General features: G+C 37.5%; 8 protein-coding genes, 4 long non-coding RNA genes and 1 pseudogene across 19 annotated transcripts; 5 read left to right on the forward strand and 8 right to left on the reverse strand.

Annotated features, from left to right (window-relative positions):
• The first annotated feature begins 1,594 nt into the window (after positions 1–1,594).
• On the forward strand, positions 1,595–3,963 carry LOC147512794 (uncharacterized protein At1g65710-like). Its single transcript, XM_086595799.1, has 2 exons — positions 1,595–2,758; positions 2,852–3,963. The coding sequence occupies exons 1-2, from the start codon at positions 1,682–1,684 to the stop codon at positions 3,746–3,748; spliced, it is 1,974 nt and encodes a 657-aa protein (XP_086451925.1). The 5' UTR covers positions 1,595–1,681; the 3' UTR covers positions 3,749–3,963.
• A 21,223-nt stretch (positions 3,964–25,186) lies between these two features.
• LOC147512795 (uncharacterized) lies at positions 25,187–37,008 on the reverse strand. 2 transcript variants are annotated; one of them, XR_015217269.1, is made up of 3 exons: positions 35,994–37,008; positions 35,471–35,543; positions 25,187–25,956 (listed from the first exon to the last, which is right to left on the reverse strand). It is a non-coding gene; the product is annotated as an uncharacterized LOC147512795 (long non-coding RNA). The 2 variants fall into 2 exon arrangements; XR_015217270.1 differs by lacking the exon at positions 35,994–37,008 and adding an exon at positions 35,639–35,861.
• On the reverse strand, positions 26,748–29,044 carry LOC147512796 (uncharacterized). The gene is made up of 2 exons (XR_015217265.1): positions 28,295–29,044; positions 26,748–27,020 (listed from the first exon to the last, which is right to left on the reverse strand). It is a non-coding gene; the product is annotated as an uncharacterized LOC147512796 (long non-coding RNA).
• Positions 31,095–35,152, reverse strand: LOC147512797 (uncharacterized). Of its 2 annotated transcripts, none has more exons than XR_015217267.1 (5): positions 34,981–35,152; positions 34,788–34,855; positions 33,662–33,735; positions 32,985–33,094; positions 31,095–31,206 (listed from the first exon to the last, which is right to left on the reverse strand). It is a non-coding gene; the product is annotated as an uncharacterized LOC147512797 (long non-coding RNA). The 2 variants fall into 2 exon arrangements; XR_015217266.1 differs by having other exon boundaries at positions 32,990–33,094; positions 34,981–35,147.
• A 560-nt stretch (positions 37,009–37,568) lies between the features above and the next one.
• LOC147512798 (phospholipase A1-Ibeta2, chloroplastic-like) lies at positions 37,569–61,578 on the reverse strand (annotated as a pseudogene).
• An 834-nt stretch (positions 61,579–62,412) lies between these two features.
• LOC147512799 (phospholipase A1-Ibeta2, chloroplastic-like) lies at positions 62,413–64,170 on the reverse strand. Its single transcript, XM_086595800.1, is given in 3 exon segments — positions 62,413–62,990; positions 62,992–63,833; positions 63,836–64,170. Coding segments are annotated over 3 exon segments (1,560 nt in total). The 5' UTR covers positions 64,106–64,170; the 3' UTR covers positions 62,413–62,542.
• Positions 64,171–74,680: 10,510 nt separating this feature from the next.
• LOC147512800 (rRNA processing protein-like protein) lies at positions 74,681–81,271 on the reverse strand. The gene is made up of 13 exons (XM_086595801.1): positions 81,051–81,271; positions 80,842–80,969; positions 80,701–80,773; positions 80,483–80,557; positions 80,286–80,396; positions 80,098–80,140; positions 79,387–79,480; positions 77,088–77,190; positions 76,921–77,016; positions 76,775–76,807; positions 76,055–76,154; positions 75,179–75,263; positions 74,681–75,069 (listed from the first exon to the last, which is right to left on the reverse strand). Exons 1-13 carry the CDS (start codon positions 81,123–81,125, stop codon positions 74,943–74,945), a joined length of 1,143 nt encoding a protein of 380 aa, XP_086451927.1. The 5' UTR covers positions 81,126–81,271; the 3' UTR covers positions 74,681–74,942.
• Positions 81,272–84,988: 3,717 nt separating this feature from the next.
• Positions 84,989–94,509, forward strand: LOC147512801 (protein ARABIDILLO 1-like). The gene is made up of 12 exons (XM_086595802.1): positions 84,989–86,696; positions 86,802–86,960; positions 87,049–87,129; positions 87,219–87,350; positions 88,279–88,406; positions 88,758–88,845; positions 89,301–89,395; positions 90,719–90,782; positions 91,427–91,602; positions 92,557–92,772; positions 93,764–93,848; positions 93,953–94,509. Exons 1-12 carry the CDS (start codon positions 85,374–85,376, stop codon positions 94,127–94,129), a joined length of 2,724 nt encoding a protein of 907 aa, XP_086451928.1. The 5' UTR covers positions 84,989–85,373; the 3' UTR covers positions 94,130–94,509.
• A 457-nt stretch (positions 94,510–94,966) lies between these two features.
• On the forward strand, positions 94,967–100,161 carry LOC147512802 (Transducin/WD40 repeat-like superfamily protein). Its single transcript, XM_086595803.1, has 6 exons — positions 94,967–95,337; positions 95,401–95,889; positions 96,949–97,170; positions 97,259–97,331; positions 98,747–98,857; positions 99,614–100,161. Exons 1-6 carry the CDS (start codon positions 95,218–95,220, stop codon positions 99,979–99,981), a joined length of 1,383 nt encoding a protein of 460 aa, XP_086451929.1. The 5' UTR covers positions 94,967–95,217; the 3' UTR covers positions 99,982–100,161.
• Positions 100,162–118,242: 18,081 nt separating this feature from the next.
• NRT1.1 (nitrate transporter 1.1) lies at positions 118,243–122,388 on the forward strand. The gene is made up of 5 exons (XM_086595804.1): positions 118,243–118,524; positions 118,620–118,797; positions 118,913–118,952; positions 119,364–119,932; positions 121,370–122,388. The coding sequence occupies exons 1-5, from the start codon at positions 118,407–118,409 to the stop codon at positions 122,244–122,246; spliced, it is 1,782 nt and encodes a 593-aa protein (XP_086451930.1). The 5' UTR covers positions 118,243–118,406; the 3' UTR covers positions 122,247–122,388.
• Positions 122,389–123,003: 615 nt separating this feature from the next.
• Positions 123,004–129,055, reverse strand: CAT9 (cationic amino acid transporter 9). Of its 3 annotated transcripts, none has more exons than XM_086595807.1 (9): positions 128,493–128,863; positions 127,989–128,401; positions 126,793–126,969; positions 126,431–126,655; positions 126,166–126,342; positions 125,202–125,438; positions 124,788–124,877; positions 124,494–124,583; positions 123,004–123,286 (listed from the first exon to the last, which is right to left on the reverse strand). In XM_086595807.1, the coding sequence occupies exons 1-9, from the start codon at positions 128,722–128,724 to the stop codon at positions 123,281–123,283; spliced, it is 1,647 nt and encodes a 548-aa protein (XP_086451933.1). In that variant the 5' UTR covers positions 128,725–128,863; the 3' UTR covers positions 123,004–123,280. The 3 variants fall into 3 exon arrangements, with proteins under 3 accessions (XP_086451933.1, XP_086451932.1, XP_086451931.1); XM_086595806.1 differs by lacking the exon at positions 123,004–123,286 and adding an exon at positions 123,317–123,340; XM_086595805.1 differs by lacking the exon at positions 123,004–123,286 and having other exon boundaries at positions 124,206–124,583; positions 128,493–129,055.
• Positions 129,056–129,606: 551 nt separating this feature from the next.
• Positions 129,607–132,482, reverse strand: LOC147512805 (putative F-box protein At4g21240). 4 transcript variants are annotated; one of them, XM_086595808.1, is made up of 3 exons: positions 131,370–132,482; positions 130,055–131,273; positions 129,607–129,658 (listed from the first exon to the last, which is right to left on the reverse strand). In XM_086595808.1, the coding sequence occupies exon 2, from the start codon at positions 131,180–131,182 to the stop codon at positions 130,061–130,063; it is 1,122 nt and encodes a 373-aa protein (XP_086451934.1). In that variant the 5' UTR covers positions 131,183–131,273; positions 131,370–132,482; the 3' UTR covers positions 129,607–129,658; positions 130,055–130,060. The 4 variants fall into 4 exon arrangements, with proteins under 4 accessions (XP_086451934.1, XP_086451936.1, XP_086451935.1 ...); XM_086595810.1 differs by lacking the exon at positions 129,607–129,658 and having other exon boundaries at positions 129,669–131,273; positions 131,370–131,409; positions 132,188–132,482; XM_086595809.1 differs by lacking the exon at positions 129,607–129,658 and having other exon boundaries at positions 129,669–131,273; positions 131,370–131,409; positions 131,556–132,482.
• Positions 132,483–133,161: 679 nt separating this feature from the next.
• Positions 133,162–134,042, forward strand: LOC147512806 (uncharacterized). The gene is made up of 2 exons (XR_015215110.1): positions 133,162–133,484; positions 133,601–134,042. It is a non-coding gene; the product is annotated as an uncharacterized LOC147512806 (long non-coding RNA).
• Positions 134,043–144,179: the final 10,137 nt, after the last annotated feature.

The raw sequence follows: 144,179 nt of genomic DNA on the forward strand, positions 1-144,179 counted from the left end.
GTTACAAACCCTAGATTTTAATAATTTAGGTCATCTTCAAAGCATATTTAGGAAGCTTTTTAACTATTCAGAATAACATTATGATATCACATATTTTTGAGAAGGGTTCTACATCACTGGGAAACAAATTCTGTTGGAACTTGACATTGAAGGCACAGTCGTACAGGGGATTATTTAGTGCTTCAAATAGTATTTTAAGCTCAGAAGGTCTTCTAAGACTTTGGCAAGGGCTTCTTCCTAATGTCCAGAGACTCTTTAGCCTTTTATGGTTGATGTGGGGCACTTAGCATGCTATGGTCATGCAAAATGTTTTCGTGATGGGAACAATGTTTGCGAGGATATACCCGGACAACTTAGCATCTGTACTCTGTTAGTATTGGTCTTTTGGCAATTCCATATTTCTCAAACCAATAATAAACAGTATATACCAATGTCACACACTCACACCTAACTTCAAGGGGGGAGGGGGAGTATTTAGAAATAATAAGCGTTATAATGCCCCGGCCTTTGAGCAAAGAAAATGCTCACGAACAGAACTACAGAAGCATAAAACAGGTAAACAGTATATAATGCACAGGCTGCGACCAGCATATGGGATCTACACCTCAATGTTACCTTGTGTCCGTTGATGGGTTCTGTGGTGGTTGCTACCATATGTGCCTTGTGCATGCTCATCATAAAGGTATATATTGTGTGTGTGTGTTTCGTGTAACAGGGAATCTGCACATAAGGCTCATTATGATATGCCTCAAGCGAATCTCTGTGTGTTTGAGGAATAGAGAGTCGTGTGGCCCGGCAATCAAATGATGGACCACCATTCAATACCAAATTTAGAATTTTGTTAATCTTTTTTTTTTTTAATCAAATTTTGTTAATCCCAGAGTTAGTATATCCAAGCTGTCCGATTGAATATCATATGCCCATATGGAGTTATGCTACATTACCAAATCACATGATTGCAAAGTTCAACTTTGTTAGTCAGGTGTTCCTTGGAGAAAAGGGTTTAGGCAATGCCCCATCCATTCAGACCTATATAAGTTAATCAAAATTTAATTAGATTTAGGAGTAGACATTATATGTCTCGGTATGTTCTGAATGAACACTCAATGGGTCCTTACAGCTAGCAAGCGATATTGAAATGTTCAATGAACAGTCACATGACATATTCAGCCAATAGTTAAAAGTCAAATTACTGAATGGGTCGAAATTCCAGTAGACTAAAAAAACTGGAATATACACGACATTTTTCAGTACGTCCGACCGAATTTTCAAGTAAAACATTTCGCCAGTGAAATCAAAATCTTGAACTGCGTACTAGGTTAGATTCGTAAATCTATGTCAGAAATGAATCATGAGGGATGACTAGCCGTTAGAAGAGATTCAAAAAGGAATAAAGAAAGTTTTTTAGGTAGGAAAAACTGACAAGGGACAGATAAGTAAAAGTAACGACCATATAAACGGCTATATTAAACATGTGTTCTCTCTCCATCTTCCTAAATTGTCCCACCCAAAATGAAAATTTGAATTTTCAATTTCTCTCTCCTCACTCTCTTCAAAACTTTAATAATAAAATAATAAAGAATAAAGCTTTGGTCACAGAGCTAAGTAGTAGTTGTTGCTCATTCATTCTCATTCTCTAGCCTTATCCCATTTTTCTTGTTAGTTTTCAGTACATTCTCAAATGGGTAGCTGTTTTAGCAAGAAGAAAACTACTATTAAACCTACAGCTCCCCTCTCAAATCTCAATCCAATCCCCAAAGTTAAAAGCCTAGAGGAGAACATCAGAAACAATGCTATCCCAGCCGCAGAAGAAACTGCGGTGAGAAAGGAGATATTTGTGATAAAACAACGAAAGAGTCATGATAGAGAGGAAAACAGATCCAATGTTATTAACAAACCCACTGCCTCACCGACAGCCTCGTCGTCGTCTGCCAATAATGAGGGGGCTGCTAAAGCTGCAGCACCTATTGTGAGGACATCTAGTTGTACTAAAGAGGAAGTAGATGCAATTTTGATACAATGTGGTAGGCTAAGTCGAAGCTCTTCGGGTAAAGCTGCTGCGGCGGGGTCTTCGAATGGCCGTAAGTATTCGGGTTCGAAAAGGAGTTATGATTTTGATCAAGAAAGTAAGAAGTGTACTGATGAAGAAGTTGAGAATGAGCAAGAAGTGGAGGATGGCCAGCGCGCGAGATCTTCACATAGAAGAACGCTTAGTAGGGAGAAAGATGTGGAATATAAGAGATCAGGAAGTAGACATCGACATCGCTCGTCTTCTACTTCAAGAGAAGAAGAGAAGAAGAGGAATAGTAATGGGGGTAGTACTAGTAGAAGGTTGAGTCGTTCCCCTGGGAGAAGATCTGAAACACCAACCACAATGGCGACGACATCTGATAAATCTAAGCCAGGAAAGATGGTTTCTGTGCCTGCTTCAAATGGGGCAATTAAAAGAGTTTCTGTTAAGAGAGCAACGGCATCACCTCGTTCGCAATCTCCTGCAAATGCTAGGGCTTCTAATGAACAACTAGTACCACAGCCTTCTCTCAGCCGTAATTCGTCGAGAAAAGCAGACCAGTCTCCTTATAGAAGAAACCCCCTGTCTGAAATCGACGATAATTGTCTCAGATCTGAACAAGGGGCAGCATTGAAACGCCCAGATCATCAAATCAAGAAGACAAATTTAACCAACAACAAGGCTCAGTGTAATAAGGAAGTCGAGGAAGGAATAGCAGCGAAGAAGCCCTTTCATTTTCAGTCCCAGGTGAGTGCTAATTATTGCCCAACTTTTTAATTAGTGTATGCCAATTTGCAGTACATTTTTTTGATTAGTTGCACATGACTTTTAATTTTGTAGAAGCCTGATGAGGTAAACATTGGTGGTGCCACTAAAGAAAAATATGATAGCAAGAACCCCAAGAATCTAACCGAGGGCGAGGTTCCTATACTATCAACAGAAATTGAAGTGACTGAAAACATTATTAGACCTGCACAAACCATTACAAGGAGCAGGTCATCGAGGAGGTCTAGAGACCTAGACTTCCTCAATAATGGTAATGAAGAAAAAACTTTTGTCAACAATGTTCCTACCTCTTATGCATCGTTATTGCTTGAAGATATCCAAAATTTCCACCAGAAGAATACCAACAACAACACTAGTACATTTACACTCCCACCTTGTGTTACTAAAGCTTGTTCTATACTTGATGCTGTTGCTGATCTCAACTCTTCTACCACTTCCAATATCACTTCTGGTGCTTTTTCCAACGACAGAAGTGATCACCCAAGCCATAACTTTTCCTCTACCAAAGCACAATTGGAAAAGAAGAGGTTGGAGGTTGTTAACAAGGATCCTTTGTTTGAAACTGAGACTGAAGTGTTTATGAATAATGATCTATTGGAACCCAGCATCCACAAGTACATTACTGTGAGGAGGGGAATGACAGGAGGAGAAGAGATGGAGCAGCAAGAATCGTCTGGCAGCAACAGTGTTGTTTGCCAACAATGGTTCTCTTCGTCCTCATGGGAGCCTAATTCCGCTGATTCCACTGATCAGTGGACTTCAAGCTCGAACACTGGGAATGAGGTGGTAGTGGAGAAGGAAGAACCAAGAAAGAAAATGCCCTCTGAGCGGGCAAGGAGATTGAGAAACAGTGGAAGAGGAAAGAAGATAGAGTTGGATCAACATCATCAGATAGGGAAGGTTGGAATTCGAAATCACACAACTCCTGTTGCTGCAGCCGCTTCAGTGTGAAGAGGAGGGGGAGGGGTGGGGGTTTTATAGCATCTGACAGTTCAGGGAAGAGTTGCAAACTTGCAACTTCGGATTAATTGAAAAGAATTCGCATCCAAATTCACACTTTCTTCTTTTCAATTTTACGTGTGAACTCATTTTCCATTGTTAGCGTTATGTACTCAATGAATCACTAACCATTTTGATTTAATACAGCTCTTTTGTTGTTTGGTCTTTCTTCAAAGTTTTCTATAGTTACTAAAATGACGAGTATTGCCAAAAATCCTATTGGTTGGACAAGATCGCCGGCCTTGGACCAGATTTGTTTAGTTTTTAAATACTTTCAGTCAGCTATTTGAGGGCAGATCAATGTTTGTCTTCGGACATTTGTTTGTCCTTGGTTTGATCCTTTACTTATTATGGAGCTCCTCCACCTATGTACTGGTTCCGCTACATTTTTTTTTTTTGCTAACCACCCCTTTTCTATTACTACCAGATAATAGGATTATAGTTATAGCATTCATGTCACACGAGTTACTTGCCCATTTTGCTAAATCATGGGCATCCCCATTACAAGTTCTGTTAAACCACCTAAAAACTGCATTTTCCAAAAGACTGACACTTCTACAAATAGCTTCAACTATCGTCTGAAGGGACCAGTTTAGAGTAGAAACTTGGGTTGCCAGTGATCTGATGACAGCAATATTGTCTCCTTGAAAGACATACTTCCTTCCCTCCAGGGTTGATGCTAGCTTGACTGCCACTTCAACCGCCAAGAGTTCACTTTCCTCAGTTGTCCGAGCTTTAAACCTCCTAACTGCAGCGGCTACTAGGTCTCCCTGGCACTCTGTGCCATAGCAGGCTTCGCTCCAGCTTTGTTTGTCCTTATTGAAAGTCTCATCACATCTGATATTCATATCATACACAACATTTGTTAAAGTTAAACTAGGGATGTCCATTCTCCGCCAAAACCCAAAACCCCCAAAACCGAAAAACCCGCGACTTAACCCTCGCCCGAGCCCGACAAAACCCGAACCCAACCCGCATCGAAATACATAGGGTCGGGTTTGGTCACACTATCTAAACCCGGACCGACCTAACCCGACCCGATAATTTGGCCCTAAACCGTTAAAAAGGGTTAAAAGCCCGAAACCATATCCGCATCGAGCCCGAACCCAAAACCCGGTTATATAGGGTAAAAATGCCCGACCAAAACCCGAACCAGACCATAATTCCCAACAACTATATTTTCATTTATTATCTATTTATCTTCAACAAACTTTTAGTCTTTTGCTCATTACTATTTACTTTTGGTCTTCAAGACAAATTACCTTTCGACCTTTACTACTACTCTTCTCTCTCTTCCCTCCAACAACTCTCCAAGAACAAGACAACCCAATCACACGTTCATGATGAAGAGATTGGTGGGTTTGATGGTGCCGCTTAAGTTTGCATTCACTCGTAAAATTTTAAAGACCTCCTCAAATATCTCTTTCTAAAATGTGGTCGCCGAAGTGAGCAAATCAACAGTGGTCGGATTCACACCACCACAAGAAACCGAAACTCCCAAAAAGCCATCAATCTTATTGTCAAATCAACAGTCGATTCACACCACCACAAGAAGTCGAAACTCCCAAAACCATCAATCTTATTGAAGTTATTGTCTTGGAATTGCTTGCTTTTGCTTGGTCTACTTTTTCTTCTTTTGCTTTTCAAAAATGCAATCCTGTGTTTTGAATCTTGACGATTGTTGGGTTTTTTTACGATGTTAAAGTTAAACATATCAAATCCAATAAAAGAAGATGGCTTTTGATTAATTAGATGAAAAATAGGTTTTTCTTGAGATCTTGAGATCTAATAACCGAAAATGACGTTCTCGATGAAGAGATTTAATATTCTTTTATTTCATATATTTCGGGTTTTACCATACGAAACCCGAACCCGACCCGAATGGAACCAAATATAGGGTTAGGGTAGGGTTTGGTCACATGTATCCAACAAATACCGACCCGACCCCGACCCGAAAGAATAGTAGGGCCCGTAACCCGATACTCGCTCAAAACCCGAAAAATCGGGTTCGGGCCGGGTCGGGTACCCGTTTGGACATCCCTATGTTAAACTATGGTTCTCCATGTTATCTACTGTGCTCAAGTGATGGTTGTGTGTATATATATGTGTATGAGAACTAGAAGATGTTCTAGCTATAACTGGATTGCTAGTTCTCCTTCGTTGGGTTAGGGTGTCTTCCCTTTCAAATGCCTTCAGTCTTCTGTGCCACTGGATATTGTTAGAGGCTAGTATCTCCTCTTTACCCAAAGCACCCTTGCCAAACTTCTACATATTCCTGCTATCCCACATGCCTTGCAGCAGAGTGCATGCGTATACACCCAAGTCAGCAATGTGTTTTTCCTTACTGTTACTCCACTCCATGATTTTATCTATCCATCTCCTAGCCCTCCAATCCTTATATACTTCAGTTCTAATCCCCAAAGGGGAAGCAAACCAGATGCTTCTAGCCCAATGAGGCAGTGACATTGAAAGAACACATGTTCCAGAGTTTCAAACTCCTCTGAACAAAACTGGCATAAGATATCATCATTCTTGATTCTGTTTTTAATTTTGTCCCCAGTGGGCAGAATATTGAGGTAAATTTTCCATAAGAGCATCTGCTCTCTGGCAACCACCTTTCCCTTCTAGATTCTCTTTATAGACTTGACTTGTAGTGTTGAGTCATGCTCCTCCCAATCGCTTTCGATTCAAGATGGGTTGAAAGCAGACTTAACACTGAAGCCACCCTTTTTGTCGGGCCACCAAATGAGTTTGTTATTCCCAGCCATGGGTCTAATGTGAACCTCATTAATAAGAGATTTAATCAAACTATCAAAATTCTCATTAAGGACTTGTTGGTTCCACCCAGTACCATCTGCACTCAATAGATGGCTAACTTTCCAGTACTTCTGCATACCTCTGGGTGGACAGATGTCCTTGAGAATAATAGGTTTACCATGTAGCATAAGCCAAGGATCTTGGAAGACAGAGGTGGTCACACCATTCCCAATGCTCCAACAGGTTCCATTCTGAATCAAGTCATGGTTTTTATGTACCCCTTTCCAGAAGAAAGAAGCATTGGAAGGTGGCCCTTCCTCATGTCCAAACCATTTGTTCCCATATGCAGCTTTGAAAGTTCTAGCCCATAAGGACTCCTTATCATTTAGAGCCCTCCAACTATGTTTTGCTAGGAGGGCCTTGTTGATATCAGCAAACTTACGAAACCCTAAGCCCCCAAGGCTTTTGGGTTTGCAAAATTTATCCCACTCAATAGTGTGGATACTCTTAGATTTCTCTGTACCATGCCACCAGAAATCTCTACAAACTCTATCCATATTATCACACACAGAAACTGGTAGAGAGTAGGTAGACATGGCATAGAGGGGTGAAGCTTGGGCCACTGCCTTGATCAAGACCTGATCCTACCAGCTTGTGAAAGCAGTCTAGCCCTCCAACCTTTAATCTTATTGGAATGTTGTCCCGGTGTAATTGAAATCCTCACTCTTCATGTCAAGAAGCACAATTGGAACTCCCAAGTATTTATCCTTAGTATCAAAAATCTCTCATCTTCCAAAACTTTTTAAGGATTTTCCTATGTCTGGCATGAACATTCTTGCTATAGTAAATACTTGATTTATCAAAGTTAACTTTTTGCCCTGAAGCCAAACAGTAATCCTCAAGAATACCTTTCAGAGTAGCAACCTCATTAAGGGAGGCCCTCGTAAACAGAAGCAAATCATCTGCATAAAGAAGATGTGCTATAAGGGGAGCACTTCTCCTAATTTTGATCCCATGAATAGCATTAGAAACCTCCGCCTGGTTAATCATCCTTGACAAGGCTTCAGACGTAAGGATGAAGAGATAAGGAGACAGTGGGTCACCCTGTCTCAGGCCCCTCTGTAGGAAGATGTTTCCTAGAGGAGAACATTAAGAAGGACCTTGAAAGACACAGAAGACAAACATTGGTTGATCAGCCCTCTCCACTTATTGCAAAACCCCAATTTTTCAAAGATATCATTTAAAAAAGACCACTCAACTCTATTATAGGCTTTAGCCATGTCAAGCTTTAGAGCCACCCACCCTTCCTTCCTTTTATACTAGTTCCGCTACATATTTGTTTGTTGGTTTTATTTTGTATTTTTTTCCCCACTTCCTTCACTGGTTCCACTACATATTTGTTTGTTGGTTTTATTTTATTTTTTTTTCCCTCACTTCCTTTCTTTCTATTCCAAATTTTGTATTTCACCATTCCTGTCTATGAAATTTTTAGGAAAAAGTGAATAAAAATTATTATAGGATAGCAATCACTGCAAATCAGAGCTGATCGCCTAATGGGAATTGCCTCATGACAAAGATTTAGGGTGTGTTTGTTATGATGGAAACACTATAGAAAGGAAAGGAAAATAAGAGTGGTCCACCTTTTCCATAGTTTATAAGGTGTTTGTTTACCCATGGAAAGGAAATGGGCTTTTCCATATGGAAACAAAATTATTGAAATGGAAAAGGTTTTGTGTCCTTAGCTAACCCCTGAAAATTTTGTGGAAAGGAAATAAATAAATAGGGACTTACTACTAATACACCCATGACCCAACAATACAATTATTCCTTTCCATAGCTTTTGCAAACAAACATGATTATTCATTTCCCCAGTTTTTACTTTCATTTCCCCAGTTTACCAAACACATACCATTTAAAATTATTTCCTTTGCATTCCATTCCATAGTGGACCACCCATTTTATTTCCTTTCCTTTCCATGAGTTAAAATTTAACAAACACACCCTTACATTTTTTTTAAGGAATGCTAATTGCTGGATAAGTGCAGTGATTGAACTTAAAATCTTCTGTTACCCTGTTCTTATGTATAAAAGGTCTAATAAAAGCATGGTTATTGTACATTCTCATACACATACACAACCGGTACTCACCCATTCAGCACGCTGCCGAGTTTGGCCACTTCCAACTTCCAAAAGAAAAACAGTTTGCCAAACTAACTGCACCGAGGAAAACAGGAATCTTTCCCCCTCTCCTTTTCAAAGTTTTTCACTGCAGTATAAACCTACTGAAATAACACATTTGACCAATCAATCATTATGATTTATCTCTACGATTTCTTAGTTATTTCGTAATAGTTGACAATCAAAGAATAATTTCCTCGAACAGTATGTGCAAATATGACTTGCAAGTTGCAACACCTGAAAAGTACATATCTGCAACCAGGACTTACTTTTCAACATGGAGGGAGTACATTCTGGGTTTAACAGCAGATAACCATCTTAAAAGGAGCTCTGAGTATCAAACTGAACCTTATTTCTTTTAACCAGCTAGGCAGCTACCATCTGAGCACTAGCACTGCATCGCTCATTTCCCTGAAAACTGAGCTGCCTTTATTGGACCACATCATTCCAGTCCATAACTTGCCTCGTATAACCCCAGTCAACTGGAAGCTGCTGTGCTTATGAACTTCAACTGAGAGCATAGAAAGTACAAGAGATGCTGATCTTCATGTTGCTGCCAAGTGCTGACAAAACACACAGAGGCTTTGCTAAATACTACATTCAGCATCAGCTGAAATTAATATTTAAGCCTGCTTAACTTCAACCTGTCGCCTTAAATTTTGACATGCATGTCTCTTCTGGTAGTTGTCATTCGTCGGATACGTCTTGTTATTAAGGCGGAGGTAAATATTACATCTGATTCTTGATTTCTTGCCCAGACTGAAGGTTAAGAAACGGACAATATCTTTATATTATTCTGCTTCACAGCCTCATTGAAAGATCATTAGGTCCATTTACATTCCAGATTCCTAATATACTCATTGTAGGGGAGTGATATTCTCTATACAGCACGTGCCTAACATGGTGGAAATGACGCACCGACCTATGGATCCAGGTCGCATCCATGAGCTAATAGAACGCTGCATACAGGTCGCAGCACCACGCGAACTACGCTAGGAAGTGACTCAGATACCCCTTCCAGAAGCAATCATGACTAAAGATGTACTTGCACAAATCTTGGCCGTCAGCTACTGGTCACTGCCGCAAACTACTTGTACAGACTGCCACTCCACATCATTACAGCAGACCTATGAGGACAGTTCTCACATGCCATCCTGATCTCCACCCCTCGTTTGGGACACCCTTTACACGTGGTGGGCAAGGATACACTCTCCATGTCTATAAATACCTCTCTTATGAACTACGCCAGACCTGATTCTGCTCTCCCCCACAAAAACAAAGAGCAAGATACGTAGGCAGTTAGCTCCCAAGACGAACTCGGTCCACCCAACAACCCATTCCAGTCCCCAATCGACTGTGTGTAAGGGAAAGCTAAATCACACCTTTACACACATGATCTAGCTACCTCCTTGATTCTTCATATAGCTCTTGACTTGACTTGCAATTCTCTCGCTGAAATTGAACTCCATAAGTGGTTTGCTGATACCCTCCATTGTGCCTGAATCATCACAAGCATTTTGATTTGTTCATATAGCTTTCGACTTTTTCTTCATATAGCTTTCGACTTGACTTGCAATTCTCTCACTGAAATTGAACTCCTTAAGTGGTATAATAGTTTTTCCGGTTTGCTGATACCCTCCAATGTGCCTGAATCATCACAAGGATTGATTCTCATTTGCCTTCTCAATTCAGGTCTGTTTATAATTTATAAAAAGCTAAAAGCTGTAAGAACTAAGAGTCTAAGATAAGCTTTAAAGAAATTTGGTCCCTGTGTGCAAGTGTTGCAACTGTTTTGCTAGTGGATTTTGATTACACAGATTCCACGATTACTCCTTAATGTCCATCGAGTGGTCAGTGTATAGCTTGTATGAAATATATGATCAGGAAAATAAGTTGTACTGATACAGTATGTTCCATAATCCATATACTCAATTCTAATATTATACAAGATATGGTTGGTTTGCATATCATTTCAAATTAGACAAAATGAATATGGTTGGTTTGCATGTCATTTCAAATTAGACAAAATGAAATTTGTATGAGGAAAAAAAAAATACACATTACATTGAATTTATAGCATAAGGAGAGTATGGGAGGTTGCTACTTGCTAGCATACCAATTGCACGAACTTTTTATTATTTATATTGAGTATATTGAGTAATTTCATTAGGCATGCAAAAACTTTTGATCTTCATAACACTCAAAAATCTTAAGTTTGAAATATTGGAGGAAATTGAAATTTATGAACAAAATCGTAATTACAAATTGTGTGACGTGGGAAAATATGCTCTCTGGCTTGTCAAAGTTTATGAGGAACTTATCAGTGCCGGCTCATCCATCCATTAGAGGACTTAAGCCGCTAAGGCTAAAATTTAGAAGTCTTCGAAATTTCCTTATGTCTCCCTTACATGTGTTTGATATTACCATATGTTTTGAAGAAAAAAAATACAAAAAATGACACTAGAAGTAAATTGGTTTTTCTGTCCCGTTAGTACATTGGTTTTAAGAATGTAGGGGGATGTAGTTATCTTAATTTGTGTGGGAGTGTCCTCACATAGTTAGATCTCTAAATTGGAAAGCATTAGAGAAAATAAGAAATCTCATATTATATATTAGAATCTCTATATTCTATGGCGCCTTTCCCATTTTTTCTTAAAGACATATTAACCGATTTTCTCAATTCTCTTTCTCACATATTGTCCTTTCATTTTTCACCAGTTTCCACTATTTTACTAATTAAGTTCTTAACTATTTGCCCCATTGATTATTGCAAATTGGTATATATTATTTATGTATTTAGAAGGAAATCAATATACTCTTCACATGTGAAATTGAGGATTTTCATTTTTAATATTAATCTTATAATCTATTATTTGTTTTTATTTCGTCAATTTTGTAATGAGTTTAGAAGAAAAAAAAAGGCCTCACTTGGCTTGCCGCCTAAGGCCACATCTAGGCTTGAGCCGACCCTATTACTTATAAACTACAATCGGTCAATCGTTTTCTTCTAACTAGCCAATTAGTCCGCCTGTGGCCAGACCTGCTACATTGATAGTTCACGATTAACTATTTCTATTTTTATCAAACTATTAACAACTACAATACAACATTGCCTACCGTTATCTGCCATTAGTTGCATTACCTACCATTGGCAGAGTATTGACTGACCTTCCTCCTCGTAAGCCAATATAAATGAATCCTTAGCTTTTCAATAGATTAGCTGATAAATTGAATATCGGAGAGTGAGAGCGATTAAGGTTTTAATGGAGACAACAAAGGGTTTACAAATGCTAGTATAAACCATGACCACTGACCAACAGTCAAAAACGATCATTTCACATGATTTTCGACATCAGTGTGTATAATTAGTTTCAAGTAATGAAAAATAGCATTTGAAATCATTCGGGTCATAGATAAATGCATTTTAAGATTTTAATTCAATGCAACGAAATACAGATATATGAACCGTGAGAGTCAAATATAGAGTGGGGTGAGTGCTGTTCACTCCTTTGCACGTGAAAGCATGTGGAAATCTTAGTAAATAGTTGATGTATAGTTGTACAATAGTTTATGTATATTACAGGTTCGTCTGTGTTCATTATAGATTAAACAGTAAAGCTAAAAAAAATTTCGTGTACAAAGCTATTGAGACAGAGTGCAGAGACAGAAGGCACAAAAGAACGCCTAAGAAAATACCAATATCATTTACATATACAGAGTAAGTAAAGTTAGAGCCACTGAAGTTCTTTCTGTCTGGCAAGTTCTTTGCTGTAGATAGTGACAAAATGTCATAGTTGTCGAGCAAGAGCAAGAAGAGATTTGTACGAATGATTATATTAAAGATAATTGAAGAAGTTCCTTGTACCAGACATTATAAAATCTAAAGTTTGTCTGGGGTTTAACTTGTAACCTTATGGTTCGACAAAGACCATGTTGCGCAACTTCATATGTGTATTGTAGAAGCTGAGACATTACTTGATTTAGAAGTGTTTTGTAAGTAGTGGTAACACAGACTGGGCGATGGCTTGTGGCATATGCCCATTAATGTAATAGTTATGTGATATTGGTTGAGACTTGAGAGTCTAGCTTAATTCCCAGAATTAAATGCAAATTCCATTTTTTTTTTGCTTAGGTTTTGAGCAGCCAACATGACACCTTTGTCTCTTTATTCAGTCTTTTTTCACACTTCATGTACTAAATCATGTTGCTTTGAATTTTGAGGCACTTATACCGGACATAACTTGTTGCAGACATCTAGGCCGAATACAATCAGATCCTTGTGAAAAAGCCCGGTGGTGATGCCTTCCGGCCTTATCAGAGCATCCGGAACCATATTCGAGGATCAAGGGATTGGATTCGACGCTCATAGAATAAGTGTGGTTGATTGTGTATGCAATTGGTATCAATAGAAACTTCCGGGATACAAGCGCAATTATGTTGCATTTGAGACTCATCTCTTGAACAAATTTTACATCATTTTTGTCGGCCTCTTGCCAAGATATTAACTCAAGTGATAACATATAAGAGTTGGTAAAAAAAGCGCATTATGGTAGAAAAAAAAATACACAAAGTTTAAATTTTGTTTTCATACCCATACCCTTTTGGCAACCGATTCGCGGCAGCTAGACCAGCATTCCCCATCACAAAGATAACGCGGTCGACAGTATCACCTAAAATTGTCGCCTCTATGTGCTTGAATAAGACACTACGTCTCAAGGGCCGGCCTCAACGGGTTGACATTGAGGAAGGGGTCCCTTTTGTATATAAATCCAACAGTGATTTTCGATCATAACTTGTTCCATTTCCTTTGAGCCTTCTTTGCAAGAGCCTGACATCAAGAAAAAGGCTTTCAAAATAAGATCAACAGATGATCATACAACTACTATAAGTTATTTTTATTTATGGGCCATTTATTTTCTTTTTTGTTCTTGCTATAAAATCTAAAGTTTGTCTGGGGTTTAACTTGTAACCTTATTATAACACCCCGACTTTTAATTGCTTTTACTATAATAATATTAATAGTAATAATAATAATAATAAGGTAAATAGAAAACAGAAATAGGATATCCATTAGTTAGGATAAAAGCCCATAAGTAAGTAGATAGGTTTAAAACCCTTGTTTTTCGGAGAGGTTTGAAAAACTAGAAAATAGGGGTTTCTCACGTAGAGTTTTTTTGAGAAAAACAAAACGAGAGTTTTAGAAAAAAAAAAAAGTGAGAGTTTTACTGAGAGAAAAAAAGGGGTTTTGAACGAGGAAGATTATCGTTTCGCGTGATAGTAGACGACGGGGTTTCGATTTCAGGGAGCTGTTCGGGCTGTTCGGTTTATAACTGTGAGTAGAAGAAATTATTTTATTTTTTCATTAACTACTAATCATATACCTAATTAGTGTTTTCATTAGTTGATATCTCGTTAAGCGCTAATAATATCCCAAATGTGCCTTTGTTAGATCAAATTTTGGAAGTACTACAGGTTGTATAAAAAATTCTAACAAAATCTAAATTTCATGATTTTTATGCTGTGATGAGGATGAGAATATGTTTTAGTAAATACCAATTTCATTGTTTAACTTGATTTGAATAGAATTCTATTACTAGGGTTTGTTTTACTGCTATTGTTGGTCTGTAGGAATTGGGTGGTTGATTGGAAGTGTTTTGTGGTAAGGGGATGAACTAGATAGGTTGTGTGGGTTGCCGGGCAATGACGGGCAGTGGTGGAGGTATGTTATGAACGGTGAGAAGCTTTGAACATCCATTAATGGCTGTTCAAACAAGAACCCAAACCGTCCTAATTTTTGGTGTTGTTTGGAATGTTTGTTGTGTATGACTTTTGTTGTTGTTGTTGTTGGGTTTATGTTGATTGTTGGTGGTGGATTGGGTGTTGGAAATTGGACAATTGAAGCTTGAAAAAAACCTTTAATGGCGTCGGTCGAATTTTTGCAGTATAACAGAATCAAGTATTGTTGATATAGGTAGGTGGCCTGGGGGTTTTAATAAGGATCAAAACCGCTGGGTTTTTTTCTGTCATGGATGGCCGGTGGTGGCTGTGTGGTGGTCGGTGGTGGCTGTAGAAGTTGAATGAGGGAAGGAGATGAACAGTGTTTCACGATTTGGGCTTGGGCCAAATCGTGATGGGCTTATGTTTTTTTGTTGTTGGATTTTTAGTTTTTGGGCTTAAGTTAGACTATGGGCCTTAGGATTTGGGCTTTTGGGTTTTGGAGTTTAGGGGGGTTGACCGAGTTGGATTTGTTGACTTTGACCGTGGTTGACTTTGACCGATTGACCGAAAAATTTGACTTTTTCCTAAAATTACAATTCGGTCTAATAGGATAAGTCTAGGACTATTAACGTGTTTGAGTTTAGGCTAAGACTTTTATAAATATACTTGTGTAATGCGTGTATTTTCTTGCTTTGTGATTTTAGGTCTTTTACGCTACACAACGCGTTATGACACTTATACATTCATGAAATTAATAACGCGTAAACCAAAATTTATTGAATCAAGATATTCCTACGTTCTCGAAATAATCTATTCAATAAAATACAATAACGCGTAAACAAAACTTACCGCACCCTTTTAGAACTCTCGCCTCAAGTTTTGAACCGAAGTTTTATGACTGATGATGTCATATGTTAGGTGGGCATTTATTGAATGTGTCATAAATGGCCCGTTAGTGTTATATAAGGGTATTCATTGAATGTGTCATGAATGACCCGGGTATTCATTGAATGTGCCATGAATGACCAGATTGTAGTGAACTGCCCTAAAGAGGAACTAAGGTATTCGCCTTGCGGGTAAGTTGTATTCCTTGAGTGTACGGGAATGTAGGATTGGGTATTCCTTGAATGTGGCAGGAATGACCCAGGGCATTCATTGAATGTGCCATGAATGGCCCGTTAGTGATATGATAGGTATTCCTTGAATGTGGCGGGAATGACCTAAGGTATTCATTGAATGTGCCATGAATGACCTGAGTTTTTGTGCCCAATGAGGCTGTGAAATACGTGTATGAAAGCCCAGAGATGGCTATGATATTGTGGTATTCGGTGGAAGAGAGGCACACATAAATGTGTGATTTGGCAAATGTGTGGAGTGCAAATCGTGGAGTAGGTACTAAAGGGTGGGTGTATAAGAAAAGTAATTGATTAATTGATAAGAGAAATGGATTTGTTTATACGAGTGTGCTTGGGTTTACCTTTGAATACATATAGAATATCTACATATGTTATATATACAAGTTCTAACTTTCTTTTGCAGGAGGGTAGGACTTAATAATATTTTCAGGAGGGGCCGGTCCTACCCCTTATACAAATGGGCGGATATCGGTAAGTGTAATTCAATTATTTAGATATTAAAAGGAGTTATTAGAATGAGTTAATACAATGGAAGTTAATAAAATGAAAGTTTTGCTTGGGAAGAAACTATGCGGTTGAGATAATGGGAACTAACCGCCTTCCAAGTGAGAATGATTAGGTTATGATAGATTTAAAGTGTTAGTTGAATAAGTAAAGTTTGAAATGTTTATATGTATTTAGTCTACTCATACCAAAAAATCAATTCTTTGATCCATGTTTGTTTTGTTTTGGCAACGTGGGTGTGTTCTTGGGAACATAGGTGGAAGGCAGTGGAACCGCGGCGTGTGATTGGGATTCGTGCCTGGAGCAGTTCATTATTTTTCTTTTAGGTCTGATTCTTTATTGGAAGAATGTAATAACGTAGTTTATTTTTCATGGCATGAGAACATGGCAGTGAGGAATTTATTTGGAGAGTTTGTTTGATGTTTATTTGGAAGGATGTTATCTTAATAAAGAAGTTGCGGATAATTATTGAGATTATTTTATTTTAAGTTGATTCTTTTATGACATGGCTGTTAGGGTTTTGTATGTGTAGTATCCCCTGTCATAGTCTGGGTTTCTAAACAAGTTAACCTAGTGATGTTTGAGATTTTTTTTATATTTCAAATATTCACTTTGTTATTGTTTAGAAATTCGGGCTGTGACATTTTGGTATCGGAGCCTAGGTTAGCTTAGTGTTGGAAAGTCTAAGTGATCCTCGGATGTGGAATATGGGTTATAGTATTGAGAGTTTTGGATATATGTGAATATTAATGGGAGTTTTGTTTGAACTGTAGATCATGGTTGAGACACGTAATGGTAATACCATCGGACTGCAGTGAACACTCCAAATCTGAGATGTCGAGTACGCAGTTGAATCGGTTATTTGTGGGCTATGCAAATAACCATCTAGTTCGTGGAGATCCTTTGCTAAAGCCGCAATAAGGAGTTTGGTACTCTTGGGTGGGCGCCGACATCGGTGTTGGGAATGCGATTGCGGAGTCTTGGATTCAAAGTTGTGAAAATGTCTTTGGCGCATGCAACTTTACCGAGGTTGAAGCAGGAGTTGGCGGCTCACCAACTTGATGACGCCGCTAGGTTTTGGTGGCGAAGCTCACCCCTAGTCCGGACACTAGAACTTTGACTTGGGAAGACTTCAAGATTAGATTTGAGAGTAAGTTCATTCGAGGGCAAGAAAAGAGCGATTGGCTCAACAGTTCTCGAGTTGACTCAAGGCGGGAAGTCCGTGGATTGGGTATGTGACCAAGTTTAATGAGTTATCGAGGTTTGCTCCCTATCTTGTGGATACCGACAAGAAGAAAAAACCAAAAGTTCATACGTGGGTTAGAGAGTCACTTGTCCGGCAAGTTGATTCCTTTTATGGGGACACTTTTGATCATGTGTTGGACTTGGCCTTGAGATATGAGGAGCGAGAATGCAGCCCCAAGAGAGTCGAGGGGAAGAGGAAGTTTGGTGAGATACCGGTTGTTGGTCCTAGGCCTTTTGAGAAAGGCGGTACCGAATCGGTTTAGGCCTTATGATGTACCTCGAGAGGGTTCCATTTCAGAGACCACCATCCCAGGGGTTTCAGGGAGGATTTCATCAGCAGGGTGTATTCCGACCCCAGGGAGGATTTCATCAGCAGGGTGGTTATAGGCCACCGGGCAGACTGGAGGCTTTAGACCTCAGGGGAATCGATGGCGAGGCAAGGTCCCGGCTTCGTGGTCGAGCTCCCCGCTCTGAAAGTATCGACCCGGCATCATTACTTTTACCCGACCAAAGACCAATGCTCGAGCCATAGTTCCCGTTGAAAGGGCTTTTGGGAGTGTAAGCAGGTGGGGCATTTATCTCGCGTTATTGCCCTACCAAGCGGGGGAAACCAATGAACGAGCACCAGCCACCGATCACTCGTGCTAGAGCCTATGCAGCTATGCGGGACACAGGAATGTTGAAGGTACCTTTAGTTCATCTCAGTTTACATTCAGAGTTTTGTTTGATTCGGGTGCTTCACATTCCTTTATATCTCGTCAGTATGTTGAGAAAGAAAGTGTTAAAACTACCCTTTTATCTAAGCCCTTGTGTGTTGAGACACCGTTAGGAGGTTCTGTTACTTTATATGACGAGTGCAAAGGTTTTAAGTTGTGTTTCTTAGACCGTGTCTTTATGGTAGACTTGATCGTGTTGGGGTTTGAGGGTTTCCATTTCATACTTGGTATGGACTGGTTGACACGTTATCATGTTACCTTGGATTGTGCAAGGAGGGAGGTTATAGTGAATACACCTGGCATGCCAAGGTTGATTCACACCTGTGTTAGTAAGGAGGACTCAGTGATGTCTAGCTTCCTGTGCTCTATAGAGATACCCACGAGGGATATCAGCGATGTGGAAGTAGTGAGAGACTTCGAGGATGTTTTTCAGGAGATTCCAGGGTTGCCACCCAAGAGGGAGGTGGAGTTTCGTATAGACTTGTTACCGGGGACTGCACCAGTTTCAAAGTCAGCTTACAGGTTGGCACCTAAGCTATTGGACGAAATGAAAGTGCAAGTCGAGGAATTACTCAGGAAGGGGTAAGAGTTTAATGTTTACTGATTTTGTTTTTGGCTTAACCATATCTTTTGAGTATATGGGTTTGAATCTTTTAAGGTGTGTATGACCAGGTTCATACGACCGAGCAACTCACCATGGGGTGCGCCTGCTATCTTTGTTTCCAAGAAGGATGGTACTTTGAGGATGTGTATTGACTTCAGGGATTTGAACCAGGTGACTATAAAAAATAAGTATCCGCTTCCTAGGATTGATGATTTGTTGGACCAGTTGAAAGGGGCTAAGATATTTTCAAAGTTTGATTTAAGGATTTGGTTATTACGGATGGGAGTTGAAGAGAAGAGTATTCCTTTGATCCGCATTTAGGACTCGGTATGGGTTGTATGAGTTTTTCTCGTGATGCCTTTTGGGTTGAATGCACTGCATTCTTTATGGACCTGATGAATCGTATATTCAGGCCCTATTTGGATAAATTTGTGATTGTTTTCATTGATGACATTTTAGTTTATTCACAAAACACAGAAGAACATAAGATACATTTGAAGACAGTGATGCAGACGTTTCGGGAACATAAGTTGTATGCTAAGTTTAGTAAGTGCCATTTTTGGGAAGAAGAAATTCGTTTCTTGGGACATGTGGTATGTAGTGAAGGGATTGCTGTAGACTCTGAAAAGGTTGCTGCAGTGAAAGAATGGAAACAACCAACCACTGTCACAGAGATTAGAAGTTTCTTGGGTTAGCTGGATATTATCGGAGATTTATTGAGAAGTTCTCACTTATTGCAGCTCCGCTCACCAAGTTAACTAGGAAAGATGTGAAGTTTATGTGGACTAATGATTGTGAGAAAGCTTTCCTAGAATTGAAACAGAGGTTGACTACAGCTCCAATTCTAGTAATCCCGACTAGAGGCGGAAAGCTAGTGGTTTTTACAGATGCTAGTAGAACTGGTTTGGGTTGTGTGTTAATGCAAGACCAGAAGGTGGTGTCGTATGCTTCACGACAGTTGAAGATACACGAGAGACGCTATCCTACTCATGACCTGGAGTTAGCGGCAGTGGTTTTTGCTTTGAAGGTGTGGAGACATTATTTATATGGTGAGAAGTTCGAGCTTTACACAGATCACAAGAGTTTGAAGTATCTCAGATTCATTTGAAGGAGTTGAATATGAGGCAACAGAGATGGATGGAGTTCATAAGTAGTTATGACTTGAGATTGATATCACCGAGTGCAAAGGGCAATGTAGTTGCGGATGCACTTAGTCGATTGCTGGTATTTTGACCACTCTTATGGTGCAAGAGTGGAAGAGTTTAGAGACTATAGCCGCTTATGATGTCCGGACTACACCGATATCTGAGATAGGGGTATATATGTAGTTTGGAGGTTAGGCCGGTGATTTTCAAGTAGAGTGATTGCCATGCAACACGAGACCGATTTCTTTTGAGTCGGTTGGATGATCCGGGTCATTGATATTTTAGATGATTGTCCGTCGATTGGGCGAGATTCGATGGAGGATTGAGATTCCATGAGAGATTATGTGTACCGGATGATCAGAGTTAAAGAAGGAAATATTATATGAAGCTCATCGTTCTCGGTTTACAATTCATCCTGGAGGAACGAAGATGTACCAAGACTTGAAGAGGACCTTTTGGTGGGAAGGAATGAAAAGAGATGTCGGAGAATATATTTCTCAGTGTTTAACTTGTCAGCAGGTTAAGGCAGAGCATCAGAGGCCTTCTGGATTATTGCAGCCATTAGAGATACCGATGTGGAAATGGGAGCATATTTCTATGGATTTCATTGATGGCTTGCCTAAGTCTCGGAGAGGTAATGAATCTATTTGGGTTATTGTTGATCGTCTAACGAAGTCTGCTCATTTCATTCCTATTGACGTGCGTAGAAATACAGATAAGTTAGTTTCCTTGTACATTCGGGAAGTGGTCAGGTTACATGGGATTCCAGTGAGTATTGTTTCAGATCGAGATCCTTTGTTCACTCGAAGTTTTGGAAGAGTTTTCGCCGATGCTATGGGCACTAGTTTGGCGATGAGTAATCGCTTATCATCCTCGGAGACGGATGGGACGACGGAGAGGGTGAATCGATATTAGAAGATATGTTACGGTCTTGTGTAATGGATTTTGGTGGAGGATGGGAGGAGCATTTACCTTTGGTAGAGTTTGCATATAATAACAGGTTTCGGTCGAGCATTGGTATGGCACCCTTTGAGAGGCTTTGTATGGCTGCCCATGTCGATCACCCTTGTTGGCGGATGTGGGAGACCGAAAGTATTGCTTGGGCTGAGATAGTGAGAGAGACATCTGAACAGATTAAAGTCATTAGAGAAAGGATTAAGACGGCCTGAGTAGGCAGAGAAAAGTTATACAGATTTGAAGAGGAAAGCGGGTAGAGTTTTTACGTAGGCAATTTTGTGTTTTTGAAGGTTTCCCTATGAGAGGAGTTATGAGGTTTGGCATGAAAGGAAAGTTGAGTCCACGATATATTGGACCATATGAGATAGTAGCCTCCGTTGGTAGTTTTCCATGCCGTCTTGTCTTGCCTTGCCCTAACTTGGCGATAATTCATGATGTATTCCACGTGTTCATGCTACGGAAATGTGTGAAAGATCCTAATCGAGGTGGTTCAACCCAGTGAGCTAGAGTTGAGCGATGATGTTACTTTTACAGTGCGGCCTATCACGATAGTGGATAGGGATGTAAAACACCTTAGGAGGAGGATTGTAAACTTGGTAAAAGTGCAGTGGAGTGAAAGGGAAAATGACGTGACATGGGAACTTGAAGATAAGATAAGGCAGATGCACCCTGAGCTCTTCTCTGACACTCTACCTTGAATCTCGGGACGAGATCCGTTTAAGGTGTGTATATTATAACACCCCGACTTTTAATTGCTTTTACTATAATAATATTAATAGTAATAATAATAATAATAAGGTAAATAGAAAACAGAAATAGGATATCCAGTAGTTAGGATAAAAGCCCGTAAGTAAGTAGATAGGTTTAAAACCCTTGTTTTTCGGAGAGGTTTGAAAAATTAGAAAATAGGGGTTTCTCACGTAGAGTTTTTTTGAGAAAAACAAAACGAGAGTTTTAGAAAAAAAAAAAGTGAGAGTTTTACTGAGAGAAAAAAAGGGGTTTTGAACGAGGAAGATTATCGTTTTGCGTGATAGTAGACGACGGGGTTTCGATTTCAGGGAGCTGTTCGGGCTGTTCGGTTTATAACTGTGAGTAGAAGAAATTATTTTATTTTTTCATTAACTACTAATCATATACGAATTAGTGTTTTCATTAGTTGATATCTCGTTAACTGCTAATAATATCCCAAATGTGCCGGCTGTTAGATCAAATTTTGGAAGTACTACAGTTGTATAAAAAAATTCTAACAAAATCTAAATTTCATGATTTTTATGCTGTGATGAGGATGAGAATATGTTTTAGTAAATACCAATTTCATTGTTTAACTTGATTTGAATAGAATTCTATTACTAGGGTTTGTTTTACTGCTATTGTTGGTCCAGTAGGAATTGGGTGGTTGATTGGAAGTGTTTTGTGGTAAGGGGATGAACTAGATAGGTTGTGTGGGTTTGCGGGCAATGACGAGGCGATGGTGGAGGTATGTTATGAGCGGTGAGAAGCTTTGAACAGCCATTAATGGCTGTTCAAACAAGAACCCAAACCGTCCTAATTTTTGGTGTTGTTTGGAATGTTTGTTGTGTATGACTTTTGTTGCTGTTGTTGTTGGGTTTATGTTGATTGTTGGTGGTGGATTGGGTGTTGGAAATTGGACAATTGAAGCTTGAAAAAAACCTTTAATGGCGTCGGTCGAATTTTTGCAGTATAACAGAATCAAGTATTGTTGATATAGGTAGGTGGCCTGGGGGTTTTAATGAGGATCAAAACCGCTGGGGTTTTTTCTGTCATGGATGGCGGTGGTGGGTGGTGGTGGTCGGTGGTGGGTCAGAGAAGTTGAATGAGGGAAGGAGATGAAACGGTGTTTCACGATTTGGGCTTGGGCCAAATCGTGATGGGCTATATGTTTTAACCTGTTGGATTTTTAGTTTTGGGCTTAAGTTAGACTATGGGCCTTAGGATTTGGGCTTTTGGGTTTTGGAGTTTAGGCGGGGTTGACGAGTTATTTGTTGACTTTGACCGAGGGGTTGACTTTGACCAGTTGACCCGAAAATTTGACTTTTTCCTAAAATTACAATTCGGTCTAATTGGATAAGTCTAGGACTATTAACGTGTTTGATTTTAGGCTAAGACTTTTATAAATATACTTTGTAATGCGTGTATTTCTTGCTTTGTGATTTTTTGATCTTTTACGCTACACATAACGTTATGACACTTATACATTCATGAAATTAATAACGCGTAAACCAAAATTTATTGAATCAAGATATTCCTACGTTCTCTGAAATAATCTATTCAATAAAATACAATAATGCGTAAACAAAACTTACCGCACCCTTTTAGAACTCTCCACGCCTCAAGTTTTGGAACTGAGTTTTATGACTGATGATGTCATATGTTAGGTGGGCATTTATTGAATGTGCCATAAATGGCCCGTTAGTGTTATATAAGGGTATTCATTGAATGTGCCATGAATGACCCGGGTATTCATTGAATGTGCCATGAATGACCCGGATTATAGTGAACGCCCTAAAGAGGAACTAAGGTATTAAGGCCATGGTAAGTTGTATTCCTTGAGTGTACGGGGAATGTAGGATTGGGTATTCCTTGAATGTGCAGGAATGACCGGGGCATTCATTGAATGTGCCATGAATGGCCCATTAGTGATATGATAGGTATTCCTTGAATGTGGTGGGGAATGACCTAAGGTATTCATTGAATGTGCCATGAATGACACGAGTTTTGTGCCCAATGAGGCTGTGAAATACGTGTATGAAAGCCCGGAGATGGCTATGATATTGTGGTATTGATTGGAAAGAGGCACACAGAAATGTGTGATTTGGCAAATGTGTGGAGTGCAAATCGTGGAGTAGGTACTAAAGGATGGGTGTATAAGAAAAGTAATTGATTAATTGATAAGAGAAATGGATTTGTTTATACGAGTGTGCTTGGGTTTACCTTTGAATACATATAGAATATCTACATATGTTATATATACAAGTTCTAACTTTCTTTTGTAGGAGGGTAGGACTTAATAATATTTTGTCTTGAGGGGCGGTCCTACCCTTATCTGTGGGCGGATATCGGTAAGTGTAATTCAATTATTTAGATATTAAAAGGAGTTATTAGAATGAGTTAATACAATGGAAGTTAATAAAATGAAAGTTTTGCTTGGGAAGAAACTATGCCGGTTGAGATGACGGAACTAACTGTCTTCCAAGCTGAGAATGATTAGGTTATGATAGATTTAAAGTGTTAGTTGAATAAGTAAAGTTTGAAATGTTTATATGTATTTAGTCTACTCATACCAGCAAATTCAATTTGCTGACCCATGTTTGCTTTGTTTTGGCAACGTGGGTGTGTTCTTGGGAACATAGGTGGAAGGCAGTGGAACCGCGGCGTGTGATTGGGATTCGTGCCTGGAGCAGTTCGTTATTTTTCTTTTAGGTCTGATTCTTTATTGGAAGAATGTAATAACGTAGTTTATTTTTCATGGCATGAGAACATGGTAATGAGGAATTTATTTGGAGAGTTTGTTTGATGTTTATTTGGAAGGATGTTATCTTAATAAAGAAGTTGCGGATAATTATTGAGATTATTTTATTTTAAGTTGATTCTTTTATGACATGGCTGTTAGGGTTTTGTATGTGTAGTATCCCCTGTCATAGTCTGGGTTTCTAAACAAGTTAACCTAGTGATGTTTGAGATTTTTTTTATATTTCAAATATTCACTTTGTTATTGTTTAGAAATTCGGGCTGTGACACTTATAGTCCGACAAAGACCATGCTGCGCAATTATGACCAAGTAAACATTTAGGTTTCTCTACCCAAACTTGAAGCATAAGCAATATTTTGAATGGCATAAAAAATTCATAGAAAATGGGAAGGAATCACTACGTACATATAAGATATACCACTATTTTCCACGAAGCACTTAACATCTTCATTTGTGAAAGCCAAGTCCAAAAGCAATTGTCCCATCCGCACTTCATCCCGTTTGGGTTGATCAAATAGAACCAATCCAATAGAACTCTTAAGAAAGTTATAAATTTCCATGTTTACAGAAAATTCAAAGTTGAATTAATCCTTGGAAACCTACACATAGAGTGTTGTCCAATCTGCTCTTTATAACCCCATCACAACCCAATTGCATCATCAAAGCAAAGATCAGCGATGTGTAGCAACACCACCACCAAAGAACCGAACAACAGGGAAGCCTACCAAGTTGTTTAGTCTGCATAACCAAATCATAAGGTGCTGTAATTTTCTTAGCAAAAGTAAAACACTTCATCATCATCCATGTTTCAAGAACACCTAATAGCACCCATAACAGACCTCACATGCCTAACAGCCTCAACAATATTCCCGGTCCAACTTCACCCTTTGTATGCGAATCATAGCAGCCCCTTCGCTAATCCTCCTAAAGCCAAGCCAAGATTACGACACCCACAAACAAATGGGACCCTAAAATTATGTTTATTAATATGATTATCCTCATCAGCAAGAGTAAGAACCTCACTCTCATCAATATAATCAATACCAATAGATTTAAGACTTGGTGCGAAAATTGATTCCAATATTATGTCTGCCCTATGTGTCAAGTCTTTGATCATGCCATCATTGTTGCCAAAAAGACGTTCTAGCTCAAAGGAGGGCTTCGAAGGGAGTGACGGCACAAAAGTGTCCAGCCAATCAACACAAACTTGATTAAATTCATATATTATAATATTCAATTCAATTCATATGTAACAAAAATGAAAAGATGATAGAAGATAACTACAATTATCTTATCATACCTGTTAAAGAAGATGGTCAACCCTAGCTTATCATTTAAAAAAAGTTGTTGCACGAAAGAAAATGATTTAGGTTTGATAAGCTTATCATTAAAAAAAAACCAAATTGGTTTGATAAGCTACCTAAAGTTGTCTGATAAAGGTAGGTACTACGGTTTGATTCTGCATGGAGAGAAGGAATAATTCTCACCAATTGACCATAAGATTGGAAGACCCAAAGGATTGAATTAATACTGTAAGTAGCATCATACCTGGTAGTTCCCGTCATATTTATGCTTCCCTGAGAGTAGTTGTTTCAGCCCAAAATGAATCATCTATCACTCTTGTACCTCATACGACTTATATAGGTGCTACATGTCTTTTTGTGTTGAGCTAATTGAGGTTGTAATCCTACATGGGCATTGAGTGTTTCCCTGTAATTAACACATGAGAAATCTCCGTATCTAGTGAGCGAATTCTATTGCATATCTTCTATGAAACAGATTTGGTATTCTAATGTAACTCTTTAAAAAAAAAAACAATTTAAGCCTCGCTATGTATCATCCCCATAAGAGCATATTTGTTTTTGAAGTTCTAACTTCTTATAATAACAACTTTAATATATATAAAGAATCATAAAGGGTAAACATTTTTCAATCAGTACCATGCATACACTACACCATATCAGTCTATTTGTAACGGATATGCATCCGTTACAAAAAATATTAGTAACGGTTATCTTGCGTTGACACAAAAGCGTGACAAATATTAGTAATGGAAATTAGTAACACTTAATATCCGTTACAAAATTTACTAACGGATATAAAATGTCACTGAAATTAATTTCAGTAACAGATACGTAACCGTTACAATGTATTAGTAACGGATACCAAAATTTTTAATTCTCCGTCAGTAACGGATATAAGTGACACTATGATTTTATAGTAAGAGATTTCGTCTGTTAGTGTTAGAATGTTTCTAACGGTTTCCTATCCGTTACTAATGATTCATTGTTTTAAAAAAAAATTATTGTATTGTATTTTCTTTGGCACACCACCTACAAGATTGTTCTGGGCTACCGGCAATTTTGTTTCTACCCTACATTCCACATATATTACACAACCTGTCCATCCAATTAGACATACACTTCGGTACAATAGCAAGAAAGAAAAGAAATAACACTTAAACCAAACATACTCTATAATTCATTAATAAGTCCCAAGTCTCAACTCTAATTACATTTTATTCAACAATGAGAATGAGATGATATCCAAGAGTATAATAACAGCTAGTAAATTCATTAAGTCTTTTGTAAACACCACACCAAACAGTCCATTAGCCAATATATGACTTTATTAAGACTTCATTCCCCATGACACCATCTTTAATCCTTGCCCATTCTTCTAACAACTCTATCTCTATCAAATTTGACACGAACATACCATTACCGCGTAAAGCTTTCTTGATTATTTCTCCCATCAATGCTTGCATTACTGACCTGCAACAAATAAATCAAATACATAATCACTAATTTATCTATTATACATCAATATAACCAACATCTGCTTATAAGTGACAAAATTAGTTCAAATTTTAAATATGGAGAATGGTTAGAGAAGCAAACCAAACACTAAAACTACTCTAGAAGTTGATATAAGAAAACCATGTGGTTATAAACACATGTAGCATGGAGTAGTGATAACAATAAATGAACCTACACAACTTGAGATGTTTTCTCAACTCTACTTGGCACTTAAGACAAGGGAAGGTAACACAGGAAATACCGTATGCAACAATCACAACTAGTTAAAACATGTAGTGCATGCCAACAAGGAAGTGTGCATGTGTGTGTGTACGCAGTTTCTAGAGTAATTGGATACAAGTGTTTCTTTAATGGAATAATGGTGTCTATCAAGCTGTAAAGAAGGCTAATACCGTACCTGTTTTGGATCATAGGCAGCATATTTGTTATACATGATGGTGACTTGGGACCTATAGATTTTAAACGACCGCAAAAGGTACTTTGATATCGTCTTTCCAAGTGAAAAGTTGTCATGAATTTTTTTACTTCCAAACCATTTACTACTATTATATTTTCCTCCAAACCATTTACTGCTATTATATTTTGTACCTGGCTAGCTACCTTATTATTTCTGAAACACAAGCAGATGATGGGGATTTTCAGCCATCTTAAGTTACAAAATTAGACACCCTACAATCAAAGGATTGTGTATCAGATGTAGACAGTGCAAAAAATATTCACAACTAGTTAATTACAGTATTTGAACACACTACCTAGCTATAGTTGACTTTTCCCTGTCATTAATTAAAATGCTCACTTATCATTCACAAACATAGCCTAAACATTTTAAACGAGAATAAGATGAACACTGGACAACTCACATATCAAACTTGTACACAAATACCCATATACACCAAGCAAACGAAGAATGGCATGGGTCTGTAGCACAACGATAATACTCCTCAATTATCAATTGGTCTAACTATATAAGCCAATCCATTACGACGAAAGAACATATAAGAAGAAAGAAAATGAAAGATACACAAGCCAAAAACTCAAATAGACCAAAACAAAATAGTAGCCAAGGTCTCGCAGTGATGATAATAAACATGGAAAAGGCGACTAGCTAAAGATCAGTGTAAGAGTGTAATCACTGCAAATTCTTATTTATGCCTTGTGAAAAATGTATCAAAAGAATTATTCTACTCTTCCAATTAAGCTAACCAATGCAGAAGGATCGGAAGTCATACCTGTCTAGCAGTTCAGCTCCTGAAACTTGGACACTTAGGGAAACTTTGGCATCACACAAAATAAAAACCTAAAACCACCAAAGTAGTACAAGTTCCGAGAAGGCAAAATGGAAGAAAACTCGTTGGCTAACTTCTTGGGAGACAGCACTCCATGTGACTCTCCAACCAAGACATTTGACATTGTCCACATTCTTACTACATCATATATCTTCCTACGTACAATTGAGCTCATCATGTTCAACTGCAATTCAAATTGATTTTGTATCCATTGAAGTGATTTTTCACTATACAAATCATCCTTCATAATTTATAGCAGTTTGCAAGCGGGCTATAAGCCATCTACCTCTATATACGTCTCTGTGCCCAGTAGTAACTTCCTCGCTCCTTTGTTTGCACTAGGCTGTAAAAACTGGAAAAAAATTACGCAGGCCTGAACTTCAAAGCAAAATAAGTAACAAACAAAAAGACCAGTACATGCGTCCACATTACGACACAATAACAACCTTTTGTCCACCTTAAAAAAGCAAACACAAACTAAGATGACCGACCCATCTGAAAAGAAGAAGCAATTGTAGAGGAAAAAAAAAAGGGTGAGGTGGGGGGATGCTCTACACATTCAGCTATGCAAACAAAGAAACTATAAGCTTGTTTAAGATTACCTGTCAAGGTCCTGCAGCTAAAAGCATAAGATCCATCAGAGTACACTCCCGTAAGGTAAAAGACCATACTGAAACATACCTTCAATCTTGGGAACCATGCGCCAAGAGAGAGTTTCTTGAACTTTAGTGATGTAATTCACGGAGGCCGATGTTCTTCCCACAGTGGTTCAACCGATTCTCTTATAACCATCGTTGCTGCCTGAGGAGAAGCACATTCTAAGATACTAAAATTAACAAATTAAGGAATTAATAGAAGGTGAAAGGAAGATGTACAATACAATCAAAAGTTTAAAAAGCATAAAATGATATGACACAATATCATTATCAACATTACACATATCAGGGTATCACTTAACAGCAACCTTGGGAGGAGTTGGGTTGAAGTTATTTTATATAAGTCCATTCACTACCAAACAGCTACAACACATAGGTATAACTTATGAAGGAACCATCTCTGAAGAAATGCAATAGAACATTAGAATTGATTCTAATTGTTGTGACACCTACAAACAAGGTCCTCATGAAAAAAGCGGACCGACCATGGCGAAGATTTTTTTTTGCCTTGTGTGTTTTGGGTTGGGTGAATAATATTCATAGACATTAGGCTGCTCTAGTTCCCTTTTTGAAGTCCATGTTGAATAGATGTATTGTTATTAGCTGATTTTTATCTAGAACGACAGCATGGTGCATAGATGTATTTTTTTTTTAATTTGGTAAATTGTCCAAAGGAGTAATTTCTTATGAGAAATTAAGAAACCACTGCATGTCTCTTCTTTCTCCCGAACACTAACTTCCTTCACTTGCTATACTGAAGTTCTCTAATATTACATTTTCTCTGAGTTCCGACTCCTCAAGTTATTTCTTTTGCAATATCAGTATGTTATGTTGTCCTCATTGTAGTTGACTATTTCTGTTTTGATTGCTTGATTTTAGTTTCTCCTATATAACTTGCATTTGAAACTCTAGGATTACTGCCCCACGAAACTCTAGGATTACTTCCCCATTTGAAACTCTAGGATTATGCTAAAACACAGCTGGAAATCAGTCCAGTACACTGAAAATTCTGTTGGAATAGTCCACCTTTCAAAACCCATAACTTCCAGCTCAGTAATCTAAATATCATGAAATTGGAATCGTTAGAAAGCAGATACAGAGTACTAACTTTACTGCCTAGATCACTAAAACCCAAATCTAACTCTAACTACTACAAAATCGAGCGTGAAGTCAGTCCAGTGTAGTTTTCCTGGCAGGCACGCTAGAATACCATCTTTAGACATGCGTAACTCCTGACTCGGATATCCAAATACCATGAAACTGGAACCCTTGGTAAATAGATTTAGATAACTAACTCTTCATCCTAGATCACTATATCCCAAAACCCACTCTAACTAAAACAAATTCTAGTGCAAATTAGTCCAGGACCAAAGGCAACTACCACCGGGATGAGACGGGGAAAACAAGTGCTCTTTAAATATTATCAAGTCTATAGCAAGTGAATCACTTTCGTATGAAACATTGAAGTGAAAACTTACCTGTCAATTATTTATGCAGCGTAACTCAATTATAGGTCCCGCTTTTTCTTCAAGAATGTAGTACACGCCAAGCAAACAAACTCCCCGCCACTTTCTACTAGTGGAGGTGCCGCTAACATGGACACATTTGGAAAACTCCTCCCAACTTAAAGCCAAGTTACACCGCACATATAGTAATAGGAACACTAAAGGCGTCTTACGCGGAGAACTCAGTGAACCATTAAAGTGGTTGACTTGAACAATAATTCAGTCACACCAAACAAGTATTTGCCAACAAAGCTAGACTCACTAAGTGTATACATACCAGCACCAATAAATTTGCTAACGTCCCAAGAAATTATTTATCATCAATTCCTTGTCCTATATGCTAGTGGCAGGCAAACTTGGCAAATTATGGTGTTATTAATACAAACATGGCTCAAACTAATCTAACTCTAGCCAAAAAGATGAACTGAGAAGTTCATGTAATTGGCATAATGACTTACAAAAGAATCACAACTTAATTAAATCATTTGCTGCCAGCAAGCTAAATGGACATAATTCTAAGGCATCACTTCATACGTTTCTAACTTTAATAAATTGGTTAAATAACTAGTGTTAGTTTAAAAGTAAACCTGCACATGGCCAGTAGCAGCCCATGATGCACATCCGTGAAGATTTTTCCCCATTACTCGTATGGCATTCACACAATCACATCCCCTTAATGTACGACCATGCATTACTGTTGCAAAAAAAAAAAGTAGATAAGAACAATGTAAGATCACATCTACCAAATGGCTTGCCAAACATTAAGAATCTGATACAAAAAGAGTGCCTTCAAAGCAGGAGTCAGAACATCATTCATTTCATCTCTTCATCCTAACAATGCAATTCTTACATTGACTAGAATCTATACTTACTTTAAAAATGGAGGTGCATCAATTAGCTAACTAAGGAAAACCAATTTTGCACTTATGGGTCCTTGGCTTATAAGTCAAACCTATAAGCGTGTTTGTTAATAAACCGGAACTTCACTTTTTCAGTAAGAACTGAAAAATTATGAGCCAGAGAGGCTTGGAAACATATAGGTATAATGGAGCTTATGCATTCAAGTGCAAAGGTCCTATGTATATATGCTCAACCTTTTTAGACGCAGCTTCCTTGGCAGAAGGGATATGCTAAACCAAAGATATCGGTGAAGCCCGTGGCACTCAAAAAAAACAGAGCTACAAGCTAACCTTAGCAGAGGCCGGACATTCAACATATATGTTGCATTACTAAGAGTGACACCAAGTTTTGCAAGAGTCGCCTCCACACTCTTCTTATGCTCTCCAATTACTTGGCTATAAATCTTGTAAAGAGGTTCAAGGATAAACTACACGAATGATCTATCCCCTCCATTCACAGGAGGTTCTCCCTTAAAAACCCTGGTATCAGGATGATAATATATGTATCCCCAGAGACGAGAAGCAAATTTTGCGGCATCAAATGGGATCCCATGGAGCTTAACATACAACTTGGCAAATGAATGCAGTATGTGTGAAAGACCAGCCTGCATTTGCACTTGCAAAACAGACATTTCCAATTTCTTTGTGTGAATGGCCTCGATGCTTCAAAAGAAATGGCAGGCGAGAGATGTGGTCGATCTCTAAGTGCAATGAATGTGGCCTCATTAATTAGAAAAAACAGACAAAGTACTATCTATCCTATGTTGGTTGTCCTAGCCAAATCCAACTCCAACTAAGATAAAATGTTCTCAAAATCGGTGCATCCCCCGAAAGCAGCATCACAGACAAGTAGCTAGCATTCTCGGAACACCCTCAAGGCTATTTCAACACGAGTAGTAGGTGCACTGTCTTCTTCAATCACATTTACAACCCCCTATTTGAACCACATATATATGTGCTTAAGTAATCAAGTGCAACTATAAACAGTTCAACCCAAAGCATAATTGCTTATAAAGTGTGTTAAATGCAAATTCGAATCCAAAAATACATAACAACCAAGCATAGGTGTACTACTTCAACAGTAAGTTATATCAAATTGTACCAATAACAACTACCTCACAATCAAATAAATTGTAAAATGCAATCTGGTTCTTGGAAAGTCCATGTTCTTATTAGTTTTAAATGCTAGAGAGAAAGGAAGAATCAACCAACGTAACCATACATCCAACTAAGTACCATATTTCATACATTGCTCATGTATTTGAAAGAGGAGATCAACCTAGGTATTAACAATGTATATTTTTCTCCTTAACCCAATAATTTGCTTAAAAAAAACTATGTATATTTTATACTACAAGTATGCAGCCAGTTAATGGCTTATAAAAAGGGTAAGCAACCACTTTGTAGCTTAATTTATTCCCTATATTGTTGGTATATATCATGGGCACGACCAAGATATTAAGATGGCAGAACAAAAACTCAAAAAGAAACAATGTAGCTTGGGGTAATAATGGTTCATTTTGTACATACTATTGCTTGGTTAAAAAAATTGCAAATAGTACGTCATATTTACCGAACTTGTCAATTTAGGGAGTAGCTAGCTAGTTTATCCTTTCTCGGCAAACACCTTCACAAGTTTTGCACAAATCCCGTACCAAACGCAATACCTAGTATATTCTTTCCCTGGAAATAAAACACGTACAAGAGATGTTAAGAACCATTGCACAAAGCATGCATAAAACATAGTAGGAATAACATCTTAAATTGAAGTAAGTTTCAATAGAACTTGTGATTAAATTACCCGAAAATGCTGGAAGTAATAAGTCAAAGGTTAGCTGACTTAATTTTGCAAACGAAAGCGAGCATATAGAAAGAACTGATCTAGAAGCCAGAAAATACAATCAAGCCACTAAACGAATTAGGAAACAAAATTAAATTTGTCTTTCAGTGGCTTGCATATATATATGGTCCAATCAGAAATATGGCCTGCATATTATCCTTTTTTTAGTGGTGATCACATACGTTTTTGCTCACAATCTAGCTAATATATGTTAACAATGTATGTCAGTGGTAACTGGTAAGTGCTAAATGCATGTTTGTCTATGCTATGCTGTTTTTAAAGCCAGTATTCAAACTAACTGGTTAAAGTGAATGACTCAAAACAACAAGTATTGAACAACAAAAAATATATGTATAAGAAAGCTTCATTAGTTGGTGTTTTAGTTAAATTGATTGGGGAGAGTAACTCACCTAAGGACAACTCGTGAAAGCAAACCCAATAGACCAATTCATCACTCCATAAACCAGATGAAATTCCTTAACACCTAAATTAAGAAAAGCAAACCCAATTAACAAAAAACATGAACCGATCAATGTTTGAAGTGGACTTCATCATGTGTATCAATTGACCCCATTCCTCCACAATAAACTAGTATTCGGAGCTTTCTCCTTTGTGAAAGCTTTATTTAAATAACTCCATAAAATGGACAAGAAAGAGCACAGCAACAAACTACATTATAAATTAGCTAAATCTTCTCACAATTCTTAGTGGCGATATATTTGCTTAGATACTGAAAATATAGTTAAATATATTTTCAATTACAAGCTTTAATCTTTTCAAAGAGCATATAAATTAAAAACCTAAACATGAACCATATGACCTAAAAATGCATCTTACCATAAACAAAAACCCTAATAACACCAGATTCCTCTTTTATTACAACAACAGCCTGCGAGGGAATAACAGTATATCCCATCAACAAAAATCGCAGATTCCTAAACGCATGACAACACGAAATGGAACCCTCGACTTCACTGCTTGAATGGAGGCGAGCTTCAGATAATAGAGATGTAATGGATCCACCATGAAATTGAGATCTAGGCTGTTGACGGACAAGTAAAGAAAAAATTGGGAAAGAAAGAAAGAAATAAATGATAGAGAAACATAAAAGAATGTAATTGGGAACACAAGGTGAATTTTTGGGGAAGAAAAAAGACGGGCATTGATCAAAACTATAGTTGCCCGGGTATGCACATCAACTATGGAAGTAGCCGTCAAAAATATTATTGATGGTTAGTACCCATCAATTTATGGTCGGGCTTGGTGTCAAAACAAGCTTGTTTTGACGTAGTGAAAGCAAAGCTTTTTGACATTCATTCAAACATTAGTTATCATATCAAGGCAATTCAACCCGAACTTCCATGTTCAGAAATTCTTTCTAGAATTTTATCAAATAAATCTTAGACACCTTAGACCAATGTCATAGTAGACTCTTCTTCAACAACTCAAGTCTAAATGCTGGAAACCTCAAAGAACACAAATAATCATAAACCAGAAAACAAAAATATATAGCTTATTACCCAAACTTTGAGTTACCTTGAGCAAATCGAACACTTGTGACAAAACCAACGACTGCTCCTTTGATATTTGAGATGATTTGATACCTTAAAATATAGATTAATTTTTACTTTAGTAAATCTGAAATCAACATTGATCAAAAATCAAAACCTTAGACAGTTTATTGGAAAGGGAGGAAGAGATGATGAACAAGAGAGGCCGGACGACTTACCCAGTGGGGAAATCGATGGAAACCCTTGAAATCACTCCTGTTTTTTTTTTCATTGACTTCTATATTTCTACTTTATTTTGGAGTTATTTTGGGTAGGGTTTGGAATTTAGATGAGCGCGAGACCAAAAAATCTCCCGCTTAAGTTTTCGTTATTTTTGTCAATATGATTTGTTTTTTTTTTTTTTAACCAAGCGATTTCTCCGTTTTTTTTCCAACTCTGTAACACATGGCCAAACATCACAAAACATTAAAAGAAACGTTACATAATATTACCAACGGATACTTGCATTGCTAACGGATTATAAATGTTTTAAATTACCTAACGGATGGATATGTGTTACTAATGAAAAATCTCATTGGTTGCAAATTAGCCCAAATGGTGTAGTGATATACCCATTCGGGTAACAATAACTAAACGCCCTAGAATCTAATCTCATTTACCATTATCTACAACAAATCAGTTATTAGTCTATGAAGATTCTGTTATTACCTCTTTTTAGAAATGTGTTTAATTCAGATTGAAACGGAAGAAACTGAAACAAAGAAATTTGTTATAGCCCACCCTGAAAAAACAGAACAAACACATAATCAATACTAAAATCAGCCTCCAATGCAGATAATGGCAACCTATAGCAAGAAATAAAGTTCAGGAGAATACAATTTTGAAGACAGATTACACTCAAACTTGGATAGTTAGGGAAAAGTCGACGGGATAATTATATACATGATGACAAATATATGGGCAGGAATTGGAGGAACTTCAAATTCTACGGTTCCATCATTTTTCATAGTAGCTATCCTGTTAAACATTTTAAGCTGCAAACTATAATATTGCGGGTTGGATGCTTTAACTGGGTGCGTGCTTGTCTGAATGTTAAAAGAAATTTTCAAGAAAACTCTGTAAGGACCAAGACTTTGTGTACATAGTTAGTTGTATACAAAATAACCACAAAATGACCAATGAGCAGTACGTCAGGAGTTAGGACTCAGAAGTGGTTGTGTCACATACTCACATTTAGCGCCAAAGAATTGATCAAGCTGCAGCTAGAGTTGAAGAAGTTCCTTCACATTCATGGGATAAGTAGTTTGTATATATCAGAGGGCAAGTCAATCAGAAAAACGTCCATTGATATCCAACATGCATACAATTATTCTAAATGAACCACATACGGACAGAGAAACGAATAACAACAAAATCAAACAACTAAGTCACCAACAAACGAAACCAAGTTGTTGTTGACTTGTACTAATCACAATACTGTTTTTACTGCTTACGATTCGGAGTCCAGCGGGGACAAACTGGACTAAAATGTGTGGATATGACTATGGAGTCAAGCAACTCCATGATGGGTGTGAAGTTAACACATTTTGGCACCTTGTATTGGTTAATTGACGCACCTCTGGAGATTGCGTAGTCCATTAGCTCCTCAAATGTGCCACCTTTTACTATCCTAATCTCTAAGGGTCTGATTGAGTTGTTGGCAACTCGGCCTTGCCTGTACACGGAATTGAGTGATTCTTCTATGGCGAGGCAACACTGATTGAGCACTTCATCAGTGGGTGGACTATCTGGATCCTTAATCATCAACTCCCAGTAGATGACATAATGTCCTGGGATAGTGGTCTTACTTGAACCACAATTACCTTTTCCAAGAACCATCTCTATTGGTCTCTGTTCCTTGATAATTGTCTTAGTCACTTTCTCATGAAGGATTATAGCTTCAGAATCAACCCGCGGAGGACCTTTATTATCATCTTGAGATGGTTCCCCATGAACAAATGCATCATCTTCAATAATTGAAACAGCCCCATTGTTGAGATTGGTTAGAAAGTTGAAGTATTTGACACGGGGTGTAAACAAAATAAGAATAAGGCTCAGAATCAGAATCAGGTGTATTATTCATTAATGGTATTGGGTCGAGAGGCGTCTAATGATCTTGAGATTGTGATTTGTTTGGAGATTTGGTTTGGAAAAAGAAAAGAATAAGAGAAAGAGTTTGAAGAGATGATTTTTTTTTTTTTTTGAAGAGTCGAGAGTGTTTTGTAGAATTGAAAAGAGAGTATGAAAACAGGTTTTTATGTATTTTGGGTTACGAACAATTGAAATGTCAAAAAAAGCATGTAATTCTTTTTTTACGTGAAAAATCGATGTGTCGGTCACCAGAGAAAAAAAAGGGGGCTGACGTGGGTTACTGGGAGCATTCTCAACTACTCAGTATTAATGGTCTTAGATTCTTGTTTTCCTTTTATTCATTCATTATTTGCTAAAACCAAAAACCGAACTACTAGTTTTAAATTCAAATAGAAAAGAAAGGGAAGAATTTGACTTATCAACATTTAACGGGATATTTAATTGGGGCATAGTTATTATTAGCAATCTCCCACACTTATTATATAGAACACATGAACGTTTTGAAAAACACTCCCAAAGACATATGCCTTCAGTTTTTAATAAAAAATTGCATAACATATTTTTACTATTTTTGCTTAGTAGGATTGTTTTGCTATAATATAACACACTAATCTGTTCTTAAATTAGTAAAGAAATGCATATTTTTGCTTTAGACAATTATATACAAATAGAAATCTCACAATGGACTTGGGAGACAGTTTGGTATTGGAACATTTCCTCTGTCCAGACCCAACTTTAGTCCGTGGGCTTTGCTTGTATACAATTTCTTCACGTTGGAACCTTGTTCATTGACTTCATTCAGCAACTTTGCAAGACTTCTATTTGCATTTTCTCTGGACAATTAGATGCACGGAATCCATCCACCAAATGAAGATACGCCTCCAAGTCATGACAACATGATAGGGTGACATTTTGCGATCAATCTTAAGTTCACTTCCCACGTGAATAGGCCCATGGTACATTATCATCTAACATTTGTGAATACATAGGCTGTGTTTGATAGCACCATTGCCATATTCCTTGATTTGCCACGCCAAAACAACACACAAATTTGCCACCAACAGAAAAAAGAAAACCAAAATAGCCCGATAACATATTTCCAAAACCCAACCCACCTTTGCCTTCAACATCAAACCATTGAGCTGCAATTCGTTCCTCGATTTCTTCTCATCTCTTCTTGTATATAATTTTCTTATAATAATTAAAAGTAAGAGTGGGGTTATGTGTTTCATCAAATTTCATTGTGTCACAACTCACTTGGAAGTTTAACATCACCCCATTTCAAAATTTGATATGTTTAGGGTTAGGGATTATCCAATTTGTTGACTTTTTAAGCTGAAACCATTGTAGGTTTCTGCCTTTGGTTTTAATTTGTCAGTGAGTGCTGCAGAAGTGAAAATATCAGCAGCAGTACTTGTACAATTCAGAGATAACTCAAATTTCTCTCTTTGGCCTTTCAAAGATTTTCTCGCTGCTTCCAACGAGGTAAAACAATTGATATAAATTTCTTTGTTTGCTGTATTATCACTCAATTTCTCTGTGCCATGTGGTCTATCATCATTTGAGAATTTCAATCTTGAAGCAATGGGTGAAGCAATTTATTAAAATTCAAGCTGCTTATGAGTTACTTATAGATGGGGAAAAACGAATGCAATACGATAATGAGCACGTAAATGTTGTATATAGTTGCTCTCATAAATTGTTAAGTTTTTTGTAAGTACTGTTAGTTTCTAGTGTTGGACCTTTGTTTCCTGATTGATATATATATTATATGGATCGATTAGTTACTTAGCTAGTGAAGGACTCGTCAGACTTTTAATAAGTTATGAATAGAAAACTTGTTGCCTTGTTGGGCAGCATATTCAGGGGAAAAAAGTGAAGGGTTATGGTTTGTATGTTAAGGTGAGTTCTAGGTGGAGTGAAGGGTTATCCTCATCTCTAGGCTTGTGCATCCTACCTAGTATATGAACACAGTATACAAACCTGATCTTATCAGTTTAAGGAATAAAGTAGTTCCCCCTACCCCTCACTACCAGATAATTTTCTGCTACAGATATTAATGAGTATGTACTATATCTAACACACGGGCTTAATTTGTTTTTCGTCATAGTCTACCGATAATTGTAGAAGTCGTGGAGGCAGCGGAAATTTGGTTGAGAGGATCTTTCAAGACACCTCCTCTTAGTTGCACTTCTTGTAGTTATGTATATGTTGTATTTCTATCTTCATGTGTGCAGTATCTTAATGTGTGCAGCGTTTACCAAATGACTTTGCCAAGACATATCTAAAAGAAGGGGTTCAACATCTCACAATTGAAACTTGGATGTATGGACGTGGCTACCGTGTCCTCCTCCAAAGAATCTACGGAAGTAGGCTAATCAAATTTGGAAGGAATTTGTTTTAGATAATCACTTGGAAGAAGACAATAAATGCATCTTTGAGCTTGTTGACAAGACACATAAGATTCTAAAAGTTTTTATTGATTAAGTATCTCGAATCCCAAACAGAGTAAAAGAATTTCAGTGACTCAAAAGTCAAAGCTTCAAGTCTAGCTCTCTTGTTACAAACAGAGGGAAGCAAAATGATAATCTTTGGAAAGAAAAGAAGCCTATTTGACTCTAAGAAAAAGAATGGCGACAGATTGAAAATGGAGAAGTTGATGATAAAGTTGGTTTGCCCGGTTCGGTTGTCATTGCACACATATTGCCCGAAGTTCACATCCGAATGGGTTGACGAGGAATACTTTGGAATAGGGACAACGAATCGACAAGGAACAAGAAGTTGATCCACGTTTTTTATGACAGAAACGGCTAACGAGTGTGGTGAGGACCGAAGAAGGGCAAGCATTGTACTAAAGGATTGAAACTGCATTGTTCACTTCACTCCACTACAAAAAAGAGAGGCGAGAAAATTTCTGATTTTGCCTTCGGATATAACAAACAGAGAAAAAAGAATTTATCTCCATCTAAGAGACCAAGCAGTCCTGTGAGAAACACAACGAAGCACGATAATCACACTGGGAAAAGTAGGAAGGTGTATGATGGTAATGAAAAAAATGGAAATGAACGAGCGAAGAAAAGTCACTTGATGTTTGATAAGAATGCTAAAGAGGGTTCAACAGTTTGCTTGGAGCAACGAGCTGAGCTTGGTAATTATATTTCCCGATCTTGTGCTTTTATGATCCATCAATCACATTTCTTTTTAAAAGGAATTGTGTTATCGTGATTGACACCAGTAGTTGTTTGCATCCCACGAGTCCGCGGACTAGAAGATCGGATCTCATTCTCGAAAAAAGAAAGAGACGTTTTAGAGGCCACAAATTTTACATCTAAAACCCCGCCTTGGTTTGGGTTATAACGCGCCTTCATATGTCCGTGGGTGGCTTAAGTTGGTGAGATCCGTAAAATCAAATACTGATTGAGTCCTCGCTGTTGGCAGCGGTGCCACTTGACCAAATTGACACAAGCCAGGTTCGTGAAAGGATTTGGCGGAATTCAACCGAAAGCCGAGCTCGGCCTCAACAGATTTAGAGAAAGTGAAGCTCAAATTGGTGTGGATGTTCATAGTGCACTCAACTTTGCACTATCGGGCTAGTGGTAGTCATGTTACACCTTCCCCGGCGCTTTTATTTTATTTTACGTGTTTCAGTTTTTCCTCGCATATAGTGAACTATAATGGTTCTTCCGACTCTTGAGCGAAAATTGAGTCTTTTCTTCTTTCATTGATGTGAGAGCTATGTATCTTCTTACATTTTTAGATTTGTCGACCGATTTTGAAAATAAATACCTAAAAATGTCGGACTCAAGAGCATTTCTTTCATGTTCAAACTTTGTCTTAATTAAAAGTATTATGTTCTAGGAATGAGCTTGTTTGATGAACGCACATTTGAGTATGTCCCCATGAATACGGTTCGGATTTGTGGTCTCATTTGAGGTTAAGCGTCTTCAAATTGCAGAGACAAGAGACAGTTATCATGGCAACATTTTATCATCCGCTGGGATTTATATGTCATTCATTAAACAACTTTCCAAAGAAACAAAACAAGCTAGCAAAGTTATGATTTGTATGTTAGGGTGAGTTCTAGGTGAATGTGAATAGATAGTATGGCAAGAATTGAGTATATATCTCCCTATATCTCTTCTATATCTCTTCTTATCTGCTATTATTGCTATTCTAAAGACTATTTAATAAGTGTATGGATTCTATGTATCAGAATAGACCTAGACTTGAATGTGTTACCCATATAGCAGTCTTTTTTTTTAAAGGTTGATGCTCTTGAGATGTATCAGAATATATTTGCTGCACTGCTTGCATTATATCCCCCTGCTCCAATTAAAGTGTGAACCTCCTCTATGAATAGGATTATAGCACCATTGCTTTCTCTGACTTCATCCACAACCCCCATTAACCTTTCCTCAAAGTCTCCACGATAATTTGTACCCACAAGGAGACGTCCCATATCTACAGAAAAAACCTGAAATACAGTAGATATTAGAGTAATAACTTTTGAACCTGATGCTTCAGTCTCCAATTGTATTTCAAGCTTAAGGTTCTCAAGGCAAAGATGTTTTGCTTAAAGATGCAGAAATTCCTCTAGACTCTTAATTAATAATTTCTCGAATAGGAAAACTTCTCTTCCTGTGCATCCTTGTAACCATAACACCCTCAACTCGAAAGTTCAACTCATTTACAACACATGAGATTTGAATTTGGTGAAGTCAGGAGAGTGACTATAATTTTTAAATCATAAATATTTTAAAAGCATAAAAAAATGAAAAAAATGAATTATTTGCCGCAGCAAATTTGGACAATCAAACAGCAGCAAATTGTTGCAAATCAGGACAAATGATATTTACCACAGTATCATCAAACAGTGGCAAATTTAAATTTGCCACAAATTATTTGCAATTGTCACATAGCAAATTTGCCAGTGACAAATGGTGACAAAATTTGCATTTGTCACAGCTCCTATCAAACATAGCCTAGTTTCTCATTAAGTCTTTCATTCACAAACATCCCTGGCACACGTGTGACCACATCCTGTGAATTAACGACGCGTAGCACTTTGACCCAATTACTCGTTATTCGATTGGCGAAGCCACGGTTGCCTACACGTAGACCGCCAAACGAATAAACAGCAATGGGTGGCACGTTTGCGTCACACGTGCTCAACTCATCTGCTGCCAATAAGGCCAATGCTGCACCAAGGCTGTGACCAGTAATGCTGATGCTTAGATCCTCACCTTTGTACAAATGGATCAGTCTACGAACTTCCTGGACAATGGACTCGGATAAACTATCCATTTCGGGTATGGATCCGGGTGTTTTATAAAGACACAAAAACCCACATTCCACCATGGGATGACCAGTTTCCTCATCTCCAGGAATTTTAACAAGTAAATCTCGAACATTTGTGCATTTGAAGCTGCTGAAAATGCACAAGAGGTCACTTTATAACTGTGTGAAATAAAAAAAGTTTAAAAGAAAATTATTTGATTAGTTAGCAGTTTAAAAGTAAATTGATTTGGTTAGTTAGCATGTCTTTAAGTCTTTGCATACGAGATAATGAAAATTGTATGAGGAAAAAAAAATACAAATTACATTATTTTTTGTGTCACAAGAGAAGTATGGGAGGATTGCTAACATACCAATTTGCACGAACTTTGTTAATATTTATATGAGGTATATATTGAGTAATTTTATGAGGGCTGAGCATGAAAAAACTTTTGATGTTCATAATAAACAACATATCATCTTACGACTTAAGCCATGAAGGATTGGAGGAAACCGAAAATCACTATTAGGAAAATGTGAATAGATAGCATTTATTCAATAGCTTTTATAAAAAAACGCTATAAAGGTTTTTGGGAAAGTAAAGAATAGCGTTTGGACGAAGAGCGCAATAGAATTGATTGCGTTTTTAGAGAAGTGCTATTGCCGCGGGTCAATTATTGGACTTTACACCAAATTTTCGGGCCCGCCTCAAATGAAAATTCCAAATTTCAGCCCCGCCCTTCTTGTTTTTATATTTCCCATCTCTTACCAAACGAAGCAAAACAACCCCACCGTCTGGTTTTCTCTTTAATAATCAAAATACTAAGGTTTTTTTCTTCTTTTTGTTTTTGGAAATGTAGACATCTGGACAACAATGTAAGTTGTTGAATTGGGTGGCTCCACATGAATTAGTTGTTAAAGGACGTTGGGAGACTGATGATCCTATCAAACCGGTACATGGTGTACCTCTTGCAGACAATACCTCGAAAGTTTGGATAGAAATTGTTAACGTACTCAGAACCACGTCTTTGGAGAGAAAATTCTTAATTGCAAACAATGAGAGATGATAAAGGGACTGCAATTGCATGACTTACAAAGCACGTAATATTTACTTATCACCACGCGAAGTAGGTCGACACTAGCATGTTTATTTTTCTTATTGAAAAAAACTTTTGTGAAAGCTTGAATTGTGTTTTTTGTTTTTTTTGTTGTTGTACAGTGGAATACTATATTATGGTTATTAATGAATGAAGTTATTGTTAATTATCGTGTGTTTAGGCGTTGTTAATTTGTAGATTTTAAAGTATATTTGCACAGGTGGGGGTGGTTATTACAACAATTCAGTGCGCCAAAAAAAAACAAAAAAAAAAGAAAAACATGATATTGAAATAGATAGCACTGATTGAAAAAAAATGCTATTGAAATAGATAGCACTTATGTAAAAAACGTTATTGAAATAGTAATAGCATTAAAACAAAACGCAATTAAATTGATAGCATTTACCCAAAAGCGCTATAAATATTTTGGCAGCGCTAAAAAAATGCAATTATATTAATAGCATTTATCATAAAACGCTATCAAATCGATAGCGTTTTTGGAGACAACGCTATCAATAAAAGCATAGCATCGTGTTTGATAGCGTTTGATAAGTGCTATCAAGTAAAATTCATAGCGTTTTTGGGATGCTATCTATGTCCTTTTTTGTAGTAGTGAATTGTAAATAGAGTCGTTATAATAGATTGTGTGACTAGATTTTGGACCCGGGCATACGCTCGGGATCTATTAAATATTTTGTGTGCTGAAAAGGCTTTACAAAATGTCTCACACAAATTTTCGAATCAGAATATATTTTTATTAAAAATAAATAGAAATACGTTAATGACCAGTGATTATGGTGCATAAGTACTTGGACACTAAGGGATCAAATTGAGATAGCCTCTTCACTTTGTGGTTTAGGATATTAATCCGTAATTTTCAAATAGAATTATCTTAAACTCTATCTAGCTTGTATAATAGTTTTCTTAGATTTATGGTGATTTAGCGGCACATTTTCGAATAAGAATATATTTTTATTGAAAATAAACCGAAATACGTTAATGAACAACGATTATAGTGCATAAGTACTTGAAAACTAAGGGATCAAATTGAGATAGCCTCTTCACATTGTGGTTTAGAATATTAATCCGTAATTTTCAAATAAAATTATTTTAAGCTCGATCTAGCTTGTATAATAGTTTTATTAGATTTATGGTGATTTCGCGGTAAATCATCACCATTCGGCTTACGTAATGTGTACAAATCACTAAAACAGATTGATTGTTTCCATATCCTCAAAGAATACACTACTCCCACTTGAAAAGATTTTTCACATGAACGTGTCCTACGAATGGGTGTCATTATATTAAATTATTCTAAAAAATATTAGCAACTATGCATATCTATGAGATATGAAAATTATACTAATTACTCGTTTAAATTTCTTGACTACTCTCTATAAAAAGGAAGTACCAAACCTTGATAAAACTCATCGACTTCTTTTTATTGTTAGGTTTAATAATAGAAGTTTGATTGAAGCTTTGTGAGAATGCCCAATATGACGAAGATAATATTGAAGCTACTTGAATAGCAAGACATTCCCAATTACAATAAAAGAATTATAATAAAACACTATTTAAAATGCAAAACTATATTTGTTGAGACATTTATTCCCCCTACATATAATACAGATATGTTTTAGGATTATTAGTTCAATGCATTTGCATCCAGTTTTTTATTTTCCATTAATTATTCTTTGAGGTTAGTTTAATTGAGTACGTTGCATCCAGTTTCCAATTTCTCATTAATTATTCTTTGAGGTTAGTTCAATGCAATTGCATCAAGTTTCCAATTTTCCATTAATTATTATTTGAGGTTAGTTTAGTGCAATTGCATCTACTTATTTATGATTTCCCGTTAGTTATCCATTAAGGTTAATTCAAGACAGTTTGCATCAAGTTTTGATGTTTCGTTAATTAGTCTTTGAGATTAGTTTATTGCATTTGCATCCAGGTTCCAATCTCCCGTTAATTACTCTTTGAGGTTAGTTCAATACATCTGCATCCAGTTTCTGATTTGCCGTTAATTGCTTTCCTAGGTTAGTTCGATAGTTTATAATTTGTTTGCATACATGTAAGAGTCTGTTTTTATAAACTCACTTTCGTTTTGGGTTCCTAATTACTCGTAATTGCTAATGTGAGAAGGCTAAAAAAGTGGACATTTATGCTTTGAGGTCAGTGCGATGCAGTTACATCCGACTTCCGATTTTTAGTTAACTATTTTTTTAGATTATTTCAATGCATTTGCATCCAATTTCTGATTTCCCGTTAGTTAATTTCTGATTTTAGTTTAATGCAGTTGCATCCAGTTTTTGGTTTTCCGTTAATTATTTTTTGAGGTTAGTTCAATGCAGTTGCATCCAGTTTCCGATTTTATATTAATTGTTCTTTGAGGTTAGTTCAATGCATTTGTATCAAGTTTTGATTTTCTCGTTAATTATTTTTGAGGTTAGTTCAATGCAGTTACATCAAATTTATAATTTACCGTTAATTATTCATTTAGGTTAGTTCAGTGCAGTTTCATCCATTTTTCAATGTTTCATTAATTAGTCTTTGAGATTAGTTCATTGCATTTAGATCTAGTTTCCAATTTCCTGTTAATAACTCTTTAAGGTTAGTCCAATACATCTGCATCTAGTTTCTAATTATTTATGCTTTGAGGTTAGTTCGATACAATTATATTCGGTTTCTGATTTTCCGCTAACTATTCTTTAAAGTTATTTCAATGCATTTGCATTTAGTTTCCGATTTCCCACCAATTATTCTATGAGGTTAGTTTAATGCAGTTGCATTCGGTTTTTATTTTATGTTAATTATTTTTTGAGTTAAGTTCAATGCATTTGCATCCAGTTTTCGGTTTCCCATTACTTATTATTTGAGGTTTGTTTGATGTATTTGCATACCGTTTCCGATTTTCTGTTAAATATTTTTCAAAGATTTACATCCAATTTATAATTTCCCGTTAGTTATTCTCTGTCATTAGTTTAATACAATTTGCATAAAGTTTCCGATTTCCCATTAATTACTCATTGAGCTCAGTTATGTATTTGAATCCAGTTTTCGATTTTCTTATAATTATCCAATGTGGTGTGTAATACAAACTTCTACTGATCCATCTGTAGTGTCCTTACAAACATGACATAAAAAATAAATTATGCTTAATTTACTATGTGGGATCATCGAAGATTATCCAGTTTCCGATTTCCCGTTAATTATTCTTTAAATTATGCATGACTCATTATGTGAAATCTTCAAAGATTATCTACGAACGGGCGCTGTTATATTAATTATTCTAAAAAATATTTGCAAATATATAAAACTATTATATATTGATATTATATTGATCACTCAACCAAAAATTTTATAACGTGAAAATCTCACTCTCCATTAAAAAAAACATAACTCGCCTTTGATAAAACCCTTCAACTTCATTTTATTGTTTAATAATAGAAGTTTGATTGAAGTTTTATGAGATTGCCTAATAAGAAGAAGTTCATATATATTGAAGCTACTCGAATAGAAAGGAGTTTTCAATCATACGGAAAGACATAATATAAACATCATTTTAAATGCAAAACTATACTTATCGAGACATTCCCATAATATATAACTCAACTATTTTTTGAGGTTAGTTCAATGCATTTGCATACAGTTTTTGATTTCTCGTTAATTATTCTTTTCGGTTAGTTCAATACATTTGCATCCAATTTCCTGTTAATTGTTCTTTGAGGTCAGTTCAATGCATTTGCATCCAATTTCTGATTTTTCGTTAATTATTCTGTGAGATTAGTTTAATGCATTTGCATCCAGTTTCTAATTTTTCGTTTATTATTTGATAAAGTTGTATTTGTATATAGTTTCTGATTTCCTGTTAATTATTGTTTGAGGTTAGTTCAATGAATTTGCAACCAATTTCTGATTTCCCGTTAATTATTTATTGAGGTTTTGCATCCAGTGTATTTTTTGAAATTAGTTCAATGCAATTGCATCCGGTTTCCGATTTCCCGTTAATTATTTTTTAAGATTAGTTCCACACATTTGCATTATGTTTCCAATTTATAATTAATTTTTCTTTGAGGTTAGTTTAATGCAGTTGCATCTAGTTTCCGATTTCTCGTTAATTTAATCTTTGAGGGTTAGCTCAATGCATTTGCATCCAGTTTACGATTTTCCGACAATTATTTTTTGATGTTAGTTTGATGTATTTGCATCCAAGTTTTGATTTTCCATTAATTATTATTTGAGGTTAGTTTAATGCAGTTGTATCCATATTTAGATTTTCTATTAATTACTTTTTAAGATTTGTTTAATAATTGCATTTGCATTAAGTTTCGATTTTTGTTAAATATTATTTGAGGTTAGTTCGATATATTTGCATCCAGTTTTGGTTCCCCATTAATTGTTTTTGACGTTAGTTTTATTCATATATACATATTTTAAAATATTTGTCATTATTGTTTTGCCGTTATTATTATTATTATTTTCATTTTCTATTATATATTTTGTGATGTTATTTTTTGTATAATTGTTTTTAACTATGTTAGAAATACACTCAAACTCTCCAAATATAAGAATTAGAAATACACTCAAACTCTCCAAAGAGGTTCCATGTACGTGGAATTGTAGGCTATTAGAATATACTATCTTTCATATTGCCACATAGGATGGAGAAAAGGCTAACTCTCATATTAGAAAGCCACATAGGAGAGAGAAAATCCTCTTTTAAAGGTTCTTTATTTTATTTCTATATTTCCCTCTCTTTTCTTTTTACTCCCTTCATTGGCGCCAAACGTGAGGGAATGCTATACGTTTGGTACTTTCTCCTCCGACCAGGATTAAAGATCCCATTGAAGCGGCTAATCCCATGCATATTGTATGTACATCTGGTGGCACAAATTGCATAGTATCATAAATGGATACTCCAGGGGTTATCCACCCGCCGGGAGAGTTTATAAACAAATAAAGATTCTTGGTCTCATCCTCTATACTGAGGTATACCGTGAGACCAATAATTTGGTTTGAAATCTCGCTATTAACCACTTGGCCTAAAAAAATTAATCTTTCTCGATAAAGTCGGTTGATTAGGACAAAATTTTATCCCTTAGGAACCGTACACGCACCTTTTTCTAAGCTTTACTGTCTCTGTTTCTGTGAAACAATCGGGAGACAGCCTAAACTATTCTTGCAAGGGGGTTGTGGATCGGCTGCATTTAACATCGAGATCTTTGGATACCTCACGCAGACAGACTTGTTGAAGTAGTTCAACACATTGTTGTACGAAGAGAGTTGTGTGGCACCAAGGTATTTCTGTGAGTCCTCGAAATGGGATGATAATAGAAAGAATTTTTATCCAAACATTAATTGGTCGTGTAATAGGGAATTAGTTTTTACAAATCACCTATTTTTTAGCAATTTTTTTTATTTGATCAAATATATAATAATTGGAACACTAAAAGTGTTTGATTCGTAATAGGAAATTATTTTCTACAAATCATTTATTTTTTAGCAATTTTTTTTTATTTGATCAGATATATAAGAATTGGAAATACACTCAAACTCTCCAAATATAAGAATTAGAAATACACTCAGACTCTCCAAAGAGGTTCCATGTACGTGGAATTGTAGGCTATTAGAAGATACTATCTTTCATATTGCCACATAGGATAGAGAAAAGGCTAACTCTCATATTAGAGTGCCACATTGGAGAAGGTCTATGCTTTAGTATATAGATAGTAGATGTGGGATAAATGTTATAAACTCGCTAATTAATACTTTTGTTTACGGGGGCTAAGCGCATCAGCTGAAGTTGTGAATGATGGACATATGCCATTCTTATCAACAACTGAAAGCCGAAGTTGATCATCATCTTAAAATGCCAATTCTCATGTGATTTTCAATTCAAAGCACATAGAATTGTTGTTAATGGGTTTGCATTGGAACTTCAGCATCTAACAAGATCGAAATTTGAAAAGACATAGCAAAACAAATCAGAAATAAATCATATAACTCGAATGAGATTTTGATTGAGAATGAAAGTATAGTAGCATGAATTGATTTAAGGAGTATTCGAGCTAAATTATTAGCAATCTATTATGATTCTAATATAGAATTATAGAGGGATCGGAGACAGATTAGACAGATTATTAGAGACAGTTTAGCTAGTATGATTATCTTTTATATTTATTTTGGTATCACATGCAATTATGCACGAAAAACAAGTTGTCATATTAATGGAAGAAATTATCATTACTTACAAATCTCATCTCACAATCCCTCTATAAGTGTTCCTCTATCCAAAATATAAATTTTATATCTTGGAGACAGTTTGGTAATGGAAGTGTTCCTCTGTCGAAGACTGTTCCTCTTGTCTATAAATTTTTTAGAAAAAGAAAATAAAAAGATTGTAGAATAATCAATTACTGCAAATCAGAGCTGGTCGACAAAAGGCCTCACTATTTTCTCATGATTGAACTTAAAATTTTCTGGTACTCCTAGACTCCTAGTCCTTTGTATGAGAGGCCTACTAGAAACTTGGAGGATGCAGTCAAGGATGGTTGCAAGCTTGCAGCAAAGTTCTACTGAAACTTTGCAGCGTGTTGAATAGGTGACTAACTCACTTGAATGGGTGAGTAGCGGTTGTGTATAACTGTTTATAACTGTTTGAGTGTGGCTGTGTGACGACAATCACCAACTTCCTAAAGAAAAAACAGCTTGCAAAAGCGCAAAACAACCTGGCAATGACAAAAACAACTAAACCAAATTCATGCATTTGACCCGTCATTGTTCATTTATTAATTACCTTGTAACAGTTTTGCTCCATATTAATTACCTTGTAACAGTTGATGTTGGAATCACTATGATCATTTCTAAATACTAGTTTCGGTATCTAGTTGGTTTCTTCTTATCTGTTAGTGAAACCGACTTAGAGTTTGAGGATGAGTCTTTATCCCTTTAGAGTTTGAGGATGAGTCTTTATCTCTTAGAGTTTGAAACTGACTTAGAGTGGAAGTGTGAGTCCTTATTCTATCTGGAACCGACCACCTTACCTCTATAAATACAGGGGTTGTGCGTCCATAACAGATATAGTTGATTAAAAACACGAATCAGAGAAACAGAACCTCATCCCTATTCTTCTTCTCTTCTTCCTGTCAGCCGTCAGAGAGAGTTATATTGCTGTTCTAGAGGGTTGTTTGTTCTAGTGCAAAATCAGGCTGCTGTTAACCATTGAATCCTGTGAGGAAGACGCCACTGTTGCCTTTCTGCACTATTGGAAGGGGCGAAATCTTTCCTTAAGGACAGCCTAATCCGCGCCTTGGTTATTACCTGTTATTCTGTCATTGTCTATTTATTGTTTTCTTTATCCGCATACAACAATCTTAAAAAAAGATCAAGATGTTTACACCAGTTGACACCACGCCGATCAAAGAAACCAATTCTGGAGTCATGGAAGTTACTTCGACTATGAGAGATGATGCACCTCTACTGAATGCTCGCAACTTACCCAATGTGTCAAAGATTGAATCCTTCAACGGTTTACACTTCAAGCGATGGAGAGAAAGGGTGTTCACAGCTCTAGATGTACTCAACTATGTATAGTATCTCACTAATACAACACCCATGGAGGGTTCTAATGATTTCGAAAGAAATCACGCTGCTTGGCTCAATGGGAATAAAGTATGTCTTCATGCTATTTTGAGTACCTTGTCCAATAAAATATTTGATATTTATTGTTCAAATAAGAATGCACATGACATATGGGAGAGTTTGAATAAAAAATACGTAATAGAGGATGCTGGTACTCAGAAATATGCTATTGGGGCTTTTTTAAAGTTCTAGATGAGAGAGGATAGAGATGTAACGCCTCAAATCCATGATTTTCATGTGCTGATTAATGATTTGAAAATTGAGGGTATTGATTTACCCGAAACCTTTGTTGTTGGATATTTGATTGAGAAACTCCCCGAGTCTTGGAAACACTATAAAAACAGTATGAAGCATAAGCGTAAACATATGACTCTTGAGGATGTGATCATTCACATTCACATAGAGGAAAAGAACAAGACTCGGGATGACATGTTGTCTAAGGAATTCCATTCCAAAGCCAATATCATTGAAGGTAATCCCAGGAAATCTAACAAAACCTCTAAAATTTTGAAGTAATCTTAAAACATGTTTTTGAAGTAATCTTGAGCTAAGCTTTCGATCATGCTAACCTCTCCATCACCAATATTCCCCACCCTCCACCTTTTTCAAAGGAACCTCGAGTTTGCACTCGATCCTTTAGTTTCTCCTGTGCTTCATGATTTTTTAAATCCACCTAGTAAACAAATACTTCCCAAGGATAAACCACTTGACACCTTCATTTTCAGACTTGAGACAGTCCCTAACTACACCATGAATGAGTTTTGTGTTAAACACACATCCTCATTTTTTCCATGCTTTCCCTCTAAAACTTATCCCAATCCACCATATCTTCCACAACCATTCACTTTTCCACACTTATTCACTAGGACACCCTCTCGTTCAAAGATGAAACATAAGGTGCATGCTTGGTTATGTTATAGGTCTATCCGACTTCGCTTTCATTCCACTAGGCTGCGTCGTAGGAAATCTTGGTGCTTGATTGTGTTTGGATATGGTTTATGTGATATTTATTTATGGAACGATCCACAACTATTTCGGTTGTTGATATATGATAAACTGCATATTCATACATATGTTTAGATAAAGTCTCGAGTATCTGACTATAAACGACTCAATTTTTGTGTTTGGTGCATTTCCTTTCATTTCCATATATTGGTGAATGCACCATTCAAGTAACCGCGCCCTCCCTATGGAGTGTGTGGCTGTAAGTACCGAATCCTAAGTCCACGTTTCACATAATTCACGTTTTCCACTCTTGCATGTTTTCTTGGTTTTTGAGTCATGTTTCTCTATGGTGTGAATTATGTCTTTACTGCTTATTGTTTTCCTTTATATTAAACCTAATTCATAAAAAGTAAAAAAGTTTAAAGCTATAAAAAATAGTAATCTAGCAAGTCTCGGGAATCTGACTTTAAAAGACCCACGTTTTAAAACAAATTTTTACAAACCTGTTTTCAAAAATTTGTTTGGGGGTGGGGTGTTGGTTTTTCCATTCTTGATCACTCAAATTCCTATTCCTACCCCCCACCTCCCCTTGAAGAGTAGCTAGATTTCTTCTTTGTTTGTTGTTTTGATGTTGTTTTTTATTATATTTAGTAGATAGGATGTTACGTTGTTAAATTCCGTAGTTAATTTTGACTTTTGTAGTGAAATGTTGTTTGAATGACAATATTAATATAATGTGGTTATTTTCATTGTGCGTGGTTGTTTAATGTTGATCCCACTTTTCCAAATTGTTTGGGGGTGGTATTATGTAGTCCAGCATGATTTTTATATGACCTCCTTTTTTTTAGAAGTTATTTCGGAGTCAGGGTGAGAATATTGCCGAATAGGCATATCTATGAATAAATATCATGGTAGGATGAAATCTCGATAAAATAGGTAGGTTCTATCCTAAATTCAACCTCAAAGATATTAGGGTTGTTTTAGAATCAAGAATATGAGTTGTTTCCGTTTTCGGGTTTGGAAATTTTAGTATTTCCGGAAATTGCCGGAAAAGCTTTTTGGCAACTTCCCGATTCGTTTTAGCAACTTAAAACCTATATAAACTTCATTCATTCTACACTCACAACCCACACTACACCTAACTTCCATCACTCACCTTTCACTCCCACATTTCCCATTGTTCGTCTCAATTTTCAACCATTAGCACCTCGGGCCTTAAGTAGAGAGAAAGAAGCACCGGCCCTACACATTTTTCTCTCGAAATTTAGCACTGGCGCATTTTTGCCCAAGTTGAGCACGCCTGGCGCCAAAACACTGTATGTCAAAAAAAAAACCGAGGCGACTCGCTACGACTTCCGTGAACAAAGAAAATTTCCGGTTTTCGCGGGTTGTTCCGGGTCATTTGCAGCTGTTCCAGGGCGTAGTTTGAGATGACATCTCCTACAATAATACCGGAACAGTCTTTTCGAAGATTTGTTCCAAAGCACTACTTATGGTGCTTGGTCGCATGGCGATCACACACGAAGTGGGAACCGCTTATGGTTCTTGCTAGCATTTGTTCTTGGACTTGCCATGCCCATCTGAAATACAAGACCCATGGTGCTATTGGGTAGATAATATGCATGTCCGGAGATAAGGTAAGTTTTAATTCCATTTAGTGTCTACTTATGTCCCAAGCAATTTAATTACGTTAACCCCATAATGGGTGGAACTCTTATAGAGTTCATGCCGTTTTTTATATTAGTATGTTTTAACCTTGTTTTTGCGGATGTTCTAGAATTTCACGCCGTTTCCATGGTATTTTTCTATCCTATTTATTTAATTGCTTTGAGGACAAAGCATGCTTCTTGTTTGGGGTGGGCATAGAAACACGTGTAATTAAGGCATCCGTTAGGATATAGATATGTATAATATGCACTTGTTTTCTAGTTAAAATTTCAAAAATTCAAAAAAATATAAATAAATAAGTTATGCTATACACTTAGAAATATTGGTATTGTTTTCTTTCTATGCTCTTAACAATCTAGAAGTCTCAACGTAGCTTTTGCATTAGGATAATTTTAGAAACTTAGGTTAATATGTAAGTAATAATCTTTGCATCTATCTATAAATATATTACATGAGTATCTATGATTGTTAGCGATAAGTTTGAAATCTAGGCTAGAGTACTTATTCTACAAATCCGGTGAGAATATAGCCTAAAGTCTTATAAGAGTGAAACATTTGAGAAATGACACAAGGGAGAAGTAAAATCCGGATAGAGAAATCACACGTCCACTTGCTTGATCACTAAACCATATCCTAAGCGAGAATTTAGGCCCTCTTTGGATCGATATAGCCGAAATTCAAACCTATGAATTATTTTCCGCTAGTCGCCCCTCTGAGCCTTTATTTAGCCTTTCATAAACCACAAATCATTTACCCTATTACAAAAACAAAACAAAATAAAAAAAAAAAAAAAAAAAAATCAACCTACCCAATTTAGAATAAGTCCGAGAATAGAATGAGGAAGAAAGAAGAAGAAAAACACGTGTAAACAAAAATTAGTTAGTTGCTTCCAGAAAAAAAAAAAAAGAAGTTTCCATCCAAAGAAAAGAAAAATAAAAATAGAAATAAAATAAAACTCCAAAAAATAGAATAAAAGGAGTCAAAAGCCAAAGAAAAAGAAAAAAAATATGGCTAAGGATGGAAACAAAGTGTAGAAGCAAAAGTAAATAACAAAGTTTTCTCTAGTTACATAATATGAAGACTCCATTATCTCAGACTTGTCCTTTTTGAATATCTATTTCTTTCCTTCTTAAATCATCTCCTAATCCCTGAAACACCTAATAAAAGACCTCTAGCTCAATTAGGAATAGGTTAGTGTGATAGTAAGTGGCAGATGTGTTTGATCGACTCGGCTTCCTTGTGTGTCATTGAGATTGTAAGGTAAAGTGTGCCCAGCAAGACTAGAGTAATAAACTTGAGTGAAAAAATCAGAGTGTTGATCTTGACTATTATTGTGAGAACCTACTTGGGATCGCTTATTCCGAAGTTTGAAACGGACTGCTATTGCATTTCATAATATTACTCATTGTATATATGTTTATTGTAGATGATTGATTATTATGCATATATTAGCTTAGGTTTTTTACTTGGTTATTCTTGTTCATAGCTAGTGAGATGTATAGATAATTTGGAACATGAATAAGGAAACAATAGTTTTCTTTCTTAGTCGTTATAGTATAGATAAAGTTTGTGAGTACCTTCACTGGAAAACTCTCACGAGGCTATAACTCGTCCACTAAAAAATTCCTAGTGGTTTAAGGCCTTGTTGCATATGGTCAATGCAATCGCACTCAGCGAAATGATAGTAGATAGAACTCCATTTTTGGTCACTTATGCTAATTTCTCATATTTGCTTGAGAACAAGCAAAATGCTATTTGGGGGTGGTTGATAAGAGCCCAAAACTGTAGTTTTAACCCCTTAATAATCATACTTTTAGACCAATTATGTGAATAATAAGTAAGAGTTAATACTGATTACGTGTTTTTATGCATTTCAGCCTTCAAAGTCCATTATGTGCATAAATGTGCCACTTTAGCGAGATAAAGGAGCAATGGTTGGTTGCTAAGGAGTTCTGTGATTAAAGGCCAAGATTCAAGGAGACAAAGCCTTTCTAAATCCCGGTCAAAGCTTGAAAAGTCAAAGTCAAACGCGTAGTAAACAACACACAAAGTCGTGAGAACTTAGAAGGTCGTATCTTTGGACTCAGACCTCGGAATTGGGCCTACCTTATGTCAAAACGACCGGCTCAGAAAGAGCTTTCCAATGGTCCAAGCCTTGACCTAATTAGAGGAGCAGAAGTGGACGAAACATCTGTCGAAGCCAACTGCAACTGAAAAGCCCATTTTGGACTAAAGAAATTGGGTTTTGGGCCTGATTCTCTGGCCCAAAACATGGCTCCAAGCCCATGCACGATTTTTGGATCTGAAAGTATAAAAACAAAAGCTTAGCTCTTTGTTAATGGTAGATAGTTAGACCTAGATTAGAATTAGATTAGTTAGCCTCCATTAATGAGTTTTAGAACTTAGTTTTAGAATTTCATTTCTTGTTTTAGATTAATTTCTTGAATCATTGAATATCATTCATTAGATAAATAAAATAGTTATTATTCTTGTCATTTCGATTTTTGTTATTTCAATCTATTAGATCTAGTTGTAATTATTGTTGGTTACCATTTCTTAGTTGTTAATTAGAATTTAATTATTGTTTAATTTAGATTAGTAAATTTGAATCTTGATATTATGTTTAGTTTAGATTCATATGGAAATGATTGTGGAATGATTCTCGCTAAACCTCCATTAGAGGGGTTGAGAAGCCTTGATGAAAGCTTGATTCGATTATCGTAGAGTCGTCGTAATTTCTATTCCACTCTAGAAACGATTAATTCGCCATGAGAATGGGTTTAATCGTTCACATGCTAGTTATGAATTGGTAGAAATGTCATGTGTAATTAGGGATTAGGAAGAACCAATTGTTCTCGCTGAAGCGATTCAATTCGAATTACGACGCTTCGTCGTTAGTGAGTTAAGTTGAGTTAAGGTGGAATCAATCCCCCCTAATTCCTTGTTATAGAATCAATGTAGTATTTCCGTAGTTGAATCAATTATAGTTTGTATCTTGTGGGTAGTTGCATCGTAGTATAATTCCCCCTCGTAAACCTCTCATTAGACTTAAGACCGATTAGTTAACTATGAATTCATTCCATGCTAGAGAACTAGGAGTGGAACGAATTTGTTACTCCACTCTATTTCGATAGAATTGAGAGTAGAAAACTTGATATATATAGACTCGTAATAAGTTTTAGTTTACTTACGTTTTGAGTTTCATCATTCATTTTATAGGTAAACTAGCATTTTATCATTTATCAAGCAGAAGTACAACAAAAATAAGAATTTCAAGGTCAAAGACACTTCTTTTAAAAGGAGTGGTACTGGCAATGGAAATTGTTATGTTTGTAGTAAACTTGGACATAGGGCTTTTCAGTGCATGCACAAGAAAAACACTGATGATCCTCACAATGCTAATATAGTTGAGGGAGATGATATTATTGCTGCTGTGGTGTCACAAGTGTTCATGGCCACTGGGAAGAAGAACTGGGTACTAGATTATGGTGCCACCCACCACGTCTGTGGTGATGTTGAAGCCTTCTCAGACTACATACTAGTGAAAGATGAAAAGGTCTATATGGGTGACTCTAGGTTTGTTCCTGTTGAGGGAACAGGCAAGATTCTTCTAAAGTTAACTTCAGGGAAAACCCTTTCACTTAGTAATGTTCTTCATGTTCCTGAGATTCGTCAGAATCTGATTTCTGCGTCCTTACTAGGAAAAGCTGGCGTCAAGGTGACTTTTGAGAGTGACAAGTTCGTTTTGACAAAGAATGAGGGTTTTGTTGGAAAAGGTTATTGTAATAATAGTGGTCTTTTCATGTTGAATGTACTTAACAATGTTATTATTAATAAGAATGAATATGTTTTTGCTTACTTGCTTGACTCTTTTAATAAATGGCATGATAGACTAGGACATGTGAATGTTCAGTATATGAAAAGAATGAAAGCATATGGTTTATTGTCTGATATTTCTAATGATAAATGTGAGATATGTGCTGAGACTAAAGCCACAAAGAAACCTTGCAGAATTGTTTCTAGAGATAAAACTGGATTGCTAACTCTTATTCATACGAATTTTGGTGAATTCAGAAGTACCATGTCTAGAGGGGGGGGGGGGGGAGTTTTATTATATTACATTCATAGATGACTTTTCTAGGTACATCATGGTATATTTACTTAGAAACAAGCATGAAGCAGGTGAGATGTTTCTCAAGTACAAAGCTGAAGTTGAAAACTAGCTTAACTGTAAGATTAAAAGACTTCGGTCTGATAGGGGTGGAGAATATGAATCTAACCCCTTCCAGGACTTTTGTGACAAGAATGGCATTATTCATGAGACTACTCCACCATACTCTCCTGAGTCTAATGGAGTAGCTGAACGGAAAAACAAAACACTAAAAGAGATGATGAATGCTATGCTTGTAAGTTCTGGAGCTTCCCTGAACTTGTGGGGGGAAGCAATCCTATCTGCTTGCCATATACATAATAGGATACCCAACAAAAAAATAGGGAATAAGACACCATATGAATTATGGAAAGGTCATGTACCTAACCTGAAATACTTCAAAATGTGGGGGTGTCTTGCAAAGGTTCTAGTGAACGAACCTAAAAAGAGAAAATTGGGACCTAGAACTGTTGATTGTATGTTCATTGGTTATGCTCATAATAGTCTTTGCATATAGATTTTAGTAGTAAAATCTGATAATAACCTTGTCGATGCTAACACTATTATAGAGAGTAAAAATGTTGATTTCTTTGAGAATTTGTTTCCTTTGAAAATTGGCATTGAGAGGTTGGTTGCTCCTAGTGAACAACAATCAACAGATCCTGAAATTTCTGAACAAAAAATTCGAAAGAGTAAAAGAGACAGAAAATCCACCAACTTTGGTGATGACTTTTACACGTTTCTTCTTGATGATGATCCTGTGACGTATAATGAGGTAATCAGTTCTTGAGATGCACCTTTCTGGAAGGATGTTATAAACTCATAACTAAATTCGATTATAGCTAATCACACATGGGAGATAGTTGATCTACCTCCTGGGGCGAAACCTATACGTTACAAGTGGATCTTCAAAAAGAAACTGAAGTTAGATGGTTCCATTGAGAAATACAAGGCTAGATTAGTAGTCAAGGGATTCTCCTAGAAAAAAAGCATTGACTATTTTGATACTTATTCTCCTGTAACTAGGATTTCTTCTATAAGAGTTCTAATGGTTCTAGCTGCTATTCATAATTTATTTATTCATCAAATGGATGTAAAAACTGCATTTTTGAATGGTGATCTTGATGAAGAAATATATATGATGCAGCCGGAGGGTACTATAGTACCAGGGAATGAGCAAAAGGTATGCAAGTTAGTTAAGTCTTTATATGGGTTGAAACAAGCGCCAAAACAATGGCATGAAAAGTTTGACAGTGTCATGATGTCCAATGGATATCAAATAAATTATGCTGATAAATGTATTTAGTTTAAAACTTTTGAAGTGAATACATATGTGATTATATGTCTATATGTGGATGATATGTTAATCATGAGTCCTAGCCTTGATGTTGTGAGAAACACCAAGATGTTCTTATCCTCCCAATTTGAAATGAAGGATTTGGGAGAAGATGATGTGATTCTTGAAATCAAAATCATCAGAAACAGTGATGGATATACGCTCTCACAAGAGCATTATGTTGAGAAATTTTTGAAGAAGTTTAACTTTTATGATAGTAAGCCTGTGTCGACACCTTATGAGGCAACTAGTGAACTTCATAAAAATGCTCAACATAGTGTCCTTCAGTCTAAATATGCCCAAATTATTGGTAGTCTCATGTACTTGATGAATTGCACTAGACCTGACATTGCTTATGCAGTTAGCAGGTTAAGCAGATGCACTCATTGTCCTAGCCAGAAACATTGGAGTGCGTTAGAGAGACTAACCAAGTACTTGAGAGGAACAATGAATTATGGCATACAGTTTAGACAAACTCCACCTGTGATAGAGGGTTATTGTGATGCAAACTGGATATCTGATTCTCATGATATCAAGTCCACTAGTGGTTATATTTTCACCCTTGGTGGAGGTGCAGTCGCTTGGAAATCTTCTAAGCAGACCTTGATATCTCGTTCAACCATGGAGTCCGAGCTTATTGTTTTAGATAAAGCAAGTGCTGAGGCTGAGTGGTTTAGAAACCTCTTGGCAGATCTTTCTATTGGTATAAAACCGCCTCCAGCTGTACCTATGCATTGTGACTGTCAGGCCGCAATAGCAAAGGCAAAGAGCAAATTGTATAATGGGAAAAGCAGACATATTCGATGCGAGACTACGATCTATAAAGCTTTGGAATGAGTTGTCGCTCTAGATTATGTGACGCCAGAGTTAAATTTAGCCGATCCTCTGACAAAACTGCTTAGCAGGAGGTAAGTGGTTGATACGTCGAGAGGGATGGGACTTTTGCCTTAGATAGAGGGCGACACTGACGGCAACCCCACCTATGTGATTGGAGATCCCATGAAGCAGGTTCAAAGGGAAAAACAAGTCACCTCGTCGTTCTAGTATGGTATTGTCTTTCTTGAGACGTCCAACCCTATGACGAGATAGCATTTTTGTATACTTTGTATAACTTGAATTGTAATGAGAAAGTATGAGTTATTTTACTCTTATTGGAATCCATAGTCCATTTTATAATGAGATAGTATATTTTAACTGCAATGTACACTTGATGGATATCCACCTACGTGAATATAGAACTGGGTCGGTTTTTATGAGTATTCGGGCAAGTACTCTAGAGCATTCATGGAACACAGGCAGCGCAGGGGCCAAAAAGTGCAACACCGCAGAACTGGCATATAATGAAAGAGCAGGTGGGTGCATGTAATCTATTTTACTACAAGGGAATGTTGGTTCAAAGATTTTTTTAATCCACCACTTTCACGTATTATAAGACATGTTATCCTATGACTGGTTCAAACCCGTAAAACACCAATATCTTATGCATTATTTTTTCGATTTTCTCTGGCACTTTGTTAAACCATATCTTTTGTAATATCCTATTCCAAAATAGTGGGGGACTATTAGTATTTTGAAATAGTGGAGGATTGTTAGAATCTCTAGGAGTATTTCTAAATACTAGTTTCGGTGTCTAGTTGGTTTCTTCTTATCTGTTGGTGAAACCGACTTAGAGTTTGAGGATGAGTCTTTATCTCTTAGAGTTTGAAACTGACTTAGAGTGGAAGTGTGAGTCCTTATCCTATCTGGAACCGACCACCTTACCTCTATAAATACAGGGGTTGTGCGTCCATAACAAATACAGTTGATTAGAAACACGAATCAGAGAAACATAACCTCATCCCTATTTTTCTTCTCTTCTTTCTGTCAGCCGCCAGAGAGAGTTATATTGCTGTTCTAGAGGGTAGTCTGTTCTAGTGCAAAGTCATTTCTTTGTTAACCATTGAATCTGTGAGAAAGACGCCACTGTTGCCTTTCTGCACCATTGGAAGGGGCGAAATCTTTCCTTAAAGACAGCCTAATCCGCGCCTTGGTTATTAGCTGTTATTCTGTCCTTGTCTCTTTATTGTTTTCTTTATCCGCATACAACAGTTGACAGTCCAAGAAAAAAAAAATCCAGAAAAAAAAATTCTAGAACAGCATGTGCATATATAACTTGCAAAAGGACCTGCAAAATATGTATCTGCAACCACAACTCACTTTCGAACATGGAGGAAGAGATACGCCTTCTGGAGGCCAGTGAATATTACATCTGATTCTTGCCTAAACTGAAGGTTAAGAATCATTGAAGGTTAATAAAATATGGTTACGTTATTCTGGTTTACAGCCTCACTCAAAGATCATGCAGTAGGTTCCTTTACATTCAAGAATCGTACTCCATTCATGATCTAGCTACCTTCCTGAGTTTGTGCGCTTTCATCATATAGCTTCCGACTTGACTTGCAATTCTCTCACTGAAATTGAACTCCTTAAGTGGTATAATAGTTTTTCTGGTTTGCTGATACCCTCCAATGTCCAATGTGCCTGAATCATCACAAGGATTGATTCTCATTTGCCTTCTCAATTCAGGTCTGTTCATAATTTATAAAAAGCTAAAAGTTGTATGAACTAAGAATCTAAGATAAGCTTTAAAGAAATTTGGTCCATCTGTGAATCATTCTGAAGTTCTGTACTACATTAACAAGGTACTCTGTTTACAACTGTTTTGCTAGTGGATTTTGATTCCACGATTACTCCTTAATGTCCATCGAGTGGTCATTGTATAGCTTGTATGAAATAAATGATCAGGAAAATAAGTTGTAATGATACAGTCTGTTCCATAATCCATATACTCAATTTTAATATTATACAAGATATGGTTGGTTTGCATGTCATTTCAAATGAGACAAAATGAAATTTGTACGAGGAAAAAAAAATACACATTACATTGAATTTATAGCATAAGGAGAGTGTGGGAGGTTGCTACTTGCTAGCATACCACTTCCGCGAACTTTTTATTATTTATATTGGGTATATTAAGTAATTTCATTAGTCATGCAAAAACTTTTGATATTCATAAATCATAACACTCAAAATCTTAAGTTTGAAGTATTGGAGGAAATTGAAATTTGTGAACAAAATCGTGACTACAAATTGTGTGACGTGAGAAAATATGCTCTCTACCTTGTCAAAGATTCTGAGTAACTTATAAACTACAATCCGTCAAACGTGTTCTTCTAATTATTGTTTTCCTTTTTTTTCATTCATTTGCTAATTCAGCAGTTATTCTATTTAGCAAAATAAAGAAAAATAGTTTTGAATTCAAATGAAAAAAGAAATGGAAGAATTTGACTTGTGAAAATTTAATGTAATATTTAATTGGGGCATAGTTATTATTATCAAACTTTTGAAAAACAGTCCCAAACACATACGGTTAGAAGGAAGGCTCAGCTCGTTTACTATTTTGTTTAGTATGACTGGATATAATATAACACACTAATATGTTCTTAAATTAGTGACAGAAATGCATATTTTTGGGCGACAAATATATACAAAAACAAATCTCACGATGGACTTGGGAGACAGTTTGGTATTGGAACATTGCCTCTGTCCAGGCCCAACTTTAGTCCGTGTGCCTTGCTTGTATACAACTTCTTCATGTTGGAACCTTGTTCATTAAGCAACTTTGCGAGACTTCTCTTTGCATTTTCTCTAAATGGACAATTAGATGCACGGAATCCATCCACCAAATGAAGATACGCCTCCAAGTCATGACAACATGCCACGTCAGCATTTGGTTTTAGATAGGGTGACATTTTGCTATCAATCTTAAGTTCACTTCCCACATGTGAATAGGCCCATGGTACATTATCATCTAACATTTGTAGAAAACCAGCAGCCTTCGATGCTCTTAGTTTCTCATCAAGTGTTTCATTCACAAACATCCCTGGCACGCGTGTGATCACATCCTGTGAATTAACGACACGTAGCACTTTGACCCCATTATTGTTATTCGATTTGCTCCGGTTCTTTCTGGCGTGGACCGCCAAACGAATAAACAGCAATGGGTGGCACGTTTGCGTCACACGTGCTCAACTCATCTGCTGCCAATAAGGCCAATGCTGCAACAAGGCTGTGACCAGTAATGCTGATGCTTAGATCCTCACCTTTGTACAAATGGATCAGTCTACGAACTTCCTGGACAATGGACTCGGATAAACTATCCATTTCGGGTATGGATCCGGGTGTTTTATAAAGACTCAGAAACCCACATTCCACCTTGGGATGACCAGTTTCCTCATCTCCAGGAATTTTAACAAGTAAATCTCTAACATTCTCCACCCATTCGAGACATGTGGACGTCCCACGCAACGAGATGACAATATCTCGACGGCCCATACGCGCAATCTCCCGTGGGTCATCACACACCGCAACATATCCGATCCAACTGGATCGCTGAGTCAACCAGCTTAGATCGGGTGCCACATCATCAACCCAAGTCGGTATTGAAATAGATGACGTAGCATAAAGACTCTTGGTCACCTTATACGACCGATCATTTAAAACCACAGTACGTGCAGACAATGGTGGTTCATCACTTTTTGATGTGGAGGGGTTGGACTGGAATGCTTGGTAAGCATTTTGTATAAACTCGCCATATTTAACAACTTCTCGCCGTAGATTTTCATCGAGTGGATCAAGAAGATTATCCCAATCATTACATCCATGATATTCTCTCCATTTACTAGCAAGATTATTTCTAGGGGAATATTGTTGCGATATGGATAAAAGCCGTTTTAAACGGTTGAGATTCCTCGGTGACATTTCTTCAGCTGCTTTCACCTGTGGCAATATTATTTTGTTAGATCAAGAGCATTTAACAACCCCTTATTTTCTCTTTCCTTGTTTTCATTATTGTTGTTGTTGAAAATTTGTTGGGGTTGAAGTAACTTTTCTAAGTTAGAAAGATGTGTTTGGATTGTTTCAAGAGGTCTTTTGGAGATAGTTTTTAGAGTTGATGCTGTTCTTGCTATAGGTTTTAGTGGAGAGTTGCGGTAGGTGGAGTTAATGGGTCTAGATGAAAACTTAAGGCGGGTTTGTGAAGGAGTTGCTAAGCCGATCTGCATGGAGACGAGAGAGAGAGAGCAAATTGGCAAATGAGAATGAAGAGCAATGCATTCGTTAGATTTTGTGAAATCAATGGATATGCTTATATAGTAATAAATTACCAATAATGTTCAAACGCGCGTCACGTCAATCTTTAGCTGCTTCATAGAATAGGAGTATAGGACCAACGGTGGACTTTCTGTGTCTAGCGTATGTATATGTATCGAGTATATTGACATATTGTTGGTCATAAATTGGATCAGCTGGTCTTGGTGTAGAATTAGAAATTCTTGTCTTACCATTGTTGAAGAAAAGTAAAAGTAAAACTAGTTAATAAAAAAATTAATAAAATTGACAATGTGGTGCGAGAATGAGAGACATGTTTTTTTTTTAATAAGATAAAGAGAGACATGGTGATATACATTAGAAGAAATAGTTAGGAGACACGGGGACTAATAAAGAAGAAGAGCAACAAATCTAAATAAAACTGCCTTCTCGTCGGTCAGACAATAACTGGATTGATCGAAGTATATGTAGACCAGTTGATTTAATTGGATTCTTAGCAACGTATGTAGAAAACCAATTCAAATCAAAGTAAGCATTATATTGCTGGGCCTAAAGTGTTCAAATTCATTAGGTGCTGGTACCATTTGGTGTTGGTACCATTTGATCCTAATTCATTAGGTGTACTCATTGACTCATTGAGTTTAGTTATTTTCCGTATTATTGAATTCAGAGTTATGAAAAAGTCTAACAAAGCTTTCCGACATGGTGTGAATGTTTCATGGGCTGGTGGCTCGGATGATGTCCCGAAATGGCCATAATACCCTTTTGACCATCATTTATTTCTTGTTTATCGCTTTATGCATGGTTGTTTTAGACTTTTAGTCATTACAGAAAGAAGAATATAAGTATTGAAGTTTCAGGGAACCTGTCTTTGCCAGTACGTAGTTGAATTGTGTTCTGTACCAAAGAGATAAAGGTCAAACAGAAAAATGATAACATATTAACATACCACATTGTTTATTGTTCATGTATTCATGGGGTTGATAGCTCATTGTTATTCTGTTAAAACCAATTCTATATATGAGAGTGAATATGACAATTTCACTTAAATAAGGTTGACATTATAACAGTTTGGTGTTGGGTTGGAGGTTGATTTATGTATATATCGCAGTTTGGTGGTCGGTTGGAGTTAGTCTTACAGAAGTAGTAGAAAAAAAAATTCTCCGTGTCAAATAATTGTTTTATGATTCAACATCAAAAGCAGAGAGGATCTCAGTATTAAAAGCGATCGACTTTATCTACCACCATTTACGACTGGGGTCCAGGGAATTAAGCTTAACTTTCTCATATTTTCAAGGGAAAAAAGCAAGGTTTTAGAAAGAGAACTGCAAGTGGGTATTTCATTTTCTAACAGAAAAAAATAAACTACAACACAAAAATTTATCTAAAACACTATACTCGTTTTAAATTCTACTTTAGTGTTAAAGTGGAGACCGTGGTCTAGTCATGATCGCAGATCACGTTATAAATGTTGAGCACTACAGTTTTTTTTTTTTTATATAGGCATGTTAATACCTAAGGATACTATATTTAGCAAAGCAGGAAAAAAATACTTTTCCATCAAAATTTTCTTGCCACTGGATTTTCAATATAAGTTTGCCCTGGTGCAATTATTTTCTTTCGTGGTCCTTCGGATTATTCTTTGAAAGATCTGCCCTGCACTCTTATTGAAACTCATTTGTCTATCTGTTTTTATCCACATCTATAACTATCACCGCTTTATTACTTTTTATTTTTGTTGGTTTCTGTCTTTCTGAGCATTGAGGAACCATAACCCATATGACCACAGTTCCCTGTCATGAATTTGCTATCAATCAACAAAATTCCGTGTTATTGGCATTGTGTGTGTGTCACTAAAATGAAAACATCCTTGCATCATTTCCCAAAAAAATAAATTCAAGTTTTTGTTTCTAATATTGGCTATTCCCCATTGGCCAGGAAAACAGTTGCTTTAACATTAGCGGTAGTCAACGATGAATGAGCACTTAAACAATTAAACTATGGTTCTCTGATGCACTGGCATTTGAATCCAGGGGAAAAAACAGTACTCGTTCACATAGAGTTGAATACTCAGATACACGCTCGGGCGTAGTGTCTGAAGCACAAAAGTCAGGAGTTTAAAGGTTTTGTTAGTTCATACTTAATTTCACCTGATGATTTAACTCGGAATTCTTGACTCGTTGATTTTAGCAGTTCGTTTCAGTGAAAAGTCAAGTCCTTATAAAGACAAAGTTTGGAGACCAAGTTAACAACTACACCAGAAGTCCCGAACAGTTGGATAATTAATCACCGTCGACTCCACTCTACAACAGCAGAAGTTAGAAAGGGTTGTGTCCACAATACACAGAGAAAAGAACACACCAGAGCACCATGCTTCAAAATATCAGCAGATTTGGTACTTGGAAGTTGGAACAATAATGAAAAGGCCAAGTGAGCCAATAACTCAGTCACGCTAAGAACAACTTTTCCTAAAATAAGAAAAACTTCTCCTAAAACGGCTAAAAGGATATTTATGTTGATTTTCGAGGTTTCACAATGATGAATACAAATCCAAGAGAATTGGAGTATTGATTCAATGCGCTAAACAAGACAATTGGAGTATCGATTCAATGCCTTTAGCGCAGAGAATCGGCTATCTTTAAGCAAAATTTCTCTCCTACAGTAGAAACCGTGAACACAATGGAGTCTATAGAAATATGCTCTCATAATACAATGAAGCCCCAATTAATAGTTCGTAAAGGGTCCGATTATGGATTATTCGACTCGACCAAGAAACACTATAGAAAAACTGATGATGCCAAATTACGGTCACAAATAATTGGTTTAATTTCTCTGTATTAAAAGTATATTTCTATAGTGTGGCATATGACACATATACATTATGACCGACCCCCTTCAAAAAGGTACAGTGTCGTTCCAAAGAGACACAATAACCGTTTGTGATGTGTCTGTTCAAACACATTTCACACCGTTTCAGAAATTAAGGGCCTGTTAAAGACATACTTGAACTAGCGCCTATATTTGCACTATTTCGCTGTGTTTAGAAACAAGGGGTTTTTTAGACATACCCCCATTTATAATTGGGAATTAGACATAACTCTCACTCTAATTTTTTTTAGACATGTCTCCCATTGTAACGCTTGATCTCTAGGGGTGTGCATAAAACCGCAGTACCTGACATAACCGACCGACCGGATCCGAACCATGCTATACGGGTCGGTTATCCATTTAAGTCGGTTCGGATCAGTTTGAAATATTGCAAAACCGACAGGGTCGGTTCAGCTCACGGTTTATATTTGTGATAACCAAAAATATCCGACCCGATTCGCTATTCCATATTTCATTTAAAGTAAAAGTACCATAAACAAAAAACAAAAACCATATTCATCCTAACTTAAATACAGTGCACAGCCGCCACCACCCTAAAAAAAAACCCATCATACATTTCTTATCTAATTTCTCCTTCCTTCCACAAGTTATCACCTCCACCAGTCACCACCATCAACACAAATACATTTATCTCTTCTATTTTTTTAAGTTATCTTTTTACATATGGGGTTCCGATCAATTGGTGTGGATATGAAGGCATTGAAAGAAATGTTTAAACTTGAATGTTTGGTATTGAGTAATTGGTAACTAATTTCGCAAAAAAAAATAGAAAAAAGAAGAAGTAATTGGTAACTATGGTGTGTTGGCTTTTATCAATCTCTCTCTCTCTCTCACTTTGAATGGTTTTTGTTGAACAATTTCATGGATTAGTGTGTAAAATGGATGGATCTACAATTTTTATATAAAGACTTGATCTAAAAAATCAATTTTTCTTTGATTTAGTTTTTTCTTTGTTTGAAATTAGGTCTCTTTTTCACTAACTGGTTAAGATCCGAAAACCAACACAACCGAACCGAAAATTTTGGATCGGTTGCTAATTTTGATCGGATCAATTCGGTTTGAAATATAGTGGAACCGAAAATGTCGGTTGGTCGTCGATTTTATATAAAACCCGACCCAAACCGACCCGTGCATACCCCTATTGATGCCGGTTAATTAGGTTTGACTTTCATTGACCGTTAGTCTAGGTTTCTATTTTCTTCTAATAAAATAATAATATTAATAATCTAAAACTCTTATAATGAAATGCCGAATATGCTCTCAATGGCCATCAAATACATGAATTAAAACTTTAAACACCCGTTGAGTGCATTCATTGGTTCGTGCTTGTTAAATAGTAGAATAGAAAGACTTTATTTTAAATAACAAATTGCATACGAAATAGAAATCATTGAGGGCATATTTGGTATTTTATCATAGGAGTTTTAGATTATTATTTACATTTTTTATTAGAAGAAAATAGAAAACTTATACTAACGGTCAATGAAATTCAAATCTAATTGACCAACATCAAAAATTAAAGTGGGGGCATGCCTAAAGAAAATTAGAGCTGGGAGTTACGTCTAATTTTCAATTATAAATGGGGGTATGTCACCCTAGAAACAATAACACTTTCCACAAGTCCACAATAATCAAGTCCACAATAATCAGTGAGTACACCACTTGTACGTACATTGATCGGCCCATGTGCCTTTCCATTTAATAACTACCTCATGGACTCATGGAGTCTTCCCTTTCTTTACGTGATACAAGTCTACAACCAATTCAAGTCGTACCATACTTACATAGTTACATGGTCATTTCACAATTTGGACTGTTGTCCCATCCAAACCAAATGGAACTTCCATATATACAGAGAAATCCAACGCATAATTTATGATCCAAAAATACACTAACAATGACATTTCGTATTTTGAAAATCTCCAACAATTTCAATATCTGAAAACTTAGTGAGAACTCTACTATGCTATATCTATGCTATATGTGGTAGTGTTCACGATTCCAAACGGAATTCCGTTGAATATTTCGGTTTTAAAAAAAACAACAAAATCAAAAATATTAATGATTTTGAAATTAGTTGAAATCAAAATATGATATGAGTTGAAATATTGTGAATTTCGGTTTTCCAGATTTCCAAAATTCAAATAATTTCGAAAACCCAAACTATGACGTGGTATCAATTAAGTTTTTCATGAAAGTCATTTTTCAAGGACTAACAACCTGACACAAAAATCATGTCATTTGCCCAATGATAATCTTTTGGAACTAAAAACAGGTCCCATCTACCTATTTTATCAGCAAAATTGGGCTGACAATATTATTTGGATACATAACAAAGATGGTAAAATTACTGTTAAGTTTGTTTACATCTACTTTTGTCAACAAAACTGGGTTGAAGAGTCTTCAAGCTTTAATACACAAATTGTCAAGAAGATATGGAAGACTAAAATGCCATCAAATATTCAAATGTTCATGTGGAAGGCTTATAATTTTGCCCTCGCTACAGGAGACTGTCTTGAAAGAAGAGATATGGTGGGGGATTTCTCATGTCCATACTGTGACGAGTTAGAGGATCTCATTCATTTATTTTTTAATGTAGTTGGGCTAGGAGTTTATGGTTTGCAGACTTGGGAATTATAGTGGAAACTGTAAAGGTGCGTTTTGGTATTTCCTTTACATACAAAGGGAGGGGGAAAATGGTTTATATTATGGCTGAGACCGAGTTCGTTGAGGAGCGAACTGCATACGTATCTTCTCTTGATCCAGGGGCGAGAAGAATCAGGTCTGACGTAGTTCATGTAGGTAGTATTTATAACCGTTGAGTATGAAGATCTGTGAGACACGTGTGCTAACATGTACAGATGTATGGTTGAGATCAAGGATGAGTGTTAGGTTGGCTTTGGTAGGAATTCTGTAATGATGGGAATCAGTAGATGTGGTTAGTAGCTTGCGGCAGTGGTTTGTCAAAATACAGCTTTGGTAATGATTGCATATGGATAAGAGATGGTGTCATAAGTCGAGGCGTTCTGCGTGAGATCGTCTGTTCGACCTGTGTTATCCCCGAGTGAGTGGAAGTAAACCACCTACATGAGGCAAGTCGCTCATGAAGTGAGCTTGGAGGACGCGTTGACATGAGTCGATTGTGGTATTTACGTTTTATGTTGGACACGTGTCTAATATTCATTAGATGTGAATATTACTCCCTCACACGACCCCGCTTCTCGGTGGAGGTCGCTTTTATACGGAGAAGTGATCACCGAGAAAGAATGGTGCCGCGTGTTTAGCATATGTGAGGAGGCTTAACGGATGTGAACGAAATAAATATCCATCTTTGGAGAGATCGCCCGTATTATATAGTGAACTGGTGGTGGATTGAAGCATGCACGTGATTGGCACTTTTTAGCATAACTTTTGAGAGCGCTTGTAGCTAAGAGCTAAGTAGCCTTGGAGCTCAAGAAAGTATATGGTTTGGAGAACGTTGGAACTCCTTAGAGTTTTTTAGTTCGAATAAATGGTTGGTTCGTAGAGAGCCGCTCGCGACCGAAGTTGGCGTAAGTCGAGGGACCCTTATAGAGCTCAGCTTGGCGTTGCTCCAAATGGGTCAAGGGACCTTGTAGCTTTATGGAAGCATTCTCCTCGTGGAGAGCATAGGTCAAGGGACCTTGTAGCACTTATGGAAGTGTTCTGCTCGTGGAGAGCGTAGGTCAAGGGACCTTGTAGCGCTTATGGAAGCATTCTACTCGAGGAGAGCGTGCTAGCTTAAGGAAGTGTATTGCTCACTGAGAGCGTTTTCACTGAGTTGATCCTAGAAGTATAGGTCCTCAACTAGCGAGACTTGGAGAGGCTATGGAGCCTATATGCTCAAGAGAGCGTGCTGCTCACGGAGAGCGTGTTAGCTTATAAAAGCGTACTGCTCACTGAGAGCGTTCTCACTGAGTTGATCCGAGAAGTATAGGCCCTCAACTAGCGAGACTTGGAGAGGCTATGGAGCCTGTAAGCTCAAGAGAGCGTGCTGCTCGCGGAGAGCGTGTTAGCTTATGAAAGCGTCTGCTCACTGAGAGCGTTCTCACTGAGTTGATCCTAGAAGTATTGGTCCTCAACTATCGAAACTTGGAGAGGCTATGGAGCATGTAAGCTCAAGAGAGCGTGCTGCTCGCGGAGAGCGTGTTAGCTTATGAAAGCATACTGCTCACTGAGAGCGTTCTCACTGAGTTGATCCTAGAAGTATAGGTCATCAACTAGTGAGACTTGGAGAGACTATGGAGCCTGTAAGCTCCAAAGAGCGTGTTTGCTTAAGAAAACGTGTTGTTCCTGGAGATCGTGTTGCCCGCTGAGAGCGTGTTAGCTTAAGAAAGTGTATAGCTCACGGAGAGCGTTCTCACTAAGTTGATCCTAGAAATATAGGTCCTCAACTAGCGAGACTTGGAGAGGCTATGGAGCCTGTAAGCTCCAGAGAGCGTTTTGTGCTTGAGCACGTTTGAACTCCTGAGAGTGTTTTGTTCTGTAGAGAACGAGCTGTGAGTAGTTTCCTCATGCTGAACTGCTGTAGAAGATGATGCGACCTCAACAGAGCTGGTCTCGGGTGATTGTTTCTCGACCGGAGGAATGGAGATCTTGGCAACAGGATTTGGTGCGACCTCTGGGGTCTTGACAACAAGAGCGGAGGCGACCTCTAGGGTCTTGCCAACAGGAGCTGGGGCGATCTCTGGTGTCTTGATAACAGGAGCGGAGGCGACCTCTGGAGTCTTGACAATAGGAGCGGAGACGACCTCTGTGGTCTTGTCAACAGGAGAGAAGTGGTGACGCTATGTAGCGTTTGAGCTCGAGTGAGCGTTATATTCAGCTGGGTGTTGTGACCGAAAGAGTCCGTGGGCATCCCGCTTTGGAGATCTTCGCCAATAGCTAGCCTTGAATTGGCGTGACTATAGTTAGCCCCAGTTTTGGAGCTTCATTGACCTGTAAAAATACGAGCTAACACCAAAGAGTTAGTACGAACTAACAGTAGTAATTTTGGAGATGCATAGATCATAATAACATAATTGAACTTGTTTAGATGGCAACAATGAGCCCCAGTCTGGAGATGGTTGTGGCTAGCCCCCAGTGTGCATTAGAGCTTGATTGACCTGCACTAGATCGAACTAATATCCAAAAGAAATTAGAACAAAAAACTGTTAATTTGGAGACTTTTCCCGCCGGAGTAGGGTAATGTGCCCGTTCATTGTGCCTAGTTGACCGACTAAACTCTGAACTTGAGCTTCAAGGTTTTCCATGCTTCGTGGGCTTGAGAATTTTTCTTTTTGGTGGTAGGATTTATGAAGTGGTTCTCAAGGAATCGAGACCACAGACGGCGCCAATGTAAAGGTGAATTTTGGTATTTCCTTTACATACAAAGGGAGGGGGAGAATGGTTTATATTATGGTTGAGACCGAGTTCATCGAGGAGCGAACTGCCTACGTATCTTCTCTTGATCCTGGGGGGAGAGAAGAATCAAGTCTGACGTAGTTCATGTAGGTGGTATTTATAGCCGTTGAGTATGAAGATCTGTGAGACACATGTGCTGACATGTACAGATGTATGGTTGAGATCAAGGATGAGTGTTAGGTTGGCTTTGGTAGGAATTATGTAATGATGGGGATCAGTAGCTGTGGTTAGTAGCTTGCGGCAGTGGTTTGTCAAAGTACAGCTTTGGTAATGATTGCATATGGATAAGAGATGGTGTCATAAGTCGAGGTGTTCTGCGTGAGATTGTCTGTTCGGCCTGCGTTATCCTGGAGCGAGCTAAAGTAAACCACCTACATGAGGCGAGCTGCTCATGAAGCGAGCTTGGAGGACGTTGACATGAGGTCGGTGTGGTATTTCTGTTTATGCTGGACACGTGTCTAATATTCATTAGATGTGAATATTACTCCCTCACAGAGACTATAGAATGCAGTGGTATAAGACAATAGTTGGAAGTGTACATAAGTTGGGCCTCCAGTAAAGAGGATGATGTGGGAAGATAGGAATTGAATCAAATTTGAAAAGTTAGCTATAAGGCAGAGGAAGGGTGTTGAAGAGTAGCTATGCTCAGGCTACTAAGTTTATTAGTGCCTTAAAAGACGTAGACCATCTAACTCCCTCATCTTCCAATTCTCAAGCTTATAGGAACCAATCAAATTTTGATGACATCTTTCCAATTATTTATCATCTTACTGCATGTATTAATTTTGATGATGTCTATGAAAGGGAATCAAGATGGGTAGGTGCCAGGGCGATTGCCTAGGACCATGATGGTTTGGCATTAGGAGCAGCAGAAAAGAGATTCAAAACTGGGAGTCCAGTAAAAGTTGAGTTCTTAGCAGCAGAGGTGGCAGTTCAGTTAGCAATAGGGGTGACTTCGGATCGGATCGGATCGGATTAACCTCCTTCGGAATTTTTCCAAATTTTTTTCGGAACCTAATATGCTAGCCAAATCCGATCCAATTTTTTTTCGGATTCAAAATATATTTCCAATTTCGAAACTTTCGGAAATTTCGGAATAACTCGGAAATTTCGGAATACTTGGTAAATTTTCAAAGATCTATTTATTTTCAATTATTTTTAGAATATCATACGCCAATGTTCATTGTAGGGAGAGAAAACCATGTCCACAACACCAATGTACCAACAACAATACGCACTTGTTTACTGAGAAAACCCATTTTCATTCAAACAAGTGATCCAAGAAAAACGAGAAAAAAGAACCCGCGACCTCACCAATAGCAAGCATTGCATTCTGTTGAGGTCTGGGTATTTGTAATGTTTCAATCTTTTTTCGTGTGTGGAAATTGAAGCGTGAAGTGTCTGCATAAATAATGGATTATGGTCTTGGACTCTAAGTAGCTTTACATAATATTATATCTATTGGAATTTGGCTTTTGGATTGGTCTGGAAGTCATTGTATGACTCAATGACATTTTTTTTCATATCATTGTTGTTATGGTAGACGGTGTAATGACAGTAGAGTGGTCCAATTCAAGTGGGAAAGTAGCGGCTAGGTTATGTTTTTGTTTTATTTTTGGAAGTAAAAAACTAGAAAATGAATGAACGGTCGAGATCTAATCAAGTGGATAGTGAGAGAAGTATATATTTTCGGAAGAAATTGGCAATAATATCGGAAATTTCGGAATTTTCGGATCGGATCGGATCGGATTTTAGAATTATATCCAAATCCGATCCAATTTTTTTTCGGAATTTTCGGAAATCGGAAAATCGGCCCATGAAAACTACACCCAGAGCTAGACCAATTTCGGGTCAGATTTCGGAAAAATCGGAAATTCGGCAAAAAGAGACACCCCTAGTTAGCAACAAGATTGAGAAAAGCAGACTATATCTTCAAAGAGAATTGCAAAAAAGTTATGGAAACTTTATCCAGTCCCAATTCCAGTACCAATGCCAAATGTGATTGGAACCTTCAGCATGTCATAGATTCGATCAGTAGGAAAATTTAGTTAGGTTAATAGGTTATTTAATTAGGTAGCCATACTTAAAGAATAGGTCCTCTTCCAAAGTGTTTGCAAACTCTAAACATTGTTCCTTTGTTTTAATTAATGGGCGAGTATGTGTTTAGCCAAAAAAAAATAACAGGTCCCCATATTGGCTCATGCATTACACTTTACACATCAGAGTAAGTTCTTGAATATCTCGCAAATTGCAATAATACAGATCATGTCATGCAATACTATGCTATAAACTCAGCTTATAATTCAGGCCAAGTCAGTGCTGACTAACTCTCTTCCGTGCTTACTTCAGACAATAAATATAAATGAATCATTTCTAAAGATAACAAAAATAAAACATTTCATAATAATTAGTCTATATCGGAAAAGGGTTACAGATATCAACAACAAAAAAACATTTTACAACCTTGAAACTCCAACTCAACTAGGCCACAGAAGTAGATTTAGGGCGCTTCAGTCCAAATAAGTTCTGAAATAATATTGGTGCCATTTCAGGAAGATTCATTCGATCGGGAGCCATGAAACTTACTATCTTCTCATGAACATGGTACCTGTGGAATAAAAAAACAGGTATTTTAAATCCGGTACTGTGCTGCCTTACACTAAAATATTGATGTGTGTGTGTGTGTGTGTGTGTGGGAGCACAGCATATTTTCTTACCTGATCTTGCGACTTTTTGAAGCGCGACGATCAACTATCTTTCGCTTCTTAGTTTGTTGTCTCTTCAGAGCATAAAAGGCAGCTTCTGCAAAGATTCAATGTGATATCAAATAAACCACGTTTCTCTTTTTTCTTCTTCTTTATTTCTTTTATCAATGCCGTATCAAATGAACCAACTTTAAATGTATAATCAAATGACTTAATTGTTCGACAAAGCATAACACGGAAATTGGTACTTTCGCAATGCTTTGGGAGTTCAACCAAACCAATGAAAAATGTTTTTGGATCTGTGGTCACAGCTATCACTAGAGGATGTTTCATTCGAAAAAACATATATATTGTTCAAAAGCAAAGATTAATTTTGTGAGGTTAGATCACAGAGATAAAATTCTGGACAGATTGTAAACAATTTCACCGAAAGGTTTAAAGAGAAGAACATCAAATTAATAATCGCATTCAACAGTATGAAGCTCAAGGAGAGCAAAACTATTTCTAAATTAAGGGCACTATTTTCATTAAAATGATTAGAAATGGTGGGTGACTTTCTCCTCTTCCCTCCTCTCTTTGTCTCTCTCATTTTCAAGGAATTATAATTTATCAACAAAACACAGCCTTAATGTTGTCCACACCCAAAAAGTATCAACGGTCCTAATTTTAAATAATTTAAAAGGGAAATCTCGTGTTTAAGGAAGGGCCAGCAGGAAGGACTGTTTTGGCCGATATTTGTTCCTATACAGAATGCTCTTTACGAAGCCAAAGTTCAAACCCCAAAAGAAAGAAAAATAAATGACAAATTGCACAGTCAACAACTAAAAATACTCAGATTTATCAAAGAATCAAAAACCAAAAACTGTAATGGTTAAACATATTACTTACGAGAAGATTCTGGATTGGAGGACTCAAGGAACTCCTTCAGAAGTTGTTGATAAAACTCAGAGTCATCCAGCAGTTCTGGATCTCCATCCGCATTTACACTCTAACCAAAGTGGAAAGTAAAAGATAATAATATAGATCATTACTTCAATACCATCATAATATGATATAATGTTCCACTTCTGGTTAAGAGAGACAAAACCAAAAGTTTATACATGAGAACAAACAAGATGAAGCTACATTTAATGACTTGATAAAATGCTAAAATAACCATGAGATGCTGTGGAACTATTTTACCATAAAAAGTTACAACTGTAACAACAAACCGCATAATGCTTTAATTTTTTATTAATTGAAAACTCACTAGACGGAACTTAAGTAGTTTAGGAACTGCTCTTCCAATATTGGTATTGATGTTACTGACTTACTGTCACCGCTGTGCCTTTTTATCAGTATAGTAGCTCCCATTGACTATGAACCAATATCAATGAATTAAAAAGATACTTAAAATGACAAGCTAGCAAAAGACAGAGCAACTGTTCTCCACTTGCTCGGCCTGCTCAAGTTTCATTTCTAAGTAATTTAGAGGATTCCAGATTGTGGCTTCAGCTTTTATGAGAGGATCTGGGCTTAAGGAAAAATCTAAGACATAAAAGGCTTTTGACACAAAGCACAGTTATTCAAACCATTTACATGGATGGGAATGAGATGATAAATTGCTACCTCTTCATTTACTTTGTCAGAGACATCTGTAACCTGCATATCAAAGGCCAAGGTGGTTAGCAACAGTGTATGTGTAGGCGGTCTATTTCCTCAACAAATTTAAATTATCAAGAGAGGGCCTACTGGGACCAAGTTGATCAACTTACCGACCCAAAAACACCTACTAAAGGCCTCCTCAAATGCATCCTCTTAATAAGTCTGCTTGGATCCCTCATATGTGCTGCCACTTGTTCACTACTATTCTGCAAGAGAGAAACGTATCAGTAATGTACTTTTTGAAGACCGTGGATGTCAAACCGTGTCGGGAACAAACCTGACTAAAAGCCTGTAACTTCCCTTTGAAACCAGCCACACCAGTCGTAACCTGTGCTCTTCTCTGCCATTTATCTATAGAATTATCTCTGAATGGAGCTAGTCTGCAAAACACACAGTACGAATCTAATTTAACCAATTCAAATGGAGATACTACGCAACTAGAAGTCTAAAAGGACTACAGAGAAACCGACTCTATGTACTAGACTTGCACTTTCTTTATCATTTGATGTCAAACAAACACTAGACTTACTACTTCCTTCATCTTTTTCTTTAGAGCTACACTGTATGTTCATCCAATTGAGTGAACGAAGAAAATGAAAGTAAACAGAAACAGGGACAGGGACAGGGACAGGGACAGCAAGGCCCATTCCCTTATTAAGGATTACATGGATTTGGTCACTGTCACCAATCACATCAAAGCTAATATAAGTAGCAAGAAGCTATTTACCTTAGACTCAAAACCATTATTATTTATCCTTACTTTTATTGTTTAAACTTTGTTACCTAATCCAATAAATTCCAGTTTCCCCTGTGAAGATGGGAATCGCACCCAAGACCTTGGCCCCCAACCTCCTAAGTTTGATCCCAACCCATTATAACAAGCGAAAAATCAAAAGAACAGAAAAGAAGAAATGAGAGAGTGAACAAAATAACCTTTCGGGAAAAAAAACACACACACACACACACCAAAAAACAGAGCTACTCATTCATAGCCCCAGACAGGCCCGTCCATAATCCACACACCAACCAAACCCTACTTCTCTTCAGCCCAATCCTCACCATCATCAAAGCAACTGAAAATCAAATAGTTGTCTTCCTCTCATCGCCATAGTCTTCACTCTTCAAAGTCCCTGCTGTAATTGGTGCCACCTCTCTCCTCCTCCAAACTGCTTCCTTCAATCCCTTCCATCACTCTCTTAATCTTCTCTCTACTCTTGGTGGTATTCACTCACCACTGTTAACCAAAAGTAAGAAAATCCTCTTCATTACCTAAAATGCCCTCTTTGCTCCATCCACCATACCAAAGCTCCCATTACCATTCCTGTCCTTATTGCCTTCCTTGTCCACTAAGCCCCCAAATCCTACCACCCATTGCACTTTCCTCCCTTTCCAGCCTCTTCGCCGTCTTTTTCTCTGCAGAATTTATATCATGCTCCACACTTATGACTCCTTTCCTCTCGCTGCTTACCTCTCCCAACACTGTTAACACTCTCTCCTGTAATCTCTTGTACTCCACTTTCCTCTTTGCTCTCCTCTGAATCATTGATATACCCTCATAATCTTCCCTTGGTAATTTTGTTCCCCAAATTTTCTCTTCTAGTGATTTCTCTAGTTTCAGTATCACCTCAACTCTTACACTTCTCTCATCTTCCTTGATAACTTGATTTTCTCCCCACACCATACAAACTTGAAAGTAGGACACAATTAAATTATTGAAGATTTGCAAAAATAATATCTCATCTGTGATGAACTTGTATTGCTCTACCTCACCTTTTTTGATAAGATACGGATTTATCAAAAAAAAAATCAGTGTGATGTACTAGATATATTAAACTGAATTTGTTGAGAGTGAAAAACTAGCTGGCTATGATCCAATTACAAATATAAGTAGAAGATAATCAAATGGGAGAACTAAGCCTCGAACCCTTGTGTTAATTTCTCCATTCTTTATTTTCTTATCGGGTATTAATCTCTACAAAAGAATACTTTTCAAAGAAAATTTATAACCATGGCATCGTAATAAACTATTAGCGAATGATCAAGATGCAGAAATCAATAAATATTGTAAATTCATCAAGTAACAGACTGCTTCCTACCAATACCTTTTACTTGGATTTGGAAAAATCAAATTAATAGTCAGTTCTATCCGAGATTTTTACAATGACTTATGCGAGTGCAAATAGAAGCCCAGGGATTTTGTCCAAATACTTACGCTTTATATCGAACCTATGCACAACAAAATGCTTTTAAGTGTTATTTTACATCTGCTTAGTAAACCATATTAGCTTCTCTTTTTTCCGATGGAGCTTTGAAAATCATATCGACTATGATGTATAAGTGTATAACCTTTCTTCTAAATTCATGCCGCTTATCATACAATTTCACTGACACTTTCGACATTTTAAGGCTACTTATTAGATTTCTCTCTTTACACTCATTAGATTTTACAGAACGACTAAACGCTTAGTTGTTATTCAAACATGCAAAAGTTGAGATGCGGGGAAACTGGAAATAGATGTTGTAGCAGTTCCAGTTTCTGCCAAAACTACAGCATGAGCATTTTATAAATGAAATACCTGGAATGCATTTCTTGAATTCGAAACCATTCTTTATCCTTCTCATCGACAAAATTCTTTGGTACATCTGTACCCGTAAATCCTTTCTTGTTCCCTGGAAAAGAACCAAAATGTTATAACCGACTCAGGGCGAGAGATGGCAACCCTTAAATGATTTATAGTGAGTAATTGCCCATCAGGGCGAGCGATGATATAACCAGAGAGATAAAACATAATGAAACCCTACAAATGGTGTGAGGGACCTTGATCACTCTCTTGAGAAGAAAAACTGCCACTACACATGAAATCAGAAACGGACTTTGTATCTCCAATTAGAAGATACCCACACTCGTCTTTCGCTCTTTCTCCTAGGTTTCTATTTTCAGTTTAAATAATCATCCAAAATCTGATTCTTACCCACACTCGTCTTTCACTCTTTCTACTAGGTTTCTAGTTTTAGTTGAAACAATCATCCAAAATCTGATTCTTAACTAGTTAAGTGGGCTCTGGTCAAACTGTTGACATTTTAAACATGTTCCATTGGTAGGATCCAAAGATGGATTACACTGCGCCTAATAGTTTTAGTCATTTTGAATGCATCTTTAGAAGAAGAAAATGAGGTAATTGGACAAAATTGCGAGCATCAACGGTCAGGAAGCCATAACCTTTTCCTAAAGATAGTTGTGTAACAGACAATTATGAAAAATAAACTACAAGGGTTTTGTGCCATACCGTCCGAGACTTGAACAATAGAAGGATTCTTCTCGAGCAACGCCTGTCATAACAGCAGGAGACATACTTAACGGATCAAATAATTGAACTAGGAATATAATAATAATAAAACCACAAACTCGTCATTGTTTGTCTTCAAGCAAACTGATAGGTGCTGACAATAAGCAGAATAAGTTTATTAGTCATACCTCTTGTAGTCCCAACAGAGAATCTAGAGCTTTCTCAGATGAAGTCATCAGGTCTGAATATGCTTTATTGACTTCTTCGTCTGAACCGCAAAATGAGGATCTCAAGGGTTCCTGCAAAATTGCACAAATCCAACGATCAATAAAGATCAAACGCGTATTGCTGATTATCCAACTTCTCCTCAATACATTTCACATACCCGAGGTAACTTATTTGAGCTTGTGAACACTTTCTGTAACAAGAACCTCAACTCAAGAGATTTGTCCCATATAGCCTTCAATTCAAAAGATGGGGAAAAAAAAACAATTAACAATGCGGCTCTACAAAATAAAAAAAATAAAAAATAAACTCCTATACTTCTTGTGAGTCTTTTTTTACAAAGGTTGAAAGTAACTAATCCCAACGAACACATTGTACCTTTTGATTATTCACTGCTTGACCTTTCAAAAGATCTTCATCCTTGTGACGGTTAAGATTAATAAGTATGTCCCTGAATGATTCACAATATAATCATACCTTGCCTTAAGTGGTGATCAAAATAATAATATAAAATCTTACGGCTCCTCGTCACGAAGATTGTTATACTCTTTCTCAAGCTCTTCCATCTCAGCATCCCTTGTTACTTTCCCATTTTCTTCTTCACTGTCCTCCTCCACGTCATCATCATCATCACTAAATTCATTCAACTACAAAAAGGAAAAATTCAATTCATTCAAAAACAGAAGTAATAAAGAACAGTAAATAAAAACTTTAATTGTAAGCAACACCTCTTCTTCTTCTTCTTCTTCTTCTTCGAGTGGGAGGTCCCTACTCCGCTTTGTTTTCTTTGAAACTGGACTCATTTTTATTTTTATTTTTTACTTCAAATAATCCAGAAGAAAAAAAAATACGTGTTGCGAAGAAAAAGAGGAGAGAATTGTTTTGTTTTGGGTGTAGGGTTTAGGGTTTTAGCGTAGGTTCTGTTTCAAAGCCCAAATGGGCCCAGATCATGGGCTTTTAACTTGTAAAGAGGTTGTCTAATAATAATAATAATAATAATTCTTTAAAAAAAACGGGTTTGGGTCGTGTTCGGCTATATCCGAATCCGAATAGTTTCATAATATTCGAACCCGAACCCGATTATATCCGACTAACCCGGTCGGATAACACTAAAAATTCAAAAAAAGCCCAAAAAATATATCCGGAAAACACTAAAAATTCAAAAACCAAAAATAACCGATAGAATCGAAACGAACCCGATCCCGATCCGAATAAGTAAATGGATATAAAAATCGACCTGAACCCAAACTATTCAGGGTCGGGTCGGATTCGACTCAAACCCGACCCGATTTCCTGCCCTAATTACAACTCATGCCATTTTTTGTTTTATTTTTTTATTTTGTCGTCTTGCAAGGGTAAAATGGTAGTTTCACGTCCATAAATTAATAAAAAATAAAATAATATCGAAGATTGTTAACGTGGCGGTCACATATAAAACCCAAACCCACGGCAATCAAAAATAAAAAATCAAAGGAAATCAAAAGTGGTAGGATTGTAAATATTGGAAATACTTGAGGGGCAGAACATAACAACTTTAGCATAAAAATTGGGGATGACGGAATAGTCGGAGAATATGTCAGATCCAAATGGGCTACTGAATAATTTAAATATGAAAATGAAGACGTTATGGTGGAACCAGAGCAAACTGATGAGGGGGAGCTGAAGATCAAGATTCTAATGAGGACATATACGTAGACTTAGATGTAGAAGGCAGACGTTGGCGTTGATGAGAATGAGGATGAAACGAAGACGTACATGTTGACGAAGAAGTTCATTTCATTTTCGTACTTCTAATTGGTCCATTCCCTACACCTTTAAACATCGGCAAACAACTAGTTTGTGTTGATGAGTGTACATATTGTTACGTGGTCAGCCATTGATATCTGGATATGTGCAGAATGGTCAGCTTAATGAGGCTGATGTCTGAATTTTTATAAGAATGTTAGACCAGATGAGTTCATCATGGCAAGCTTGATGTCTACTATTGGCACCCCTAGTCATGTACCTGGTGAACCAGCTGCCCAAAATATTTATAATTTCATAAACATATGTACGAGCCAAAAACAAGAGATTATACCAAGAACAATGACAATTTTAGAGAAAATGATCAAAAAAATATGTCAAACTTTGCAGTTGGTTTCAAAAAATGCAACAAATATTTTTTTATTCAAATTAAACATTGAACTTTCAAAAAGTTTTAAATCATACGCGTCGTTCAATTAATCAAACGGCATGCTTAAGTGTACTGTTTAATATACCCCAAATTTGATTTGCCTAGGTGCCAGCTCTTAAAATTGATGAGGTGGATTCTACCCCTAATATTTCACAAAGACAACTCGTCTCCCAACTCTGATATTTGACTAAACAAAATATCGATTTCATCTTCTCCCGTTCTTCCATTGGCACCAATTTTTTATTTTTTATTTTTTCTAGGTCGTTCATGCCACTAAACCCTATAAAATTATTTCAATGGCCAATCAAAAAATAATACTCGCATTTACTATGATTGCATAAATATCTAGTGTGTTGCATTTAGATTCACTTTTAATGCATCTTAAAATGGTCGCAATAGTCGCTCGCGAAGTTTGATAAGAATTTGTAGTGGAATCGAAGTTTATTGTGAATGTCGCTACTACCTTTTTCCACTATAGAGTTTATGAGACCCATAAAAATTTAAGAGATTTAGAATAAGCAACAACACATATTAAACTATTATTATAATGTAGTTGCAATCAATCCAAAAAAAAATGCAGTTGCGATTCACTTACATTGAAGTGCATTATTATATGGGAGCTTGAAGTTTTACATCTGATGAAAAAGCCATATGAAGTAGGCTTTTTCCTTTGAAATTGGACTCATTTTAATAATTTTTTAACTTTAATAACTCGGAAAAATAAAGGGAACGGGAAGCAAGAATTGTTTTTAGGCTGCCTCAAAAATGCATGTTAAAGCTCTCAAAAGTTGGCCCTCATACATTTTATTGTTATTTTACATTACATATGTGTACCCTTTATCTAAGTTGTTAGGAAATAAATTATTGTAAAAAAATTTAATGCATGCTGCATTTCGATTTAACAACTTACTAGGGCCTCAAGAATTAGAACAACAAAAGGTAAATAGTAAGAAAGCAAATAATCACAAAAAAAATACCAAATGAGACAAAGGGAACTAATAGAACAAGAAGTAAGAGAAAAGTCAATAATATGGGAACTAAAATAAAAGTTACTGGTATATCTATTTTCTCCATAGATATACATAGTTGCTTTATTTATAACTACTAGATAAACATCATGTAAACACTAAACCATTTAATTTGTGTTTATTTTATTATTTATTAATTTTTTATTTTGTTATTATATATATATATTGTATTTGAGCTTCATACCACCAATAAACCCTTATTTTTGTTGGCATTCGGCTCCAAAACACTAAACCCTAGAAAATGGCAAATGAAACTGGGCAAATAGTAATACTCGCAATAATTGCGATTGTTGAAATATCTACCGCATTGCCTTTAAATTCACTTCCGATACATCTTCAAATGGCAAGAGTGTCTCAAGTAATTTGTGGAGAAGGTTGGAGTCAAACATGATGTGAATGTGGTTAGTGTATTTTTCCACTATCGAGTTTATGCCACACATAAAACTATCAAAGATTTAAAAAAAAACAATAGCATTTATTGATATTGAATGTAGTTGCAATGAATCCATATAATTATGTAGTTGTGGTTCATTTATATTGAAGTGTATTCGACCTCTATTATGGGAGCTTAAATTGTTAGATGTTATGAAAAAACCATTTGAGGATTTAACGAGTGAGTTATAGTGGTTTATTACTTTTTAGGAGGTTGTTCAGCCACATATTACACAACAATTAAAGATGGATTTATGTGGGTGGTGGGGCTCGCGTTTGTAAATGGAGATTCTAATAAACAAATGTTTATAGAAAATTATGTTCCTAATAACCATATATTTACTGAAAAAATGGATTCCGCGATTTGAATTCGCAGCTCACTAGGAGAAATCACGTGAGAAAGAGAAACTTCAAAAGAAATAATCAAAAATATTAAAAAATCAAAAGAGGTCTCAATAAAGCGGGAATTGAGAGAAAATGAAGTTAGAGAAAATGCACTACAAATCATCTCAAAATTATGACATTTGACTAAACAAAATATAGATTTTCATATTTTACCTATTTTAAAAGCTGCTACATAGTCAAATCAAATTTGGGGATTTTTTCAATGGTACATGTAAACATGTTGTATGATTAATTTTTTTATGAGGATCTCCCTCAAGAAACATAAGCCCCCGCCATCTCTATAAATCTATCTTCAGTTGTATAATCCATATGGTTGTACAACCTCTCAAAACTCAATATAAAACTCAATATGCCAGTCTTCATTATGAAAACCTCATATGCGCTTCAATGCAAGTGAATCACAACTACATATGGCTTTTGAGCACAATGGTATTCAGTGTTATATATATATACTTTGCAAAACTCAATACAAATTTTTTATTACCCAAGTTAAAAAAAGAGAGAAAGAAATAGAGATGCACATGTGGTGGATGGAATGGCCGTGCTTGGACATATAGAAAATCAGTAGAAAAAGGAAAAAAAAAATAAATAAAAAATAGCATATTTGAGGTGAAACAAATATAAAACCACCCCACTAATAATAAGTTCACCCTCATCTCTCACCAGGTGGATTCTCATCGCCACCAATGCCTCGCTCTCTATAAGAAGCAGCGAACAAACAAAAGCCGCACAACCCAAAAATAAATTAATTAAAAAATTACTTCTCAGGGTTTAACCCGTTTCTCCATCCACATCACCCCCCAATCCAATTCAATTCCAGCTCCTTAAAATAATTTTTTTTTCACCACGTGCTAAAAAAAATATCAAATTTTTAGCTACTCAGGTATTAAATTTGTTTCTTTAATCTTTAATTATTATTAATAATAATACTTAGTTTTGTTTAATTACTGAATCTGTGTGCGTGCGTGTACGAAATTAAGTTACTTTTGTAAATTTTGATTAATTAAAGAAGAATGAGTAGAAGGGTGAAAAGAAAAGCGACTAGATCGAAAGTAATTGATGAGGAATCACGTTTAAAGAAAAGGGCCATTGAGGTTGAACTTGATTGGACTAGTTTACCAGATGATACAGTGGTTCAGTTGTTTTCCTATTTGAATTATCGAGACCGGGCTTGTTTATCATCCACTTGTAAAATTTGGAGAGTGTTAGGGGCAACTAATTGTTTGTGGAGTTCTTTAGACCTTCGCGCGCATAAGTTTGATGCTGGCACTGCGGCTAGTATGGCGGATAGGTGTGTTCAGTTACAGAAGCTTAGGTTTCGTGGGGTTGAGTCTGCGAATGCTATAATGAATTTAGGAGCGAGGGGTTTACGTGAGATAAGTGGTGATTTTTGTCGAGAGATTACTGATTCTACTTTATCAGTTATGGCTGCACGGCATGATAAACTAGAGAGTCTTCAGCTTGGGCCTGAGTTTTGTGAAAGGATTAGTAGTGATGCTATTAAGATGGTTGGTCTGTGTTGTCCTAAGTTGAGGAAGTTGAGGCTTTCGGGAGTTAGGGATGTTGGTGAAGATGCTATTAATGCTTTGGCGAAGAATTGTAAACAATTGGAAGAGATTTGTTTTATGGACTGTTTGAATGTTGATGCGGTGGCATTGGGAAATGTAGTTTCTGTTCGTTTTCTTTCTGTTGCTGGGACAAGAAATATAAACTGGAATTTGGCATCACAAGTGTGGAGTAAACTTCCTAATTTGATTGGTTTAGATGTTTCGAGGACTGAAATTTTTCCAACCGAGGTTTTGAAACTGTTGTCGTCAACAGAAAGCTTGAAGGTCATGTGTGCTCTGAACTGTCCATCTCTTGAAGCAGAAGGTGATTTTTCGAGATATAGTATAAGAGATAAGTTGTTACTTGCCTTTTTCAAGGACACATTTAAAGGAGTTGCATCGCTATTTGCCGATAATACAAAGAACAGGAGTGTGTTTGTAGATTGGAGAGATAAGAAAATTGGGGACAAGTACTTGAATCCAATTATGATTTGGCTAGAGTGGATTCTTTCTCATTCACTATTACGCATTGCTGAGAGCAATCCGCAGGGGTTAGGTGAGTTCTGGATCAGTCAAGGTGCTGCGTTGTTGTTAAGTTTAGTGCAGAGCCTTCAGGAAGATGTCCAAGAAAGAGCAGCAACAGGATTGGCAACTTTTGTCGTCATTGATGATGAAAATGCTACTGTTGATTTTGAAAGGGCAGAAGTAGTAATGTCCAATGGTGGAATAAGGCTCCTTCTGGACCTTGCAAGATCTTCTCGGGAGGGCCTTCAGTCTGAAGCAGCCAAGGTAAGCTTCTTCTTTGTTCCATTTTTAAAAGATCGCTGAACTTGAAGTATTCCTGTTACTAGTTGCAACTTGTAGTTGAATAACTTAACTTCTTGAGATGTGTAGGCTCTAGCGAATTTGTCTGTGAATGCTGATGTTGCAAAATCTGTGGCGGAAGAAGGAGGGATCAATATCCTTTCAGATTTGGCAAGGTCCATGAACAGATTGGTAGCCGAAGAAGCTGCTGGAGGGCTTTGGAACCTTTCCGTGGGAGAGGAGCACAAGGTTGCGTAGAGTCTGTTGTTACATATGTTTATATATTTAAAGTTGTTCCAGGGTTTGTGGATATAATATCAGTAGTCTTTCTCTTCAGGGTGCCATTGCCAGGGCAGGTGGTGTAAAAGCTTTAGTGAATCTGATTTTTAAATGGTCTTCTGGTAGTGATGGAGTTCTTGTATGTGCCTTCCCTCTGCTGTATAACATTATGTTATTATGTGGTTCTATGAATAAGTCGTAACTTGATGTTTGTTTGTTTGGTGTCAGGAACGTGCCGCTGGTGCACTTGCAAACTTGGCCGCCGATGACAAATGTAGCACAGAAGTTGCCATAGCGGGCGGTGTGCAAGCTCTGGTGTTGCTTGCTCGGTTTTGCAAGTCTGAGGGAGTACAAGAGCAGGTAATACATGTGCCTATGGTTTTGCTTTTAATTTTCCCACGCACATTGATGCTTTTTTGCATGCACACTTAACATCTTAAGTACAACTCACTGGGCCTGAATACATTTGAATGGGTGCCTTTGTTTCATTTATGTTACCGATAGAGAAATCATGAGGTTGATCATCTTTTAATACTCACCCTTTAAACATTTTTTTTTTGTAAATCCAAGTCGTTTATCAAGAGCTCAAGTTCAGCACTCGGGAGTTCTAGCTACCGACAACACACTAAAGCCATGCTAATTCATCCTTTGAGCGAGTTGTATTATTAATTTGTGAAGGGTAATATTTTATTGCGAGACCAATAAGAAATGTGTGATAAGCTGAGATAACGTACAATGCAGGAAAATATCCGAAAGCAAATAAAAAGAGAGAAAAAAGAAGAAGGGGAAAAACGTAATAAACACTAAATTGCCAATCCACAAGGTCAAAGTAGGATAGCAACTAAATGCAAGATATTCAAAGTAAATAAACCCTGAGCTCCTTTCCTGGCTTGGAACAAAGAAATGATATCCCCTTGTGGTCTTTCCCTCTTTCTTCTGGTCTCCAGTTTCCGTGAAAGAGCTCAACACATTCTATGAAGGGGAGCCATCTAAGAACTCTTGTTCCCTTATCACGTTCAAAGTTTGGCTCAGTCATAAACAAGCTTTGAATGGTAGCAGATTGACTCTAGAGGAAGTAGTCAATATTGCTCACGACTTCTATCAGTCGTTAGGTATGCTGTAACATGCGACTTGTAAGAAACTAGCCATCACATTAGAGATGAGGCTGATAGGTATAGAAGGGCCGATCAATGGGTAGATTTCAGCTTCTCATGTAGCTTCTGCATTACATGCATATGTGCAAACATGTAGTTCCAAAAGAATTTGATTCTGCCATTGTGTTCTCTAGGCTGCTCGTGCTCTTGCTAATTTGGCTGCTCATGGAGATAGCAATGGTAACAATGCTGCTATTGGAAAAGAGTTTGGTGCACTGGAAGCACTGGTGCAGCTTACATGCTCTCAACATGAAGGTGTCAGGTATTAATTTGGTTTATGCCATTGACGTTACTAGGGTAAAAAGTGGTACTGCCCAAATCATTAACAACTGATTTAAATGTTTCTTTCTGGGCAGACGCAAGTTTTAGATTACTCAGCTAGTGACGCAGGGAAATGGATGACGATCTTATCTTAACTAATATAAACACTAGCTTATCAACATGTTTCTGTGAGATGTGTCTTTTGCTTTGTCATGATCACATGACCTGTTGGGCTAGAAATACATATAATATTATAATGTAATAGAAATGGGTCCCACACATAAAATACAAATAGTGTAATAGAAATTGTTTACTTTTATCTGATATTGGGTTCTTGGAACGGATTAAACAGGCAAGAAGCTGCTGGTGCTCTGTGGAATTTATCATTTGATGACAGAAATCGTGAGACAATTGCTGCAGTTGGTGGTGTTGAGGCCCTGGTATGGTTCTTTATTTTCTGAACTATACTTTATTGTTGTTTAATATGAGCGATGTAACTTTCACACACACACACACACACACAGAATTTTTAGTTATTAAGTTCTTCTGTATGCACATCCTTTATTTGCCATAGTTTTGAAACTATGGTGAAATTGTACTTGCTTCTGCTGTACCTAAGAAGCTTGAATTTCTAGTATTTATCTGATTACTCGTGTGGAAGTGTTCTGTAGCTTCTATATATATCTATGTAGTGGGAAACCAATTTGCAATATTTGATGCCTCCATTGATTGACTATAATTTCAACTGTTGATCTTAAAAAATGAGTAGCTACACTTAGATTTAGATTCTCAAGTTCCAATCTACATGAAACTTGAAATTTATATAAATAGGGAATGTTTCGATTGACAGAATTTCTTTTCAGTCAAAGTGTTTGGTCTCACTTTTGCTATACAGGTTGCTCTTGCACAATCTTGTTCGAATGCATCTGCAGGACTTCAAGAAAGGGCTGCTGGAGCTTTGTGGGGATTGTCCGTGTCAGAAGCTAACAGGTATGAACTATGTGGCCATATCATTTTCTGTTTCGAACAGATCGACGTAAAACTCTGGTTTCAAAACGTCTCTAGCAACGTGAGGGAAAATCTAATTGGGGATTCCACATATTTATAAATGCTTTTGTACATGTCATCATACTTTTCATAATTGTTTTTACGAGATGATCTCCTCCTCCTAATCCATTGACTTCCTTATGCACAACATTTTTGACTCATAAAGCTGTAATGGTACCTTGACTATTGGAATATTAAATTGTTGCCTAATTTAAAAGCATCAAGAGTATGACATGAGAGCATTTTTTTTAAGACGGAGGCTATCTTGAGAGAATATATGTGAGACAGGATTGCCCCTTTGTTGTATTTTGATGTTATCTTTTCTTTGTCTGGCTATCTTCGTTTTTAGGCCACCTCGTCCTACTAACATTTTGATGCATAATAATATTCTTCATCTTCACAGATAAATGATAATTTTGATAACAACTATATTATTATTAAGCATTGGAGTCTCAAAACCAATTGGTGATGAGTGGAGAGGCCCAGGAACTTAAATATTGTTATGTTATGCAAGGCCTTTCAATGTCCCATGTGGACTAAACTAAACATCTCAACATACCCCCCTCATGTGTGGCGTTACTTGACCCTAACACGACATACATGAGTGCGTGGAGTAAATGGGCCCTTTGGGCCAAACAAAGTAACCTGCTTTGGTACCATATTAAACATTGGGGCATCCAACTCAAAACCAATTGGTGGTGAGTGGACAGACCCAGAAACTTATATATTGTTATGAAAGGCTTTCAATGTCTCATGCGGGACTAAACTAAAATCTCAACAATGATATTAGAGTTTTATCCATTAAGAACTTTCTCTGTCCACATCTTAGCTCAATGTGATCAGTCCGATTTTCCCCGTTTGTGATATGCATCATTTAATTTCTATGCCATTATACTTGTATTTCAATTTAAGTTTTGCAATAATCATGGAGGACTTTATTTTGTACGATGGAAAACCCCCATGTATAAGTGGGAGTCAATCCATACAACCTATCATAGGTTTGACTAAATGCAATGGGAAATTGTGCAAATGATTGGTGAATGCATGGGTTTAGTCATGCACATACATAGTAGGATTGTAACTTATCTCTTAAAGATAAAGCTCTTCACAATATGTACCTGGATTGTTATGTACGCACTTGCTCCTTTTTCTTATTAATGCAATATGTTGTTCAATTAATCTGACATTTTGTGTTCTGGTATTAGTACAATTATAAAGAAGAAAATGTTCTCATGATTAATATAGTTTGTTTCTTAATTTTATTAGCATCGCTATAGGACAAGGAGGAGGTGTTGCGCCTCTCATTGCATTGGCAAGCTCAGATGCTGAAGTAAGTGTTGCCTTATCATTATTATTTATTTTTCTGAGAATCTCACTATTTTTGCTGCATTATTAGGGATTCCTTCCATGTTTTATGTTACGACACTTTTCCTGTTTCTGCATAAACAAAAGCTTGAATTCGTGATATAAATTTTCCTACTCGGGGCAGGAATGCTTAGAAGTAAACGAATAAGCCAGTAATAATTGCCTTGTGTGCTTACCTCGCATGTAGCATGTAAGGACAAGGTTAATACTAGTTTGAGATATATATTTAATGTGAGGAGCGCTTGTATTTATCCACCATGCCAACCTTGGGAAGAGACCAACTCAACAGAAACCTGCAAAAAAGTTTGAGAGCTAGATATCACAGTAATTATGCCTATATGCTATGTTAATTCTATTTCTTTTTGTTTACACCTCTCTTTTTCTCTATCAGGAAAATATTAAAGAAAAATAAATAAAAAAGAGAAGAGGAAGAATGGAAAGAAAAACCCAAAAACATAAAGACATGACTAACGAGATAATAACTCTCAAAATTATGAAAGGTGTAATTAGTCGAGGAACAATCAATAGTTTTGGTTCATTCTTTTGTGGCATGATGAACACCTCTCTGAGTTTGAATTTAACTGTAGTATATTATTTGGTTCTTTATAGGATGTCCATGAGACTGCTGCAGGGGCGCTTTGGAATCTTGCTTTTAATTCTGGGAATGCTTTCCGTATAGTAGAGGAAGAGGGAGTTCCAGCTCTTGTTCGCCTTTGTTCATCATCTGTATCAAAAATGGCGCGCTTCATGGCTGCGTTAGCATTAGCCTACATGTTTGACGGGAGGTAAATAATATTTTTATCCTGCATTTTATATATATGTATATCATAAGCATGTTGTCATGCAGGTGCCGACTAGCAAAGTCGCTAAAACCTTTGGGTGATGATGAGGTTTGGGGCTCGAACCCCGCCAACATCAAAGAGTTACTGATCTCATTTAAAACAGGCTTACCAATAAAAAATAAATAAAATAAGCATGTTGTCATTAGCCTAAATGTTGATGGGAGGTAGTCCATGACTCATTTCATTTTGCATTATTGACCAACGTTAGGAGGTCTCTTGGGATTAGGGGGGCAAAAAAACAAATGGGTGTCTGCCACAAAAAAGTGTCTGCCACTTTGCCATTTTCTCTTCCACAGCCATCACCGCTCTCATCTTCTCCAACACTCTTTTTTCCTCTTTTCTTCTTCTGTTTTCTCCACCAAATCAGAATCTCTACAAAGCGATAGACAATTTTTTCATTTTTTTTTTCATTTTCTTCTCCGATTTCAACATCTACATTGCCATTAATGCTCCCTTCTTTGTCACCGTGAATCTCTTCTTCTTCTTCTTCTCGGTGGACCTAGTGTCAGTCTGCACCGCTTCGTGGTTTTCTAGTATCATATTTTGTTCATTAGCTTCTTATATAGCTATCATGGTCACAGTGATGATAAGTACTTGGTCACAGTGATGATAAGTATGTGACAGACATATACATGATAAACAAAAGAAAACAGAGAATAAAGAAGAAGAAAGAGACACTGAAGAGTTTATTAATGATACATGTTTGATTAATCTCCTTGAAAGGGATGCATTCAAGTTAGGATGTAAGATTCAGTTGAAACCCTTGTTCATGCTAAAATAGATACTGTTCTGTTGTCATCTTCCAATTAAAGCTAGTACCTAATAAAAGGAATAGCTGAGGTATGCACTTATGTCATGTCTGCTGCTAGCTGTCCTCACTGCAAATATCTTGTTCAGGATGGATAAAATTGTGGAGACACTGCCTTCTTCAGAAACAAAGAGTGTAAGCTTGGATAATGCTAGAAGAATGGCACTAAAGCAGATCGAAGCTTTTGTGCTTACATTTTCTGATCCACAATCCTTTTACGCGGCTGCTGCATCATCAACACCTGCATCGTTGGTACAAGTAACAGAAGCGGCACGGATACCAGAAGCAGGACATCTGAGATGCAGGTTTGTTATCGTTTCTCTGACAATAACTGTGTGCAGTTAAGAATTACTAATAATTCATCATATAATGGAATAGAAGAAGAAAGTGTGGGTTTGAACCCATATTTTAGCTTCAAATTATGGTCAAACTTGAACTGTGGGTCAGATTATTACCCTGTTGATGCCTTTTTTTAAGCCTAGATTTTGCAGGCCAGAGTGAATACATAAAATACATTAATAAGTTACCAAAAAAATAAGGATGAAAATTCAGCTGTGAGAGTCTGGTCAAGTCGTCTATTTTCAATCTTTTGACAAATCCTATGAAGTTGTCTGCTAGGCCAAACAAAATCTTGGCATTTTGACCCCCTTTTGCTTACTATTCTTGTTAGATATCAATTTCAGGATGGAGATGATAGAATGAAATATTAAAGTCAAATATTAGAGGGGCATGTTACTTCTCAAACTCTACGTAATTTTCAAATTATGACTTGCTGGGTCTAGATTAGAACCAATTTAGTGATTTTCTAAGTATAAAACATATAAAGGGAAAATTTGAAAGCAATGTGACATTAAAAAATGCTTGGTATGTCTCTAATGCGTCTTTAGCACCTTTTTCTGAAGATTGAAAGATTGGCTGGTGAACTATGTACACATTAATTTTGAGGGGGATACAAGAATGCAGTTCCTTCCACAGTGTCTCTCTGCATTCCTCAAAGATCACATTTCATTCCCCTACATAATTGATGTATGGCCTTTTTAAGAATTTTGGTAGTTATAACTGCTTGAGCTCACGTCGGTTATTTATGATATCATGATACTTTAAAATGTGTGCCTTTCTCGTGGTGGATGCTCCAATTATGGGTGTAAAATGACATGGCAGCACGGTGTCATGCTGTGTATGGGTGATTGCTTGTGTTACCCTTGACTACTTTGAAGCACATTATCTATTTTTTATGTACGCTAGTATAATTTATATATTGTTTTTCTCTTACCTTTTGTTTTCAATTTCCTTCAGTGCAGCTGAGATTGGGAGGTTTGTTACCATGCTACGGAACCCTTCTTCTACACTCAAGGCATGTGCTGCATTTGCTCTTCTCCAGGTAGACATGTGGTTTACATGATTATTCTTAATTTTAGAAAGGAAATAATTGGGTTTTGTTGCTACACCAAAGAGTCTGACTAAAATGGCGTCCTTTAATGGCAGTTCACCGTTCCTGGCGGCCGCCATGCAATGTTCCATGCAATTCTCATACAGAAGACTGGAGCTCAACGGGTCCTACGTGCTGCTGCTGCAGCAGCCACTGCACCAATTGAAGCCAAAATCTTCGCGAGGATCGTACTTCGTAATCTTGAGCACCATTTTGGGGAGATAGCTATTTGAAGGTTATCTCGGATCTTGTATGGGCAATGAATATCCCTTTCAATCTTGGATTCTAAGATCTCCAGGTCAGCACGTTCAATTCTAACCAATTCACTCAAGAAGAGAGCAATCTGTTAGGTTTGGATTTCCCTCCAGAGAAGCAAGTGACCAATTTAAATCATGGTTTGTTGAGGATCTCATACCAAGGATGTAAAAATGGTGTTTCTTTTCTACATTGTACTCGTATAGTTCTGTGGTGTCCACTTTGGTGTGCTTATTTTCTCATTTTTTGTCCCGTTAGTTTTTATAAGGTATTGGAGTGCTGAAAGAGCAGTATCAACATTTTTGCATCTGTATTCTTTATTGTTCTTTTATAATAATACATATTTAGTTGTTGGACACGTTTTGAGCTTCCTTCCCCTTTATTGGGCTCAGTCCTCTCTGTTTTCTGTTAAGCTATTTATTTAGTCGTCAGCTTGAAACAATAACCTGGTATGTTGTGGCCGATAACTGGTATGGGATAGCCAGAGGAACCAAACATTGTTCAGTTCTGCCTATCCAACACATGACTCGGTTGCACTTTGATGCATGCGTTATGATTCTCATGTCTCAATAGTGGTGATGTTGAAGTTGTTCCATCATGTCTATGTCTGTAGATCATTTTTGTTGCAGATTTTTCCTTTGTTTATATTTTTATCATTATAACAATTTCAGGGTTAGGATTCAGAGAGTATCCCATTTTAATAGCGAAACCCCTCCATAGTCTAATTTTGTTAATATAAATGTGGCACGAACATCAAAGTTCAAAGTTACGAGATAGAGTGATTCAAATGTTGAATAGGCTAAAACATTTGATCAGAAAAGAAGTGATTTACAAACATCTAAGTCTGATCAGTCGCTGACACATGCTTAACTTAAGAGGTCCTCTAATAAATTTCGGGTAACTCGTCGCTTATATTTCAATTCAAATATCGGAGATTTCGCGATATTTTGTCCCCATATAAAAAACAGTACCCACCTCGTTTAAATTTCAAATTTTAAAAGAAAAATGAGATGACCCGGAAATCTAGGGTTTCAGTGAATGTATGTCCCGTAATTGGTAGTAGTAAATGATGGAGTTCACAGAAGCATATAAAGCAAAAGGGCCATGTTGTTTTTCACCAAATGCACGTTATCTTGCTGTGTCTGTAGATTATCGACTTGTCATACGTGATGTTGTCAGTCTCAAGGTACTTTCGTTAAATTAGAGCTATGCATAATTGAGCTTCTGCTAAAGTTATAGTTTGATACAGGTTGTACAATTGTTTTCCTGCGTGGATAAAATTAGCTACATTGAATGGGCTCTTGATTCTGAATACATACTCTGCGGTCTTTTTAAGAAACCAATGATACAAGCATGGTCGTTGACTCAGCCTGAATGGACATGTAAAATAGATGAAGGTCCAGCTGGGATTTCTTATGCCAGATGGAGTCCCGATAGTCGTCATATTTTAACTACGTCTGATTTTCAGTTACGGTTAACGGTTTGGTCACTGGTGAACACAGCTTGTGTACATGTGCAATGGCCGAAACATGCGTCCAAGGGTGTTTCTTTTACTAAGGATGGCAAGTTTGCTGCAATATGTACACGGAAAGATTGTAAGGATTATGTGAATCTACTTTCTTGTCATACGTGGGAGATAATGGGTATTTTTGCTGTAGATACTTTGGATTTAGCTGATATTGAATGGTCACCAGATGATAGTGCCATTGTTGTTTGGGATTCCTCTCTTGATTATAAGGTATTTTATTTGATCTTTTCTGAATGTATATCACTTTTTGCTTATTGTTTTTGTTGTTCCATTAACCAATCTGAACTTGTTAGTTTGCACATTGTTTTGTACTTCGATTCTATTTTCATATGCTCCATGTTGGTTCTCCACTTACAAGTTCCTGTTGCATACCTTTTCGTTTACTTTAGATGTTTGTATTAGAAAATGATAAGAACACACATAGTAGCAAAATAAAAGTTAAAATCAAAACATACGGTTTCTAGGTTATTCAGAATTTTCAGTTTCTAAGCCGTCAAAGCAAACATTATTGGGTCTCTGGCTATCTATATTGTTATGTGTTGGAAATCTTTGAGAGTATGCGGATGGTTTTTCTCATTAGGAGAAAATTCTCGAGAAAGAGGATTTTTTTTTTCTTTTTTCTATGAGCTGTTGATAGGATTTTTTTATGTTTTTTCGTTTTAGTTTTTTGTAGCTTGTACTATAGGATATCTCATTCTTTATCTTTTCGATATATATATACACTATACTTTACCGAAAAAAAAAAGGGATTTTGTTCTTTTTGCGACTTTCAATTTATGACCCAATTTCTAATAAAATTTGTCGTTGGAAAGCTCCAGCGGAGGAGTGGATAACATATTATATTTATTCAATACATTATTTTGAAATAGTTTACAATGCCTCTATCCTCTGAGTTCTTACATCTAACTCTCATGCAACAAAGATTATATAGGTATAGGAATATGCTACTTTATTGTATGTTACTTCTACACCTAATACAACCTCATGAGTCGCATGCTCATGAGTCGCATGTAGTACTGTAGTATGGTATTATCTATTATTAGAACATATTGGTTAGAACATTTAATTAGATATGGCTCGCCATGTCGCATGTACTGAGATGTAGGTAGCAGTGGAAACTGGAATTCATACCTCTTAAAAACATCTCAGTCTTCTAAGATTTGTATCACTCGCACTGTCAGTGTAATACTCACACATCTGCAAGTTCATCGGACTTAGTGGATCAATTCCTAGAACAAACAAACTTATATCGTGGATGGTTTGATACAGGTTCTGATCTATTCTCCTGATGGGAGGTGCCTCTTTAAGTATCAAGCGTATGAAAGTGGATTGGGGGTGAAAACCATTGCATGGTCCCCATGTGGCCAGTTTCTGGCGGTAGGTAGTTATGACCAGATGATACGGATCTTCAACCACTTGACATGGAAAATATTTGCTGAATTCACGCATCTATCAAGTGTCCGCGGCCCTTGCAGTGCTGCTGTGTTCAAGGTACAGATATCATTTTTCTAGTTAACTATAAAGATATTTTGGTGGAGCACTTGTAGATAAAATTGCGGGTGTCTCTTGAATTTTCCAGGAAGTTGATGAGCCTTTGCAATTCGATATGTCAGGATTATGCATGAGTGATGAGTTCATAAAAGGGGATTCTGGTGAGCAATATTGGTGACCATACTCAAGTTTAAGAATTTTATATTTACGTATTAATCATGCTAAAGTTATAAGTTCTTAGCATTTCCTTTACTAAGTCACTTCTTTTGTTGCACAGCATAAAATTTGGATAAAGAGGTAAAAATAAATCAACATGTAACGATTCATTTATGTGTCGTGTATTTTGACAAAAGTATTTAATGTCCTATTGTTTGTCCACTGTTCTGTTCTAAAGAGCTTCTCATGCGATGATGCGATGTTTGCTTAATAGTTACTGTCTATAAGAGATGGGAGTGTTTTGTCAAACTGTATGCCTCAAGGAAGTTAAGCATCACAAATGTATAGATGCGTCAAGGCCCTTAGTTGATAAGGCTCAATTTGTTTTCGTTTAGGTGTAATTTTTTTTAGTTTTGTATTCACACTTTTATCTCTCCCAGTCTTGGTTCCAGTGGGGGTTTTCACCAGCACTTGATCTGGGGTCTTTGCCTGAGATGGTCAGATGGTGCTTTAGATACTGCCTCGCCAGGAGCTCAGGAGTGCCAGGAGGATAAAGATCCAGTAAATGCTTCCTTTCGATCATAGATGAAGGTTCTAGAGTCATAAAATAAAATCTCTCGGTAGAGGCCATAACATTGGAGATGATAGTTAAGGCACTGGTGGCTAATTGGCTATGCAGGGTTAGTGGTAACAGTGTTGGACAAGGACATTTCGTGAGGGATTGTACTGAGCAGGCTAGTGGTGGCAGAATCTGAGATGGGGTCCTAGGGCAACGGGTGGTTTTGGGTTATTTGGGGTTGTTTGTTTTGTTGGTTGTGTAGTAGTAATAGGGGCCTAGGGGCTGTTCTAGTACAGTTGTATGGGTCTTAGAGCCTAGTCTTAATCTAATCTAATTTGGTGATACGTTTTATCTATAAAAAAAGAGAGAAATAACTAGAATGTCTTGTATATGTTTGTTTCTCTGTCAATGAAGAAGCTGTTGGGAGAGTAATCTTAGTGCTCCAATCAAGCAACGAGAAGCAGTAAAAGAAAATGGTGAAACTATACTAGTTGTATTAGTCATATGCGGTAAAATTTAATACCCGCACATGACGTTATTGTTCAGTCAATATTTCTAGGACCTTGCCTTTTCTTTTTCTTTTTCTTTTTATAAAAAAGCCCCATTTGATGGAATCTGCATAGGAAGGAAACTTTTTTCATGTGAAATTGGATATATATATATTTGATTGGCAAGCCTGTTTTAAATGAGATCAGTAACTCTTTGATGCTGGCGGGGTTCGAGCCCCAGACCTCTGGTATCATCACCCAAAGGTTTTACTGACTTTGCTAGTCAGCACCTGCTGAAATTGGATATCACTTATTGAGTTGTATATATATACTGGACACATCTGGTTTAATCCTTTTATTTCTTATATCTCAGATAATCCTCCTGAAGGTCCTGTTAGAATCAGGTACAAAGTAATGGAATTACCCATTAGCTTACCTTTTCAGAAGCCTCCAGCAGACAAACCAAATCCTAAACAAGGCATTGGTAAGAAATTCCATCTGTATATGTTTTACTTTTGTTATTGTTATTTTTAGCTTTGGATTTTGATGAGAAGCAAGTGATGTTAAACTTTTGATATGCGTATTCCTGATTGTCTCTCTATGAATGATAAAGTTATATGTATATGATTAAAGATAAGGTTCGTGTTTTGTGGATCATAAGGGTAATATAATCCTATAAGGTGTGCGCGTAGTCGCCTACTGGCTTTTTGAAGGTAAAAGTCCACTAATAACCTTTCCAGTATGTGGCACTATGTGTTTGTCAGAATTATAAGCTTAGTCCCAAGACACACAGTAAAAGGCTTTTCTTAAATGAGACGGTTTTTGGTGTAGTCATCAAATGCTGTGCACCATGACCAGATGTGCATCAGCACCATATATTTGCCACTATGATGTGGCTGGAATCTCTGATTGTTTAAAGGAAAACTTTCTAAAGACTCTAGCATTCTCGTAAGTACAAAGTATTCCTAATCTTACAAGACAGTCACGGCTCCACTGAAAACAACATGAGGTCCGCTGCATTTCTGTCTGTTCAGTCTTATTGTACGATATAAAGAAAAACTCGAGACTTATCCGGATGTATTATCAAGTGGTGAGTAGTTCACCTTTATGTGTTTTTCAAGCAGGATACCCACTCTGAATCCTGACTAAGAAATTAAAGCTTCACAAAATCACACCCTAGTTTCAGGAAGGATAAACGATGTCAAGTATTCTGAAAAATTGCCAAATTTCAATTTTGCAGGGCTGCTATCCTGGAGCAAGGACAGCCGTTATCTATTCACTCGTAATGACAGCATGCCTACTGTTCTCTGGATATGGGACATCCACCACCTTGAGCTTGCTGCAATCTTAGTGCAGAAGGACCCTATACGTGCAGCAGCATGGGATCCTACATACCCACGTCTCGTTATTTGCACCAGCAGCAATCACCTGTACATGTGGACTGCCTCTGGTGCCTACTGTGTGAGTATTCCACTGCCACAGTTTACCATCACTGATCTAAAATGGAATATAGACGGGAGCTGCCTTCTACTCAAGGACCGGGAATCATTCTGCTGCGCAACAGTGCCCATGCTGCCAGATTCTGGTGATGAGAGCTCAGATGAGTAAGTAGGTCTGTTCTGTCTCTAGTGGTTGCTTAGTGCAAATGGATAATATTGTAAAATCAGGGGTCTCATAATCAATTTTCCACCTTATTTTTTCAAGCGGCTTACTTATTTCTTGTAGTTTATGTGCGTGCTTGTTAATATATTCTTTTCAGCTTAATCCATCAGCATTTGGTGAGACTAATCAAGTCTTGTGGCATAGGCATCAATTGTTTAATTTCTCCGTGGTTCAGTTAATTCCAAATGTCTTTAAATCATCTTTATTAGTCTGCTTATTATAGAGATCATGATAAATCATTGTTCGTACATATCTACTCTGGGTAGGATTGATGGGATCCATACCATTGAAAACGGATGGTGTCTAAATTTTCTTTAATATGAAGACTATTAACAGATTCGTTTAGACCCACCCCACTAGCATACAAGGATTTGTCGTGCTGCTGTACAGTTAATCATTCTGAAGCAGTTATTTCAAGGGAAAAGGATGTGTAACGTGCAATCTTGCATCACGGCATTACCTGGAGGGAGTGATGGTGTCAAACGTTGGTTACTTCACAGAGAAATTTGGTTGAACACAAATGAAAAGTGAAACATTAAATCAGCCTAACAAGTGATAATCTCGCTACCTACCTTGAAATTTAGAGCGAAGATCAGAACTATCTTCACGATTGAAGATGGAATTACTCACAAAATCAGCAGTCACCTACTTTCTTTCTTCCTTCTAATTGGTTGTACTCCTTGTTCTGGCTAAGTATATCAACTGGTTTAAAGCTAGCGGTCGCAAGCTCATGACTGAAAAGTTAAGGTTAATTAAGATTGTGTGTGGAGTCATCAAACTAAGATATATGGTTAATCAAACACGGTTCTGACTACGGAGTCCATCTAATAACATCTCAAGAAAGGCAGTATGCGAAGTCAAGTATATTGTGTACATTATTTAATGAGTCATTAAGGAAAGACGTAGGTACGAGAGTTTACAAATAAGGATAAATATCTTGGTGTGCTTATTTTACTTAATGATAGTAAAAAAGCTGATTTTGATTACCTTGTAGATAATGTACATAAAAAGATAAAAGGATGGAGAGCTAGGCTCTTATCTCAAACTAGAAGAACTGTTCTCATATAAGCTGTTGCCCAAACAACTGTTGGAATCTTCATGTGTATTTCAAATACTTGTGTGTTGTTTAGTCCCACATTGGTGAACCACCACTAGGTAGTGAGGTATATGAGGTGAACCTCTAACATAAGGGCGTGCCCTTAGGGTACAAAGGCTTTTGTGTTAGGAGGGAGGACGCACCCAAAGCCACCCGCCCGCCCCGCACCGAACCGAACCGAGTCGAGTCGTGGGTAGTGGATTACCAATTGCAAAGTCTGTGAGGAAGGGGCTTAAATCTTTCCTTTCTTTAATCCGCCTTGGTTATTACCTTGTTTTCTTTTATCAAGATGTCTACACCTGTTGACACCACGCCGATCAAAGAAACTAATTCTGGAGTCATGGAAGTAACTTCGTCTATGAGAGATCTTTGCGCACCTCATTGAATGCTCGAAACTTACCCAATGTGCCAAGATTGAATCCTTCAACGGTTCACACTTCAAGAGATGGAGAGAAAGGGTGCTCACGACCTAGATGTACTCAACTATGCAAAGTATCTCATCGATCAAAGACCCGTGGAGGTTCTAATGATTTCGAAAAGAAATCAAAGCCGCTGCTTGGCTCAATGGGAATAAGGTATGTCGTCATGCTATTTTGAGTACCTTGTCAATGAGATTTTTGATATTTATTGTTCAAATAAGAATGCACATGATATATGGGAGAGTTTGAACAAGAAATACATAATAGAAGGATGTTGGTACTTTGAAATATGCTATTGGGAATTTTCTAAAGTTCCATATGAGAGAGGATAGAGATGTAACGCCTCAAATCCATGATTTTCATGTCTTTGATTAATGATTTGAAAACCGAGGGTATTAATTTACCCGAATCCTTTGTTCTTTGGATGTTTGATTGAGAAACTCCCCGAAGTCTTGAAAACACTATAAAAATAGTATGAAGCATAAGCGAAGCGATGACTCTTGAGGATGTGATAATTCACATTCACATAGAGGAAAAGAACAAGACTCGGGATGAGGTGTTGTCTAAGGAATTTCATTCTAAAGCCAATATCGTTGAAGGTAATCCCAGCAAATCTAACAAAACCTCTAAGAAGCGAAGTCCAACAAAAATAAGAATTTCAAGGTCAAAGACACTTCTTTTTAAAAAAGTGGTGCTACCGGGCAATGGAAATTGTTATGTTTGTGGTAAACCTTGACATAGGGCTTTTCAGTGCAGACACAAGAAAGACACTGATGATCCTCCCAATGCTAATCTAGTTGAGGGAGATGATATTGTTGCGGCTGTCGTGTCACAAGTGTTCATAGCCACTGGGAAGAGGAACTGGGTACTAGATTCTGGTGCCACCCGCCACGTCTGTGGTGATGTTGAAGCCTTCTCAGATTACATACTAGTGAAAGATGAAAAGGTCTATATGGGTGACTCTAGGTCCGTTCTGTTGAGGGAACAGGCAAGGTTCTTCCCGGTTAACTTCGGGAAAACCCTTTCACTTAGTAATGTCCTTCATGTTCCGAGATTTCGGAATCTGATTTGATGTCCCCCTTGGGAAAAGTGGCGTCAAGGTGACTTTTGAGAGTGACAAGTTTGTTTCGACAAAGAATGAGGGTTTTGTTGGTAAAGGTTATTGTAATAATAGGTGGTCTTTTCATGTTGAATGTACTTGACAACATTATTATTAATAAGAATGAATCTATACGCTTATTTGCTTGACTCTTTTAATATATGGCATGGTAGACTAGGACATGTGAATGTTCAAGATATGAAAAGGATGAAAGCATGTGGTTTATTATCTAATATTTCTGATTTTTCTAATGATAAATGTGAGATATGTCTTTGAGACTAAAGCCACAAAGAAACCCCATAGAAAGCGCGGTCTAGAGATAAAACTGGATTACTAACTCTTATTCATAATGGATTTGGGTGAATTCGAAGTACCATGTCTATAGGGGGAAGTTTTATTATATTACATTCATAGATGACTTCTCTAGGTACACCATGGTATATTTACTTAGACACAAACATGAGGCAGGTGAGATGTTTCTCAAGTACAAAGTGAAGTTGAAAACCGCCTTTTAATCAGAAGATTAAGAGACTTGGTCCGATAGGGGTGGAGAATATGAGTCTAACCCCTTCCGGGACTTTTGTGACAAGAGTGGCATTATTCATGAGACTACTCCACCACCATACTCTCCGAGTCTAATGGAGTAGCCGAAAGGAAAAACGAGAACACTTAAAGAGATGATGAATGCTATGCTTGTAAGTTCGAGCTTCCCCGAACTTGTGGGGAAGCAATCCTATCCGCTTGCCATATCTGAGAATATGATACCCAACAAGAAAAAACAGGGAATAAGACACCATATGAGTTATGGAAAGGTCATGTACCTAACGACATATTTAAAAATGTGGGGGTGTCTTGCTAAGGTTCTTGTGAGCGAACCTAAAAAAGAGAAAAAATTGGGACCTAGAACTGTTGATTGTATGTTCATTGGTTATGCTCATAATAGTCTTTGCATATAGATTTTTAGTAGTAAAATCGATAATAACCTTGTCGATGCTAACACTATTATAGAGAGTAAAAATGCTGATTTCTTTGAGAATTTGTTTCCTTTGAAAATTGGCATTGAGAGGTTGGTAGCTCCTAGTGAACAACAATCAACAGATCCCGAAATTTTCGAACAAGAATTTCCGGAAGAGTAAAAGAGCGAGGAAATCCACCAATTTTGGTGATGACTTTTACACATTTCTTCTTGATGATGATCCTGTGGACGATATAATGAGGCAATCGGTTCTCGAGATGCTCCTTTCTCGGAAGGATGCTATACACTCGAACTAGATTCGATTATAGCTAATCACACATGGGAGATAGTTGATCTACCTCCGGGCTTAAACCTATAACGTTACAAGTGGATTTTCAAAAAGAAATTGAAACTAGATGGTTCCATTGAGAAATACAAGGCTAGACTTGTAGTCAAGGGTTCTCCCGTAAGAAAGGCATTGACTATTTTGATACTTATGCTCCTGTAACTAGGATTTCTTCTATAAGAGTTCTAATGGCTCTAGCTGCTATTCATAATTTATTTATTCATCAAATGGATGTAAAAACTGCATTTTTGAATGGTGATCTTGATGAAGAAATATATATGATGCAGACCGAGTGGTACTGATAGTAGTACCGGGGAATGAGCATAAGGTATGCAAGTTAGTTAAGTCTTTTTATATGGGTTGAAACAAAGCCAAAACAATGGCATGAAAAGTTTGACAGTGTCATGATGTCTAATGGATATCACATAAATGATGCTGATAAATGTATTTACTTCAAATCTTTTGATGTGAATTCATATGTGATTATCTGTCTATATGTGGATGACATGTTAATCATGAGTCCTAGCCTTGATGTTGTGAGAAACACCAAGATGTTTTATCCTCCCAATTTGAAATGAAGGATTTGGGGAGAAGCCGATGTGATTCTTGGAATCAAAATCATCAGAAACAGTGATGGCTATACGCTTTCACAAGAGCATTATGTTGAGAAGTTTTTGAAGAAGTTTAACTTTTATGATAGTAAGCCTGTGTCGACACCTTATGAGGCAAATAGTGAACTTCAGAAAAATGCTCAACATGGTGTACTTCAGTCTAGATATGCCCAAATTATTGGTAGTCTCATGTACTTGATGAATTGCACTAGACCTGACATTGCTTATGTAGTTAGCAGGCTAAGCAGATACACTCATTGTCCTAGTCAGGAACATTGGAGTGCGTTAGAGAGATTAGCCAAGTACTTGAGAGGAACAATGAATTACGGCATAAGGTTTAGACAAACTCCACCTATGATAGAGGGTTATTGTGATGCAAATTGGATATCTGATTCTCATGATATCAAGTCCACTAGTGGTTATATTTTCACCCTAGGTGGAGGTGCAGTCGCTTGGAAATCTTCTAAGCAGACCTTGATAGCTCGTTCAACCATGGAGTCCGAGCTTATTGCTTTAGATAAAGCAAGTGCTGAGGCTGAGTGGCTTAGAAACCTCTTGGCAGATCTTCCTATTGGTACAAAACCGCCTCGGTACTGTACCTATGCATGCATATTTGTCGGGCCCTTAATAGCAAAGGCAAAAGAGCAAATTGTATAATGGGAAAAGCGGGCATATTAAATGCCGAGACTACGCGGTCTATAAAGCATTTCTTTGGAATCACGGAGTTGTGGCTCTAGATTATGTGAAGTAGAGTTAAATTTGGCCGATCCTCGACAAAGCCACTTAACAGGAGACAAGTGGTTGATACGTCGAGGGGGATGAGACTTTTGCCTTAGATAGAGGGCGACACTGACGGCAACCCCACCTATGTGATTGGAGATCCCATGAAGTAGGTTCAAAGGGAAAAACAAGTCACCTCGTCGCTCTGGTATGCTATTGTCTTTATTTGAGACGTCCCACCCTATGACTAGATAGCATTATTGTATACTTTGTATAACTTGAATAGCAATGAGAAAAAGGATGAGTTATTTTACTCTTAATGGAATCCATAGTCCATTATTTTTATGAGATAGTGTATTTTAACTGCTATGTACACTTGATGGATATCCACCTACGTGAATGTAGAACTGGGTCGGTTCTTATGAGTATTCAGGCAAATACTCTAGAGCATTCACAAAACACAGGAAGCGCAAAGGCCAAAAAGCGCAACACCGTAGAACAGGCATATAATGAAGGAGCAATGTGGGTGCATGTCCTCTATTTTACTACAAGGGAATGTTGGTTCAAAGATTTTTTAATCCACCATTTCAAGTTTTTAAAAGCATGTTACCCTATGAACTGGTTCAAGCCCGAAAATCACCAGTATCTTATGCATTGTTTTTTCGATTCTCTCTGGCATTTCGTTAACCCATTTCTTTTGTAATATCCTATTCCAAAATAGTGGGGGACTATAAGTATTTTGAAATAGTGGGGGATTGTTGGAATCTTCATGTGTATTTCAAATACTTGTGTGTTGTTTAGTCCCCATTGGTGAACCACCACTAGGTAGTGAGGTATATGAGGTGAACCTCTAACATAAGGGCATGCCCTTAGGGTACAAAGGCTTTTGTGTTAGGAGGGAGGACTCACCCAAAGCCACACAGCCCGCCTACCCGACCGAACCGAAGCCGAGTAGGGGGGTGGGCTTGGGCTGGTTGTCTAGTGGGGTAGTGGATTACCAATTGCCTAAACTTGTTTTTTTTTTTGAGTGGCATTTTGGAGTAGTGGAGTTGGACTCTGTCTCAATTGTTTTAAACTTGTCATTTCATGTTTGGATTTTTGAACAAGTTTTAGGGATAAACTGATTCTGAGTAAGAGCGAAGTTGAAGTCGTCTTCTTTGCCTCCACACCAAAAAAACAGAACTCGTGCATACTATCCCTTCATCTCACCCTACACGAATCAGAGAAACAGATAAGTCTTTCATTGCTTTCTTTATTCTCTTCTTCTGTCGGCCCTTAGAAAAGAGTTATATTCTTTTTCTAGAGGGTAGTCCGTTTCTAGTGCAAAGTCGGGCTCGCTGTTAACCATTGAATCTGTGAGGAAGACGCCACTGTTGCCTTTCTGCACCATTGGAAGGGGCGAAATCTTTCCTTAAGGACAACCTAATCCGCGCCTTGGTTATTACCTGTTATTCTGTCCTTGTCTTCTATTGTTTTCTTTTATCTGAATACAACAACAACTCCTCTCTATGCCATGACTTCTTACTCCCTCCCTGCATCTGTATGTGATAATATGGATAAAGTGTGTAGAGATCTCTGGTGGCATGGACATGATGAATCAAAGAATATCCACACTATTGAATGAGCTAAACTTTGTAAGTCTAAGTCTCTAGGGGGACTATGTTTCAGAAAGTTCTCAAATATGAACAAGGCTTTCTTGTCTAAGCAAAGTTGGAGAACCTTAAAAGACAAAAGCTCTATATGATACCAAACTTTCAATGCTGCTTATGGTAGGAGAGGTATGGGAAAATAACAAAATTTACCCTCCAATGCTTCTTATTTTTTGAGAGGGGTAAATAAGAATTTTGATCTTGTGAGCAAATGGTCCATATGGACGATAGGAAATGGAGCTCATACTTCAGCCTTCTTTGATCCTTGGCTGATATTTCATACTTTTTTTTTAAAAAAAAGTTAAGCTAGGGTTAAAGCTAACCCCCACCTGTTTTATTAATAATCAACTTGTTACATATGGAGTTCCTGAGGCATCATCCTCATACATACCTTCCCTAAGAGTATAGTCGTTAGAAGGAGGTTCGACAAAAACACAAGTTCTTAGGCCTCAAGCCTAACACCAAATCTATTCAAAGTACAACATTACTAGAAATACCTTATTCCGCCTACTTTCCTTTCAAGAATTGTTTTGCCAAGGTTGGGTGATGTTTCATACTTGCATCCACTTGTGGGGGCTCAAAAATATTGGAAAGTCAAACATCTTATGACGGCGGATGGAACTGGGTGGAATGACCAGTTAATAGATGAAGTTTTTGACCCTGTAGTGGCTGGGCTTATCAAAGGGACACATATCATCAGACCCCAAGAAGGAGGGGATGATGAGTTAACTTGGTGGCCTCACTCTGAGGGTAAATTCTTGGTCAAATTTTCCCACAACATGCTAAAAGCTAAGGATTAGGAAGTTTGTGAGTCAACTTTCCAACCTAAAACTATTAGAAGAATTTGGAAAGCAAGGGTAGTAGCACAACTAGAGGACAAGTGTTCATGTGGAAGATGTATATGAACATTTTGGTTACTGGAGAGAAAATACATAAGATGATAAGGAATATAGATATTATGTGTGGGTTCTGTTTTAGAAAGGAATAAACCCATGAACATATTTTCTTTGAGTGTGATTGGGCTAAAGCTCTGTGATTTGCTTCACCACTAGGGTTAAGAGGGTTTATCATGGATAGAGTTCAAGGAGATGGGTGGATGAAATCATGGAATGGTGTGAAAACAAAGACACTTATATAGCAAACCTGGGGGTGTATGCTTACACCTTGTTACAAGTTATGTGGGACAACAGAAATTTAGAAAAGTTTGACAAAAGGGCTATGGACAGAGATGCAATCCTGACAGGCACTAAAATCAAATGGGATAAAAGACTCAAAGCCTTTGAAAGGGAAACTATTAACCCTAGCTCTAATTATGTAAATAGAATTAGCAATAATCATACTAACATACAAGCTAGAGCTTCTACAAGCGGTAATAATACTAATTTGGTTGTTAGTCGTAGGTGTCAACCAGCTCACTCAGTTGAGTATGTAAATGTCAAGTTTGATGCAATTTTCAATAAGAGGACTCTGTCAGGTGTTGCTGCTGCCACGACATGGAATGAGGAGGGATCTCTAGTAGTTGCTGTAGTAAGGAGATTTCAAACAAAATCAGCTGAAGAGAGTGAACTTCTAGCAACTGAAGTAGCAATGCAACTGGCAAAACATCTAGAGGGGCAAAATTTGCGTTTGAAGGCGATAACATCAATGTCATCAACAACTTGAAGGCCCAGGAGTCTAGTTTGGCTTGGTCGTTACACAACATAGCTAAAGCCATTATTAGAGTTTCTAGTAAATTTAATTATGGGGTTTTTTTACTTAACACTCCAAAAGTAGACCCCCCTTTTGAGATAACCCCCTATTTTGAAAATCATTACTGATTGCCCCCCCCACTCCGTCTGTTTTGTGAGTACCGTCAGTTGCTATTTTTTATATTGGCCATTTTACCCCTACTTCAAATTTGTAAAAATCCTCTATTTTTAACATACATCTTTCACCATTAACCAACCTTTTCAAAAAATTAAAAAATTAGGAAAAAAAAAATCAAAAGTTGATGAATCCACGTGTTGCCAAAATGGATCTATCCCAAAGTTCAAACTCCTCATCACATATGTCGAATTATCTTCTGGATTTTTACCATCTGGGTAGAAAATAAATTGCCCATTGATATCCACCCACTGTAAAATTCTCACTTGATATATGTTTCCCAATTCCCATCCCTTTAGTTAACGAATATCCTTGAATTACAAACTTATGTGATCCATTTTACTATTCCTGTTACTGATCTTGAACTCGTCGATGAAATTAACCTGTTTTTTTTTCCAAAATTCCGATTTCTGGCATTGTTTAATTGATAAAATTTGTAACTTTCATGAAATTTGAATGAATTCGAGCTAATTTCTCGAAGCTCGATATGAATTCGAGTGAATTTGTGTGGAATTGAGGTGAATTGTTGGGAGAATTGAAGAAATTGGGGGTTAATTTGGGGAATTAGGGTTTTGGGATTTGATTTGGGGAGAGAGATATGAGGAATGGGCTAAAATGATGAAGGTGCGTAATACGCACACTTACTAGGTCCATTTTGGCAAGAGGATTCATCAACTTTTGATTTTTTTTTCTTAATTTTCTGATTTTTTGAGAAAGTTGGTTAATGGTCAAAGAGGTATGTTAAAAATGGAGGTTTTTAAAAATTTGAAGTAGGGGTAAAATGGCTAATATGAAAAATAGCAACTGACTGTACTCACAAAACAGACAGGATAAGAGACAGTCAGTAATAATTTTTAAAATTGGGGATTATCTAAAAAAGGGGTCTACTTTTGGAGTGTTAAGTCAAAAAACCTCTTTAATTATTCATGTTTCAGTTGGTTAAGAAGATGTTTTAATGGAAAGACTCGTGATCTTGCAAAATAGACATTTAGCTCATCTAATATGAGTACTCTTCCAAAATGTTATTTGGACTCTAAGTATATTTCTGTATTATTATAAGAGGACTCTTATTATAATATATATGCCAAGTATTTAAGCGAAAAAATAAACAAAAAAAGAAAGAGTGCTTCCAAATAACTCTAAAAATACTGCTTCCATGTCAGTTGCCCCTTTGAGCTAAAGAAATTTGATAGTGAATTCTCTAAAAGGAAAATGAGGTCACTAAACACACTCCTAGGTCCTTGGGGGTGTATCTGATTTATATATGCATGTCATGGACGGTAGTTCAAATAAATGATTAAATAAGCCTTATCCTTTGCCTTTGAATCCAAGGGACCCTTCTCGAGTTCATGATAGTTATCTTCATGATCATCTTTGACTTGATGTCATCTTCTACATTTATTTGGAACCACAGAGAGTTATAATCATTTCGTTATCGTTTTCCCTTCATTAGAAAAGTATCACCCTATTTCTTATCAATGCCCAAAATATCGCCGATATATATCATTTTTTTTTATATACTGACATCGATATATCCGATATATATCCACCGAATATTGAATCATTTTTTTCCGATATATATCAGAATTTATGATATAAAACTTTATATTGCTGATATAACCGATATATGTGATGTTTACGATATATATTGTTTGACTTTTTTTACCATTTTTTAATATAAATATCCGATATTTTTTATATTTTACGATAATTTTACCGATATTTTTGATATTTTAGACTGGTAACAAAAAAAAATAGATATTTCCAATATATCCAATATATATCGGTTTTTGGATACACCGAAATATTCACCGAATTTGATATTTTGGGTCTTGCTTCTTATATGTTTACACCATGTGAAACCACAGTATTAAGGTCAGGGATTAAGCCAATAGGCAAAGCCCCAAAATTAGTTTCAATTACTCGTATTAAAGTTGAAAGTGTTATGAGATATACAAACCACATACGGTTATTACTTATTACACATTGGGTTTTGATAACCCTGACCAGTAATGACCTCTCTGGGTAAAGGTTGGAATATAAATCAAGACGTAGATGGCAATCATTGAGTTACATAGAGATACATTGCAATGTCATTCAAATAGTGAGTCGCAATAATAGGTCTAAAAATTAGGTCGGTATACTCATGTATATGTGATGTGACTGAACCTGTTTCCATGCTTCTGGCATCTTACACCTGGATTCAACAACATACAAAGTGACTGAACAACCAGAAATATCAAGGAAATGTCTACATAGAAATTAATAATGAAAGAGACTTATCATTATTAGTTTCTATATGGAAATTAAAAATGAAAGAGACTTGTCATTATTAGTTTATTGCTAATATTCCTTTTGTTTTTTTTTGTCTTTGGGAAATCACAAAACTCGCATTTTGGATATTATATCATAATCATAGATTTTGGACTGTATAATCATAATCACAGGTTTTTAATTTCTTTAATTTTTTCGATTTTGAATCACAATTCTTAATTTCTTCAATTGCACAATTATTAATTTCTTAATTTCTATGCACAATTCATAATTTCTCAAGTTCTATGCACCACAGTTCTAATTTTCAGAAAAAACGCACGCGGTGTTGGCAAAACCGTGCCCATAGAAGCCCAAGCCCACACGGTTTTGGAAAAACCGTGCAATAGAATCCCATTTAGCTGCCCAAGCTCACGCGGTGTTGGAAAAACTGCGCGGTTTTGACAAAACTACGTGAGTGATTTGATATAACACTAAATCTGAAACCAAATATTGGCCGATTTAGTGTTTGGTTTGGTATTTTTTTGGTGTTTTCATCAATATGTAACTCTCCTGAAGTTGAAAAAATACCAAATTGTTGACAATTTGGTGTTTTGATGCTAGGTTGATATCACTCCTAAAGATGCTCTAAGAGTTAGCTCAGCGTTAGCCATTAAATTAAATTAAAGGAGCCCTTGTTGTCCAAGTTATTGAGGTGTATTGAAGCTGCTGAGACCTTGTTTTAAAGCCTAGCAAAGAAAATAGTACTACGTAGCCGTTAAAGGAGCGGAACACAGAACAAATCCTTACCCCTTGGTGAAACACACACCATGAGATGGCCGAAACTCAAAGAAATGAGCAAAAACTCTGCCATGCACCCTATGAAAGTTATGTTGGAGTTATCCCTCACATGAGGAGAGAAAACAGAGCTGGAGAGAAACGGGCGAATTCGGCGTTGGAAATGTCGCCCGCGCTTTCGGATGACGCGCGACTTCGTGGTTCCGATGACTAGAGGCGACCAGCTCATAGAGGGGGGCTTCGATCTCGATACATTGGCCTTCAAGACATTGAAGGCCGCTGGCCAGTCTAATTTTCGTGGGCTTTCTTCAAGATGCGAAATTTGGTTTTGGAAAAAAAAAAACCAAAATCAAGGTTTTGGAAAACCTAACCTAACAAGTCGGAAGGATTGGAATCCATACTAAAAAACAAAGAGAACATTTCTGAGATACTGACCACAGTAAAGAGATAAGAGTGATCTAGTAAGGTGAGACCGAAAGGGAGAGATTGTAATCTTCCTTCCCACTTTATTAAGAACCGGCTCTTGTGGAAGTAGGCATCATTGGCGAACCACGGTAAATCTTTGTGTTGTGGTTTGCTTTTACCGCTTTTACATTATTATCCATTGTTAATAGTTGTTTAGCGAGTTGGGCATGTTAGTATAGGTTGTAGTTGATATTTAGATTTTGTCCGGAGTTGAATTGTGTTCAAATACAAGTTATCTGTGTAGTGGGGAATCGATTGGTATTGATATAATCCCCAACAAGTGGTATCAGAGCCAGGTTGGAATAGCCTAGGGTGTTATCCAAATCTTGGTCAGAAGGTGTTTGACGAAATTCCTGAGAGAAGATTTGAGGTTAAATAACTTGTAGAGATGGACCATTCCGTGAACACTTGTATGATGAGTCCGAATAGGAAGAACTACACCATCCGGAAAGCCAAGATGGAAGACTTGCTATCCGCAAGGACTTGGCACTTCCCATTGAGAATGAGGGAGTAAAACCGAGAAAAAAATGAAATTTGAGGCTAAGTGGAAAAGCTTGACAAAAAGCGATTGGATACATTCGGACGGTGGATTGGCGGCATTGTCTTTCACCATGTGGCCAAGAGAGACTGACCCCGATTCATGGAAGAAACTTCGAAGACCTTTATGAGAGGAAGTCGGGTGGAAACAAAGTGCTAGTCGTTAAGAAGTTTGCGGATTAACGAAGTAAGAAAGGTTCTTCAATGTCCGAGCATCTTAATGAAGTCTACGAATATCATCAATCGGATGCATTTGATGAAGATCAATTTGGGAGACGAAGTTGAGGCTTTGTTTCTATTAGGCTCTACCGAAAGTTGGGAGACATTAGCGGTTTCTCTACATGGAGGGCGATGCAAGGATGGAATTGTTACCATGGAGATGGCTACCACGTCTTTGTTGAATGAGGAGACTAGAAGGAGTGCAAGAAGCGGCTCTTCTCACTCGGAGATCCTCTTCACGAGAAACGGGGAGAGGTCAAAACGAAAACCATCTCGCTCTAGAGGTGATGACGTATAAATCTAGGGGTGAAACTAGAACTCCTAAAGGCGAGAGGCAATGTTACTATTGTGCCACAAAAGGCCACTTCGGATATGAGTCGCGAGAACGAAGAGGGATGAGAAGAATAAGCGCGGTACATGAAGACATGGTGCGAGGAACGGAAACACAGCAAAGATACTACCGCACTAGTCGGCGACCTAAGTGGGAATTGTGTCGGTTGTGGTGTGTGTTGTCTTAGTACCTCATGTCGGGGATACTGAGTGGGTGATAGATACTGAGGAGCATCCTATCACGTCCACACGCCGGGGATTCTTCACTACCTACGGTATGGTGAATATGGTGAAGTGAGGATGGGTAACAATGGCGCCTCGAAGATTATAGGCATTGGAGATGTTCATATAGAAACCAATGTCGGCTACACCTTGACACTCAAGGATGTAAGACATGTCCCCGACATACGGTTAAGCCTAATTTTTTTGGGAAATTAGATGGCGACGGCTTTGTAAACTCGTTTGGTAGCGGGTATGGAACCGAAGCGAGAGGTTCCATCAGTAGCAGAGGAGAGGAAAGAAAACTTGCTCTCTTTACAAAACACAGGCTAGTTTGTGTAAAGCGAAGCGAACGCGCGAGAAGAAGAAGCTTCATTTGAAGCGGGTGGCACAAGAGGCGTGTCACATGGGCATAAGGGATGGAAGTTCTTGCTAAGCAAAAGGCCGTGCGGACATTAAAGGTACACATTTAAATACATGTACTCATTGTTTGGTAGGAAAGCAACACAGGTGTCTTTCCAAAGATTCCGTCTCACGAAAGGACAATCGTCCTTGAATTAGTGCACCACGGACTTATGTGGTCCTATGAAAGTAAAGTCCCACCAGGGAGCTTCGTACTTCTTGACATTCATTGATGATGCGTCAAGAAAGATATGGGCCTATAGTCTGAAGACCAAGGATGAAGTACTTGGCGTGTTTGAGAAATTCCACAGCATGGTGGAAAGAGAGACTGGGAAGTTGTTGAAATGTATTCGCTCAGATAATGGGGGTGAGTACATTGGGCCATTTGAAGAGTATTGCCAGAGTCATGGGATTCGTCATGAGCAGACCGTTCCCAAGACACCGCAACAGAATGGAATAGCAGAGAGAATGAACCGTACCATTGTAGAGAGGATGAGATGCATGCTATCTCACTCCAAGCTACCTAGAAGCTACTGGGTAGAAGCAATGCGTACAGCCGTGCATGTGATCAACCTGTCGCCGGCAAAGCCTCTGAATAGTGATTATCCAGAGAGAGTATGGTCAGGCAGAGATGTTGATTATGGATACTTGAGGGTATTTGGGTGCAGGGCATTTGTGCATATTCCGAAGGATGAGAGATCCAAGCTTGATGACAAAGCCAAGCAGTGCATTTTTCTAGGTTATGGAGATGAAAAGTTTGGTTACAAACTCTATGATCCGATTAACAAGAAGGTAATCCGAAGTCGAGATGTTGTGTTCTTAGAAGACCAAACCATAGCAGACTTTGAGGAGGGTGAGAAGTTCTGAGGCTTTCACCAATGATCTTGTTGATTGAGAACCGAAGTTCTACCGTGGAACGCGTCAAAAGGCATTGAGAATACAGAGAACCATGAGTTTGAAGCTCATGATGAGAATCATATTGCTCATGATGGGATAGAACCTATTGGTATAGAAGATGCAGATGAGATGCATGAACCACCACCAGAGCAAGTAGAAGTGCAACCTCCTGAGGCACCAGTAGATGGGGCAAGGAGGTCCGACGGAGGGAGACTAGCTTCAACGGTATCCACCACACGCACGTGCTACTACTATCGGATGATGGAGAACCTATGTACTATCAAGAGGCACTTGAAGGTACAGACAAAGAAAAGTGGTTGAAGGCCATGCATGACGAGATGGATTCTTTGCATAAGAATCACACTTATGAAGTTAGTTGAGAAACCAGCGGGGAGAAAAGTTCTCAAGAATAAGTGGATATACAAAGTCAAGCATGAGGAGAACAATCCTCACCCAAGGCACAAAGCTCGCCTTGTTGTGAAGGGATTTGGTCAAAGGAAAGGAATTGACTTTGATGAGATTTTTTTCTCTCTGTAGTGAAGATGACTTCTATCCGGGTGGTATTGGGTATGGCCGCAAGTATGAACCTAGAGGTTGAAAGCAAACTAGATGTTAAGACGACTTTTCTTCATGGAGACCTTGAAGAAGATGTCTACATGGACCAACAAGAGGGGTTTGAGGTCAAAGGCAAGGAGCACCTAGTATGCAAGCCGATAAAGAGCTTGTATGGGTTAAAAAGCACCGAGACGATTGGTACATAAATTTTGACTCCTTTATGGCGGAAAGCAAGGATACAAAAGTCCGCTTCAGATCATTGTCGCGTTTGTTGAGAGATTTCTAGATGGAGATTTCATTGTCTTTATTCTTTGTATGTGGATGATATGTTGATAGTTGGCCCAAACATCAACAAGATATCCAATTTGAAGAAAGACTTGAGTAAGTCCTTTGAGATGAAGGATTTGGGTCAAGCAAAGCGGATACTTGGGATGCGGATCACCGTGACGTAAAGAGTGGAAAGTTGTGGCTTTTCAAGAAAGCTACATTGAGAAGGTGTTGAAGAGATTCAACATGGATCAAAGCGAAACCCGGTCGGTTATCCGCTTGGTGGCCATTCGCATGACCAAAGAGATGTGTCCTAAGGGTGAGCATGAGCAGAGTCGGATGGAAAAGATTCCTTATGCATCCGATGGGCGATTTTATGTATGCCATGGTGTGTACTAGACCGGATATTGCTTTCGCCGTTGGGGTGGTAAGCGATTTCATCAAATCCGGGTAAAGCATTGGGAAGGTGTTAAGTGGATATTGAGATATCTCAAAGGCACTTCCAAATCGTGTTTGTGTTTTGGTGGAAGTAAGCCCTTACTTGAAGGCTACATCGATGCGAGACATGGCGGTGATGTTGACTCGATGAAGTCCACCTCCCGGTTATCCGGGTTACTTTTGCGGGGGGGAGTTTCTTGGCAATCTAAGTTGCAAAAGTGTGTTGCCCTCTCCACTTCTGGTCGAAAGTACATTGCGCCCACCGAGTGTTGCAAAAGAGTTGCTATGGATGAAGAGGTTCTTCGATCTAACTAGGGCTAAAGCGTAAAAACAGGTTTGTAGTTCTATGTGATCGGGCGCCATCCAGCGAGCAAGAATCCGAAGTTTTCATTCTAGATCCAAGCACATACACGCGTTATCATTGGATTAGAGAAGTACTTTCGAAGACAAGCATTTGTGTATCGAGAAGATCCATACCGACAAGAACGGGTCGGATATGATGACCAAAGTCTTACCGAAGGTAAGTTTGATGTTTGTTGTGCTTATTGCCGGAATGGCGACACTCCTCTATTGATTTGGCAATTGCATGGAGGTATCCCCCTCACCGTTCGGGAGGGGGAGATTGTGGAGTTATCCCCACATGAGGAGAGAAAAACAATTTGAGAGAAGCGCTTAATTCGGGCGCGTGAAATGTCGAGGCTGGCCAAGACTCCGGATGGGGCGACTTCTGGTTCGGGGTTCGATAGACTAGGGGCGACCAGCGCTTCGTTCAAGGGCGGCCTTCGATCTCGATCTCCAAGATATGGCTCAATAAAGGCCTTCATTTCAGTCTAATTTTCGTGGGCTTTGCTTCAAGATTCATGAAATTTGGTTTTGGAAAAAAACCAAAATCAAAGTTTTGGAAAACCTAACCTAACAAGTCGGAAGGATTGGAATCCATACTAAAACAAAAAGAGATAACATTTACTGAGATACTGACCTCAGTAAAGAGATAAGAGTGATCTAGTAAGGTGGAGACCGAAAAGGAGATTGTAATCTTCCTTCCCACTTTATTAAACCGGCTCTTGTGGAAGTAGGCATCATTGGCGAACCACGGTAAATCTTTGTGTTGTGGTTTGCTTTTACCGCTTTTACATTATTATCATTTGTTAATAGTTGTTTAGCGAGTTGGGCATGTTAGTATAGGTTGTAGTTGATATTTAGATTTTGTCCGGAGTTGAATTGTGTTCAAATACAAGTTATCTGTGTAGTGGGGAATCGATTGGTATTGATATAATCCCCAACAAGTTACACATGTATGGGCTAACAATTAGTGATTGTCCTTCAAGTGCAGGGCCACCATAACCATATTTATTGAAGAAAAAACACTTCAAATTTCCAGCAATTTTAATTTACAGATGCCAACTTGGCAAGAACTGCAGAAATCTCGTCAACCTAGTTTTATCATAGCTACTAATATCCCGTTTTATATACGTTTTTCGTATAATACGAATAATAAGGCGAATATTTCAAACCTATGGATTAATACTCGAATTCTATGATCTAAGCTTATAATTGCCAAATAATAAAGTCTATATTTTTTAAAAGAAAAAAACACACTATAATTTGGACAAAATATTACTTTCTAAACTTATAATCGAATTATTTTCGCATTATATACGTATAAAACACGAATTTTTAGCCGAATTTTTTTTAGCCGAATTTTTAAACAAATTAGAATCCAAATTTTCAGATTTTTGACAAATAATTTTCGTAAGGAATTTTTGCCGTCCACGAATTCACTAGCTACTTTCGTGCATCTTTCATGTTGAAAATGAACGTTTTCTTTACCTCTAGGATTTGGCCCACCCTAATCATTCTCATGTATTCAATAATTCTTTTCATCTTTCATGTTGAAAATGAACGTTTTCTGTACCTCTAGGATTTGGCCCACCCTAATCATTCTCATATATTCAATAATTCTTTTCAATTTTATATATATAAATCCTTGCAGAGTATAATAATAATTACACCATTTTGACCATATTGCTTAATCACTTATATGTAGATACAGATATATTTGGAAGTTGCTTATTGTAAACTAGTTACACGCAGCACCTCAGCCAATGGGTATTCGTGAACATATAGCCCAATCTAGAACTATAAAAAGAGAACCAAACTGATTCGACTTTGTGCACTTTGAGACAATTAATCTCTTTGCAAACAACAGAGTCAATTGCAGAAAGAGAAACCATATATGGCTCTTCCTGGAACAAAGGGAAACTCAAACACCCTCACAGATGCTTGGAATTATAAGGGTAATCCTGCGGAGAGATCAAAGAGTGGGGGATGGATCAGTGCAGCAATGATACTAGGTGTGTCTAGTAGTTCTTCCTTCTCATATTGATGTTCATCTGCTGCTTAATCTGTCCATGTTTCTAACCTATATTGTTTATGTATGGACTTGTAGGAGTGGAGTTGTGTGAGAGGTTAACAACGCTTGGGATCGCGGTGAATTTGGTGACATATCTAACAGATACTATGCACTTAGGCAATGCTACCTCGGCGAATACGGTCACGAATTTCCTTGGAACATCTTTCATGCTTTGTCTGTTAGGAGGCTTTATCGCCGATACATTTCTAGGCCGGTTCGTATTCTAAGTTTCATATATGCATATTGTGATTGGTTTCTAGTTAATTATCTGTTGGGTCCTTATCTGTTAGTTCTATGATACATATCTTTTTGTTGCCATTCTTGGCCAGGTACCTCACAATCTCCATTTTCGCTTCCGTTCAGGCCATGGTAAGTCCAAGAGTAACAATATTGGCTCTTACACCAGAAAACTCTACACACTTCCCTGGCTCGTTTGGTTTACCCGTTTAGGAATCCATTGGAGATCGTCAAAACCTGCATCCTATATATGCCGACATGATTCCATATGATAAACGACTTGAATCCATGACCATAGCCCACAGATGATTCCATACTTCGAAGTTTCAAGTGTACAACCCGACTTGCTATGTTGTCCAGAGCTAGAAGAATCATATATATATGATAAAAAGTACAACCAATGCAACTATTTATTGTCACTGGATCACTTCACTTATTTCTTGTGTCATTGAAACATCAGTGAATAAACAATTTGATGATCTTCTCGTTTTTCTAATTAGGATTAATTATTTTCTTTCTGATGGCATTTCATTTTCTTGACAGGGTGTAACAATCTTGACAATGTCTACAACTGTCCCAACCCTCCAACCACCAAAATGCACCCCCAACACACCATGTGACCCAGCAAATCATACACAACTTGCCGCACTCTACATTGCACTCTACCTAACTGCACTCGGTACTGGTGGACTAAAATCGAGCGTTTCAGGATTTGGATCTGACCAATTCGACGAGTCAGACCCAAATGAAAAGGGCCAAATGACCAACTTTTTCAATTGGTTTTTCTTCTTTATTAGTATTGGTTCTCTTGGTGCCGTGACCATTCTTGTTTATATACAAGACAACCTAGGGAGAAAGTGGGGCTATGGTATATGTGCTTTTGCTATTGTTCTTGGCCTGGTTGTGTTTCTATCTGGAACTAGAAAATACAGGTTTAAGAAACTTGTTGGTAGTCCTTTAACTCAGATAGCTGTGGTGTTTATTGCCGCATGGAGAAAAAGACGTATGGAGTTACCATCAGATTCCTCATTTCTTTATAATAATGTTGATGAGGATATGAGCGAAGGACAGAAAGGGAAAAAGTCAAGGCTCCCTCACAGCAAACAATTTCGGTTAGTTTTCTGCTAAACTATATCCAGCTTTTAAAAGTCTGCTATAATTTTCTATTTTCCTGTTCCTTTCCTTCTGCAGTTCTGCACTTCAGTCCCTATCATTACTGCATGACCTTAACAGTTTGATCACTTATTGTTAATTTGCTGAAGCTAATAATAATGAGCCCTCAATAATTATAATTCCCGCTAGATGGGAAGGGCGACTCGCTTACTCCACAAAAGACTATATTCATGATGGATCATGCATGCCGCCAAGAAAACCATTGGGCCCTCTGGGTGTTGCTATAGACCCTGGGCCTGGGGATAGCATAGAATCTGGATTTGTTATTATTATATATATACTTGCCAAACTTTTCTTTTTGCTTTTTCGCTAAAATTTCATTTCATCACCACAACATGTGAATTTTTAAATTATTGTTATTATTTTATTTGTTTTTATGAATGGTCGTTAACCAAAACTTGCAGTATATATTAACCCATTGATACAGGATGACATTAGTTTTTTTTTTTCGAAGAGTCTGAAAAAAATATTAACCCCAACTTATTTTTCCGCAGTGACAGGATGACATTATCGATGACATTTTCTTTTCCATATTTCTGTTGCTTATAAGGCTATAATCCAATTTAGCAGACTTTAATAACCATATATATACAGTCTGTGAATGAGGTCGTTGTGAGACTAATAGACTGTGCAGTATATATGAATTGAAATATTGAATTAGAGTGTTGGAGGTAAAGCATATGCCAACATATTTTCAGTTCACATGCATGGATTCATTGAATCTATCGTCAGAAGAATCAAATGGCAACATCACGAGCCACTGAGCCATACTGTCCCTTACGATCACACGCTTAGTTATTTTTTTATTTTTTCTAACATAGGATAATCCAACAGTATAATTTGGTCTTTGCACTTTCCATTGTAAAAGACAAACACAACAGTATAATCTTGATTCTGACTAGATATATTTAGTTACAATAATTGAACTTAAACAAACCAATCTACACTAGAATCCAATTTGGCTGAATTTACTATGGAAAAGCTGGAATGGTACCACACAGACACTGCCACCCTTCACCTTGGTTTATCCAAAGAAAAAGTTTTGGACTCTTGAATATAGATTTCCTAAAAACAACTGGTACATTTTGTAGGATTCGTAACCTTCAACTAACTTAGATTAAAAAGAGAGCTTTTGTTTTGCTCTTCTTTTCTATTCTGCATAAAAAAATAATTTTTTATCACAATGCGCGCACAAGCATTAAGTTCATAATTCAATATTTAGGCCTTTAGTTGTATGATTAGATATATGAAATCTACGATTGGTGTGTATCACACTATCACAGTATAAGTTTCCATTCACAAATTACAATTGAATTTTATCTTAATTTGTGCCTTGTCAAAAAATTGACGATTCTTCCTTGTCTTGTTTATATTAGTTTCCTTGACAAGGCGGCAATCATAGATCCTGAGTTGGAAAGGAGTAAACCGGTGGTTGTGAACAAATATCGGTTATCAACCCTTACTGACGTCGAAGAAGTAAAAATGGTAATTAGAATGACACCCATTTGGGCTACTACAATCATGTTTTGGACAATTTACGCTCAAATGACTACATTCTCAGTCTCCCAAGCTACCACTATGAATCGACATATTGGAAAGTCATTCCAAATTCCAGCAGCATCACTAACAGTTTTCTTTGTTGGAAGCATTCTTCTTACAGTCCCAGTATATGATCGTCTCATTGTACCCTGTTGTAGCAAACTTTTTGCTAATCCACAAGGGCTCACTCCTTTGCAACGTATAGGAGTAGGCTTAGTCCTATCCACACTTGCTATGGTTGCAGCTGCACTTACTGAACTTAAGCGACTGGATGCCGCAAGAAAAAATGGATTGACAGATGATCCTAAGGCTGTGATCCCTTTGAGTGTGTTTTGGTTAATCCCTCAATTTTTCCTGGTAGGATCAGGTGAGGCTTTTACTTACATTGGGCAGCTCGATTTCTTCTTAAGAGAGTGTCCTCAAGGGATGAAGACTATGAGCACTGGATTGTTTTTGAGTACACTTTCACTCGGTTTTTTCTTCAGTTCCATTTTGGTTTCTATAGTGCATAAAGTGACTGGCAATACGAAGCCTTGGTTGTCTGATAATCTCAACCACGGAAAGCTTTACAACTTCTATTGGTTATTAACTATTCTCAGTTGCATCAACCTTGGGCTCTATTTAATTTCTGCAAGGTGGTATGTTTATAAGAACAGTAGATTGGCCGAGGAAGGGATTGAATTGGAGAAAGCAGAACCATGTTCCCATGCATGAAACGGTGAAACTATTATTGTTTTGCTTAATGTGTACATAAGAAATGAAAAAAAATCAAGGATTTTAATTAGACTTGGAATTAACATCATCTAATATTCACTGTGCACACCTTTACCAATATATGTATTTTTTTTTTCTGTCATGTACATCTTCCACCTTAACTATCCTTAGTTCACTGGCACGTTTTGCCAACAACAGAGATTATTAGTTCAATCCGAGTGTAAAAAAATAAAATAAATCAGAGAATAATAGAATATCTACATTTCGTAGAACCTTGAAGATCTAATTACTCGAACTTGTACTCCACCAAGACTGAATTTCGAATTGCTGAAACTGTGAGCCGATTTTAGTTAGAATTGATAGCTCACGCCATTACAGTATCCATGAACTCCAAAATGTAAAAGGGTTTACTAGTATTACACCACCACCAACCCCCCATTTTGACTTTATTTTTTTTGTGTACTCGGGGCGGAGAAATACCCTAATTTCCCATCTAGTGGGGTGAAATCCTAATTGGCTCATCTGGGGTGGAGGTGGTGGTGTAATACTAGTTAATCCAATGTAAAAAAGTGGTTAGAAACTTAGAATAGGCTTGATTTACAGCTTATACTAGTCTTTAGACTGGAATATGTCTCTGTTCTGAGTTCATTAATGGACTTTGCATTGTGGTGTAAGCTATAAATTCCCAGGAAAAGTAGCTCAGAATATCAGAAACGCAAAATGTTATGTGCACCAAAGTCGCCTAGAGCTAGAGCTACTTCAAAAATCATACCCCTTGAATTTTAAATCATGTTTACGAGAATATGGCTTCAAAAAAGTTAATATATAGGACAGGACCCTCATAGAGGTCGGAAAACAATAGCTCCTCATTCCAACGCTGAAAAGAGATACCTAAAAGCTCTTAACTTGGCTTCTTACAAACAAAGACAATATTTGCACTCATTGTTGAACCTCTGAGGTATCAAAACCATAGCCTTCTGTCAGGTTCCTCACTTTCTACCCTGTGTACCATCTTTTTTTAATTTCTCCATTATTTACAGCTGTTGCATGCAAAGCAAGTTAGACGTCCTCTAATATTGCAAGCATTATGTTGCCTAGAAGAACAATAAGATTCAAAAGTAAATATAGTTTACAAAGCTACTTCAAACTAGTACCTATAGTAAATAGTCACAAGAAATCACTTCACACGAACGACAGGATAATTGAGCTTAAAGATCGGTGTGACAGACTGACAGAAAGGCATTTGTACAAGTTATGGCTTCCGTGATTTATTTTAATATGCACTTAATTAATCACATAATACAATAATTGTAGTAGTGATGTCCACCTCTATACTTTTCGCCAAGTACCCCCAAATCAAACTCTTCTACTGGTTTTAGCAGCCATGTTGATGCTAAAGCATGCACATAACCCAACCAAAGGGAATCTCTCTATGCTTTTTCTTTTTTCTTTCATCTCCTTTATATTCAACAAGAGACCCGTATGCAGTTCATAGATTTCCACATCTTTATCTCAATAGACCTCTCAACAAAAAGATCTAGTCTACAATGATGGGTTCGAGGGTGGGTTGAAAGGCAGTTTTACCTAAGCCAGTAATTTTATTTTTCAATAAGTCTGGATCAACAAAGGCCTGCTTAAATTTGAAACAATGCATTCAAGGAACACAAATGGTCTTGAAAAAGACCTAATGATGACAGATTGACAGCATCTTGTGTAGGAGATCTGGGAATTATAAAAAATAATAATAAATAAATAAATAAAATCGTACAAAAACCACACGCACACATGCGCGCGCGCAGACACTGCACAAGGAATGAAGGAGATGGAAATAGACACACTGCTATAACAACATCCAATAAAAGAAATGAACTTATCCTACAACCAATAATAAGTCACTCCTACAGTCTACGTGATGCATTCTACCAAGGAACACCAAACAGACACGAGTAACATTTAGAATTTGTCAGCAGCAAAACCTTCAGGATATTCTCTTAGAAAATAATCTCCATGAGTTCATTCCGATGATCATGTAATTACAAGAAATCCTACATTATGAGCTATGATACAACATATTCGTTTTCAAAAAGAAAATACAACAGGGAAGGGGACACGTTCCCCTGGAATATTTTACGTGACTGAATACTACAAACACAATTAAGAGAGATAAATATCATTTGTAAAACTGGTATTGACTGAAGCTTCATCTGTTGGTGTCCTATGATAAATTGTCGTCTGAATTGAACTTACTGAGACTGCATGATGCTGGCCGTAAAATGCATAGACACCCACAGAGATGATGCTGAGAACAACAAATCGCACCCACGCTTCTTCGTGTAGCTGCAAAAGAAATCAGGTTAATATGTTTCTACAACTAGATGACTAATTTGTACTTGAGTTCCATTATACAGTAAGGTTAGTTGTACTTGAGTTCCATTATACAGTAAGGTTCAAATAAAAACACTCCATTCATATACTTTTTCCCACAATAAAGGTAATCAACTATAATATTCTTAACATTATAAACTTCAAGGAGAAGCAAACCTGTGCAAACAAGAATATATTGAAGAAGATACAAACGGATGGCAGAAAAGGAACGCCGGGACAAGAGAACCCTAACGGATCTGTATACACCTGAATGAATTGATTAAAATCAAAGATGCTTAGATGAATGAAAAAAGTGTAAAGCAAATTTTTGCATATGGTTAATATACGCTAAAAGTGCAGCCTGCTTGAAAGTGTCATTCACTTCAATATTGAAGGGGGGGGATGGGATTTGAGTTTGGTTTTTAGGATCATTGTCAAGAAGGGTAGGCCATTATTGTATGTGTTGTATTAGTACGTGTTGAGTTTTGATACTACTCCACACTTCTATGTATGTCCTACATATGTTCAATCCCGCGTCTCCTCTTGATATTTAAATCAGGAAGCCAATTTTGTAGGAAAAATAGTACTTACTTGGCGAATGTAAAGAGCGGCAGCAGAAAGTATTGCTATGACCACAGCTATGAACAAAGGAATCAATGAAAAACTGAAGCGGTAGCAAAGTCCAACGACAAATCCACAGCAGGCAACTGTGATGAGGCAAATGACACCTTCCTGCCAGTTTGATAACCACCTTTTACTAACATGACTTGCTCCCTTATCTTTCAAGCGGAGCATTACAACACATGCTGAAACAACAGAATATCCTGTCTATAAAAAATCAGACAAACGTATATGTTAGGTCCATTATAATTTGTTTTAAGAAGATAAAGTTTTAATGGCTATTATTGGATAAGGAAGTAAAACAGCCCTCTGCTATGAGTTACATTACAGGAACTCTTCCAAAGGGTGGAAGCATTCACATTGAAGACATATCAAATTAGGACACTCCACGAACTTCTTCAATTACTGTGCAGCTCACAGTATCCTGATACCATTTCTCATAATAAAGATTTCTGTTTGATCTATTCAGTCTAGTTCAAGTATTTTCCACATGATCTCAAGAAGACAAGAACCTTATACAAGACCATACTTAGGGTAAAGTTGAAAATTGAATTGCGTGTATAGAGCCCTAATGAATGAAGATTGGTTTTCCTTAAGATATAGAAAGTGCTCCTAAGTCCTAACTGTTACATATAATTTACATCGTTCGGTATTATCACATAGTCTATGTCATAATATAAAAGAGAATCATTATCTCCCTAATATACTTTAAGTCCTAATGCCAACTTACTGTATCCCAGTGACTAGGTTAAGTCGGAATTTGACACCAGCACTGGTGTTCATGCAACTCTGACTAAGTTTTCCAGACCCAAATGTGATTTACCTAGTTTCCACTTTCAATATAATTATACCGTTCAAAAGATATATGATTGAGCATAACTATATATAACTTAGGTAATGAACATTTTCCATTAGAAAATTAACAACACCTTACCAATGAACCAACTGAGAGAATGTGTGAGAGCACATGAATATTAAATAGCCCTGCCAAGATGGCAGCAACAGTGCCAACCCATATCTGAGAATGGATTGGAGTATGACGTATGGAGTGTACTTTCGCAAATATTGAAGGTAATAAGCCATCCCGTCCAAGCCCAAGATATAATCGGGACTACATAAAGTAAAGAAGAAGAGATTAATTCCACTACTTGCTATATATGATGATGGAATTCAATTACATTAGAGTCCTAACTAATCACCTGAACATACAAACCAACCAGGAGGGTTGTCGTAAGACCAGCAACGGCACCAATGCTGATCAATATAGAAATGAATTTTAAGCCTTTTGATTTAAAAGCTTCAGCCAGGGGAGCATCCTCACCAAGCAATTCAAAAGGCACCATTCCAGTAATTACCAAGCAGACACCAATGTATAATATTGCACATATGAGAAGGCTTCCAAGAATACCAATCGGTAAATCCCTCTGGACATGATGGAAGATATCATATGAATTAGGTGGCATGATTTAACCCAAACATACTAATAATAAAATATCATAATAATGAATTGGCATTGGGTATTAAGCATTGTAACAGACAAAACCATTGCAAGTTGGCATACCTGTGGCCTTTTAGCTTCTTCGGCCGAATTAGCAACTGCATCAAACCCAACATAGGCAAAAAAGACTACAGTTGCTCCGGTAACAATAGCTTTAACACCATGTGGCGCAAAAGGGGACCAATTTGACACATCAACCTCAAAAGCCCCAGTAGTGATGACAATAAGTACAATGACTATCTGCAGCATGACCAATTTAAATTAGCTTCATCCCACATAAAATATATTTTGCATATACAGATCATGGATTGCACTTTTGAATAGACAACATTTAAATAATGTTATTAAAATGATGAGGATGCGAAGCACTAAAAATGACCAACTCAGTACAGGAAGTTTCTTTTTCCTCTTCTTCTCCTTTTTTTTTGGAGTGGGTGGGGGATGGGGGGAGGATAAGACTATAAGAGTCTTGACAAATAACCTGCAGCCTTAGAAGCACATTTACGATAAAAGATTATATGAGGTTTATCTGGATCTTAGACATAAATGAAATGCAAATGGACTAAACCTTCAGCTCTTCTTCATGACATAAAATTAACAAGGATGAATATGAATACTTTCAGGAAGTAAGGAAGACAACGGTTTCATAAAAATAAAAGTTATATTGGTCTCCTCGAATGTCTCGTTTCGAAACCAGGTAAAGAAGAGCTTGGGGCTTTAGCCCAGAAAGGACTTCAAATATATGTTGCACACACACTATAGTTAACCTCAAGATAATTTGTTCTGCAAATAGGCTGATATATTCATCTTGGTAATGTAAGTAAAGAAATATCAACCATTGTAAACAACACCTATGAGGACCTGTTATCCAATTGGTTAAATGATCACAAGGAGATAACTATGATCTGTTAACCCAATTGGTTAAATGATCACAAGGACAATTGCCGAGGACAATAATGTCCACGAAGAAGAGACTTGTATATACACTAAGGACAGTATGCCGATGTCACTATGGAAACAGTGAATATAGGTAATGCTAACAAGGAAATGTTTAACACAAACAAACAAACAAAATTATTGAAATGAGTATCCATGTCGTAAGCACCCCACCAGCACATGCCTAAATTATAAGCAGACTATCCTCAGGGTATAAATGATCGGTACCTTACTGCACATCCTCAAAAGCTATACTTCTGACATCGTCTCGCTTATATGACAGACTAACAGACAATTTGAATATTTATAGCATAGAAGATCACCTTTGTCCCCGTCATAACTGAGTTAACCATAGAAGATTCACCAACGCCCCGGCAAAGAATTATTGTCAAGAGTGCAAGAAGAATCGGAGCTAATACGTTAATTGACAGAGTCCCTCCTAAAAATTCTTGCCCACCATGTCCTATCCATGCTGGAACCTTGTCTTTGAAAAATGGAAAAAGCTCTAGTATAGTAACCAAATAACTTGCTAAGCTTCTAGCAATGCTAGCTGCCCCTATATGGTAGTCAAGCATAAGTTGTGTAAACACAAGAAAAGCAGTCAACTCATTGAATGCAGTATACGTGTATAAATAAGCTCCTCCAACAACAGCAGGAAAACGCGACGCCAGTTCTGCGTAACACAATGCATTAAGCACACATGCTGCTCCAGCTAGTACAAAACTAATCGTCACACCTGTCATAGTAGTAAAGCCACAATTTGTAACAATAATTCAACCATTGGAAATGAGATAACAATTGTAATTCAATATGTAAAAAAGAGTTACCGGGTCCAGCATCGCGAGCAACGGTACCAGTAACAACAAATATACCAGCACCAATAGAAGCACCGATACCTAATAGAATAAGATCAAATAGACTAAGATGTCGTATAAGACTTTCACGACCGTGACTCTCTGAAGTAGGAAATGATCGAGTTAGTGTTTTAGCTCGACCGGCTGATGTGCAAAAATTAGAAAACCAATTAGACGAAGATGAAGAATTACTTTGCTCTCCCATGTCTGACAGAGAGAGAGGGTTTGGTCGAATGGAGAAATTTGTGCAATATTAAGCAAGGTGGTGAAGTTAATTTAGAAGGTTCACATGTTAAGCAAGTTTTAAAATGAATTTAGACGTTTCTTCGCGACTGGTGCGACGTCAGTAGTGTGATTATTCTTTGGATGACCGGGTTTTTTTGAAAATATGTATATTTCGAACATTGCGTGTCGGAACTTCAAATCATATCAATTTCAATGGAATAAGGATGTTGTTATTATCTTAATAGTGATTTCCTCTTCATCACTCAGAACTCATCCAAACATCACTACGTGCCTTCTCCCAAAAGAAGATCGAAGCTAATTAAAGTGTACACAATCAACATATATTCGTATGCCTCGGCAAGGACCGCCAGCACAAGAAAAGGAAACAGAAACCATTCCGCCTATCCTATTAACTTAGTAAGTGTATTGATTGCCTGGAAAATGGTGTTTAAGGGAGCTCTAAACATTGACTAGCTGAGGATATACCGGTATGTCCAGCGACCAATATATGTTTTATGATAAAGCAGTGGCTTGTACCACAACAACAGTGATGCAGCGGACATGCAAGAAAATGGTCACCAAAATTCCTGATACCTGACAGCCAACATTTTTGGTAGTCAAATGTAAATCAACTCTCTAGAGATTCATGACGAGTCATGAAAATTCAATATAAAGTTCAATTCTTTGAAAAAATAGAGATTCATGACGAGCTCATTCAAAAAGTCATGAAGCTCGGCTCGTTTAGTTCAAATAGCATATTTTTTTTCCTCCCAATTCCAATATAAAGTTACACATTCTTGGGAAAAATAAAGCAACGACATAGTGGGATCAGATAACCACAACCGGCACAACGTACAACCCTTTGCTCTAGATCTGATCGAATATGTCTCGAACTGTTGAGGGCATCTTTCTTTCTACAATAGAAGCCAAAAGATATACGTTAAGTTGATTGTTTAGTTGTTTTGAGTTCTTTTTACTACATCTAGAGACGGCTTGACGAAGAAATTGGTACCATCATAACATAATTCTTTGGAATGGTATAATGGACTTGCATAAGAGAAAACGAAATAAAAAACCTGTTAATAGAAGAGATAAATACTGCTATGGAGTAGTACGGACTACCTACACTTTGGTCTCAAAATTCAAAAGATGTAAACAACGGAATTGCTAAAAAGATGGACCGGTGGTCAACCAATCAACCAATGTATATCATTTTGACAATGTTTTTTTTTTTTTTTTTTTGGTAAAGACAATGTACAGTTCAATAATCAAATAAAAGTACAAGAATAATATAGACATTCAATACTCACAGAATCTCAAACATTTCGCAGACTGACCAAACTCTCCTCGTGATAGGCAGCTGCAACATAATTTAGATGTGAGGGCAGGTCCAGAATTTCAATCTTCTTACTGACACGACTTTGCAGGTTATAAGAATGGAGATAATAACGTAAGCGGTGAAGGCGCTTGTAAGTACGGGCACAATAATATGAGGAGACCGTCAGTATCTCACCATTAAGAACGACTACTTCAGGCATATCAATTTTTGTTGGCAAGTCTGGCAGAACAAAACTCCACTCGACCCAAGTATCGTAGTCCTTTAACATCCACAAGCTGAAAACGAGTTGATAATTGTTGTTGTCAACACAAAACATACACAAAAATCCTTCACAATCAAGTAGATATTTCCAACTAGAGCTAGTGAACTTCTTTGGGTGCGTTATTGCACCAAACTTCTCATTTTTGAGGTCAAACGAGATTACCACACCGTCAGAATTCCAGTGTAAGGCTCCGTTTACAAATATGGATTCAGCCGGAAGTACAGATACTGCGGGTTTGCTACATATAGGTCTCCATGAACTGTCCTCTCCCAAGGTAAAGATGAGACACGGGGAACTATCAACGTCAACCACTTTGTATTTATTTATGGATTCATCGTAGCCTAATCCGAACTTGATACAATAACCACTATTAGTAGGGAGGGTTGTGCTTTCTCCTGTGGTTGGATTAAAAACATGTAAATTTGTACGCCTAGGGGAAACAGTTCCAAATGTAGAATAACATATCAAACCATTGCAGTATTGTAGTGGACAACATGGTGAACGCATCCTGCATATTGAAGCTGTTGCACCTTGTTGGTTGACTGCAACTATATGTCTAAAATAACCCTTACCAACTGATAGGTATAAGCAGGCCGCCTTCTTGGATTGCTTAGAATGCCTTTGGATGAAGATAGGATCTTGGATTAAGTAGCACCATGTCTTGCAGACAGATTTGAATCTGAAGAGAGATTTCACAGGTAGTCTAGTAAGTATTTCGAGTAGCAGATCATATGGCATATCCTGAAGATTTAGCAACTCGTCATCACACCCCCACATGATCCTCCACCTCTTGTTTACATTTCTCCATAACTTGAGAATCAAGGAGAGGAATGTCATTGTATTCGATCAGAAGTTTGTCAACAAATCCAATTAATTAAATAGTATACTGCAACGCAGTGAGGACAAACCCCGTAGATTTATTTTAAATCTGTAAAAACAGATGACAAGGATGTAAATTAAGTTGTCAAGGATATATACACAGTGATGAAGAAATAAAAAACACAATCATCTAAATCATCAATACCTTAAAAGCCAGTTCTTTCATATTCAGACATATCTCCACTCTGCCAACCATCATCAATGAAAATCAGGGCGAGTTCTTAGTTTTTGGGCCAAAGGCAAACTACTAAAAGAGGCCCTTTTATAAACACTAGATTTTGTCCTTCATAAACACACAAAAAGAAATAAATAACTAGAGAACCCTAAAGACCTCCCTATGTTCGGTCTGATTGCCCGACTTCAATCCAACTCAATATCTAACCTAGTACACATCAACACAGTGAGGACCAGGCGGCGAAACATTACATCATTAGTATTGCATTTGTATGCGGAATCAAATTAAGGAAAACCAGGCTTTCTTGTAGGGGGGAATTTCACCAGAGAACACATGGAAAAACAAATCAAAGGAGTAATAATGCTTCAGTGATGAATAAAACATCAAAATAAACATCACTCCAGCAAGATATCTTATTGGTCACCTTCTTGAACTACTTAGTAAGGATCCAGAATGTCGGTAACTTTAAACTGATTCTCCCCTATACCACTATAGCCCTATAGGTGAAGTTCCGATGCATCGGGGTACTTTTTTCCATGGCTAAGAAGAAAACCTAAACCAAGCTAAATTTATTTAAACAGACTCAAGAGGAAACAACACCTACCCAGGCTCATGAGACGACATTTTGGCTTAAATTCCCCCAATAAAATACCAAACTGAGTTCTAGCTAGAATCGGTACTGACTGTAACAAGCAATTAAATACTTTCTAAAAAATCATTCAGTGTGCCTACAAGCAATTTGAGATGTATGTATGTAAAATTTATATAAATAATAAGGGGAAACTGACCTCTATAACTAAATGTATTGGTGAAAGTCCACTTATGTAATTTTATCAGAGAACACATGGAAAAACAAAATCAAACGAGAAATGCTTCAGTGATTAATAAAACACATTTTACGTCTCAAAATGGAATGGCCAAAAAAAAAGAGATATATCATATATGGTTTGTTACCTTTTGAGTTTATCACCTAAACAGACTGACTGGTGAGAAGACGAATAAGTTTGGTTTCAGTTTTAAGGCCTCGGTCATGAATAATGATCCGTCTGTGAATAAGAATGAGATGTCTCGAGAAGCTTCTAGAAGTAGTCAAAACCAAAGCAGTTAGTCGGTTAAAGTTTGTTAGAAGATGTCAGAGTTTGTTATATTTTTGTTGGTCGATCTGTTTTGACAGTTATCACTTTTGTCTTCATACTTTTCATTTCTCTATAAATACATTAATTGTAAAGATTATTTTGAGATTAATGAACAAATCACAAGTTTATCACCGTCCTCAATTTAAGACAATTCTGTTGTACTTTAATTATTCGTGGGGTTTTTCTTAGCATGAAAATAGAGAACCAAGTCAACCAACATTTTGAAGCAAGTCCAGTTCCACCTTCTGATCTGAATCCCATTGTATAACCAAATGTAATAATGTAAGCATCTGGTTTCGCAGTTTGGTATGGTCCAACTGCGAAATGTTTCAATCGAGATGGTGAAATTAATAAATGTTGATTTTTGGAAGTTCAGAAAATACCCTTTTACACATCATCATGGACGTTTCTTTGACTGTGGTGCAACTCGTTATTGTTTTTTTGTCTAACGAGACTGAAAGTCTAAAAACAACTAACAGCACGAGACATCATTTCCTTTGCCAAAATGTCAAATTATTATTAATTAATTAATTAGTGTGTTCACACAAGCGTTCGACTCCAACTCACACAACAAGTCTTCAATTCTCCATAGACGTGCCAATTTTGCTAATCTTGTATTATATACTTTCTTTGTAGCGAGGCTTTGAGGTTTTATTGGAGGATATAGGAGAAACTGAGAAACTGAGAAACTATACCATCCCTAGCACTTTTGGCATTGGAAACTAGCCGTTGCTGTCTGAAGCTTGCATCAATTCAGCTATCCTTGGGAGACTGCAGTTCTGCACCAACTATATGGACACTTGGACAGCATAAATCAACAGTATTTTCACAGCCAGAAGAGAATGCCAGCCTTGAACAGACTTAAAAATAATCCAGCAGGCTTCAGGAAAAAGCGCCCCTTTAAGACTTTCTAGTTGTTCTACCCTTGTAGGAAGGATGATATTTCCTGGTGAGTATAATTCTACTCGTATCAATTTCTATGGAATACAGCATGTGGTTCTTTCAAGTTTCAACGTCTTCATCACTTCTACTCTGTCTAAACTTTCCTTTCTGATTTCTTCACAGAACTCATCCAAGACATAACAAGTACGGATTTAAAGTGTCTTCTCCCAAAAAGGAGTGAAGCCAACAATCGGCCCCATAAAGGAATGCCAACGCGAAGAAAAGGAAACAAATCAAAGTACAAGAGGAAATGTATTCAGAAAGGCAGTCTATCACAAATTCATATGTACGGTTGTCTTTGGTTGTCTTTTCGGATAAATGGTGTTCAAGCCTTTAAGGGAGCGCCCTAAACAATAATTAGCTGAGGATACCCAGCAACCTATGCTGTGTGATAAAGCAATGTCATGTACCACAAAAGCAGCGATGTAGCAGAGATGCAAGAAAATGGCCTACTACCAACAATCAACATTTTTGGTATTTCTTTACCAACAAAAAACATTTCTGGTATTTAAATTAAATGTTAATCAAATTATCTAGAGAATCTTGAAAGGGTCTTTTTTGCTAACTCATTAATCTTCCCCACCCAATTCCAATGAAAACCCGTTCTAGAGAGGGGCAAAAAAAAGAAACAGAATAGAGTGGGGATGATTGGATCAGAAAGCCCCAAGCCCCCACCAATCCTTTGCATGTGAATATTTCTCGTACTGTTGAGGGAAGCTTTCGACAAGAGAAGCAAGAGAGATATGTTAAGCGGAATGATTAGTTGTTTGATTTCTTCTCTACGAGTCAGCTTAAAAAAGGAAACTGTACGAGCACAAAACAATTCTTTGGAACAGCAAAATGTACTTGGCATAAGAGAAAACAAAAGAAACCCGTTGATAGAAGAGAAATGCACTTCTACCTGTCACTTCAGTCTCATAATTCAAAAGAAAATGTACAAAAGAAAATTTGCTAATTAAAAAAGATGGAACTGCGGTAAAACCTTATATATTCAACGAGAATATATGCAAACATTACCTTCCTACTATTGCATTTGTCTAAGTAGATAAAACGTAACTGGAGAACCAGTTCACAACTTACACAAATACAAAAAAAGTTGAACCAAGAATTCAGAGGTGGGAACAAGAAACAGTAATAAAATATAAGAAGAGGAAATTGACCTCTATAAATGAATCCGTTTGTATTGGTGAAAATCTACTTGTGTAAGTGCAGTGAGAGATATCAGCGTTTGCATCTTTTTATTTCGTCAATAGATATCAAATATGCAGAGAGACAATTCAAAAAGTTACAACACATGCACGAATTCTATTACAATCACCTATATTGTAACTAGTATTTGGGTTGATTGAGGAACCCATGACCTCCAATTGATTCATTTCGAGGAGAACCAGACCTCCACGTTAAGATAACACAAAAGTGTAATCAATTTTTAATAATATTAATTCTCTAATTAATCTTATTGATATGGCACCAAGCCTTTCAGGAGTTACAAATATAGATAACTACCCACTAACTCACTAAATTACATAACTTCCCTACAAATGATTCTAGTGGATAGGATTGTTAGGTGCAACATGTTGATCCGTAACATTCCATTCCTCTTAAAAGAGACCTTGTCCTCAAGGTCTGATTTGCTTTTTTCCTGGATCCCAACGCATCCTAGTCGAAAATTTCTCAAGCAAATGTTGCAGCAAATGTTGAATTCCCTCTATTAACATTGAACTTATTGAAGTCTGTAGACCTTATATTCTCGCTGTTGCTGCCATTGTTAATTTCGAATGAATCTACAGTTGGTTTTTCAACCATTGAATCAACAATTTCCACACAAACAGTAGTTTGGCTTTTGAAATTTGCGGTTTTTGAAGACGGATTTTCATATTTCTCATTGATTCTACTAAAATTTCGTAGTATCGTACTATTGGACTCCATGAGATCAAGCATGCATGTCTTGTAATGTCACAAATCTTCACGCATTGCATTCAAAATCTCCTTCATCGGTTGTGGTGTGACCGCAATCCGAAGAATGAATGGCTCCGATACTATTTTGTTACAATCACCTAGATTGTAATTTGGGTTGATTGAGGAACTCATACCTCCAATTGATTCATTTCGAGGAGAACCATACCTCAAAGTTAAGATAACATAAAAGTGTAATCAACTTTCAATAATATTAATTCTCTAATTAATTAATCTTATTGATATGGCACCAAGCCTTTAAGTACATGTATCTCCATGTCTAGGAGTTACAAATTTAGATAACATAAAAGTGTAATCAACTTTCAATAATATTAATTCTCTAATTAATCTTATTGATATGGCACTAATGTAATACTAAGTGTGTTAGCTCACAAACAATCAAAATAATCACTCTTTAACCAAAAACGATGAAATAATTTTATAAAATCAATGAATAGTCTTATCGCAACCCTCCTACGCCTTTAAATAGGCGTTCTAACCCTAAACTAAACAAGTGGTGACTTTCCAAAACCAATTCTACCAAAATAAGCAAAACAATAACTTTATTCGTGTAAAACCCACGATAAGGCCCATAGCACGACCCGCGCTATCTCTACTGTAACATTCACTCGCCTTGAGCGCGACCTACGCTTGGATCAAGGCAAAACTAAGCGCCCGCTCTCGTGCTCCTCATAGCCAATATTCATATGTTGACAACCCTATCATATTCATCAAAGTATTCTTCCACAAGCATCTATACTGCATCATTCCCCCCTGGTTGGAAGGAAATCATCCTCGAATTTAAAGCATCCTCATCATCAGACGAATCACAACAAAATGGAATGAGATGTCGAACATTGAAGACATCTGAAGTCCGGATATGACTAGGCAAACGAAGGTGATAGGCATTCGCGTTAATCTTTTCAATCACCTCCACATGACCAATCTTGCGAGGTTTCAACTTATTATAGTCACCAACGGAAAAACGGTCTTTAGTAAGGACAACCCAGACAAAATCACCCACCTCAAAATGAACATCACGACGGTGGCAATCAACAATATCCTTGCACTTTGCATTAGACTCTAATAACTTCTGACAGACAGTAGCATGAGTATCCTGAAGGTGCTGAGCAATCTCAGAAGCAGTAGCATGAATAGGCTGTAAACCAGGAATAGGCGCCAGATCAGCTACAACGTGAAGATTAAACCCATAGAGAACCTGGAAGGGACTATACCCCGAACTCCAATTAATCGAACGGTTAAAGACAAACTCGGCTTGGGCAAGATGAGAATCCCACTGCTTGATCTTAGTACCCACCAAAGAACGTAACATATTACCCAATGACCGGTTAACAACCTCAATCTGGCCATCCGTCTGTGGATGATAGGTAGTACTAAATTTCAACTCAGTGTGCATCATTTTCCATAAACAACGCCAAAAATGACTAAGGAAACGAGTATCCCAATCAGAAACAATAGAGGTAGGCAAACCATGTAACTGGTAAACATCGTGAAAGAATAACTGGGCAACACTGACAACATCGGTAGTTTTCTTGCACGCAATGAAGTGCGTCATCTTAAAGAACCGATCTACCACCACAAAAATAGAGTCGTGACCACGTTGAGTACGAGGAAGACCAAGAACAAAATCCATACTGATATCACACCATGGACAACTCGGAACAGGTAAAGGCATATATAACCCTGCATTAGTAGCATGACCTTTTGAGACCTGGCAAATATGACAACGAGCAACAAATTTGTGGACATTTGTGCTAAGACCTAGCCAAAAATAAGACTCGGAGACGAGTCGTAGTGTCTTGTCACGCCCAGAGTGGCCCTCATATGCAATTCAGTGATGAGGCGAAGACGAAGGCTGCAGGCAGGAACACAGAGATGCTTACCCTTAAACAAAAACCCCTCCTGTAGAGAAAACTCATATAACTGGCCCTCTTGTATAGCAGTCAGAACGAGTAAAAAATAGGGATCACAAGTGTACATCTCGGGAAAAGAGTCAAACCCAAAAACCGAAGTACGCAAGGACACCAACAACAAAGAGCGTCTGCTAAGAGCATCCACCACACGATTTTGAACCCCAGATTTGTGGCACAAGACAATGGTAAAATCCCCGCAAATAACTAGACCCGGTAGCGGTTGTTCCGGGCACTAACGTTATCTTGGTTACCAATATGCTTGAGTGCTTCATGGTCGATTATAAAGGAGAAATTGAGTGAATCAAATAATGGCGCTTAATGTTTAAGTGTCCGAACGGCGACATAAAATTCTAACTCATAAGCTTTGTAGCTACGTATTTGTGAATATATGATCGCGAAACAACGTTACCCCACGAACAAACGGATCAATCCAACACAAGGATCGATCCTTCTCAATAGACAAGACTTCAACACCCTCCAAGAATATCCCAACACTTCTCAATATCAAATAACAAGTATATAAAGTAAGACAAATTAATATAAAAGAAGAACAAACCACAAGACGAGATATATCGTGGTTTCGCAATTTGCCTACTTCCACAATCGCGAGTTCCAAGCTTTACTAGATATCCCGAGTAACATATTACAAGTCTCTCAATTCACTCATAAAGAATGAATACTCAACTCACAAAGAATTGCTCTCTTATAATCTCTCTCTTTCTTGGTTTTGGAAAAATTAGGTTTTCCAAAAACCGATTTTGTTTTATACCAAAACCAAAATCTAAGTTCTTTATGTGAAACCCACAAAAAGGACTCGAAGGCTGGCGCCGCTTCGAAAGCGCTGGTCGTTTAAAACATTGGACCATGAGCGAAGTCGCGCTTCACTTTGAGGCAGCGCTCGGCCGTGAAAACCCGGAAAAACTCTTTTTTTCTACATTATCCACCTCGATGAGGTTTTAACACATAAAACCAAGCCGAACACATCCAAAGAAGATCACATCCGGAGGAACACCTCCGGAAGGAAGACTCGCATGATAACCGCCCCGGCGGCTATGCCCCACCTGAGGGCTCTTTCAAACATGTAGGATTTGGAGCAAGTCCAAACAGTGTTGGAACTTAACTCCGATGACAACTTTCATCAGCATATCAGCAGGATTGTCATGGGTGTCTACTTTCTCAAGTGCTACATCACCATCCTCAACAACATCCCGTATTAAGTGATAACGAACATCAATATGCTTGGTCCGACCATGATGAACTTGGTTCTTCGCCAAATGAATAGCACTCTGACTATCACAATACAAAGCAACACTGTTCTGCTTCAATACCCAAATCATCTAGAAGACCTCGGCCATAGTGCCTCTTTTCAATCGCCATATATCTCCGCCTCAAGTAGATAGATAGAGCAATCAGCCGTAGCATAGACCTCCAACTAAACGGTGCACCATGCATCATAAAACATAACCAAAGAGTCGATCGTCGCTCTATCTAGATCACTGCATAATCGAGAATCCACAAACCCACCGACATAACAAGTGCCTCCACCATAAGCTAATCCCACATCCAAGGTACCCTTCAAGTACCTTAGTACCCATTTCATCGCTTCCCAATGCCGCTTCCCGTGATTTGTCATATACCACCGACAACACTAACGCATGGAAATGTCCGGGCGCAGTATGCACACCATAGCATACATCAAATTGCCCACGGCACTTGCATAAGGAACATTTGCCATATGCTTTTGTTCCTCCAACCAACTAGGGAGAGAACTTAGTCGAAAGCCTAAAATGCCCAACTAAAGGTGTAGAAACCGACTTTGCATTCTCCATACCAAATCGAGAAATTACTTTGAATGTATTTCTTCTGAGATACAACTATCCGTCGCTTCTTCCTATCTCTATCAATCTCCATGCCCAGTATCTTCTTGGCTCCACCTAAGTCTTTCATCTCAAACTCGAGCTAAGTTGAGATTTCAACTTGTCTATCTCCACCATGCTTTTGGAAGCAATAAGCATGTTATCCACATAAAGCGGAGAGATAGATGAAGTCATTACTACTTAAGCCTTCTAAAGTAGACAGCGGATCATACTTACCGGGTGTACTTATGTTGCATCATGAATGTGTCAAAGCTTTGTACCATTGCCCGGGTGATTGCTTTAACCCGCGGAAGGACCATTCAATTTGCATAAAAGAATGACAAACCCTTCGGGTTGTCTCATATAGATCTCTTCTTCCAAGTCCCCATGCAAGAAAGCGGTTTTACATCAAGTTGCTCTAACTCCAAGTTGAAGTGAGCAACTAAACTCAATAACACACGAATGGACGTATGTTTGACCACCGGGAAAATACCTCATTGTAGTCGACTCCTTCCTTCCGTGAAAAACCCTTTGCTACCACTCTTTGCCTTGTACCCAAGATTGGACTCGGGAAGGACCTCTTTCTTTCGAACACCCATTTACTTGCCGATAGTCCTTTTGCCCTTTTGGCAATAAAACTAGATCCCATGTGTGATTTTTATCAAGAGATTCCATCTCGCTTTGCATACTACCAACCAATCTCTCAGAATGAGCATCTCTAACAGGCTTCCTTGAAGCTATCCGCTCATCATCTTCGATATTCGGTGCATATGCCACTAAATCCACCGACCATAGTGTTTCACCGGCTACCGTGCCCATACTTGTGCACTTCTTTAACTTGTCTCTCGTGGCCTAGGGTCACCACTACAAGTGGCGGATGCACTTGCTCTTCTTCCCCGTTTTGTGTGGTTCCATGATTTGGTACCTCATCATGATCTAACTAGTCATCCGGCCAGATCGAACAACTCAAGCTCAAGAGCTTGAACCTATGGACTCACCCATTCGCGGCTACTTCCGCCATCAAAAAGATAACACGAAAAGTCTCATCAAAGGTAACATCTCTGCGACCAGAACTTGTGGTCTTCTAGACACCACAATCTATATCCCTTTACCCCATTTTGCGAAGCCCTAAGAATATGGCCTTATTAGCTCTAGGATCTAGCTTGATGTCCCTCACATGGTAGTAAACTAAACCGATCCAAACACTCGCTAAAAAATACTATAATCGGTGGGTTACGACCACACCTCATAAGATGTCCCGCAATCTATAGCCGGGTACCGGGTGACCTATTATTGATGTAACACACCATGGACACCGTGATTCCGCCTAATACTCTTTGCCTAGACGGCATTAGACAATAAACATCTTGCTCTTTCAAGCAAAGTTCTATTCATCCTCTCTCGCCATTCCATTCTCATTGTGCGGCCCCCCTCGCATTTGTCTAGTGTCCGGCAATTCCCCATTACATTTAACTCTTGGAAAGGTCCATAGGTATACTCGCACCATTGTCGGTAATCGTAATGCCTTTACGAATGCGATTCTCAACCCTTGCCTTCCACTTCTTAAATGTCTCAAACACTTCATCTTTCGATTTCATCATATACACCCACACATAGCGAGTATGATCATCAATGAATGAGACATAATAGCGGTTACCTCCCTTTGAAGCCACCCGGAGGGTCCCCAAACATCCGTATGCACATAGTCAAAGATGCATTGTTGTTGTGGTGCTTGCTTGACTTGAACTTGACTCGCGACCGCTTCCCATAGACGTAATGCTCACGTAACCCCATACTTGGCTTCTTCAAGTTCTTCAAGAACCCTCACTTGCACAACTCGGACAAACCCTTTTCACTCATATGCCCTAAACGATATGTCATATCTTAGTGCACTTTCGTAATCATTACTACATGCACCCACCGCTACATCGCTTATCACCGTACTACCTATCAGAGTATACAAGGTTCCATATTTTTGACCCTTCATAACAACTAAAGAGCCATTAACAATATGTAGGACTCCACCTTCGCCCACAAACTTGTGGCCTTTGGAGTCCAAGGTACCAAGAGAAATAAGACTTTTATTTAGCTCAGGAACATGTCTCACATCGGTTAAAGTCCTCACTACACCATCATACATCTTGACCCATATAGTTCCAATTCCTACCGTCTTACAAGTAACGTCATTACCCATTAAAACGGAACCACCATCAATGCTCTCATAAGAAGTAAACCACTTTCTATTCGGGCACATAGGATAGGAACATCCAGAATCAAGAATCCACCTTTCGGTCATATAGTCTTGTGTGGACACACGACGGTGAACTCATCCTCTTTGAGCACCAAGCATAATTTGCCTCAATTTTTTGCCATATCTTTCTTCCCGACCATCATCTCTTGTTCTCTTTCGAGTGAGGACAATTACTTGCGTAATGTCCCTTTTCATTGCAATTGTATTGTACATGTTTTAAAGGCTTCTTTGACTTGGACCTAGAATTCTCATTACTTGAATAATTCCGTTCATACTAATTTCCTCTTGCCACTAGCCCCCGACTGCATCAATGTTATTCTCTACACGTGTCTTCTTCATCAACTCATAAGAAAGAAGTGCACTCAACTTCGATCAAGATCGAACGACTTCTCTCGCTCATGAATGTAGTCATTAGATGCTCATAGCTTTTTTCGGCAAGGAGAATATTAAACTTGGACGCTTTGATCCTCATCATCCATCTTCATACCAACATTCAAATAATCCACTAGACGCCGACGGAACTCACTAACGCGTGTTTTGCATCGTTGAACCATCGACATCATCATGTACCGATAAAGACGCTTCTTAAGGTACATCTTGTTTGTCATGTTCTTGGTCATATACATAGACTCTAGTTTGAGCAAAATACCGGCAAATGTATTTTCTCCCATCACACTATACATGACCTCATTAGCAAGACATAACCGGATTGATGAACAAGCCCTGAAGATCGAACTCTTCCCAATCATCATTACTCATCGCCGCCTTTAGATTTAATCCCCTTTAAAGCCTTGTGCAAACTTTGTTGGATGAGGATGTCCTTTACTTGGACTTGCCAAATCCCAAAGTTATTCTTCCCATTAAACTTTCTACTTCAAACCTTGTGTTTGACATCTTGGGAGCCATCTTTCAAGTTACACACAATAACCCAAAAAATTTCACCTCGAATTTAATCAACACCTTGTCTACACAAATTTCGAAAGCACTAAACTCAAAATTTAGGTCGTATACCTACTTGTTCTCGATACCAATTGTTGTGAATATATGATTCGGAAACAACGTTACCCACAACAAACGGATCAATCCAACACAAGGATCGATCCTTCTCAATAGACAAGACTTCAACACCTTCCCAGCAATATCCCAACACTTCTCAATATCAAATAACAAGTATATAAAGTAAGACAAATTAATATAAAAGAAGAACAAACCACAAGACGAGATATATCGTGGTTCGGCAATTTGCCTACTTCCACACTGTGAGTTCCAAGCTTTACTAGATGTCCGGAGTAACAGATCCAAGTCTCTCAATTCACTCACAAATAATGAATACTCAACTCACAAAGAATTGCTCTCTTATAATCTCTCTCTTTCTTGGTTTTGGAAAAAATTAGGTTTTCCAAAAAACTGATTTTGTTTTTATACCAAAAAACCAAAATCTCGACATCAGAGTGAAGCCCCAAAAAAGGACGAGTGCTATGCCTTCCGGCGTGGTCGCTACCAAAAACATCGGACCATGAAGCAAAATGAGCTCTTCCCACTCGAAACCGTAAAAGTGCGTTTCGACCGCGGAAAACTAGAAAAAACTATTTTTTTCTCTACACTCTGTTTCGCACCTGAGAGTTTCTCACTAAAATAAGCGACAGGGTGAGTATGCTGACTAAGAACAGCCCCAATACCAACCTTAAAAGCATTAGTACACACTTCAAAGGGAGATGAAAAATCTGGCAGTTTAAAAATTGGTGCCGAAATAAGCTTAGTCTTGAGAAACTGAAAACTCTCTTCAACTGCCTGAGACCAAAGAAACTTAGTACCACGCAAACAGTCAGTAATAAGAGCAGTGATAGTACTAACATGAGGAACAAAGCGGCGATAAAACCCATGCAAACTACGGGCTTCAGTTAATGTCGACGAGCTAGGCCAAGAGCCAATACCAATCGACCTTGAGACATATCCACAGAGATACCTTTTGCCGAAACCACATAACCCAGAAACGAAGCGAGTCAAGATAGAAAACGATTTGGCAACAAAGAACAACAAAGAACAAATAGTTGAGCAACAAACAAGAACACCAACCTTTTGGAGGGATCCAAGGGCAACGAGATTGTTTATCGGAGTGTGCTTACTAGTTGCTTTGTTGTTGTATGTGGTGCCTCCTAAAATGGTAGCAGTGGCTCTTGGATTTTATTTTTTGAGACACCCAATGTTTAGAGAGCCAATGCCACCAGCTAGTTTGAACTTTTTTAGGAGGCTTCCAAGCTTAACTGATAGATTGATGTAAGACCGACAACACCGCCTGGAGATCCTGGAGATGAGACGTGGTATCCTTGCTGTAAATTAAGATGTCATCGAAGTAAACCACCACACACTTGCCCATAAATGGCTTCAACACCTGGTTCATGACTCGCATGAAAGTACTGGGTGCATTAGAGAGGCCGAATGGCATGACCAACCACTCATATAGGCCCTCCTTTGTCTTAAAGGCGGCCTTCCACTCATCACCAATTCGGATGCGAATCTGATAATAACCAGATTTTAAGTCAAGCTTGGTAAAGACGACAACACCATGTACCTGATCTAGAAGATCATCTAACCGGGGAATAGGAAATCTGTATTTGGTAGTGATCTTATTAATAGCCCGACTGTTAACACACATACGCCAAGATCCATCCTTCTTGGGAACTAATAAAGCATGAACCGCACAT

Source organism: Coptis chinensis, chromosome 3, assembly GCF_015680905.1.
Source record: "Coptis chinensis isolate HL-2020 chromosome 3, ASM1568090v1, whole genome shotgun sequence".
Classification (NCBI taxonomy): domain Eukaryota; kingdom Viridiplantae; phylum Streptophyta; class Magnoliopsida; order Ranunculales; family Ranunculaceae; genus Coptis; species Coptis chinensis.

Excerpts from the sequence above, each read along its gene's own strand:
- CAT9 (XM_086595805.1), bottom strand. The coding sequence starts at position 128,724 with ATGGGAGAGCAAAGTAATTCTTCATCTTCGTCTAATTGGTTTTCTAAT. Across the intron at positions 126,970-127,988 it reads CAGTTATGACGGGGACAAAG|ATAGTCATTGTACTTATTGT; the intron begins GTGATCTTCTAT and ends GTCATGCTGCAG. Across the intron at positions 126,656-126,792 it reads AAGAAGCTAAAAGGCCACAG|AGGGATTTACCGATTGGTAT; the intron begins GTATGCCAACTT and ends CATCATGTCCAG.
- LOC147512800 (XM_086595801.1), bottom strand. The coding sequence starts at position 81,125 with ATGAGTCCAGTTTCAAAGAAAACAAAGCGGAGTAGGGACCTCCCACTC. Across the intron at positions 77,017-77,087 it reads AGTTACAGGCTTTTAGTCAG|AATAGTAGTGAACAAGTGGC; the intron begins GTTTGTTCCCGA and ends TCTCTCTTGCAG. Across the intron at positions 75,070-75,178 it reads TCAAAAAGTCGCAAGATCAG|GTACCATGTTCATGAGAAGA; the intron begins GTAAGAAAATAT and ends TTTATTCCACAG.
- LOC147512794 (XM_086595799.1), top strand. The coding sequence starts at position 1,682 with ATGGGTAGCTGTTTTAGCAAGAAGAAAACTACTATTAAACCTACAGCT. Across the intron at positions 2,759-2,851 it reads CCTTTCATTTTCAGTCCCAG|AAGCCTGATGAGGTAAACAT; the intron begins GTGAGTGCTAAT and ends TTAATTTTGTAG.
- LOC147512802 (XM_086595803.1), top strand. The coding sequence starts at position 95,218 with ATGATGGAGTTCACAGAAGCATATAAAGCAAAAGGGCCATGTTGTTTT. Across the intron at positions 97,332-98,746 it reads GTTCATAAAAGGGGATTCTG|ATAATCCTCCTGAAGGTCCT; the intron begins GTGAGCAATATT and ends CTTATATCTCAG. Across the intron at positions 98,858-99,613 it reads AAATCCTAAACAAGGCATTG|GGCTGCTATCCTGGAGCAAG; the intron begins GTAAGAAATTCC and ends TCAATTTTGCAG.
- LOC147512801 (XM_086595802.1), top strand. The coding sequence starts at position 85,374 with ATGAGTAGAAGGGTGAAAAGAAAAGCGACTAGATCGAAAGTAATTGAT. Across the intron at positions 87,130-87,218 it reads CTGGTAGTGATGGAGTTCTT|GAACGTGCCGCTGGTGCACT; the intron begins GTATGTGCCTTC and ends GTTTGGTGTCAG. Across the intron at positions 88,846-89,300 it reads TTGGTGGTGTTGAGGCCCTG|GTTGCTCTTGCACAATCTTG; the intron begins GTATGGTTCTTT and ends TTTGCTATACAG.
- LOC147512805 (XM_086595808.1), bottom strand. The coding sequence starts at position 131,182 with ATGACATTCCTCTCCTTGATTCTCAAGTTATGGAGAAATGTAAACAAG.
- NRT1.1 (XM_086595804.1), top strand. The coding sequence starts at position 118,407 with ATGGCTCTTCCTGGAACAAAGGGAAACTCAAACACCCTCACAGATGCT. Across the intron at positions 118,798-118,912 it reads GCCGATACATTTCTAGGCCG|GTACCTCACAATCTCCATTT; the intron begins GTTCGTATTCTA and ends ATTCTTGGCCAG. Across the intron at positions 119,933-121,369 it reads CCTCACAGCAAACAATTTCG|TTTCCTTGACAAGGCGGCAA; the intron begins GTTAGTTTTCTG and ends TGTTTATATTAG.